This window comes from Rhododendron vialii, chromosome 5a (assembly GCF_030253575.1).
Source record: "Rhododendron vialii isolate Sample 1 chromosome 5a, ASM3025357v1".
In the NCBI taxonomy this organism is placed as follows: Eukaryota; Viridiplantae; Streptophyta; class Magnoliopsida; order Ericales; family Ericaceae; genus Rhododendron; species Rhododendron vialii.
The window spans coordinates 36853632-36975527 of NC_080561.1; the positions used below are offsets into that span (position 1 = coordinate 36853632).

The following is a 121896-nucleotide window of genomic DNA, read 5'->3' on the forward strand; positions in this document are numbered from 1 at the left end:
GTCATTTCCTTCTCTTTTCTTTTCCTCAATTTGTCAGCAACCAAACAGAGCTTATCAAGCCCCAAACAGACCATACATTCATGACATACACGGATGAGATTCTCTCGAGTAACTGTTCTGGACAGTTGAATAGTTTCTCACAATCGTGAGACCCGCACTTGTGAGACAAGTCCAGCAACTGTCCGGGACGACAATTACCGGAGAAGATCCATTCCTGACATTATATACATATATATATATATATATATGGAGAGAGAGAGAGAGAGAGAGACCTTCGGAGGGTATAGGAACGTGCGATTTCTTCGGCCGAACTCTCTCCATCTGGACTGGAGCAACAGAAAGCAGGAACAGCTATGGAAAAAAAGAGAGAGAAGGAATTTCCAAAGAGGTAGAGAAAGAGCAACGAGAGAGGCTTGAATTGTGGATGGGGAGAGGATGAAGCCCTAGATTTCAGCTGAATTCAAACGAGGAACTGTCCGCTGAAACAGAATCCGACCACAGATCTTCAAAATCTTTAGAGCTCCAAAATAAGTCAAGTGAAATTAATTCGGACGCAGGAAATGCAGGTACACTGTGAGAGTCTTGAGAGAGGGAGGAAATCCACGAAGAGAGAGAGAGAGAGAGAGAGAGAGAGAGAGAGAGAGTAGAGTGACATTAATGACGGCCCCCGATCGGAGAGAGAGAGAGAGAGAGGGGGGGGGGGGGGGGGGGGAGAGAGAGAGAGAGAGAGAGAGGGAGGGGTTTTTTTTTTTTCCGGTTTTTTGAACATTCAAAATGGAAATCGATAGTGCCTTCTACTGGCACAGGGCACCTTGGACCATCGCAGGGGGCAGTGTATAGTCCATTTTGCTTAAGGCGCCACGTGTCAGGTTTAGATTTTGTCACGTAGTGGTGGCAGTGGAATACATGATTTTGGCATATTTTGTGAGGAGCCCTGCTATGGGTACACCGTACACCATCAAAGCGTACACCGTCTCCTATGGGGGACCCGCTTAGGGGTATCATGCAAATAAATTGAGCCGCTCAGTTTTTTTATAATAAATCTAAGAACATATACGCACATTTTTACACAAATTTTGCACATATATTTTTAGGGGGCTCATCTCTGGTTTCACCAATGTGATTCGAACCGTTCATTATTTTTAAAATAATTTTTTAGGAGTATCTGTAAAAAATTAACTCGATAGGATATCAGTAAGGGATTTTTCGGAAATAGCAAGGCAAATCAGCGGTTCAAATCATATTGGTGGGATCCAAGGTGGGCTCCATAAAAGTGTATGTGCAAGATTTGTGTAAAAATATATGTGCAAATAGCACAGCTGGTTTTTTTAAAACATTTTTTTAAGCTTTTTTGTAAAAAAGTCAGCTACGTCAGATATTGATAAATGCTTAATGGATTCTACGCTTGATTTACCGACGGAGCTAATTTTTTACATGAATATTTGAAAAAATGTTTTGAGTAATTTGATTAAGCAAGGATTTTCATTCTTTTGTTGGCCTCTGATTGTTAATCATTTTTTTTCTTATAAGTTGATTAATAATCCGAGCGTGTTCTTGAATTTATGTGCTTAGAAAAAGGAAACATGTTAATGAATTTTTGCAGTCAATTATTCAAAAAAAAAAAAAAAAAATCTCTTCGCAGTAGCTGGTTTTTTAAAATTCCTCTCTCTTTAGTAGTTATGCATTTGTTTTGCTACTGATTAATGTATTCGTTTTAGGTCTCAAAATCCAACTGTTCTCTCTACGCATGGTCTCCAATAAATTTTCTCGATTTATCTCTCTCTATTTATTACCCCCAAAAATCTCCCTCAAAACCCGAACCGAACAAAGTGATTTCCATTTGGACAGATATGAGGACATGTAAAGTTTCCTTCTGGGGAATGCGAGAAAAACCATTATTATTGTGAACCGTAATCTGTTACTCTCCTTACCTCATGTAAAGCTTCATTTATATAAGAGACTAATGAACCAGTTAAAGGAAGGGTACTAGGGGCTGTAAATGAATCAAACCAAGTCGAGTTGTGCCCTGTTCAAGTTTGTTTATTTCTTAAATTTTTGATGAGCTCGAGCTCGAGCTCAAACGTAGTAAAAACTTAACGAGCTAAGCACAAGCCGAGCCAGTCGAAGATTGACTCGATGATCGATCTCGAGCTTGTTTACGAGTCTTAACGAGCCAACAACAAATATATATTTATACTTTATAGTAGAGGAAATTTTGATTGTGCGCGCACGTGCATGTGTCTTATATTTTATTTACGTGGCGACTATTCACAGTCTCGTATTTTCTCCCTTAGCCCGTTAAAAATTTTCAATTATACTCGACAGTTAGTTACCGAAATTGAGATACATTTTTAGCATATAATTACCGAAATATAATATTTTTTTCAACAGCTATTTACCGAAAATGTATGTTCGGCAGTTGTTTACCGAAGGTTGAACATATTTTCGACATGTAGTTACCGAAATATAATATTATTTTCAACAGCTATTTACCGAAATGTTATGTATGATTTTCAACAACTATTTACCGAAATGCAGTAGGCTAAGGGAGAAAATACGGGGCTGCAAATAGTCGCCCCCTTTATTTATACAGGCTACAAGAAAAATCCTCTCTTTCGAAATAGTAATTTAATTTACTCTAGTTTTTGAGTATTGCACAACATATTACTTTTGAATTAAGAAGAAGTAATGTAATCTTCTCCAGTTAAAAAACAAAACGAGCCTTATGGTCCGAGCTGAGCCGAGCATGTTAATGCTCAGGCTTGTTTATTTATTTTTTCGCGTGATCGAGCTCGAGCCGAGCATGATGTTCAGGCTTGTTTATGGAGTAATTTTTTTGGTGAGCTCAAGTTCAATAAAAACTTGAAGAGCCGAGCTTAAACAAGTCCAAAACGAACTGAATACCGATCGAGCTAATCACCAACAGCTATGTTCATTTACAGCCCCAACCAAAACAGAACTCTTACCACTTATACTGCATATTTTTTTTGAACTTGCTGAAAACCGAATCCTTGCCACTTGTCATACCACAAAAAAGAGTTATACAATATCCTGAATCTCTCTCTCAGAGAGGCGTCTATCTAACAATCACAAGGCCGCCACATGATCATATGATCAAAATAGTAGGTATATGTAGCTTTTTATTTTTTTTATAACCAGATATCCGAACCAGCTTGCTTGCGCGTACCTTGACTAATTTCAGAGTCTTGAAGTTAATGACCGAACAAACCTTAAGCGGCCCCAAGTTTAAAAATATTTGGACTTCGTGGGAATATGAATTCGAACTTGAAACCTCTCGGGAGGCAAGCCGTTCAATTGTATTTTTATGCCTACTTAGCCAAACCCTTGCAGGTAGGCAGGTACATGCAGCCAGCAGCACTGTTGTGTGAAAGTTCTGTATGTTGAAGTTGGGCTAGTTTGTTATAGCAGTAAGATTTATGAGGAATTCCAAATTCAAATTTTTAAAAAAATTGGTGAGGAATTTAATGGGGATACTCCCACAAGAGAAATATCTGCTTTCACTGCTCATTTATTATTTCGTGTTTAAGATTGGTTACGTTCGGTTAAGCCTTTAATATCAGGAGCCCCATTTCTTGCCAAAAGAAATGGAAAAACTGAGGCGTACCTATTTTATTTTTGGTATTTTTGCACTAGAGATAGCTTGGCAACCATGCTATTTAATGGCTTTTGTGAGTTTAAATTCTTTCCGGATGAGGTGGAAATCCCCTGATTTCCGCCGCCCATTGCGGGCCCTACCGTGTGTTTATTGTTATAATCTGAACCGTTAATCTTGTAGGACCTGTTAATTAGTATAGAGAGAAATAGAGTAATGATTGAAAATAAGGGTAATGATTGAAGAGAAATACGATAATTATTAGAATCCAAAATCCTTAAACAAACGGGGTCGTAGGGCCTGCAAAGTTGTATACCTTGCAAAAAAAATTAAATTCATAGGACATCAATAATTAGATCAAAAATTAAATTTTAATTTATAAAATAAACGGTCATGAGCAGTGTAACTTTTAAAAAACTTGTTACAGAATCTGATTGTCCTTTTTAGGAAGATGTCTAAGTGTTTCTTTTGGGTTTTGGCCCTTTCGAAATCTTGAGAATTTAACTTTAACCCTTTCGGAATTGGACTTTTTCTATCATAATCATTCTGAAGTCTAAATAATAACTTCATGTTTGATATTGCATGTCTTTGGTGGGAAATTCAAGCCTTCAGGAGTCATATTGTTATGAAAACTTCTTTTTTTTCAATAGGAGAGAGATCATGTACATTAATATTCATGAATTACAAACCCGGTCTACTGTTTCAATTTTGCGAGTCAATGAGATAATCAAGGTCAATCGACTCAACCAATACGAGAAACAAGCTCACCATAGGGAAACAAAGAAAGAAAGGAAAAGTCCTCCAAGAGAAGAACACCCACATGCATGCAGGAGGAAATTCGAACCGTTGACCTCCTAGTGATTTGCAAGAGTCTTGACAACTGAGCTAGCCACGGTCGGATTGAACAATTGGAAAGTTATAATTTGGCAAATCTATGCCTATGTGATAGAAATGCTATATCGTTGCTTATATGATGTATTTATTGTCATTAGAGGAAGTCCATCTTTGAGCCATTTAGCTAGGGTTGCCAAAATCACAATGTGGCAGATTCTTTCACAAAATTCTAGTCCATTTGTTGCTATCTTTTTAAGCTAAAAGCCCTCATTGATGCCCAATTCGTAACCAACTTTGGCTAATTTGATATTGTGCCAAAATTATGCCAACCCAGTACAACTACATCGTTATGTTTTGACTTTTCTGACACTATAGCAGATCGAACAAATAGTTTTGGCAAAGTCATTTTAACACCAACGGACGGACTTGCATTTTATAAATGTCGAGACGAATAGTGACAACATTATTGTCCGAGTTAGCTTGACAAATGGACAAAACACGTTGCATAAATTGTGGGGAATTGACTAGATAACCAAAATCCTTGCAGAAGGCCAAATACATGTCGTGAACCCAACAAAGCAAGGAATCTCTTCATTTATAAAATATTTCTCCCCTAATAAGAGGGGCTATTTGTTGGTAGTAGCTGCAAGTAACATCTCTAGCTAGGCTTTGTTTTGCTTGACAAGTTTTGGCACTCCCCTTGTTTTGTGATTTGGAAGGATGCTTGAAAATGCCATGGAATTCTTGCTAGCTTTGTAGGGGTTGAAAATGGACCTTAATTAGGATGAGAGAGACAAACACGTACTCTCTCTCTCTCTCTCTCTCTCTCTCTCTCTCTCTCTCTCTCTCTCTCTCTCTCTCTCTCTCTCTCTCTCTCTCTCTCTCTCTGCTAGATAAAAGAGATTTGAGGAGGCAACCAAGCATGGCGACCTACCTTAGCTGTGACCACAGGGCCTCCAAACCTACAACAGGTCCGGTTCATATACTAAACGAGCCTCCATAAATGAGCCCATGCCATACAAACGAGCCGAGCTAAATCTAACTGAGCCAAGCTTTAGGGTGCTGAGCTCGACTCGTCTAGTAAACGAGCCTAAACCTTGAGCTCGAGCTCGGCTCAATTACAAAACGAGCTGAGCCGAGCCTCGAGCTGCTCGTGAGCCACTTGGTTCATTTGCAACCCTAATCGTACTTGAGAAGAGTGAAAATATGTGACAAAGTGAGCTAACCTTGTTAATTCTATTGAGCATATATCATTGTGTACTTTTAGACCTTTTTGTTTATCTTAACGATTAATTTTTTTGGTGGTAGTCATACCATATTCGTTTTGGGACTTTAGACCCGTAAATTTTTACTCTCATTTCTCTATCTATCTCTCTCTTTACTCATTATCCCAAAAAACGACCTCAAAACCCAAAACACAAATGGCATGAGTAGATGATCAGGAGTGAGTAAAGGAAAAGGCAAGTCAAATTGAAAAGTTTTACTCAGCAGTACTGAATGGGTCACCATTTTGCAAAAAGATAGGCCTTTCTTTTTATTGTCTCTTCTGAAAGTAAAGTAAACTCCAACACGATTGAATCACGAGATTTGTTGGATACAGGCAAGTGGATCCCTTGTAGTAAGTTGTAATAACATCCAGAAAAATGGGTAAAATTTGGAACGTATGCCCACTTGCCATTCATCTCCCATGTGGTGCCTCCCCCACCACAGCCGCTCGTATAGACCGTGGTGAGAAAGTTTTCAGTTCCCTTTCGGTACCGAAAACGGTACCGCCACATGATATTTCAGTCCCTGCAGGCTGCAGACTATTTCACCTCCATAAACTCGATAGTAATTTGTGTTAGTGGAGTGCTACTGCATAAATGTTTGACAAGGGCGGAGGTGTGTTTGGGCCCGACACCGTCCAAATTTTGGAAAAATGACGGCCAATGACGTGTTTGATAATTAATACCTTTCAAGGACATTTTCAGCATTAACAAATGTTCTCAGCATGTCCTTGGCGGGTATTAATTATCAAAACACGTTCTGGGCCGTCATTTCCCAAATTTTATTCATTTTGCAAAAAGAAGTTTAGATATATGTAAATAATTATACTATACTAGAAATAGAAATTTGGTCTCTAATTGTATATTTCAGTTTGGGCCTCAAACAGAGAATTTTGTTTTCCTTCCAACATTCGTTGTCACTTTCATACTATTTTTATTTTTCAAAGAAAATAAATATTTTAAGACATTCTAAAATGAAGCACTTAAGCAAATAAAATAGGACGGACGGAGTACTATCTTGGATTAGAGTAAAACCATGCGCGCATTCCCAAATGTGAGCACGGCTCCTCTATTTCAGTGTGCATTCAGCCAAAGCAAAAGGTGTGTTGCAAGAAACAAAATCATGGTTGTCTCCAAGACTTCCATACCTCTTCATAAATAAAGTAAATTAAAGGCAGTTCACTTGTCCGTTGAATCAAAGAACAGTCGGTCTATCCCCACACCGCTTTGTTTCACCGTTTTCTTCACCGCAGTGTTGAATCTCACCGCCCGTCTCGGCAATCAATGATCTGGATTTTTAAAAACTCTTTCACGAAAGAGTTAAATCCTTCCCTGAAAGAGTTTGTGTAAAATCTGAACCATCCAAAACACTTTTGAACGGTGAGATTGAGAGCAGTGGAGGAGCGGTGAATGAAAGCGATTGGAGGTAGACTTTTTGATCAAAGAAATACTACCTAATGATATGTTGTTTCTTAATTGCTTTCCAAACAAGGGATCCAATGTTTGGTTGCAAAAGCAGGTGAAATTAGTGAAAAGACTAAACACCCAAGTAAACACTGATTTTATTCATTTCATCTCCCACTTTATTTAAGTAAGTCAAATTGCATTAATAAAGAGCATCAAAATTGGATTTTGCCCACATTAAAAAAGGTTAAACCCTGATAACCTCAAACTACTCAAAGCAAAAATAAGTCCTACATTTAAGGCATCTTCAATGGTAAGTCATTTCTCAGGTCAAAGCTGTTATTTGACATGAGGGCTCAAAAAATGACCTCCAATGCCCGGCCATTTCTAAACCTGTAAAAATTATTTCCCATTTCTCAAGCCAAATTTGGCAAGAGAAATGGCTTTAAGCCATTTATTACCACATCAGTATTTGTGTGTTGCTATTTGTTTGTTAAAATCTCCATGTAAAAAATTTAAGTAATCTAACGTTTTTGATGAGTCAACTTAAAACTGGCTTTGGCTCGATTAGAGCAAATTTGCTTATTTTTGGAAAAAATCACTTTTTTTGGGTAACCGAAAAAATATCACTTTAATAAGCCGAGCAACAGCTTTGACCTGAAAAAATAACTCAAGTAAATAAGTAATCAACCATTGGAGATGCTCTTACAGAAGCAAAAGAAGAGTATATATACAAAACATAAAAGCCCTAGACATCTAACAATATTTCAAATATCGACAACATGATGAAGATTTGGTGAAATTCCCACTGTGAGGTTGGCTCAGTGGCAGTCACCCGACAATCAATATTGTCACGGAGTTTTTGGTCTGGGATTTGACTCTCACCCGCACACATTCAACTCCCGTGTTCGGTCAGTTGCTAATTGGGCCCTCCTGCTAGTTGATGGTGGAATTGGTCCCCTTATTGATCGGTCTACTGGACTGAATACCAAGTTATTAAGAAAAATATAATAACTGGAGCTGTATAATATGGCATTCTAGGTTTCTAGCCTAAAGCTACAGGTTAAAATTTTCAACTCCCTAGTAATGGTTTTAGTTAACCTCTCGATCTGTCTCATTGACATTGCCTCGATTATGAAAAGAAGATTTCAACATCCAGAAAGTTCATGGACTTGTCCCAAATTAATTGCCTAACAATTCCTAAAGCATGACTTACAAGAGGGATCCGGAGATGCTGCAAAGCAGCTCCCTATAAAGCGTTCTGCATGGCACATTCGGACTGTCTATTTCGACAATCAATGGTCCCGATTGAAAACAAACTCTTTCAAGGAAAAGTTAGGGAAGAGTTAAATTTTATGGAAGAGTTCGTTTCAATCCGGACCACAAAAACACTTTTGGACGGTCCGAATACGCCCTACAGCGTTCTACAGGGAGCTGCTTTGCAGCATCCCCGGATCCCTCACCAAAGAGTCTGATAGTTAATCAATAATTTTAATGTACAATAATTAACTGCATGCCAATAGAAAAAATGGGTAAAAAGAAGGTTCTTCTCTTGACAGGATGAAGGCACTTTCACTGAATAATTTTGACCTAAAGCTAATAATGAAAGATAAAGTAAAAGAAAATTGTCTTAAACTAAAGTGTGTATTAGGTGCAAACCCACAATTATAGCTTTTGAACGAACCACAATTAACAGCAAAAAGTGCCACATAGACACATATAGATGATTATAGTAGGCATTAGCCGTAATAATAGAGATCCTAAGCTTGACTCATCTTAACGATTACTTCTTGGGCTTTGGCCTCCGTCCTAATCTGCTCCGGTCCGCACCCCAAATCAATTGGGGGGACCAAGGTGGGCAAGCCATATGCTGGACTCAAATGATGTCATTTGATAAAAATCTCACCAGAACCTTCTGCTGCATTTTTATGAACTTAACTTAAACTCACTACAAAAAAAAAATGTTCTATCACTATTGGTGAAAAGCTGTCACTATAAATTTTTAGAAACACACTTTTAGCGACAGCTCAATGACAACTATTTTGTCATTATCGCTCATTTTTTTAGTAGTGACTTAAACCTAGGAGTTTTATCCTTATTTGAATTTTTTCGAATTTGTTAGTTTTATCCTTATTTGAATTTTTTCACTTTTAGCAACAACTCAATGAATTTTTTCTCGTCGAGACAAATCAATAACCCACAAAAGTTTAGCTCAAAACTAACAAACGCAAAAAAAATTCAAATAAGGACAATTCTCAGATTTAAGTTAAGTTCATAAAAACCCAGACTATTCAGTCCTCGGAGTACATATTTTTACGTGGTACTGTAAATAAATCACATAACGACAAATTTCGCAGGTCTAACATCACCACATTCTTCTGTTGGATTGTTGAGAAATAAGAGGTGTTCTGCATAATGCGTGTTGTGGTAATTCAATATTCTTTAGTCAGAAGTACTAAGTAAGAGATGTCACACCATACTCCATGAGCGATCATAAATCTTCTAAGCGGCCAGGGGCTAGACTTCAACAGGCCTAACTGAACAGACTTTTCTTTTCTTTTCTTTTCTTTTTTTTCTGTCAATATTATATACATCAACGGGAATTAACGGGATGTTAATAGGTTAGTCCACACAAAGTTTCAGAGGCTATCCATAACCGTGAACCCTAAACACCCACGGCAAGCCTCGAACCCTGACCTCCCACGTGAGGAGGACAGGAGTTACCAACGCAGACAGGAGCCCATCGGTAACCGAACTGCCTTTTGGGTTTGATAGCAACCTTGTCAAATACACAAGCAACAAGTTGGTCACGTACCAAAAATTTCAATAAATGTACAAAAGCAACAATCAAACCAAGTTCGTCCACAAAAGGCATGTGAGATAATAGACATCAAACAACTCAGAAGAAAGGATATACTAAAACAATACTTTCAAAAGACCTGGTGGGAGCATTCGTTCCCACCTTAGTCATATAATCTTTCAGTAGGGTCCTTGACTTCCGCTCTCAATCTTTGTATTCACGAATTTTCAGGGAATGACTGTTTCTGAAAGATGCATTACGTGACTTAGGTCCTGACCCTAAAAGCCGCCCTTGCAGACAGGTCAATCAGGCCATTTGGGACTGATCAAGCGCCATTTCAGTTACTGGACAGACTTTCAGTAGGGTTCTATACTTCAGCTCCTAATCTTCCAACTCACAAATCTTTAGAGTTTGAAAGACGCATTCACGTTCCCGCAAGGGCATTACGTGACTTAGGGCCCGACCCTAAAACAGCCCTTGCAGACAAGTCAACCAGCCCATTTGGGACTGATCTAGCGCCATTTCAGCTACTGCACACTTCCCATGAGGCCTACTTACTACCATAAAACCACAATTCCTGGATAAATCTGAAATCAGAATATACTTGCATGGTTTCTCTCTCACAAGAATTGGCAGAAAATACGGGTGTCAATTCTGATCAAAATTAACCAACAACAAAAAAGAAATGTTCGCATCCAAATTTCACGAATTCTTCTAAAGGCTTTCTAAGGACAAAAAAGACATTCATTCAATGATAAGCCATTCTATACCTCATTTAATTACACTAGTAGAACTTCTTTTCGAACTCATAAAAAGTTACACCAAACATGTTTACAACTTATAATAAATCTTTTTAAGTAAATAGTAATCAAATATCTATAATCTAAAATTTTGATTTTAAGTGATAACAAACGAGTCTTTAATAATAAATGAGTTACTTTAGTACAAAATGTAGTTATGTATTTTGCAATTAACATGTGCAGCGCAAGCAAGGTCAATGAACAAACAGTAATAACAATATGTGATATCAAAACCCATGTTGGACATACATAAATAAACGAGGGGAGTGATGGGGAGTGAGAAAATCACTCCCCGTAAACAATTGTAAATGACAGAAGTTCCTAAAAGTGCAATGTTATCGGAGGTAGAAATCCAATCCTAAATAGGAGAACTGCAACCTGCAACAGATACAAACAAGAAAACTATGTACCAGATCGAAGCTGAGACCATATGAATATCTTCCAGCAATTATAAATCAACTTTTGGACTGTAACAAGTGGTGTATCTTTTAAAATTTTGTTACTCGTCGAGACAAGCATAATTCTGGAATAAACATAGCACGTGTTCATGTGAGATGCTTTGAGGATAAAGCCCTAAGTACGCCCGTCAACGGGACTATGTTCCACCAACACCACCTCTGCTACAACCACCACTCACCACCATCTCTCCATCACACCAACCCACATGAAGTCACCACCTCTCCATCACCAACCTTCCACCTCCACCACAAACACACAGCGACCAGTAATACAATATGCAACATGCAGGAGAATGTGGTACCAATAATCCTGTCACTATATGATGCAATCAAACATTTTATGGGATTGCATATCCCCTCTTTAGTAGTCCGACTAATCAAACACGTCTAGTACCATATAGAATCAAGGGACAAAAGTCATTTGGGGAAGTTACAGGCAAACACTAGAGGTTTGCAAATGTAATAATTTGTCCTAGATAGAATAAGATGCTACTCTTATCAACATTGAGTTGTTCATGTGTTAGCAAACTTGCCAAGCAATTGTAGTCCTGTTCTTTTAACCCTAATGGATGGGCTTACTATCTGAATTCTCTCCTCCTACACTATCCAACTAAGAAGCACAAACACGGACATGAACACAAGACACGGACTTTCTAAAAAAAATAGGGACACGATATATCTGCATTACGATAGCCAATAGATATTAAATTGTTACTCATGTGAACACGCCATCCGAAATGACCAAAACTCCATATCTTTTAATTCTTTTTGTTCCTGTTTGAAATATTACAAGTTAAACGAGAGTTCCATTTCGTCCATATTCATTTATTCGTACTTTTTTCCTCATATTTTTAGAAATAACATATCCTCATAATAAGCTTTCAACATAGCGAATTGACCCCTGCCATGTTTCCATCCATGTCCAAGTTGAGAGACGGATATCCCCAATGTGTCCCCTGCTTAATAATAATTAAATTTATTGGACATGCCCTTACCTGTCCCCGTGTGTCCCTGGTGTGTCACGTGTCCCCAAAGTGTCTCACACGGATAAGGCAAGCATTAGGAATGCCAGCGCTTCATAGGTATCCAACCATGTGGATTGGACTCTGGGCAATACTAACTTTGGTCAATGGTCAATTGGTCATCCTTGTAAAACAGCAAGAAAAACCAGCTTCTCGGTGATCACAGAAGAGAATTGTTCAATCCCATAATGCCTAGTTTTCGATATGCAATCAATTATTGAATCCAAAGGTACAATCGTTTTAACTGGATTTTTGTGTAGAGCTTCTAACTTCCACTTCAAGTCTCGAGCCGACCCAAAAATTTAACGCTTATATACCACAATGATGTAATTGTACAAATACTAAATGCCGGGCACACTGTCAATCTATGTTTGTTTGATTCGTCCAAAATATCCCCTGTGCGTTTCATACTTTCATGTCTACTTAATTAAAAAAACCAGTCATGTTTTCAAGTAAATAGAATTCAAATCAGAATCACAGGTGATTACAAAAAATCAACAAAACACTCATTGAAAAAGTTAGAGCCTGAAAAAACATGCTCGACCCTTCAACAATCCTCTCTCATCATACTATTGTCTATCGGACAACCATCGATGGACTCATCTGCATAAAACTTACAATGAACAATCCCATTATTTCTTTTTCCCTCTCATGCTCTCTTGAATTCACAATAAACCAACTTTTCATCAACAAATCTCAATTTAGTCCTAATTATCAGCAAACCGAATCCTTTTTTTCCCTAATTACAACCTCAGTCAAAGTTCCCAACATTAGTTAGTATTAGTCTTGTAGATATTTTATCCTAGGCAGTTCATTGCTGCCTCTATAATTAAATGTGAAAATAGAACAAAAGTTGCAGGGGAAAGATTTTGAAAGGGAACCAAGACTCAATGAAAACATTCGTAAAAGGGCAAACCAATTATGAACATGACTACTCAACAAATACATGAATATAAACATGTAAAACCCAAGGCATTTACATCCACGTGCTTATGCAGAAAAAGAACGCCATAACCAATAAGTGGTATATACCATTAACGATCACTGCCGATCAGACAGAAACCCTTGAAGAATAAAAAAGCATGCTTCGTCTCCTTACCTAAAGTATTCCATGATTTCCTCTAGCTATGATCAATTCAAGCGCTCTCAAATTTTATTCTTTAGAGCCTTTTTTATTCTTTACAGCATTGGGTCAATCAATAAATTATTGTTGAATAATCAGATACATTTAGAGCCTTTTTCAGTGGCAAAACAGTAGGGGGAGTACTTTGGTGAGAATGATGCTTTGAAATATCAGTTATGGAATTAGACTTCCTGCGTGGAAACATCGAACACATAACAGGATAAGTGAGGTGGACATAAAGGCTGATAGAGATCCACAGTACCAGATATAAGACCAATTTGTTAGGAGAAATCCATCTAACTGGGCGAGAAACTTCATATTACACCGCTGCAATTCAATCTCTCAATCTGAATTTTACATCTGCAATTTGTGCAACGGCTTTTCTCAAATAGGAATCAAATCGGCAGTTTCCTGATGCCCTGTTCAAAAAAACTGAAGAAGACATAGAAGTGGTGTTTCGACATTTTTGGCCTCAAGGATATTCAAAGCAGAGGCATCTTAGGGTGACCTAGGCATTGGAAAATCCCTACAGCTGCAAAATAAGAGTGAACCCGAACTTAGGGTTGTCCTTCTATATATTAGACAAAAAAGAAGAAGATATTATATCGCACGAAAAAAAGATTTGACAATCAAACATATATTTGAGAAGTTCACTTCCACTATTGAGCTGAATATACAAGAATACGAGATACAACAAAGGTAACTTACCCTGAATGTTCTTCCTCAGCTAATTGCGCCCGCATATCAATCAACTGCACATTGAATTCTGCATCACTGTATTTTAACATCTCTGGCAACAAAAGTGAAAATCCATGCTCCATTAACATCCAGTGTCGGAGTTTTATCCTCCCTTCCAAACAAATGCAAAATACTGTGGAAACCTCTTTAATTCCCCCAGATTCCCATTCATCTCTACCAAGAAATGTTCCATCTTGGGCCTAAAATTTTCCTCTATACTAAGAGTCAACAACAGTGGCAACCTCAACACCATTGTCTTCATCTCCTTAAAATCATAACCCAATTCGCACGAAAAGTTCAGTTTCAGAATCAGAGTGCCTTCCACGCTTGAAACCAACAAGAAGGCCGTGTGGCAATTTATCACGTCATCTCCCTCAAACCCTAATTTTTTCACGAAAACAATGCAGGTCTCAATTGGTTATTTACACTGGATCAACAGTCTAGGGCATTGAAGGATGGATTTTCGGATATCGGGGTAAGGCATATTGACGATAGGAAATCAATTATGGGGTGAAGGTAAGAATAGGGATTGGAGGAGAGGAGCTCCGGGTCCATTTTGAAGATGCGGCTGAAGGCTGAACACTGGATGCCCAACGAGGAGAGGCAATTCTCGACGGATTTGAGGGTTTCAAGTGGATTTGATTGGAAATCTGGGTTTTTGTTAGGTCTTTGGTGAGATATACTTTGAGGTTGGAGGTAGAGGATTTTTTTCACAGAAATGATGGCCAGGGTCGGAGGTAGCGGTGGCCATGGTGCTGGGGGTGGTAAGGAGGGGGGTGAGTGGTATTCGAGTTTTGGAATGTTGTTTTGGGTTAGGGGGGTTGGTGGGGTTTGGAGAGGAAATGAGGTCACCATACCTACTTGGACAAAAAATGAACAAGTAATCAGCTAATTGAATCTTACTTATATCAAGCTATCTTTACAATGTAATCCATCTTTGACATATAAACAGATCATGCATTTCATTTCTATCACTTGACTCCAGGAAAATGCTACATCATGACATCAATGAGAACATCCTAAAGGATTATAAGCACAAACAAATTTTTTTTTTTACTGTAGTAAATGTTATTGGAAGGCATCAAGGGGACGCCACCCATTTACAAAGAAAGCGAGGTACATAAACAAAAGGCCAAACAAAAAAGAAGAACCTATACACTACTCCAAACTCCAAAAATATCGAACATGCCAAAGAATTGATCAAATGTGGGGTTGTACTCCCTCGACTCCCAAGTCCCAACTAAAACAAAGTTGATGCTAAACAAAGGCCTATCCTCCTCGTCGAAATAAACAAAGTTGCACTCCCTCTCTGTCTCCATATTAACCGCATCAAGCACTGCGGGATCAAATGGATTATAACTTTGCAAGTACAAAATGTTGGCCCATCAAGTTAAATTTAGAATCACTTCATATGGACCACATGGCATGAAGTAACAATTACCAACTTGATGTAAAGCAACTCACACACCAGTCACTCCCTTACTAATGAACCATATTATCATGCAATTCTTAATTTTGTACTACAATATAGGGCCGGTAAAATAACAACCCTTTCCATCTCCTCATTCATCTCATCAAAAGTCCATGTGCTTTCTCTTGCTTTTTTCTGGCATCTCCAACATACTGTCATCTTCCAAATGGAGACTTGAACTTCAATTTGCATGGCATTCTACCCATCCTGCATCTAAAAGAAGAATGCCTGCTTTCTTTTCCTTTTTCTTTTCAAACAAGTCGAAACTAGCGCGCAACTTTTTAATGAATCTAAAACCCAGAATCGGCCTTTATGCTTCAGAAGGGATGAATGCATATTCAACATTCGAAAAAGGCATACTATAGAGAGCTTGCCAAAATACTAAATACTCACAAGAATATGTTTAGCCCGCCCAACTTTGCTTGGTTTCCCCAACAATGCTGCTTGACTGTAACTTAAATTGCCCCACTAGAGAAGAATTTCTAATTTCATTTCAATCTACTTGCCAGGAAGTCGGGAACGATAACTCATTTTTGCATATATGTAATAGTTCACACCTGAACTTCCGCTTGACCAAAAAAAAATAGTTCACACCTCATGTAGCCTTATTTGTACCAACTGGCATATACAAAGTGTAAATCATTTCCTCCATGTTCTCTAAACCCCAAGTACCATTGGGATTCAGACAAGGCAACCCTTCCTTTAGGGGTGCGCATTGTATCGTGTCGTGTCGTCTCCTGTTCGTGTCAGAATTCTCTCAACCTAACCCTAACCCGAACTGTCTAGCTTTTTCGTGTTATAGTGTCTTGTCATATCGTGTTCCGTGTTAGAAATAGCCGACCCTAAGCCGCTAACTTTGTGTCACGTTCGTGTAGTGTTATCGTGTCCTTTCATAAATTCCCACCCCGCACTGTGTTCGTGTTGTGTCATCGCGTGTTCGTGTCAGAATTCTCTCAACCCTAACCCAACTTGTTTGGCCTTGTTATCATGTCGTGTCATATGCGTATTCCATGTCAAAAATAGTTGACCCTAACCCGCTAACTTCGAGTCGTGTCGGAAATTCCTACCACGTCAATGATTATTAGAAGTAAGAATTTTTTAGATATGAAAACTTACATTATAGAAAATGAATATTTAGGTCATGACTCCTATCGAATGCATTGTCGACCGATGGTAGATACCTACACATACACATGTTTTATATTACACTTTTGGCCCAATACTTCAAAATTCATAAATGTTTTACCTTGGACAAGCTTTTAGAATTTACAAAAATACCCTCGTATCGCAAGACACAAAGATTTGACAATCCACATATACTCCATTTCAGATGTTCACTTTCACTATTGAGCTAAATATGCAAAAAGCTGAGATACAACAATCAAGGTTACTAACCCCAAACGTCCTTCCTCAGCTAATCGCACCCGCATATCAAGAAACCGCACATTGAACTCCGCATCACTGTACTTCAGCATCTCCGGCAATGAAAGCGAAAACCCATACTGGGCCAACATCCGGTGCCGGGGTTTTATCCTCCCTTCCAAACTATACCCAAAATACTGGGGAAACCCCTTCAATTCCCCCAAATCCCCATTCATCTCCTCCAAGAAATACTGCACCTTGGGCCTAAAATTCCTCTCTACACTATACGTCAACAACGATGGCAACCTCAACACGAATGTCCTCACCTCATCATAACCAAACCCTAAACCTTTCAAAAAGTTCAGTTTTGGAATCAAAGTGTTTTCCACGCTTGACACCAACAGAACAGACGTCTGCGAATTAATTGCGTCGTTTCCTACAAACCCTATTCCTTTTAAAAACAACAATGTGGGACTCAGCCGGTCGTCCACGCTGGAAACCAAGAGCCTAGGGCACCGAAGGATCGATGTTCGGATGTCGGGGTAAGGGATACCGACGTCGTTTAGTAGGAAATCGAACACGGGGTAGAGGTCGGAGTAGGGGTCGGCGGAGAGGAGGTGGGGGCACATCTCGAAGATGCGGCCGAAGGCGCGGCGCTCGATGCCCATCGAGGAGAGGAAACGCTCGACTGATTTGAGGGTTTCGAGCGGGGTTGAACGGAAATTCGGGTTTTTCTCGAGGGCTTTTTGAGGATTTACATTTAGGGTTTTGAGGTAGAGGAGTTTTTGGCGGAAGCGGTGGCCGGGGCCGGAGGAGGTGGCGGCGGTGGTGGTGAGGAGGGGGGTGAGGGATTTGGGGTGGTGTTTTTTAGGGTTAGGGTTTTGGGAGGGGTTTGGCGAGGAGATGAGGGAGGAGGGAAGGGTTAGGGCTTGAGGAAGGAGGAGTTGCAGTTGCAGACGAATTACTATCATGTTTCATGCCAAGTGCGAGTTGAGAAGGGAGAGAGAGAGAGAGACAGAGAGAGAGAGAGAGAAGATGGGCACTTTTTTGGGTGGCCACTGGCCCTATCCGTTTGTTTTATGGGAATGTGTTTATGACCGGACGAGGCAGGTTCCGCCACAGTCGCCACTGCCCATTGTGGATTCCAGTGAGCATTTATTACTTCAATAATTTGAACTATTCGTTTTGTAGAACCTGTAAATTAATATGTTCACGCAAAAATTGATTTGATCGGACGTAAATAGCTATATCAAAAGTTAAATCATGGTTTGTAAAACGGGCGGTCTGATTCTGTCACCAATTTTTAAAGTTGAACTCTTCATGACCGTCTATTTTATAAACCAAAATTTAATTTTTGATATACCAATTGATATCCGATCAAACTAATTTTTTTATATGGAAATATAACTTTGCAGACCCTACAAAATAAATTGTTCAAATTACTGAACGCTCGGTATGGCTCGCGATGGGTGGCGGAAACCATGGGGTTTCCATCTCATCCGAAAAGCATTTAATCTCTTGTTGTATCTCTGTATCAAAAATGGATGGAAGGCGTTCTCCTGCTCGTGCTCCGACAACTTCACAGCCACACATTCATGTGAAGCTCTTGTATTTAGTTCTGAGCCCCACATAAAAAAGTAATGGTGGAAGTTGTAGAGCAGCAAATAAATCGAGCTATTCGCAAGTCGCTCTTAGTCTCTATTGAGTAAGAGCTTGTTCAAGCTCGATTTTGTGAAATAAATGAACGAATTTGCCAAGAAATTGTCAACCCGTTTGAGACAGCGCAAACTCGTTATACATAATAAATTTAGTAGTGAAGAAAATCCAAGTCTTGTAAACAAAAGATTCTAGAATAATGACTTAATCGTGTATTATAATTTTCAATAGACAAAATTAATACTAATAGGAGTTTGTAATAAAGTGAGATAATTATAGAAAGAAATACCTCAATCAGTTTTGTTTGAATCATTGTTTGGTTTTATTGAGAAATGTAAACTTAAGGCTTGGTAGAAATGGGAGGTTGCAAACTGTATATCCTCTGCCTTCTTTTGTTTTGAGTCTAGCTAAAATGGTTAATGTGCCCGGTCCTAACTGATTGGGACTTAAGAGTCAGTTTGGTTTGATTTTGGTTTCGTTTATCACCTACGTACACCTAAAATAAAATTTGTAAAAAGAGTTAGTATTGAAGTGTTATTATTTTTCTTGTCTTCATTGTAAGGGTGAAAATCGGTTGGTTCGATTCGGTTTTTGGGGTGTTCAGGACCAAATCGATCGGTTCAATGTAATGTAGCTGGGAACCAACCCAACCCCAACCAAAAAAAACAATGGACCAAAATCTGTTTGAGGTGGTCTGGTCCAATCAAGTTTTTTCGGTCCGGCGTTATGATTGAATTGGACAGTTGAGATTGAGATGGACGGCTGAGATTTGTTATTTTTTTATGGGTTTAAGATGGACAGCTTTGATTGATTGGTTCAAATCGGTATGGTTTTGGGATATATCAGTTCAGTCCGGAGAAATTTCCAACTAACCGAATCGAAAATTTCAGCAGTTCAGTTCAAACCGAAGCCTATTAAACTCGCCCTTACCCCGACCGAAAACCAAATCGACCAATCGATTTTTTCAGAGGTTTTTTTTTATCCGTCGGTTTTTCTTTCACCCCTACTTCATTGACATTGTTTCATAATTTGATTCATTTATTTTCACTTTTTTCGGATCTTTTGAAAATCGTCTCTTGAGGTGAGGTATTAGATGATGACAGCATCTCCAAACAAATGCTTTGTTTACCCATTAGTTTGGCAGATGCTTTTAATAATTGGTGTAATGGCATCCACGTGAATGGAACTAGTGTCCAACTACGAACGTTTGCCAGATGAAATGGTAAACATTGGAGTAGGCAATTTAGAAATGCGGTCCTCATAACATTGCAATCAGAATGAGTATCGTTTTATCCATGATTATATACTTTTTAAAGAGATTTGATCGTCATACAAATTCCCCCTTAAACTCTCGTTGCGCTTTTAAGTTTACTTTTCTTTGAGTTTTTGTCTTCTGATTTTGTTAGCTTTTTTTTTTATTTGTTTCACAACTACTACCATTGCTTTCTCAAGGGATGCTCTGGCGTTGGCATTAGGTCCCGGTTCTGCGGCAAAAGATATTCATAACATTCCTTCGTTATTTGGTCATGCACTAGAAAAATACATTAAAATTCTTTGAGATAACATTAATGACCAATTATACTTTTACTCTACGTACCTAGTGATTTATTGTCGCATTGTGATATCACATGTCTTTGATAGGAGGTACACAATTTTTTTGAAATTCATTTCTTCAATTTATCAAAAATTGTACAATCACCAGAAGAATCATACTTACCCGTAACAAATTTCTTGTCAACTTTTACCATCCTGAACATCTCAAAAATATTATTTTTATGTTTAAATGTATAGTGGTTTTTATATGCACTATATAAGCCTTATTTGATAGATCTTGTAACGCCCCGATTTCTCAAGAAATTTCGGAAGTATTAACCCTAAAATACACTGAATTTTACAAACTATTAGGCCCTTATTTATCCTTATACAAAAATTACAATTTCAAAATAATACAAAAATCTATGTACATTTATTTAACAAAAGCAACTCCAGAGCGACTCTAATTTTGACACGAATTCCAAGCAACATTGGCCCAGACTTCGTTCCAGGAGTCCCACCTGTATCAACTTCTCCACTGTGGAATCCTGCACACTCTGGCAAATTGAACGCCGAAGCAAACGATTTGCCAGGATACAAACGTATCCTGAGTGATAATTCACTAAGTAGAAATCCTAAAAACCAATACCACAATATGCAGATCAACAATTTAATAATTCATAATACACCGAAGGTACAAAATAATAACACATCGTCTTTTTCTTTACTATCCATCATCTTACATGTAATCTAAGGATTCTCTCCGCGAGATCCTTTCCTCCCACATCCACTAACTACAATCGTCTCATGGGTCCACCCTTCCTCTTGCTTGTCCTGCACCAGGGTCTTAGGTGAGCGCATCTAAGTTATGTACCGAGTATGTTCTCACTTAAGACCATAACAGGAGGATCGAGTCATCCCATGACGTATCGTACATTAAGGTCGAACATCCACTACCCCACGCTAACTATAACCGTCTCATGGGACCCATTCTCTTTCTCAAAGAGAAACTTTCCATGACGTATCATACATTAACGTTTCACTAACTATAATCGTCTCATGGGACCCATTCTCTTCCTCGAAGAGAAACTTCCCATGACGTATCATACGTTAGCGTCACAACACCGAGCCCCTCAGGTAACCCATTTCAACACAGGGCCCCATAGGTTACCCTTGCCATCACCATGGCTCAAATCACAATCCACACAATCACACTTTCAACACTTTATCAATTTCCATTTACTTAACATCGTCTACATGAGTCACTACTCGTAACCACCCAGGGAACCTATTTGTCCAATCTACAGCCACAACAAAATATCGCACGGTTCAATATTTCAACTAAAAGTACTAACAACACATAACCATGCGATAAAATTAATCCTGTCATAGAATTAATCATGCGAGTAACAAAATAATATTCAGTCAAACAATTAATTACTACACTTAAAATTAAGTCTGTTTCTCTCATTTAGAAATTTTATAAAACATTTCTACTATTTATACATTTTTCTTTAACTATCGTATTATTCATAGATTTTACAAACAAATTTTTATTGGAAAATACTATTTTGCTAAATTTAGTATTTACTAACTATATTAAATATTAATATGAGATTTTTATAACAATAAAATTATGCGAGGCTATTCTAGTTAATATTTATTAAAGTTAAAGATTAACTAATATATAATCTAAAATATTTCTTGTTTACAATCTAAATAAATTTTTACTAGTAAAATATTCTTGTTAATATTTCATAAACATTTATCTACCCCAATAATTTATTAAACACGTAAACGTCCACTCAAATACAAATTAACAATGCAACATCAATAATAATTTCACAATCAAACATTTGTTAAACGATCTTAAATTTTCACAGGATATAACACTAATCATTTCAGCACAACCAGATTAAATTTTAATATAAACAGGACTAAAAATAAATTAACAATTTAACAGCAGATCATCATCTTCAATAAACTTTAAATCTAAGTAACTCCATTAAAATGCAGATAAAGGTTTTGGGTTTCCGGAAAACTACCTCAAACGCGATTCTAAGTTCGGATAAGTGTTATACGGTGTCCGTAGATCACCATGGTGGTTTTGAAATATCGAGGCAGCGTCCGACGGTACTCCAACAGGGCCCGCAGCAACGGTGTGCCAACGAAACTCACGGTATGCACACACCTATGGCCACAACTCTCTCTCTCTCTAGACTCAACAATAGAATTGGGAGTGAAATAATATACTGGCGTTCAATATTCGAATTTATGTGGGTATGTATAATGAGAGAGAATAAGATAGTAAGAAGGTGAGAGGATAAGTGTAAAAGTGGTGGAATGAGGAAGGAGAGTGATACTGATAACGATAAAAAGATAGGGGACAAGTGCCACATTTGGGGGGGGGGGTTTCAATTCTAATGTATGTGGACGCATGTATGTACAGGGTGAGAATGTATCTGGACGTTTTTATGTATAGGATGAGAGATAGAGAAGTGGAGAGTTAGTTTGAATAGAGTTCTACTTAGGGTTTAGATAGGAAAGATAAGAGATGAATATGAATCACTGATTTCTTGTATATCTAAAGTTTAAATACATATCTTATACAATAATGCAAATAATATCAATTGCACACATAATAATATATTTTAATTATTCAATCTAATTAATTATTGAATTAGAAATTTAAAAATATAAATTTGTATTAAAAAAAATTGGGTCAAAAATTCGGGTCGTTACAGATCTTCATTAACTTTATTAAACACAATTTTTAGAATCATAAAAGAATATTATAGATAGAAAAATATAAGTGCTTTAGAAATAATGACACAAAGGCCGAAAAATAAACAAAAAAATTTGGGACGTGAAGAGTTGTTTAACTTTCAAATATATCACTTTTTGAAAAAGTATTCTTTCTAAATAAGAGGAAGCCTTTCAATCCAAGCGAGTAAAGGGGGAAGCCACTACGATTGAGAGAACTTTCTCTTTTCGAGAAGCTAAAGCTCCATAGATTTATGCTATGTTTGGTTTGGTTTTTGAAATTTTTTTTGAAAAATAGTAGGGATAATAAGTGGAGAGATAGAGAGAGAAATGTTGAAAGTAGAGAGAATCTAAGGGAAATTTTTCAAAAATTTTTTTTTGAAAAGTAAAGAGAAAACAGCATTAATCATTGCAATTTCAATGAGATTATCACCACTCTCAATCTCTCTCCCTCTCTCTCTCCCAAAAGAATTAAAAATGAAACAACAACAAGCGCTCGATTTATTCTCATTGGTCAACATCAGACGCTCAACACAAATGAGAAATCCAAAATTGCTTGTAAGAAGAGAGCCCAACCTCATAGCCTTCGTCTTTACTCTATGAACTTGGCTTAAATTTTCGAGCCATGGAGAGCTGAGCTCGACCGTGAGAAATATCTCTCGAGCCATCTCTGAGCCCAATTTTTGTGGCTCCTTTCGAGCCCCACCTGGCTTCATTTTTGGCAAGCTGAGCTTCAACACTTACAAACTCAGTTCGGCTCGTTTGTAGCCTTAAGTGAAGGGGAACGTGACACATTAACTCTAAATTGTCATACATGTCCCGAACAACTCAATAATTACTCACAATTGGGTATTTTTTCCGATCATAGTTGTTTGTCCGAGACAATCTTACAATTTACTCAAAATGCAAAAGACTCTTTCCTATCAGAGTTTCATCTGAAAATTCACACTTGTGAGATAATTCCAGTAAATAGTTCCTTTTCATACTTTCAAATTCATTCTTTAAAATCGTGAAATGTGCCAAGACCCACAAAAGGCTCTGAATTGGGCTACAACCTGGAGCCTTTGAGGTACTTTTTAAAGGCTAGGCCTGATATAGAGACATATAATTAAGTCTTCTTGGGCCTCTCTGGGCTAATGGTCAAGGTCATGCTTTGGCCCATCGTTTCAACCAACCATCATTTTTTTTCCCCCAAAAAACGATAACACATAATATTATTAGAGAATAAATTCTTTACAAAAAATATTTGTTTTCTCTAAATCAATTACATTGCGTCACCTTACAAAACAGTGGTCCAATCAATAAAACATGGCGACGTAGCGCAATATAATTAATTTGGATGAAACAAATGTTTACATCGGCGGTATAAAGAATTTAATCTCAAAATACATCAAGTATAAGACTCGTCTCTAGTCAGGAACCAAGCCCATGACACTGGGAACTCAGCCCAATGGCTATACCCCAAACCAAACAAAACCTTTCCCTGCCAAAAACACACACTTTACCATAAGTTTCGATTGAAATCCAATTGAAAAAGGAAAAAGGAAAAGAAACAGAGGAAAAAATCCCATAACATTACAAACCATTCTAATCTGACACTGGTAGAACCACTACGGCTACGACCACAAATCAAGAATCTTCAGCGATCTTGAGATACTAACCAGAACCATAACTATGAATGCCGACCCACCGGCGATCACGCGTTGGCGACGATGGAGGAGGAGGGATCGGTGATGAAGGAAAGCCGAGAGAGAATAAAAAAGGGGTTAACCCAAATAAACTATCGCCGTAATTTTCTCTCTGAGATACCCATGTTTTCTTATATATAGGTCATCATCACATCAATTATTGGATAATTTCCGCATATAAGTAAAGTATAATAAATAAATGAGTTTCGACCTACTAACAGGATTCAATTGTTATGATAAATAAAATCCGAAATCATATGATCAAAATTCGATCAACATGATATTTATCATCATTTTAGTTATTAATAAAATTTTGAAAGATAAATAATTTTAATTATCGAAGTCTGACATGCTATTGCGTCTGCTGAAATCTCAGGACAAATGACTCATAGCAACTCAAATCCATTTCTATATCTCTATTTGAGAGTGTGAATGTGACATATTAAATAGAGATTTTGTAATTTATCTTCTCTTTTCTTCAAAATTTTTTTTTTTACTTTATGAGAAAATATTAGGGGGATCTATTATCCTTTCAAGATATTTGGAAATTCAACAATATTTTGGGTCTTCAAATATAGAGACCCAAAAGTAAATTTAGAGAACCAAATATCTAAAAAAGACTATGAGTCCCCCCAAAATTTATCATAAAATACAAAAGTTGAAGAAAAGAGAGAATAAATTACAAAATTTTCCCTCAATATAGATATAGAGGTGTGTTGAAGATGCTCTCACAAACCATGTTATTATATATATATATATATATATATATATATATATATATATATATATATATATATATATATATATATATACACACACACATCTAATTCAAGACGGTTCCCTACCATTTGTCATTTGCCTTGTTCTCACCATTAACTTCACGAAACCGAATTTGGAATTTGCTTTGTTCTAAAGGTTTCTAAGTTTGAAACTTCTCGGATGCTACAAAGTATCAACTCTTATGAAACCAAGCTATACGGAGCTTTCGTTTCGGGTTTAATTGGGGTGAAAGGGCAGTGAAATGAATTTTTCAAGATATTCAAAGTACGCGCATGCTAAGCTGAACATCTGATTGATTGATAAAAAGACAAAACTTTGTGCAATAATAGTAGTACTAGAAACTCGGATGTCGGAAACCGTCCCTCTCAAGTCCTTTCTGCTTTCTTCGTTTAGAATACTGAATTGTACTAATACGATTTGCTGTCATTGGATGGCATTTTCATTGGATAACTTGTTTTTTTAAGAATAGAGGAATCATACTTTCTCATGATACATCACATTATATAGTAGTACAGGGAGATGAGCGATTGAAGAATAGGATTGCATATAGTGTTGAGTTCGATGAAATTCAAGTCAAGGTAAAAATTTGTTAGAAATTGACTAGAATTCTTAAATTGACTAAGATTCCTATTCCTATTCGGTTTAGGTTTATGTAGTACTTTCCTATAAATAGAGACTTTGGTGGTTCTTAAGGTTATAGTATTTTGTTCAAGGACTTAGATATTAGGGTTTTGTTCATCTCTTAGGATTCCATCAAGGGTTTGTGTCTCCCTTTTGGGTTCCACCAGAGATTTGTCCCTAGATATCTATTTGGTGCTTCAAGTAGAGTTACGTGTGTAACCAGCTCTTTGTGTTCTCTCTCCCGTTTATAGTGAATCCTCTTGCTCTTTTCTCCGTAGAGTACGTTCTTGCTTTGTACTTGAGTGGAACCACGTATATCCTTGTATTCTTGTTTATCGCTTGTTGATTTGCTATATTCTCAATTTCGTGTTCGGCTCCGATAAGAGAAATTTGAAATTTATTTTTTGAATTAAATGTAATGTATTAATGTTGTTAGAGAATGACATATCTTGTAATTTAAAAATAAGTACTTATAAAAAATAAAAACCTTAACGAAATGGGACAATGAATAACTCAAAATCTTATGTGTTGCGGTCATACGCTTGGCGGAAGGACCCTACACACTTGCATCACCATGCTCATAGAATTAATACATCATGATTTCCTGGATTAACATTAATGATGGACACAACCAAAAATAGGAATAACTTATCACCCCATCTAAAATAATACTACTAATAACTTGTCATAAAATAGAAAGAAAGTACCCTTTAGTCTTTAGAGATCTCTGATCTTAAGCTTCATGTGTCGGAAACTGGGAATGTCATAATTTTTAAAAAAAGCTTTAGTGACAATTTGACATGCTAAAATTTGACATATTTAAAATACCAATTAAAATCAATACACGAAACTCCTTTTTTAAACACGTTTTCATATGAACTTTAACACGAGAGTGGAGATATCAAATGACATTTAAAGAATCGGCATCTCGATTGGATTTGGCTCAAACATCAATTCATATATTCCGCATGGCATGCCATGTCCAGTTTGTGGAACGGGGGGCCCAGTACTGCAACGTGTAAGACGTGATCCAAACAATCCATTTATAATTACACTTCTATAGATCATTTGATCGAGCAACCTATTGTCGCGCGTGATAAAGTCTAAACCACTGATAACGTAAATGCAAGGCTCCGATTGCGCGCTACATCGCTATAGTGTAAGACCCACAAGTGCGAAACAAGCCAATCAAATTCCCTAGTACAGGTGGGGTAGAGCTAGTCGCGGTCATTGATATCTTTTTTGGAAGAATCCAACAGCCTCTTGTGAATTCTTTGCGTCGTCTCCATTTCACTTTCTCTCTCCTCTTTGTCTTTTGCATAAGCCTGGAAGAACTCCTTGTTCTCTTTCTCTAGCTCTTTCCACACTAAACATGCACACACATTAGTTAGAGCACATAATTAACAAAAGTCCACTATAGCCTTTACCCTCCATAAGCCTTTCTAAAAGTCACTGAGCATATTTGCAAACGAGTATTGGTAGCCATACCGACCAAAATCCACCGAAATCGTACCGACGGCCACCGCCGGGCAGTCTCCGGCCACCGGACGGCCGATCCGAGCCATCCAAAAATTCAAAAAAAAAAAACCGAGGGGGTTATGCTGGAATCAACGGCATCCAATGTGTGTATGGTGGTTGGATCAAGCACCCAACTTTTTCGTGTATTCGTGTATATATATATATATATATATATATACACGAAAAAATGGGTGCTTGATCCAACCACCATACACACATCGGATGCTGTTGATTCCCGCGCTAACCCCCTCGGTTTTTTTTTATAGAATTTTTGGACGGTTCAGATCGGCCATCCGGTGGCCAGAGACGGCCCTGCGGTGGCCGTCGATACGATTTCGGTGGGTTTTGGTCGGTCCTCATAGGATTTCTGTTTGTAAACTACGTTTACTCTTGATCAATACAGAAGCAGGTGTGTCACCCGCATGCAGCCGCGGCTCCAGGATTTTGGTTTGGCGATGACTAAATCGTGCAGAAATTTTTTGCAATGCAGAACTCTATCTTAACTGCTGAATTTTATTTGATTTGAAATAAATTGAGCCTGATTAATTTTGTTTTGTTTTCATATACTGTCTATTTACTCACAAATTTAAGTATATTTTTGCTCATATTGGCTATGCACGAATGACCCAGTACAACAATAACAAAGAAAAATAAATTTTATTAAAAAATTCTCCCTCCGTCTCAATTTGTTTGTCCATTTTTTGACTTTTACTTATTCCGAAATGTTTGTCCACTTTGGAAGACTAATGGACCAAAAGCTACAAAATTTTCGTTTTGTCCCTTACCATTTGAACTAAAGTATGCTTTCCAAAAAGTTAGGAGGGCAATTTTTGGAAAGTTGAGCATTTATAGGTGCAATTATTATGTTCCCTAAAAAGTTGTATTTCCCAAATTGAACAAACAAATTGAGATGGAGGGAGTACAAAATTTTAATGTATTTTTTTTAACCCAATTGGTTCACTTGGACCTCCGCAGATATCAGTAAAGTCGCTCATGCTTACATTATATGATTGGAGCAAAGATTTAAATGCGTTCGTCGTAAAAATAAGGAAAAAAAGAGAAGATAATAAGTTGTAACTCACGTGGAAAAAAAATAGTACTCCACCTGTTACTTTTGTTTTTTTGTTTTTACACCGCTTTAGGTTTTAGATTTTTAAACACTCAAACTTATTTGGGTTGGGCTTATTTTGTTTTATTGAGCTATAATATTTTGTGTCCAAGTTTAGTTCAACTTTCATATTTTAACCTTGCACGAGTAAATCCGCACTGAAAATATTAAGAAAATTTTATTTTTTACACAAAAAATAAAAAAATTCAGTGCATTTTTTGAATCATTGATCCCTCTGGCATAAGTGTGTAGCAGCCCTACCGTAATGAATGCGTGATAGAGAAGGATCCGGAAAAATAATACGTGGCAATCGTAACGATACGCACCAGCTGACCTGTTTAACTCTTTGCCTAACCACATGGCTCAAAAGATTTCAAGTTAATAGTAATTGGTCGGCCTTTACTTATATTTCCCATCTTTTTCACTTCTTTCCCAATGTGGGACTCTTTCTTGGTGGGTTCTCACAGCGGTACTAGAGTTCTTGACAATTACCACTCAAATTTATGGGGTGAAAATGATAAAGCGGAGTCACCTAGATCCATCAATACGTACATCTTGATCTTATCGTATAGCTATTTGACACCTCAAAACGCATAAATTGCCTTGAATACCCCGCTGTCCACTCAGTGACATGCGAAATAGTAGTATTTTTTTCCAACCCAACCCAACCAAAGTGAGTCATAAGTCCTAATCAATCGAGATGGGCTAGTTGCATGATTTATTGTCTCGATTCGAGTTCTATCTGTAGAGGGCATTGTACTCTATGATAACAAAAAAAAAAAAACTTGGGTTCTAGGGCACCCTAACATTACTCATATTTATAATCAGATTCACAAAAATAAATATAAGAGAATTCTATATGCTCTAGCTATAAGCTAGCTAACTTAGAGCATGTGCACCAAGGTCGGCATTTATTTGGTTTTTAGGTAAAGTAGAGAACAAAAGTGAAGAATGACAGCATGCAGCACCAGAATCGATCGGTAAACAGGTAGGCAAAAACTAATTTCTATACTGCAAGTGGTTCGGCATTTCAAGCGAAGAACTGTTGCATATACGATTGTTATTTCTTCTCTCTCCTTTCTCTCATGCCTTCTCCTCTCTAAGATTGGGAAAAAGAATGAATAATTTAATAAATGATAGGTAGAATCGTGAGTATTGGTGGAGCGTTGAAAAAAAAAGGTCCTAGCTAAACCAAAAATATGCGCTGTTCATGAGCTAGTTTACCTATTTATTGGTATACATGCTCTTACAACCCTCCTCTCTTGTTTGGGCTTGAAATTGGTTGTTGTGTGACAGATACAACTTGAACATGACACAAACAGCGATACACTCATCCCTCCGTCCCCATTCTATTATCCCTCGTCCTATCAGTTAAAAAGTGACACGAACTCCCAGAAAGGACTATTAAATTATGACGGATGGAGTAAATGAGATGGGTCATGCTGGCCGTGTTCGGTTTGGGTTTTGATAGAGATTTTTGAAAGTAATGAGTGGAGAGAGATCGATTGAGAAAAATTATTGGAGACAGTGCCCAGAAGTTTTGAGATCCCAAAACAAACACGGTCTGAAAAATTACTGGAGACTGTGCTCAGAAAATTTGAGACCCCAAAACGAACAAGGTTGCTGTGTCTAAAAGATATATATGGATATGTTACATATTGACTATGAGAGACAAATGTGGGGGTGGGAAGCCAATTCTTGCTCAAACAAAAAGTCAACTAACCTGTGGAAGTAATGACTGGCATGATATTAGCATGTTTGGAGAGAGCATCCATGCACTCTTCTCTGCTCATGTTGAATAATATGCACTCTTCTATAAGGTGCTGCACCTGCACCATATACAATCACACACCCCCTAATTAATCACTAAACACCCCCCTCATTAATCACTAAAACAGCCATCACAAATAACCGAAAAAACCAATAACATTAATGGCTGATCAGATCAGCTCTAGTCCAAGAAGTCATGAAAGGAGAAGGTCTCGGGTTCGAGTTAAAAAAAGTGGCATCAATTGTCAGTTAACCATTAACACACCGACAGTGGGACAAAAAAATAAAATAGAAGCATAAAAGTTACCGGCCGATAAAAAAAACGGAAGAACAAAAACAGCAAAAACAGATGCAAGTTACCAAGTGTATATATGAAGCAGAAGATTCTCCCATGTTGTCTCTCTTAAAATACAGACTCCGGAAATGCCCCTATATCTTGGTTTTTTTTGGTAAAGAAGATCAAGAGGTAGAAGAGAGAGAGAGAGAGAGAGAGAGAGAGAGAGAGAGAGAGAGAGAGAGAGATTTTAAAGATAAGGGCAGATCATGAGAGGAAACAACTGGTACAACAAAATGCTCCGTAAACAGTAAACAGATAGGGAACCAAGACCCACAAAATATAAAAAATTCATTCTTTAAATTTCTTAACATAACATTAAAAAATATTATAGTATATGCCATTGATGCCAAGACCCAAAAAAGCTCTGAATTGGGCAACAAGTTTGGGGTGTTTGAGTAGTCCCTCCGTCCCGATTTATTTGTCTTTTTTCATTATTTAAAACATATATTCAACAAATTGTCTATATGTTTCAACCTATAATGATTTTTATATGTAATATGGATCTTTTTTTATAGATCTCAATTAGTTCTATAATATGATATTTTCGAAATTATATAAAATATTATAGATTGTGAGATATAGACAATTTTTAAAAGGGCATGAATGTTGAAAATGGATAAACAAACCGGAACGGAGGGAGTACTTTTTAGGGAAAATGACGGCTAATAATGTGCTTTGATAATAAATACTGCTAAGGACATTTTTACCATTAACAAATGTTCTCAGCATATTCTTAGCGCGTATTAATTATCAAAATACGTCCTGGATCATCATTTTCCCTGCTTTTTAAAGACTAGGCCTGATATAGAGACATATATTAAGTCTTCTTGGGCCTCTCTGGGTTAATGGTCAAGGTCTTGCTTTGGCCCATCGTTTCAACCAACCATGTTTTGCTTTTAAAATTCACTAAACATTCCATGATTCCATCAAATTTTTTTTTCCAAAACGATAACAGATATTATTATTAATCTCAATCAAAATACATCAGATAGAAGACTCGTCTCTAGATAAGGAACCAAGCAACCACGACGGTTGTGTTCTGTTTAGAGCACTTCGATGATGGAAATTGTTAATATTCCAACGTTGATCAAGAATTCAATGATGCAAAAAAATCATTAATCTGATGCCAATAAGAATTGATCACTACATATTTTTATCTTAAAATAAATGAGTTTCGACCTACTAAGAGGATTCAATTCTGTCATGATAAATAAAATCTGAAAGATAAATAATTCTAATTATCGAAGTCTGACATGTTATTGCGTCTACTAAAATCTCAGGACAAATGACTCATAACATCTTAATCCATCTCTGTATCTCTATTTGAGAGTGTGGATGTAGCATATTGATGAGAGATTTTGTAATTTATTTCATCTTTTCTTCAATTTTTTGTACTTTATGAGAAAATATTAGGGGGATCCATTATCCTTTTAAGATATTTTGGAAATCCAACATTATTTTGGGTCTTCAAAAATAGAGATCCAAAAGTAAATTTAGAGAAATCTCTAAAAAAGACTATGGGTCCCTTCAAAATTCTCCCATAAAGTACAAAAGTTGAATAAAATAGAAAATAAATTACAAAATCTCCTATTAATATGTTCCATCCACACTCTAAAAAAGTGATATAGAGGTGGGTTGAAGATGTTGTCACAAACCATGTTATTAGGTATATATACATATCTAATTCAAGACGGTCCCCTACCATTTGTCATTTGCCTTGTTCTCACCCATAACTTCACGAAACCATCAACCTTTGTCTGGGTGATTGAATTCTGGGACTTAGGAATTTGCTTCATTCTAAAGGTTTCTAAGTTTGAAACTTCTCGGATGTTACCAAGTATCAACTCTTGTGAAACCAGTCTATACGGCGCTTTCGTTTTGGATTTAATTGGGGTGAAAGGGCACTAGGGCAGTGAAATGGATTTTTCAAGATAGTCGAAATACACGCAGGCTAACCTGAACACTCGATTGATAAAAAAAACAAAACTTTGTGCAATAATAGAAACTTTGTGCAATAATAGTAGTACTAGAAAACAACTCCATGAAAAACAAATTAAACGGAAAACTCCAAAGAAGCAAAGCCTCCGGAGTCGGCAACGTCCCTCTCAAGTCCTTTCTGCTTTCTTTTCGTTAACGTTTGGCTTCATCATGATAAAAAAAAAAAAAAACCCTTAGAAATTCAACCCGCCCGCCCTGACCTTGTCCGGGCTGTTTTTTGATACTCCAGCACTTTGGAGTATATGTTTTGGCTATCGAGTTGGGGTCGGGGGAGAATTTAAGAAAACCAATTGTGTTTGGTTCTGGTAGAAATTATCTCGCCTCGATACCCGTCCCGAAAATAATTTTTGAAAAAAAATGTTTGGGAAGAATTCTCTCAAACAAGCAAATCATTTACTGATTTACGACGACACCCGCAAGTTTAGTGGTGGAGCTTTGCCACGTGTGCACCATGTGTCACGAGCTGAAAGCGTCAATTGCCCACACAACCAACGTACGTAGGCCGTCAGGCTTCCCAATATCGTCTGGGTTTTTTTTTTTTTTTTTCCTTAATTTTTCCTCCATTTTTTTCCATTTTGTGTATGTTACAAGATGGGAAATTTAAATTCCCCAAAAATTGATTTTGACACTCAATTTTTTTTTTCCTGTTTCTCTATTTGAAATTACAATAATATTCTTTAAAGTGGATGAACACTAACAAAATAAAAGATAATTTGATAATTTTACATAAGATAGAGATAAAAAGTAGAGTGTCAATAACTAAATGTAGAGTGCCAAAATCACTTTCCAATTTAAATTCCCAGGAAATTTAGTATAAGAAGAAACAGCCGAATTCTTGAAAGAGTACTCATGCTCGTCAGTGTTCTTGGAATAGAGTACTTAATTATTCAACGTGTTTTTTTTTGTTAACTTATATTGTCATTAAAGCACCACACAATAAAAGATCACGAGGGACTAGCCCTGAGACCCTGTTCCAGAACATCTTCTTAAAAAATAAATACTTATTTCACATTTTCAAACTAAAAAATAATATAAATAAAAAATAAATTTTTAATTTTTTTTGGCACTGTATTAAAGATCTCAATGAGATCTGTCAAACAACATCCATATTAATATGAAAATTATTTGCGTAAGCACGAGATTTTTGAGTTTGAAATTGCTTTCTTAAAAAATAAATACTTATTTCCCTTTCGGAGATACAAGAATCTAACACATACAAACTTCAAACCGAAGAAAAAAAACAAAATCCCCAAAACAATAAGGAAAATTCTAAAATCAGCCTAATGGGCTGACAATAGTAAGTGTGTGAATGTGTATTAAAGAGTATAAAAAGAACACAGAAATATGTGTTTTCCTTGTCTTCTAGTGTGCTTATCGTCAGCCCAGTGAGCTGACAATAGCAAGACCAAAATAATAATACATTCATGAATTAATGTCATCTATGATAAGCAGCTAGCCTTTTTAACGAAGAGAAAAATCTCTATACTGACGCTGAAGAATTCTAAACTGTTCCTCTCCCTCCACAACCAGCACTAAATGGGATTTGGAAATCCTGTAGTGCAAGACCCTGCAAGGCACCCTGTAGGGCGCACAAAAACCATCGAATTTTGACAATAAATGGTTGTGATATGATATTTAATTATGACCAGTAAGGATCATTTATTACCGATCGTAATTAATTTTTAATGTAGATCGTTAATTGATGAGATTGACCGCTGTGTGCCTAGATGGCAGCGGCCGAAGACAGCCCGAAAACAGAAAGCATCGATATAGAGATACCACCCCAAAATTGTTGAGCACAAGCACAATAGAACCACACATGCCTTGTTTTAGTGATAGAATCTTCACATGCCTTGTTTTAGTGATAGAAAATCTTCGGGATGAGAAAACGTCGTGTTGCAAAAGGTGCAGTATTCATAGTACATAGTTTTGCCTGGCGATGAGTTTTGAGAATGAGACGCAACAAGGTCCGTTGATTGAGTGGGCAAATGGCATAATACGATTTGCCGTCGGCGTCGAGTCATTCATATTGAGTGGGTAAACTGCTCTTTTAAGAATAGAGCAATCATATTTTCCCGTGATACTCACATCACATCACATAACAATAAAGGCTCCGTTCTGATAAAAGAAATGAGTACTTATTTGAAACTTAGTTTGTGAGTTAAAGGTGATGTATTATGAGAAAATGACATGTCTCGTAAATCTAAAAAGAAGTACTTAAAAAAATAAGAAATTTGGCGTAACGGAATCGGAAGTACCCTACGCACTTGCATCAGCATGCTCATATAATTAATACACCATAATTTCCTGGATTAACATTAATGATACACACATACAAAAATAGGAATAACTTATCAGTTAAAACCCCATCTAAAATAATATTACTAATAACTTGCCATAAAATAGAAAGAAAAAACTACCCTTTAGCCTAATTTAGGCCCCGTTTCGGAAACGGAAATAAGTACTTATTTTTTAAGAAGACAATTTTAAGTTTAAAAATCATGTATTTACGTAAATAATTTTCTTATCAATATGGATCTTGTTTGATAGATCTCATTGAGATCTTTTATACGGTGAAAAAAAAATTAAAAAATCATTTTTCATTTATATTATTTTTGAGTTTGAAAATGTGAAATAAGTACTTATTTTTTAAGAAGGTGTTCTGGAACGGAGCCTTAGAGATCTCCAATCTTAGCTTTTTTTGAAAGGTCCAATCTTAGCTTCAAGTGTGGGAATGTCGATTTTTTTTTTAAAAACTTTTGTGACAATTTGATATGTTAGAATTTGACATATTTAAAATACCAACTCAAATCAATACAAGAAAGTCCTTACACGTTTTCATATTAATTTTAAAACGAGAGTGAAGACGTCAAATGACATTTAAAGAATTGACATCTCGATTGGATTTGGCTCAAACACCAATTCATATACTCCACCTGGCATGCCATGCCCAATTTGGAACAGAGGCCCAGTAGTGCAGCTAGCGTAAGGTGTGATCCAAGTAGTCCATTTATAATTAACAATCCAAATTTCTATAGATCATTTGGAGCGATCTATATATTGTCGAGATAAAATCTACTCCAATCATTGATATAGCTTAGATGGAAGGCTCAGATCGTGCTCTACATCGCTGTCGTGCTGTAGGACCACGAGTGCAAAACAAGCCAATCAAATCCCCAATTACAGGTGGGAACTAGTTGCGGTCGTGGGTATCTTTTCGGGAAGAATCCAACAGCATCTTGTGAATTCTTTGCGTCGTCTCCATCTCACTCTCTCTCTCCTCTTTGTCTCTTGCGTACGCCTGGAAGAACTCCTTGTTCTCTTTCTCTAGCTCTTTCCACACTGTACGCATAGCAAACACATGCACACCAGTGGCGTAGCCAGCAATTTATATAAGTGGGGGCATTTTTTAAACATATTTCAACCAAAAAATTGCTTACTTAGCAACGTTAAAACGTTTGTGCTAAGAATTAAAAAACCTAACATATTTATTAATATAGTAAACTCTATAGAATATAAAAACAATCGAATTGCTTGAATTGTCTCAATGTATCAAGTCTAAGAGCAATTCACTATACAATATTTAGCAATATTGCTCCCATTGTTAATAAGTGCTAAAGTATAAAACATATAGCCCATGGTTTAGGCATTTTTGAATTTGGACATTATGCATTAGAGAGTTCTAATTAGTAAGTGACTGCTATTTTTCACATTAGACATCTCATTTCGCCAGTGTAACGACAATATTCAAAAATGTGAAACAAAAAATTAAGAATGAAATGATATTCGACATGTCATAGAAAGATTAAAAGTATATTTATGAAACATAGTTAATTAGACAAAATACAAAATATACATTTTAAAATCTTAAATTTAAAAAAAAAATTTGAGGGGAGGCGCGTGCCCCCACTCGTCCCATGCTCCCTCCGCCATTGCACACATTAGAGCACATAATTAACAAAGTCCACTATAGCCTTTACTGGCCATAAGCCTAAGTCACGAGAAATTTTTGCACGGTTCGGATCACCGACGGATACTGCCACATGGGACCCGCTCGGCACTCAAAACCTTCTCATAAGTCGCTGATCATATTTGTTAAACTACATTTACTCTTGATCAATACAGAAGCAGGTGTGTCACCCACGTGAACGCGTGACGGAGAAGGAACTGGAAAAATACTACGTGGCGATAGTACTCTAAAGAGCACTTAGCAATTATGCAAATTTATGGGTGAAAATGATAAAGCGGAGTTAAAATGCATAAATTGTCTTGAATACCCCACTGTCCTCTTAGGGAGTGTTTCCGGTAGGTCGTAGTGATAAATTTGTAGATTTTTATTTATGGTTGACAAGTTGATGGGTTTGTGAGTAGAGTTACTGCAGCAAAAAAAACAACTTTTTTTGTTAATAGAAAAGAAAAGGTAAAATTTTGAAACTTTTTTGTTAGTGAAAATGAAATGGTAAAATGCGTTAAATTTTTAGTATTTTTTTTGTTAGTGGAAACACCCCCTTAGGCTCCGTTCCAAAAACTTTCTTAAAAAATAAGTACTTATTTTGGAACTTCTCAAAGAAAAATAAGAAGGGTTGTTCCAGAAAACTCAAATAAGCAGCTTATTTCACATTTTCAAACTCAAAAATAACGTAAATGAAAAATAATTTTTCAATTTTTTTTGCACCGTATTAAAAATCTCAATGAGATCTATCAAATAAGATCCATATTGATAGGAAAATTATTTGCATAAATACATGATTTTTGAGCTTAAAGTTGCCTTAACCAAAAAATAAGTACTTACTTCTTATTTTGTGGAACAAACCTTATTATTGAACAAAAAATAAGAACTTATTCAAGTTCTGGAACGGGGCCTTAGTAACATGTGGAATAGCATGTTTTCCAAACCAATCAAACCAAACCGAGTCTTATTACATTATTATTGTCTCGATATGAGTTCTGTAGAGTGCATTGTACTATATGATAACAAAAAAAGACTTGGGTTCTAGGACACCCTAACATTACTCATATTTATAATCAGATTCACGCAATAAATATAAGGTAGCTAGCATGTGCACCAGGGTCGGCATTTATTTGGTTCTAGGTAAAGTAGAGAGCAAAAGTGAACAATGACAGCAGCACCAGAATAGGTAAACAGGTAGGCAAAACTAATTTCGCTACTGCATTTGGTTCGGTATTTCAAGCGAAGATCTGTTGCACATGCACTGTTCATGAGCTAGTTTACCTACTTATTGGTGTACATGCTTTTACAACCCTCTTCCCTTATTTGGGCTTGAAATCGGTTGTGTGACAGATAAAATTCGAACACATATATATATATACACACACATACAGTCATTTTCAAATGAGGAAAAATAAGGACCTCCCCATTTCTCCCATTTTTCAATTGAATTTCGATGATCCGAGCCGCTTAATGTGTACAGAACGTGATTTTAATGATACGTGCGCGAAATCGGCAAAAAAAATGACCTGGAAGGGTTTTATCCAAGCAGTTTTTGTTTGAACCGTTAGATAAAAAATAAACAAAAACTGCTCGGATGAGCTCTTCCCGGTCATTTTTTTTGCTGATTTCTCGCAAATACTCTTAAAATCACGTCCTGAACACATTGAGTGGCTCAAATCATCGAAATTCGATCGGAAAAGAGAGGTCCGCATTTTATTAAGTTAAGGTAATCCTTACAGGAAGTGGACTGTGTGTATATATATCTGAGGACTACTCTGCCCCGCTATATACTCCCTCCGTCCTAATTTAATATTAGTCCTTAGCTCATTCAATTTCAACTAGATAAAAAATGAGTTATATCTTTAAATAGGTAATGAATTTTGTATCCAATATGAATCTTATTTGATAGATCTCAATTAGTTCTACAAGACAATATTTTTAAAATTACATAAAACATTATAAATTACTACAAGATTTTAATCGTTTGAAAAATGGCACGAACTCCAAATAATGACTATTAAATCCGGACGGATGGAGTATAAATTAAGGAATATAGCTAATCTTTTGAGACTTCCAAAAAAGGAAAGAGAATCAAGAATTTGGAACAGAAGAAGTATTAAATTGGGACGGACGGAATATATGAGAAGGGTCGTCATGTGTGTCTAAAAGATGTGGAATTTTTTTAAATTTTTTTTAAGGTAATGAAAGATATGGATGTTACATATTGACTATGAGAGACAAATGTGGGGGTGTGAAGCCAATTCTTGCTCAAACAAAGAGTCAACCAACCTGTGGAAGTAATAACTGGCATGATATTAGCATGTTTGGAGAGAGCATCCATGCACTCTTCTCTGCTCATGTTGAATAATATGCACTCTTCTATAAGGTGATGCACCTGCACCATATACAATCACACCCCCCCTGATCACTAAAACAGCCATCAAAAATAACGAAAAAACCCCCATAACAATGACTGATCAGATCAGCTCGATCTAGTCCAAGCAGTCATGAAAGGAGGCCTTAAGTGTCTATAGGGGAGGGTTTTGGGTTCGAGTTAATAGAAATGACATGGATCAATTGCGGTCATGGTCATAACTTATTAACCAATAACACCCCGACATGACACTAGACAAAAAAAAAACTAGAAACATAAAAGTTACCGGCTGATAAAAAAAGCGAAGAACAAAAACAGATGTAAGTTACCAAGCGGATATATGAAGCAGAAGATTCTCCCATGTTGTCTCTCTGACAATACGAACTCCGGAAATGTCTCTATATCTTGGTTTTAGAATTGGTAAAGAAGATCAAGAGGTAGGAGAGAGAGAGAGAGAGAGAGAGAGAGAGAGAGATTTTAAAGAAAAGGGCAGATCATGAGAGAGAGAGAGAGAGGGGGCAGATCGTGAGAGGAAACAACTAGTACAACAAAAAGCAAAGGGCTCATGTATAATACAAGTAATATATATGACTATGTTTGAAGATGGGTAGGTCGAGATATATGAGGGAGGGTGCAGGGTGCTCCTCTCCGGTCTTAAAAGTGGGACTGTTGAGTTTTGACTTCTTATTTATTGTAGTTTTATTTTGATATTCAAAACCGTTTAATGTTTAAAATTTGTCTAGAATTTTAATCTTGTCAAAAATTACTTTGATCGGCTCTCGAGTAAAAAATGATTGATTCACATTACAGTCAAATAAATGTGTTCCAATGTATGTAGTATATGCAGTATGTGTTCGACTTTTTGAATATGTATGGCCTAAAATCACATTGATTGATCTTCGGTCAATGTAGTATTTGACATGATTAGTAGTGTTTTGCTAAGAGTTCTTTATAAATAAATATTTATTTGATTTTTTTTTATCTCTTTAAGATCTATTAAATAAGATTCATATTGTACAAAAAAATTATTTCAGTAAAACCATTATTTTGAAGTTTTTTAAATATTACAAATAAGTACTTATTTTTTTAGAACCTCTAACAGAACAAGAAGTGTGTTTTACTAATTAATTTTTTAAATTAAATGTAATATATTATAAAAAAATAACTTATTCTGTAAAACGAAAAAAAAGTACTTAAAACAATTGTGCACTTTACCACCTCGAAGAGCAGTGGCTCTCTTGTTTTGCACGCCTACAGAGAGACCTTAGCGGAGCGGAACGGGGCCTAAACGATTGGACCGGACTAGGTTTTTTATCCAACCGGAGAGGATCCTTCCATTATTAAACGTACGATAATTTAGTACTATGTTAGTAGTACTTAAAAAATATTGTACTAAATAAAAGGGGCGGTGATGAGGTGATGTGCGGGTCCCAAATCCCACGTGGGAGAATGAATCTGATTGGTCAGAATGGGATGAGAAGAGGATTTTCAAATCAGATGCCGTTCCTTGGTGGAACGTGGCCCCTGCGCCACCCTCCACGTGACACTGTCTACCTCTTATAGTTATATAATCCTTCAAAATTAACGTGCAACCAACGTGCAATTCGATCAACGTGATTTTTGAGTGTGATTAATGTTTTCGATGAGTTTTAAAATGTGAACGATTTTGATCATAATTTTGGATCCGAAAAAGGCTCGCAAATGGTCCAAAACTGGACCGGGCCTGGTCGAAAGAAAACTTAACAGGACCCCTTGCCCGAAATTAACATTGGCTCTCGTTCTCAATTTTTCCTCTGTGCTCGAGCAGTCAATGCGTGCACTTGCGAATTGGAGTTGCATTAGGTGGTTTGTAAAGACGATTTCCACCTCACGCGTGAGCAGGTACGAATTTTAGTTGCTTTTAGGTTGTTTGGAAAAGACGATTTCCATCTCATGCTATCGCTCTCGCTCGCGCAAGTGACTTGGCTCCGTCACTCCACTATTGTCCAACAATTGTTTCTCGTTTTTTGCATGTTTGGGCTGGACCATCCTCCCCAAGAAAAGGCACAACAGGATGCAAATATGAGCCCCACTATCCTACTAAGCAAATGGAGCCCCCAAAAGGATACAAATATGAGCCCACGGGTACCATGTGATATCTGTTTGGGGTATTTGGGCCATCAATTTTGATTTTGGACAGTTCGGATTTGAAGAGAGAAAGAGGAATGGGTGAGAGGAGAGAGAATGTTTCAATTTGAACCGTCCAAAAATACATTGGACGGCTCGAAAGTGCCGAGCGGACACCACATGGATTATACCGGGCACTGAAAAATTTCTTGTAACCAACGGCCAGTAGAACTGCCGTGACGTCTCGGGCCTCCGTCCTTTTCTTGTCCCTTCGGCTTTCCACTTTGACCGCTGTGTTTGAAATTTGGGGTGGGGAAGAAAAAGGAAATGGCAGAGGAGAATGATTTTTGCACTTTCCAAATCTTAACAGCACTTCAAAGGATAGTGCAAAAATCAATACCCAAATTGATGACTCTTTTGACAAATGGAGTGGAGTGCAGTTGATACCTTTGTATTCTTATGTGCATGGACATGGTTCGATTCCCGCAAGCAACAATCTCCCTCTCCAAATTCCTTAAGATATAGTAAATTAGGATTAACGAATGGAAAAAAAAAAAACATTCGTTGACTTCTAGGAAGTGGGAGTCCAGTTAGCAATTTAAGAAGTGCGAAAATCACTCACAAATGAAAACAATAGGGAAGATTGAAAAGGTACAGAAAGTAATGGCAATGGTAATGGTAATGGTGGCGGTGGAGTCGACAACGATAGTAGTGGTTGTGTGGCAGTGTCTCATCGGTAGTTAAAAGAATTACCACTACCACTACCAATGTGATACTGCCAATAGTTTTTAACTACCAATGAGATACTGCCACATAGGTATGCTGTTGTACGCTTCGCACTCCTCTCACATTTTTACAACCTTCTTATTTGGAGAAAGTTTTACTAAAACACAATAATAATTTGCACAAAATTGCGACTTGTGTTATTGAGAAATTCAAATATAGCAATTCGAAAATGAAACTTGTGTTATTAATTAATTTATTTATCAGACTTGTGGTATTGAGAAATTCAAAAAATAGCAATTCACCGGATCGCCAATGAAGCAGTGCCATATAGGACTTTTTGTCAAGCTGGACGCATTCCTTTTCTCCTCATCATAGGTTGCTTTCGTATGAGTTTGAATAAGGAGTGAAGTAGTGTTTGGGATGATTTTTACTCAAATTTGAGTAAAGAGTGGAGATGCTTTGAGAATGTGTTTCTGTCCGGGAGGCGGGGTTCTGCCACCGCCCATTGTAGACCCTACTGAGCATTCACTTCAGTAATCTGAACCGTTTGTCTTGTAGGGCTTGCAAATTAATATGTCCACGCAAAAAAAAAAAGAAGTGGTTTGATTGGATGTAAATAGCTATATCAAAAGTTAAATCGTGGTTTATAAAACGGACAGTCTAATTCTGTCACTAGTTTTTTAAGTTGAACTCTTCATGACCGTCTATTTTATAAATCAAAATTTAATTTTTGATATACTAATTGATATCCGATCAAACTAATTTTTTTACGTGGAAATATAACTTTGCGGGCCCTACAAAATAAACGGTTCAAATTACTAGAGTGAACGCTCGGTATGGCCAACGATGGGTGGCGGAAACCATGGGGTTTCCACCTCATCCGGAAAGGATTTAATCTCTTGTTTGTATCTCCATATCAAAAATGGATGGAAGGCGTTCTCCCGCTCGTGCTCCAACAACTTCACAGCTACACATTCACGTGAAGCTCATGTATTTGATTCTGAGCCCACATAAAAAAAGTAATGGTGGAAGTTATAGGGCAGCAAATAAACCGAGCTATTCGCAAGTCACTCTTGGCTCTACTGAGTAAGAGCTCGTACAAGCTCGGTTTGTGAAATAAAATGAACGAATTTGCCATGAGTCACCCCTTCATGGAGACACATCTTGAGAGAAGCTCCACCAGAAAGCTTTGTAGAGAAATGGACAACAGTTTATGTTCAAGGATATGCCACCACCAAGCTTTGATCATTTCCCCGATGGTGGCACCCTTGTGGTTTTATGTCACTTTTCGGGTTCAAACTTGGGTCTTGTCCAAATGAATACTTATTCAGTACTCCACTAGGAAAGAGAAGAGAACCAATATGATATTCCACGTCCGAATCTATATGGCATTCCCAAAATTACTAAAAGAAATTAAGTCCAAGTGGCAGCGAACTTCGCGATCCACAACTAAATGAGGGGAAGCCTTTTAATCCAAGCGAGTAAAGGGGGAAGCCAATACGATTGAGAGAACTTCCTCTTTTCGAGAAGCTATAAAGCTCCTCCATCATTGCAATTTCAATGAGATTATCACCACTCTCCCTCTTTATCTCCCAAAAGAATTAAAAATGAAACAACAAGAAGCGCTCGATTTCTTCTCATCAGTCAACATCGGACGCTCAACACAAATGAGAAATGTAACGACCCGGATTTTTCACCCTATTTTTTTTAATAAAGAAATTAATTTTAATCAGTTAGTCTATAATAAATGATTAATTATTTAAATGTGTAATTAGATTAAAATAATTAAGTTAAGTACTACTTTACTCTATTATAAGTTTTATTTTTCTTTTCTAGTTGCCTAACCAATAATACGTGTGTATAGCTGTAGAAATACATATACAATATTACTTATGCATTAATGCATATAGACTATATTTCCCTCCCCATGATTGCCATTCCACAAATCAAGGGATTTGGCCCCCGTATCTCTCCCTGATTTCCCTCTCCCACATTTCCCTTCCTCATTCCACCACTTTCATCCTTATCCTCTCACACTCTCATTTTCCTCCACTACTCCTCTATATCAGTATTAGTTCTCCACCCACCAAAACCATTCACTACAGTTTCGACCAAACTCGAGGTAGAATAATCGCTTCCCTACTCTCCCCTAAGTATATTTGTATCTATATGTGTTAGTTTTAATACTTAGAAGAAGCAAAGTTTTAATACTTAGAAGTAGCAAAAATCAAATCCTATGTTGAAACCGAACAGAACCGACACTCAGTTTTCCTTTTCCTCCTGCATGCGTATTCTGTTTCTTTTTCTTTTTGAAATTTTATGTTGTTATTACACTATTAACTCTGGAATTTGTATGCTTCTTGATTTAATCCCAAATGGTTTGTTGCTTTTGCAAGTTAACCCCAAACATGGTTTTCTACTACCCCACTGTATATGTTTGTCTTGTTATGGTGAACAGACTTTGAATGTTTGCAAATGTTAAATACATGGTGCCGATAATTATAGATGTTTAACTAAATGTTAATTAAGTCCCTAGAAAGAAATATATGTATATATATAATGAATGCATTTATTTACTTAAATATATATAGACAGTATAAAACCTAATCTATCTATGTTGGTATAAAAATGAACTTATCAACAGTTAAGAAGAAGAAGTATAACAAGGATCTAATTTTAGGAGTTATGCTTATTAATAATACATGCACCTTAGAAACTATACTAGAGAAAATAAAAGAGGGTAAGATGACATTACAAGTGACTACGAAAGGATCACCTTATAAGTTATAAAATAGTAGAATGATTAGAAACTTTTTAGCATTGTAGTTTAACTTATAAAATAAGAAATCCTGTAACTTGTTGTAAACCAAGTTATAAAAATAATATAAACGAATGCTGCCGATCTATTTAAAACTTTCAAATTTCCTTTTAACTCTTACTTAAAGTGATACTAATATTAGTTAAGTTAATGAAACTACACTTAAACCCCTACTAAAGTTTTCATATACATAGGTCACATAAAGTTATCAATCACTGAACCCTAGGAGAATATCGAATTTCTAAAATACTCTAATGCTTACAACATGACTCTATAAACCGCAAATTAAAAACATAATCAAAGAACATAATTGTTCAATAAAAATATAAGTAACTCCCAAGCCATCGACCTAATCCGAATCCCTTATGTGTTTAATTATTTGCACCTATCAAATTGTTATATTGTTGTCTCATTGAAATGTATCATGCTTGAGCTGTTGATTGATTTTATTAAGTTGTACGTGCTAGAATGGATTTAGATTTCTGGGTGGTTACGAGTAGTGACTCACGTATACGTGGTTAAGTAAATGATAAAATGGTAAGTTGTTTGAGGATGTTGGGTGCCGGTAAAGGACCCTGGTATGATAAAGTACCTTTATTTGAGTTGGGGAACGGTAAAGGACCCCGAGTACAGTAAAGTACTTAGAATATGTGGTGGACGGTAAAGGACTCCGGGTACAAGATTTGGGAAACGGTAAAGGATCCTAAATGCGGTACAATACCCAGTATGTGTGTGGAGGACGGTAAAGGACTCCGGGTACAGGATTTGGGATACGATAAAGGATCTTAAATGCGGTACAGTACCCAATGTGTGTGTGAAGGACGGTAAAAGACTTTGGGTATAGTATTTTGGAAAACGGTAAAGGATCTCTGAATACAGTACAGTACTCAGTGTGTAGATTAGGGGTATGGTAAAGTACCTAGTGTGTAGTGTTGGGAGACGGTAAAGGATCCTGACAATGAGATAGTGCGACCCCTAATACTGAGTTGTCATGGTGAGCTATTCCTTTATTATGGTTGTAGGCGAATCCAAACTGAGTACATAATTTAGTTGTATTCGCTTAGAACCCTGGTGCAGGACAGATAAAGGGTGAGTTATTCCATGAGACGGTCAAAGTTGGTGGATGTGGGAGGAAATGATCTTATGGAGAGAATCCTTAGATTTCATGTAAGTCGATGGATAGTAAAGAAAAAGACGATGTGCTGTTAATCTGTACCTTCTGTGTATTATGAATTATTATATTGTTGATCTGTTAATTATAAGGTAAGGAGTTAGTAGGGTTGAGATTATCTACTGAGTTTCAAGACTCATTATTGTCACGACCCGCTATCCCTAGACCCCTTATAAGGGAATCACGGCCCGTGACCGGCCAACAAGACCTTCTTACATAACCAAATGGACTCAGAATAAAGTGCTCTAAATAAAAAAAATTGAACATTTGCGGAAGCGATTAAGAAAACTTCATTTAAATTTGTGGGGTCTATTAATCAAATTAACCATAAACAAGTTTAAGCAAAATGAGCACAACCCATTTGGTCTAGAGCATCCATACATTGATAATTTTCATGATATCATAATTACATTAGCATGAACATCCATAACATACATAACTTATGTACATCACTTTGCAAAAATATATACACCCTTGATCATAAGGAAAACAAGTACAAACACGTCCAAAAATACCAAGTCTTTTTTCTACTTCCATTCTATATGCAAAATTCCATGAAGCCCAAACTTGCACAAAACATTGCACCTATAAGCTATTGTACTTCATCACCTGAAATTGGTAATTAAACCGTCAGCTGAAAGCTCAGTGAGTAAAGCTCATACTCTAATTTGGGTTTTGAATGTTCAACTCACATATAGCACACTAGTTAAGAACATTTAAAAGAAATCCAAAAGATATTTTACATGGCAGCTTAAAGTACTCAAACACATTGACATGGCCAATACTACCAAGCTTACCACATACATGACACATATCGGGATCCCGGCCGATTATTGGTACCCATCGGCAAGGGCACATACATGGATATTATGGAACCCTCCAGGAAGGGCACATACTGGATATTATAGAACCCTCCAGAAGGGCACATAATGCTAGTTATTATGGAACCCACTAGCGAGCACATACGGTATAAAGCAAAGGCATGGCTTACACACTTCATAGACTAAGGCTCCGTTCCGGAAACCTTCTTAAAAAATAAGTACTTATTTTGCCACTTCTAATTTAAAAATAAGAAGGGGCATTCTACAAAATCCTTCTTAAAAAGTTCATTTCACATTTTCAAACTCAAAAATAATATAAATGAAAAAAAAATTCAATTTTTTTTGCACCGTATTAAAGATCTCAATGAGATATATCAAATAAGATCCATAGTAGTAGGAAAATTATTTGCGTAAACACATGATTTTTGAGCTTGAAATTGCCTCATACAAAAAAAAAGACTGTTGCTATGATAATGGGCGCCGGCGGAGGGAAATCATACCGGCGGCCGCGCCGGGCCGTCTCCGGCCACCGAACGGCTGATCTGAGCCGTCCAAAAATTCTAAAAAAAAAAACCAAGGGGGCTCACGCGGGAATCAACGGCATCCGAGGTGTGTAGGGTGTTTGATCCGAGCACCCCTTTTCCGTGTATATATGATGATAGAATTTTTGGACGGCTTGGATCGGCCGTCCGGTGGCCAGAGACGGCCCGGCGCGACCGCCGATACGATTTCCCTCCTGCCGCCCATTGGTACCTATATAAATTCTACCAAAATAATTACTATCCTTCTTATTTTCCGGAACAACCCTTCTTATTCAACAAAAAATAAGTTCTTTTTTTGTTTCTGGAACCCAGCCTAAGACTTATAACATACATGGACTTGTAACATCTTAGAAAGCACATTGAAAACCATTCCACATTATAACATAACGCTCAAATCACGTAAACATATTACTTCATAGCATTGGAAAACCAAACCACACTTCATAGAAAAAGAAGTTCATAAAATTTTCCATTTCAAAGTATGAGGTTACTTACATTCCTTTGTACTTCAAGTAAACATCAACTTGTATCTCTTATATCCTTCTCTTGTTCACCAAATCCTACATATTGTATATGAACATTCATCATTTACACAAAAAGCTCATAAAATGATGCACATGCATGATTCCCAAAAAATGATAAGTTAACCATGACATGCTCCAACAAGTCTTGAGGATAAACACAAACACAAATACACAATGAGCTAGGTCTCGAAAATTTTAACGCATAAAGGGGACTTATATTCACATGGTATCAAATTTTCTTGAGGATTTACGTGGCCAAGAACTTCTCTTAAAAATTAGAAGAATAAGTAACAAAACTGTAGGATTCAGCACAATCCAAAACAGAACGCAGCTTAGTAAACGAATTGTTTAAAATTATTCTCTTTGAGTTTTACTCTAATTTTTGGACACAATACACTAGACACATATGGGTACCTCACATAAAATATCAGAAAATAACGTGATGCGAAACTAGGACACACACACCAAAAAACGAAAGCCAAAACAGAGATTCAACAGTAGTAGTAAAACAGAGTGCAGTCTAGTGCGAGATTTTTCTAGACTTTGTTTTAAGGAATATTAATCCCAATGTTTACACAACATTTTAGACTCATAGAGGAACATCCCATAAAAATTTCGTAATTTTTTGAAGATGATTTATTAGGTCTAAAAATTCGTGGCTTAAGGTACAGATTTCAGTAAATTTCTGGACAGATTTCTTTTCAAACTCACTACAAGAAAATTTACCTCTTTTAGGTTTAAACCATGGATTGAGAGAGCTTCAAACACTTTTGTGAGAGATGGATTTAAGATTGAATCTTGCTCCAAGAACTTGATTGAACCCTAGAATCAAAACCCTAGAAGAAGAAGATGGGGGAACTTCTTGATTTTTTTCTTGAGAGGAGTGAGAGACATAGGATGTTGGAAGGAATGAGAGGGTGGGGGCTCTTATTATTTTCTTCCTTCTACGTCTGGAATTGTCTAGAAAAGGGGTGATCTAATTATCTAATGAACCCTCACAAAACATTCTCTTCAAATAAGTACCCAATAATATTTTCACATTAACCCATAACCTTATTTTATGAATCTCTATGTTTTGTCTTAGAAAATTTAACTCATAACACATAAATCATATACATGGCATATAATTTAAACATAATTCGCTTGTGTCTCATAGCACATAAATGACACGTAAGCACTTAAAACCACATAATTTAATAGCTATGATTAACTTATACTTAAACAAGCATGATTAGCATAATTAAACACCTTGGGTGTCACAATTATAGTGCCGTTGGGCTGAAATTTTATGTCAGGTAATCAAGAGATCGAAAAGTAGAATCCCCTGCAAGACTATCCGTACCAGAGTGAAGACCTTCCAGCTGAGGAAGAGGAGTTTGTTGAGTCTTGAAGGCCATACCCTTAGAAGCTCTGTTAATTTGATGTACTTTTATTTAAATTTTTATAAGTGTTATCACATTTGTCAAACTCTATTTCATTTTGTTGGTTTGTAAGACAATTAAGTAGGTTTGAATTTGGTATTTAAGGTTTTCGCTGCTAAACTCTGTTTAATAAAATTTCATTTCTTATATATCAGTTTTATGAATTATTAAATCAGTTAAAAATGATTTAATTAATGTGTCCGAAAATCGGGGCGTTACAAGAAATCCAAAATTGCTTGTAAGAAGAGAGCCCAACCTCATAGCCTTCGTCTTTACTCCATGAACTTGGCTTAAATTTTCGAGCCATGAAGAACTGAGCTCAACCGTGGGAATTATCTCTCGAGCCAACTCCGAGCCCAATTTTCGTAGCTCATTTCGAGCCCCACCTGGCCTCATATTTGGCAAGCTGAGCTTGAACACTTGCAAAACTCGGTTCGGCTCGTTTGCAACCTTAAGTGAAGGGAAACGTGGCACATTAAGTCTAAATTGTCGTACATGTCCCAAACAATTCAATAATTACTTACCAAAAAAAAAAAAATTTCATTAATTACCCACAATTGGATATTCTTTCATACCAGAGTTGTTTGTCCGAGATGCAAAAGACTCTTACCTTTCAGAGTTTCATCTGAAAATTCACACTTGTGAGATACTCCCTCCGTCCCACTTTGTTCCGTCTGTTTTCTTTTTTGGATGTCCTAAAAAATTGTCTATATCTTACAATCTATAATATTTTATATATTCAATATAGATCTTGTTTGATAGATCTCAATTTATTTTATTAAACAAAGTTTTCGAAATCATAAAAAACATAATAGATTGTGAGATATAGACAATTTTTTGAGATGTTCCAAAAAGGAAACAGGCGGAACAAAGTGGGACGGAGGGAGTAATTCCAGTAAACAGTTCCGTTTTATACTTTGAAATTATTCTTTAATTAAAATCGTGAAATGTGCCATGACCCACAAAAAGCTCTGAATTGGGCTACAACCTGGGGTCTTTAACCACTTTTTAAAGGCTAGGCCTGTTATAAAGACATCTTGGGCCTCTGGGCTAATGGTCAAGGTCTTGCTTTGGCCCATCGTTTCAACCAACCATGTTTTGCTTTTAAAATAATTCACTAAACATTCCATCATTTTTTTTTATCCAAAACAATAACAGATAATATTATTAATCTCAATTAAAATACATTATGTAGAAGACTCGTCTCTAGTCAAGGAACCAAGCAACCATGATGGTGGAGACTTAGCTTGATAGCTATATCTCAAACTAGAAAAACTTTTTCCCTGCCAAAAATACACACTTCACCATAAGTTTTGATTGAAATCCAATAAAAAAAGTAAAAAGTAAAAAGAAATCAGAAAAAAATCCCATAACATTACAAACCATCGATCCTAATCCATCACTGATAGAACCACTATGACCACAACCACAAATCAAGAATCTCTGACGACCTCGAGATATTCTAACTAGAACCACAACTGTGAATTGGCCCATCGGCGATCAAGCGTTGGCGACGATGGAGGAGAGCGGCGGCGGAGGGATCGGTGATGAAGGGAAGCCGAGAGAAAAGAAAAGAGGAGTTAACCCAAAGAAACTCTCACATCTAAAATCGAGAGAGAAAACCCTCACTGAAAAGGATGAGTTATTGAAAGAGAAAAAACCATTACTGTGGATGAAGAAAAACATAACAATAAAGTATAAAGCCCTTTCCTTCCACTGCCGTATAAGAGCGGTGAAACCCGAGGACAAGGGAGGGGAAGGAAGTACAGCCATTCCAATTAATATGCACGCAAAATCTCAGAACAAATGACTCACAAACCATGTTATACGTATCTAATTCAAGCCGGTCACCTACCATTTGTCATTTGCCTTGTTCTCACCATTAACTTCACGAAACCATCAACCTTCGTCCTGGTGATCAAATTCTCGGACTTAGGAATTTGCTTTCTTCTAAAGATTTTTAAGTTTGAAACTTCTCGGATTTTACCAATTAAGTATCAATTCTTTTGAAACCAATCTATACAGCACAGAGCTTTTGTTTCAGGTTTAATTGGGGCGAAAAGGCAGTGAGATTGATTTTCCAAAATAGTCGAAGTGCGCACAAACTAACCTGAACACCTAATCGATAAAAAAAAAAAAAACTTTGTGCAATAATAGTAGTACTAGAAAACAACACCATAAAAACAAATTAAACAGAGAACTCCAAAGAAGCAAAGCCTCGGAACAGCGACTCTCAAGTCCTTTCTGCTTTCTTCGTCAATGCTTTGTTTGGCTTTATCTCATGATAGAAAAAAAAAAAAAAAAAAAACTTTAGCAATTCAACCCGCCCGCCCCGCCCGGGAGGGTTTTTGATAGTACTTCGGAGTATATGTTTCGGCTATCGAGTTTGGGGAGGGGGAAGGAATTTAAGAAAACCAATTGCGTTCGGGTCGGGCCGGGCCGGGTCGGATTGGGTTTGGACAGAAATTATCTCGCCCCGATATCCGTCCCGAAAATAGTTTATGAAAAAAATGTATTTGGAAAGGTATTCTCCCAAACAAGTAAAGCATTTACAACAAAAAAAAAAAAGTAAAGCATTTACGACGGGGAGCGGGGGGTTGCTGTCCCCTAATTCGGGGTCCACTCCGGTCTCGTTCCGATGATCGGAAGCGTTTACTTTGTAGAGCTTGTCGAGCAGAACAACTATGCAAAAAATCAGCTTAATTGGATATCATTAAGTGTTTGATCGGAGCTCATATAACTCTCGGTCCATGGGTTACAGTGGATTTGATCCAGTATTTTGGATCCATTCTTTTCAAGATAAAAAGGTTCCGATCAGGCACTTAATGATATCCAATTAAGTTGATTTTTTCCATAGTTGTTCTGCTCGACAAGCTCTACAAAGCGAACGCTTCTGATCATTGGAGTGGACCCCGAATTCGGAAACAGCAGCATGCTGCTGCCCCCAGGAGGGCAGCAGCCCCCCGCCCCTTTACGACGACACCCCCAATTAATGGCGCCTAGTGGTGGAGCTTTGCCACGTGTACACCACGTGTCACGATCCGATAGCGTCAATTGGCCACGCAACCAACCTAGGCCGTCACGCTTGCCAACATCGCATGTTTTTTCTTCATTTTCTTCTTGATTTTTCCTCCATTTTTACCATTTTTGTTATGTTGCAAGATGAAATTTAAAATTCTGAAGAAATTGATTTCAGCATTACACTTTTAGCCATTAACACTTCAGTTTTTTTTTGTCTTTTTTTCCTATTTGAAATTACAACAATACCATTTAAACTGGATGAACGCTAACAAAATAAAAGGTAATTTGATAATTTTACATTAGAATAAAGATAAAAAAAAATAGAGTGCCAATGGCTAACGTAGAGTGCCAAAATCTTCCAATTTAAATTCCCAGGAAATTTAGTATAAGAAAAACAGCCGAAATTCTTGAAAGAGTACTCATGCTAATCAGTGTTCTTGGAATAGACTACTTTTAACTCCAAACTCATTCAACGTTCCTAATATCATGTCGTATTTTCATTTGAATCAGGTTAATTTACACGCTCCATAATTGCACAAAGAAATTCAAACTAAATTTCAGTTAAAGGCGGAGCACGTGCCTTTGTTTTAGTGATAGAAATATTCGCGACGAAAAAACCTCGTGTTGCGAAAAGTGCAGTATTTCATCAATATTCATAACAGTTCACCTGAAGATAAATTTTAAGAATGAGACACAACAATTTTCGTTAATTGTGTGGGCAAATAGTAAATACGATTTGGCGTCATTCCGCGGCATTTTCATAGGATAACTTGTTTTTTTAACAAATATTGAGCAATCATATTTTCCCATGATACACGACGTTATATAACAGGTTCTGTTTCGGTAAGAGAAATTTGAAATTTATTTTTTGAATTAAAGGTGATATATTGTGAGAGAATGATATGTCTCGTAAATCTAAAAATAAGTACTTAAAAAATAAGAATCTTGACGGAACGGACAAATGAATAACCCAAATACTATGTGTTGCGGTCATACGCTTGCCGGAAGGACCCTACACACTTGCATCACCATGCTCTTAGAATTAATATACATCATAATTCCTTGGATTAACATTAATGATACACACTAGAGGTGGCGAATGAGCGGATCTAGGAAGGTTGAAATGGGTCGCAAGTCAAATATGGGCGGGTTGAATACTGGTCAAATAATAAACAAAATAATAAACAAGTTAAAATGGGTTGGGTCAAATATGAGTCAAGCCAAACCCGCCCGACCCCACCCGTTTTCCTCCCCCATACAAAAATAAGAATAACTTATCACCCCATCTAAAATAATACTAATAACTTGCCATAAAATAGAAAGAAACTACCCTTTAGTCTAATTTAGAGATCTCTAATCTAAGCTTCAAATGTGGAAATGAAGTATTTTTTTTAAAAATCTTTGTGACAATTTGACATGCTAGAATCTGACATATTTAAAATACCAACTCAAATCAATACGAGAAACTCCTTATTTAAACACGTTTTCATATCAAGCTTAACATGAAAGTAGAGATGTCAAATGCATGACATTTTAAGAATTGACATCTCGATTGGATTTGACTCAAATGTCAATTCATATACTTCACTTGGCATGTCATGTCCAATTTGGAATAGAGGGCCCAGTAGTGCAGTGGTGTAAGGCGTGATCCAAGCAATCCATTTATAATTAATCAACAGTCCAGATTTCTACAGATCATTGGAGCAATCTATATATTATACGTCGAGATAAAATCTAAACCGTCGCTAAGTTAGATGGAAGGCTCTGACATCAGTACATCACTGTAGTACTGTAGGACCACGGGTGCGAAAGAAGCCAATCAAATCCCCAATCACAGGTGGAACTAGTCGCGGTCGTGGGTGTCTTTTTTGGAAGAATCCAACAGCATCTTGTGAATTCTTTGCGTCGTCTCCATTTCACTCTCTCTCCCCTCTTTGTCTCTTGCGTACGCCTGGAAGAACTCCTTGTTCTCTTTCTCTAGCTCTTTCCACACTGTACAACGTATAGCAAACACACACATATAGAGCATATATAATTAACAAAGTCCACTATAGCCTTCATACCCTCTATAAGCCTTTCGAGCATCCGCAATGGGTTTAGTAACTAGTATGTAAATTGTGCGTTTTAAGACTTAACAAACAAAAGTGTATATTTTTTTCACAGTACTTGTGTGTTAGAATAGGCTAAATCTAATAGTATGCTAGCGTATGTGTCAAGTTTGGCAAAAAAGCTAACAAACAATAAGTGGGTCCTATCATAAATTCATACTCAACTATAAAACATAAATGTCCACTAATTTTTTTTTTGAAAACTTACCGTTGCTTGTATTACTATTGCTTCTTCTTTTCTTTTTTTTTTTATATCTGTTTTTCGATATATGAGTTGAACACCAAAGGGCTAAAATCCATCCCTTCCATCAATGGATCCCACTCACCTGAATAATTTCGACCACTTTGATTCCCAGCCATATGAACTAATTAAACTCATCTTGTAACTTTGTTCCATGCCACCATTTTCCTTCTGTATCATCTAAAATCCCTTCTCATCAATCTTCCAGTAGTGATTTACAAGTGGCAATGTTTAATCTCCACTACCTTGTGTTTAGCCGTTGTTTTTGGCATTATTTTAAAGAGTTAATATCAAAAAATAACACACTCCTAACTAACCCATTGAGATACTCATATATATACTAACACATTCTTAAGTTAACAATGTCTAACACACACTTGTGAGACCCATTTTTTTATCCTAACACATATCTTAACAAACATTTTGACACAAATATAACACACCCATTGCGGATGCTCTAACGAAGATACCACACACACGTGGTACTTCGTCGGTATCTGGACCGTCTAAACGTGTTTTGGACGGTTCGGATTTTAGAGAGAGAAAAAGAGGAGAGAGAGTGGTGGGGTGAGAGGAGAGAGAGGGTGGCCGTCCAAAACATGTTTGGATAGCCGACGGGTACCGCCACGTGGTAACCGCTTGGCACCCAAAAACTAGTTATATATATCTTTAAATTGATAATGAATTTTATATTCAATATGGATCTTATTTAATAGATCTTTATTAGTTATATAACATATATAATGTTTTAAAAATCACGTAAAACATTATAATGTTTTACGATATAATCAATTGAAAAGTGACACGAACTCCCAAAAAAAAACTATTAAATTGGGACGAAAGGAGTATATGAGATGGGTCATGCCGAACCTGTCAAGTTTGGGTTTTAAGGAAGATTTTTTAGAGTAATGAGTGAAAAGAGATAGAAAGAGAAAAATTATTGGAGAACATGCCCAGGAATTCTGAGACCCCAAAAGGAATAAGGTCTGAAAAATTATTGGAGACCGTGCCCAAAAACTTTGAGACCCCAAAATGAACAAGCTCGCTGTGTCTAAAAGATATATATAGATGTTACATATTGACTATGAGAGACAAATGTGGCCGGGGGTTGTGAAGCCAATTCTTGCTCAAACAAAAAGCCAACTAACCTGTGGAAGTGATAACTGGCATGATATTAGCATGTTTGGAGAGAGCATCCATGCACTCTTCTCTGCTCATGTTGAATAATATGCACTCTTCTATAAGGTGCTGCACCTGCACCATATACAATCACACCCCCCCTGATCACTAAAACAGCCATCACAAATAGTAACCAAAAAAAAAAAAAACCATAACAATGACTGATCAGATCAGCTCTAGTCCAAGAAGTCATGAAAGGAGGCCTTAAGTGTCTATAGGGGAAGGTCTTGGGTTCGAGTTAATAGAAGTGACATCGATCAATTGCAGTCGTAGTCGTAACTTATTAACCAACAACATGCCGATGCTGACATGACGCTGGGACGAAAAAAAAAAAACTAGAAACATAAAAGTTACCGGCCGATAAAAAAACCGAAGAACAAAAACAGATGTAAACTGAAGAACAAAAACAGATGTAAGTTACCATGCGGATATATGAAGCAGAAGATTCTCCCATGTTGTCTCTGAGAATTCAAACTCCGAAAATGTCTCTATATCTTGGTTTTAGAATTGGTAAAGAAGATCAAGAGGAGAGAGAGAGAGAGAGAGAAGAGGGCAGATCATGAGAGGAAACAACTAGTACAGCAAAAAGCAAATGGCTCATGTATATCATACTATGAGTCATGACTATGTTTCAAGATGGGTAGGTCGAGATATATACTATTACTATATAGTAAGAGGGAGGGTGATCCTCTCCGGTTCAAGGAAAAAAGTTTTGACTTCTTATTGAGGGGAATGATTTTGTCACTCCTCAAATTGTTAACAGCACTCCCTTAATGGCAAAATCAATTCATCATTTAAACGTTGCAAAAAAATTAAAAAATTATTTTCGTAAATATATTATTTTTAAGTTTGAAAATTACAAATAAGTAATTATTTTTTAAGAACCTTTAACGAAACATGCTGATTTTTTAAATTAAAAGTGATGTATTATGAGAGAATAATCTGTCTCGTAAAACGAGAAATAAGTGCTTAAAACAATTGTCTACCTCACCGCTTCGAAGAATAGTGGCTCTCTAGTTTTGCACGCTTACGGTGAGACCTTAGCGGAACGGGGCGTAATGTTTGTTTGGGATACTTAAAATCTCTGTACACGGTTCCTAATAAATTTTTCTATCTATTTATCTTTATTTATTACACTTTAAAACCTTTCTCAAAACCCAAATTGAACAAGTCGTTGACCTGAGCATATTACGATTGGACCGGACTAGATTTTTTATCCAACCGGAGAGGATCCTTCCATTATTAAATGTACGATAATTAGTCCCATATTAGTTGTACTTTACGAATAAAAGGGTGGTAATGGGGTGATGTCACGGTGGTGGGTGGGGTCCCAGAATCCCACGTGGGAGAATGAATCTGATTGGTCAGAATGGGATGAGAAGAAGATTTTCAAATCAGATGGCGTTCCTTGTTGGAACGTGGCCCCTGCGCCACCCTCCACGTGACACTGTCTACCTCTTATATTTACATAATCCTTCAAAATTTACGGGTAATCGGAACCGTTCATTTTTTAGAGTTCGTCGAAAACATTGACTATGCCAAAAGTCAAGTTGATCGGATATCGTTTGATATGACATCGAAATACATTTATTTTCAGATAATTGTGTCAAATGGGTTACAATCCAGTGTTACGCAATTTTTTCCTTACAAAACTTTATGCATTTAAAAATCATATCAAACGATATCCGATCAACGTGATTTTTGGTGTGGTCTGTGTTCTCAACGAGCTCTAAAAAGTGAACGGTTTGGATCTTTTTTTGGGCCCAAAAAAGGCCCGCAAATGATCCAAAACCGGACCGGTCTGGCTCTGGTCGAAAGAAAACTGGACACCTTGCCCGAAATTAACATTGGCTCTCGTTCTCAATTCTTTCTTTGTACTCGAGCAGTCAATAAGCGTACTTTGTGATTTTTAGTTGCTTAGGTGGTTTGGAAATCGATTTCCATTACGAATTGTGGTTTGGAAAGACAATTTTTATCTCAGGCTCATGCTCTCGTTCTCACTCGCGCATCTGACTCGGGACTCCATTAATTTTTTTTTAATGGTTGGGCTGGACCATCCTCCCAAAGAAAAGACACAAAAAGGATGCAAATATGAGCCCACTATCCTGATGGAGCCCACTAGTGAAAAGGGGTGTGATTTTCGAAATTTGGGGGTTGTTGCGAGAATCAATTCAGGGTTGATTTTCGCACTCTCTCGAATTGTTAGACTTTTGAAAAGGGGGGGTGCCGCTAATAATTTTTGGGAGTATGAAAATCATTTTTCAAAAGAAAACAATAGAGAAAACAGAAAAGATACCGAAAGTAACGGCTCCGTTTCCCAGAATATATCTATATGTAAATTTCTAGTAGGAGTGTAAATGAGCTGAGCCGAATTTTGTAATGTTGAGCTCCGCTCTTTTACTATAGGGAAATTATATGAACCTAAAACTTGAGCTGCTCGCGAGCAATTCGGTTCTTTTGGGGCCATAATTTATACACACGTATCTATGTATAAATACATATTTGATTTTCAAGTGTTTGCTAAAATCCACCAAAAAAAAAAAAAGTGTTTTCTAAAATTGCCTTTTGATTTTACGGAGATGATTTCTTGCGTTAAGTTGCAAAGCAGGACATAATACGCTGGTGGCAATGGTAATGGTGGTGGTGGAGTCGGCGACGATAGTAGTGGTTGTGTGGCAGTTTCTCATCAGTAGTTAAAAGAACTACCAATACCACTATCAATGTGCTATTGCCAATAGTTTTTAACTACCAATGAGATACTGTCACATAGGAATGTTGTTGTACTTTTCGCACTTCTCTCACTTTTTCACAAAATTCTTATTTGGAGAAAGTTTTAGTAATTAAAACACAATAATAATTTGCACAAAATCGGGACTTGTGTTATTGAGAAATTCAAAAATAGCAATTCGAAAATGAGACTTGTGTTATTGAGAAATTCAAAAAATAGCAATTCACCTAATCGCCAATGAAGCAGTGCCATATAGGACTTTTTGTCAAGCTGGACGCATTCCTTTTCTCCTCATAGGTTGCTTTCCACAACAGCTAGGCATATGTAGTGTTAAAAGCTCAGGTCGTAAACACGAGCCAAAGTTCACAAAGTTCACAGTGCTCAGAAATAATGATTGATCCTTACTATTCCTTAGTCACCTCGGGCTTTGGTTTGTGAAGCGAAGTCTCACATCTTTTGGGTGCCAAAGTAATATGAAGAATATAAACGTGAGGGCACCCTCACTTCAATAGCTAGCTTTTGAAGTTGCGTTCTACCTAAGACTGTGTAATATGGTATCAGAGCCTGGTATGCCAAGAATGAGTGAGGTGCATGTCCCTAGCCTGCACGCGGCAGATGCTGCCGAGTGAGCACGCTGGGTTTGAGAGAGGGTGTGAAGCGAAGTCTCACATCGCTTAGGTACCAAAGTAATATGAAGAATATATAAGCGCAAGGGTACCCTCACTTTAATAGCTAGCTTTTGGGGTTGAGTTCTATCAAATACCGTGTAATAGAGTTTTGGGTGGTTATTTTTCCCTTCTAGTTCCTGGCGGCATACGATTGTCGGAGTTCTTTTTTGCTCGGCTTGATGGCCCGTACTTTAAATCCTTTTAATCTTTGTAACCTAATTCCAAAGATTAATAAATTTTGCTTTGCAGTTAAAAAAAAGAAGAAGAAAGTTCAGGTCGGAATCCCCCAAGTGAAAAGATATCTCGACTCAACTACTCTAGTCGAAATTACTAGTAGAACAGAGTCGTCTATTTTCAACACGAAACCTGTACATGACACGACCCAACTAAATGACTAATCAGAATGCTAAACAGCTGGTTACAACACTCCGAAATCGAAATCGACACTATTGACCCTGTTTATCATTCCCGTCGCCATCCGCTAACATGAATCTCAAATAAACACGAACTATATATGTTCATCTGCTATACATGTTCTTCGCGTGCGCGCATCTGTTAAATGCTTTTTTATATGTAAAGCATGGCGGACGTATCGTATTTGAGTTGAGACAATGCAATCTGTCACATGAGGGTCAGCTCAGAAACCATATTCTCTGCAACATATGTGCAGCTATTGTTGAGTTTCGATCACTAGAAATTCTTCCTCCCTCAATAAACATTAAAATAAAGGTACTTCATCCGTCCCAATTTATTTGTCCAATTTCGAAAATTTAATTTTTTTAGACAACACAATGATTACACTTAAAAATATACAACTTTCCATATTTACCCCTTTTTTTTTTTAAAGTTACTCTATTCCACTAAAGAAAGGAAAAAAAGAGAGAGGAAATTTTGGTTAAATTAAAAGTCAAATAAACAAATATTTTGAAACACTTAAAAGTCAAGAAGTGGACAAACAAATCGAGACAGGAGAAGTATCAAATTTGGTTCTTTTGAACTTAACTTAAATGTGGAAATTATGTTCTTATTTGAATTTTTTTCGCATTTATTAGTTTTATGCCTAATTTTTGTGGGTTATTGATTCGTCCCAACGAGAGGAATCAGAAAAGTAATTTTTTTAAAAATTTTACCCAAGTATTTTGAAAAATAACCAATTTTTAGGGAAAAAACGTCACTTTCTTTTTGCTAAAAAGTGGTTATTTCTTAGTAAAATATTTAGGTAAAAGTAAAAAAAATAAATTTTCTGATTCCTCTCGTCGAGACGAATCACAAAAGTTTAGAGCAAAACTAACAAATGCGAAAAAAAATTTAAATGAGGATAAAACTCCCGGATTTAAGTTCAAAAGAATGCAGAATAATCAAGATTGGCCACTTTCAAAGTTGGATAATTCTACAGGTTCGGCTCAAATGCACATCGATAATGTATTTTTATAGGTGACATGACATTCTAGTATTATTTATTTCTACGACCTGTCCCTCCACGATCCGGGGTGAAAAATAATACCCCTCCAAAATCCTAGGGTGAAAACTAATACCCCTCCTCGATCCGGCATCCAATGGAGCCCTCAAAATTGAATTATTCTATGGGTTCGGCTCAAATGCACATCGATACTGTATTGTTATAGGTGACATGACATTCTAGTATTATTTATTTCTATGACCTGTCCCTTCAGTGGGGTAGTATTACTGATAATATAAGTATTATTGTGGGTGCAATTACAGCTAGAAATGATAATGGCATGGTTTGTTGGTTCTTCACATGGACAAATAGGAGAGTATTAGAAAGGCAACATTTTCTCTCTGACATTTTACTAATCAGTTTTCCTTGGATTCCCCTAGTGCTAATTGATTTGACAAACCAAGGCTTCCTGTTTCCCAAATACAGTACATGTAAGTTTAACCCAGGCGTGGTGGTCGGGAGGAGTTTGCTTCCCTCAAGCTTTCAAATTCGATTTCCCTTACCAGCAACTCTTGAGGCAATATCACCCCCACTTGCAAGCGTCTAAAATGGTTGTGAGAGGGGTGTAAGGATTAGTTTGCGGTACGCGCATAAGCTGGTCTGAGAAAACATGTAGTCGTACTACTTAAAAGAAACATGTGAAAAGCAGTACATATCCATGAGAGATTAGTTTCTTGCACAGAACCACAACCCGTTACTCAAATTTCAACTGGATCTACCATTACTGCGTATTATTAGCACATGAGAAGGGGACGAAATTGAATACCACTAAATCTAAACAGAGATACAGAAGTGGAAAAAGATGTTTACGTCAATTATTCTCTTGAAATAATCGATATTTGTAATTATCATCCTCAGCCGTCTAAGTGGTGAATTTACTATCACACCCTTTTGGTGGATCATTAGTCTAGTCGTACAATTGCATCTTACCCAACAATATTCCTCAACGACCTTAGTCCAAGCGACATAATTTTTACCATTCAATCGCATAGACGTAATAGACAACAAATTAGGAAACCATGGGGAACTAGAAAAGCTAGCAACAACAGAAGAGGTAGAGCTAGAAGCAGAAGCAAGCAGAGGTTATCGCAATTAAACAACGACCAATTGATCACTGATCACGAGGCATCAACCATCATCAACAACAAAAGGTAACATAAATGAACACCCAAACTGGCAATCCCAACATAGTATACTGAGAGCAACAAATAGCCCACATACAACCGATACCCACCAAACAATCACGCCAAAACCATTTACCAAAAAGAGAGAACCATTACCACCAGGCCAAAATCACCCAAAAATATGAAAAAGAGCCGCGAACAACGTACAAACATGTTGGGATTAGAGACGAACATGGAACGACAATGAAGTGAAGATCATGGAAAGATGATTAGCAATGATCAATCATTCCCCGGAAAAGAACAAGAGCGGAGACCAAGGTTGACTGATAGGGGAAATTGACAAACAGGGTTGATTGAATAAGGTTGTCAAGCAACCAGAGAAATAGACAGGCGACTATCGTGCGACCAGAGGACCACCATCGTAGCCTGGTGGTTGGCAATAGGGTTACGATGGTGTGTTGTCGGCAGCTAGGGTTACGATGGTGTTAGGTGGCAGAAGATGAGGATCCACGGATGGTGATATCCTTGCTCTAATACCATGTTATAAGAGGAAAGGTACAAGTGTTTAGGGTTCATTGGTTCAAACATTACACTAACACCCATGGTGATATACATAGTGTGAGAGTACAAATGATAAAGATGAATATACCCTCCCCCACTAACACTAAAGCATACAACCCTATAACTCCCAACAAAATTGATACATAACCCCTATACGCCCTGTGTGTGAAAGATCGAGGCAGAAAAGTAAACTTTCCTCTGTAAAGGTGTCGCCAATCTTAAATGCATAAATACAATTGAATTGATTGAGAAAACAACTTGGTCATAAGCAAAGCAAAGTTAGTAGCGACTCGCATTCGACAATTAGAAGTCTTCATCTCCTCCATTGAAATTTCAATCAACTTCATTTCCAACCTAAGGCGTCGTTCCTTAACAAGATGGCTTGAAACAAGCAAATTAGCAAAGTCTTACATTATATACTATGATATTTCTTGAACTAAGGGACATATACCTATATGGTAGTAACTTGGTCAATTTTTTCGTGTAAGCCCACATGCACATTTCCTACAAAGCCACACAGTCACTTAAGTGGGCCAAGCTAGGCCGTCATTTTAGGGCACGGTCAACTGCGAGCACGGGCACGAGCCAGGAACAAACACAACATAGGCATGGCATGAGCACTGGATATTGTTTTTATTTACATATAAATGAGCTTTACCATTACAATGAGTAGCATAAAATGACATTTATTGTTCTACAATCAATAGAATAATTTTGACGGGATTTTACCGCCGGGTCCAAATTTTGGACCCATTTCACACGCAAGTCCAGGCCACTTCTAAAAAAGCACACGTAACTCCTCTTTTTGTGTGTGTGTGTGTCAAACAAGCCTAACTCCACACCTGAAAAATCTGACATATTAAAACCCTATAAAAGTGCCTAAACCACTGAAACCCTATGAAACCAAGTGCACCCTAAAACCCTATGAAAGTGCCTAAAACCCTGTGAAAGTGCCTAAACTGGTAAAACCCTATAATAGGAAAGTGAACCCTAAAACCTTATGAAAGAGCCTAAACCCAAAAAAATAGTAAAATTTCGCCGGAGGTGGTTGCTGGCCGGAAGTGGATGGCGGGTGGAGGTGTGAGAGGGGAGTAAAGTGTAAAATTGTGTTAAAGGGTACTCTTATCAATGAGGTTGTACTTAGAGGTAAATAAAAAATGAGTTTATCCTTAATGGGAAATAAGTTTCACTTTTTTGTACTTAGAGGTAAATATCTCTAATTTTGATACAATCAATAGGATAATGTTGAACCGTTGATTCTTGTACTTCTTTATTATCACAAGTGTATGATTCAAGATGCACTAAAAGGCCCAGCTAGGCACAAGCATGACACGTATTGTGAATGGCCATGGGCCAGTCTAGGTCTATAGCATTCTGATATGGCATGACATGGCAAGGCGCAGCACAAAGCACGTGCACAAAGCACGTAGACATGAAAATAATTTAAATAAATAGGTCAAGCTGACACAACTTTACCCAATTGACACCTCTGCATAAAGATAGCTCACCCAAGAACTATGAAGCTCAATTATTGACATGAGTATGGATACTGGTACGACACTAATACATTGATACGATGAAACCTAGAAAAAACAGAGTACTGGTATGGCTGAAGTATGGTTAGAAAAGGTTTATTTTTTTATAATTTAGAGAAATGGAAGGATTTATGTAATTGTTGCACATAAGCAAAAGAAAATAGTTGAATGATTTATGTTGACCGAGAAGTAAGAATCTATCATACAAAAATATAATTATGCAAAAGGGACAAAGTAGAGTTTAGACATTATACTAAAAAATCTATAAACCAAAATCTTAATTCAACAAGAATGCTAAGCATTAAAAAAATATTTAGTTAGCTTAAAATACTAATCTAGATGAGGAGCTACTTAGGTGACTTGGGTATATTGGGGTTTGAAAAAAAACTACAGAGAAAAACTTAGGTAAGTAATTCGTGTACCCTGTACAGTAAAGATATTATGATGCAAAGCACCGGAAATGGATACATTGTGGGTGTGAGTACGACATGGTTTCAAAAGTATCCATGCTTCGTAACCAAAGGATGATATCTCAACTTGATCATAAGCGACGAACGTATTCAATGCTAACATCGAAAAATAAGGAACTATATGTACTTAAAAAGAAGTGTCAATGAACCATGTTGGTATGTATGCTTAGGCCTCATCCAAAGTTCATTCATTAAAGTGGAAAGGTCTTCAAGTGAAACAGCTTGAAGCAACCTTGCCTTCATCAGAAGGCTTCATTAATGCAGAACTTGTGCAGGGAAAAAGAACAGATAAAAGAAAAGAGGAGGAAATAGGAAAACTGACCTCATCACCACTTCATTCTTGTGACCCCAACAGCCCTCAAACAATAGAATCAAGCTTAGCAAGTACAATCGTCTGCAAATGCAAACACAATAGAGCCCAAGAAAAGCCTAGTGCAAGAATAAAAGGCTCCCAAATCCTGCATCAACTAGATTCATACCTTAGAATTTGCAGTGTATCAGAAATTAGAATCAGTCAACGCAAATTGAGCTGGAAACAAACTTCACATGGAAGAAGCACTTCTCTAACGCTGATGTGGTTCTATGTATTACGACCTTCCTCTGTGTTACAACCTATCCGCAATCTGCTCTTCTCCTGTTTTGCATTTCAGTGTATTGTGTGTGCCGGTGCGGGGAGAGAGAGAGAGAGAGAGAGAGAGAGAGAGAGAGAGAGAGAGAGAACATATTTGAATAATAACTTTTTCACCCACGAAGCGAAACAAGCCAGAACTTTTCAGGTCACTCCAAATTTAGCCAACAAAAACTAAAAATGAGGGGAGAAATGAGGGAGAAGGTAGACACTTTACAGGAACAGGAATACAAGCAGACGGAACGTTGAAGCCAAGACTCTTCAACTCTTTTGCTTTCGTAAATATTTTCCCTGACCGAATCACTTGCACTCATAAAAGCATGTATGTGACAGATACAGTTACAAGGGAAAGCCACACCTTCTCATATCTCTTGTGAAGAAAGGATGCCTAAGAGCTTCCCTTGCTTTTATCCGCTCTGAAGGGTCATAACGCAGAAGCCCTTGCAAGAGATCGATCAGATCACCAGCGGAGTGATCCACGTGCTGCATTATCAGGTTCTGCAATACATGACAAAAGTTCATGTCAGTACCTTAGCGAGAGTGGCAAACCATATAAAACAAAATTACAGGATGAGATATTGGTCTCTTAAAAAACCAGACACCATTTTTCAAAGTTGAAAAAATAGAAAAAGAGATTCAAGAAGGAAAAGTAAAACATGTAATAACGTACTTGCGGTGTCTATGTTACATAGATTTGGGTATGCGTGACAGTCTGGGGTACATATGTTAAAGGTGACGAATTCATGTAATTCCTGTTCCTTGGAAACATAGATAAGGCAGAATATTCATACTCCTTATAATTAAGGGTAAAATGATACTACCAATGTCTCATTGACCATCTCATGCATATTATTACAGTTTTATGCAGAGTAGTATAATAAAAGTGAACCACTAAAGATGTTGAGTGACAGCCCTATCACTGATGTAGGACACGCGTCTTTTATCCTTTAGTGTTGAGTATCCGCCACAGATACTTGATACATTTAGAAGAGTCCAGCTATTGTGGAGTGGTAATACTCATCCATATGTTTTTAGCATCACCAATGGCAACTTCCCACTAAAATAGTGGTGCTTCTTAAGTATATCGTGCCTAAATCATCAGGAAACCAAAAGACTAAAAAAAAATTCAGAAGAAGAACAAAATGCAAATCACAAGCATGGTCAACATTTAGTCACCTCATTTTATCTGCCATAAAATTAAGATATAGGTAATTTGGCAGGATTCTACATGCAGAGGCAGAAGCAATCCACACAAACTTCGCCTTTAAAACCTTTTCCCCCACTAAACCAGAGGAAATGATATTATGTACAGATAACAAGTCCCAAATTAAACAGAAACTGCCAATCACCTGTAGACGAGGTAATTTCCAAACTGCCCTCATACTTTCTCTTGAAGTCGCACCCTCTGGCCAATCTAGCCGCACACCCCTCCTGAAATATTTCTCAGCACGGCGGCTGGAGAAATGCAAATGAGAGCTTTATCCCCTTGAGAAAGCAGAAAACATTGTGTTATCAGTAAATAAAAACAACCAGTCTTACTCTGCTCTAATAATCATATGTGGCGGCAGTGGCCCTAACACCCTCTCCATCATAGCCAAATGTTCCAAGTTCTCGTGTGTTTGGAAAAGGGCCTCACCCTGTAGAGGAACGAAGTAGATGAGAAAGAAACCATCAATAGAATCTTCATGATGGGAAATTGGTTGACATAGATAATGATAACTAAATATAGCATAACAAACTCGCCATGATCAAACATAAGGATTTAATATTATAGACACTAATGTCATTCATTACACATCAATTCCCTGAAAACAACAGTTTTCAAGGGCACTCAGTCAAATAAGCTCTCGCTTGCCACATTGGAAATTGGACTTTCCTCACAATTTCTAGAAGTCCTTAACATAATAGAAACAAAGAAGAGAAATGTAAACTAAGATCAAAAAGAATTTTACCGAGCATAGCTCAACAAGTATGCAACCCACACTCCATACGTCACAAGGATAGTTCCATCCAAGGCCTAGAGGAAACAAAAGAAATGAATGACATTAAAGACAACTTTAATAATAAGAATCAAAACACCGGTAACATAGTCTGATAACGGTTAGCAATTACCAAGAATAACCTCTGGTGCACGATAATGACGTGTTGACACCACATAAGTATGGTCCTGATGTTCAAACGTAGTACTCCCAAAATCAATTAGCTTAATAGCACTTGACTTTGGCAGATTCTTGGAGTAGGAACCCTCTTTAGTGGATCGAGTTAGAAACTTGAACGCAGGCAAAAACAGAATAAAAATATTAGCAAATAAACTTCTAATAAATCAGTGCCGATAGACAAAATTACAAAACACATTCAAAGCTGTTCTATCTCAGTAATACATAACAAATGTAGGAAAAAAGATATCCAATACCAATCGCATCCTCATATAGACCACAAGCAAAATGCAAATGTATCATTTGAAACATTAGAATACCCTTGATGAAAGTAGACTGGAAACACCCTCTAATATTACAAAACCGAATTTGCATGGGTACACATGTGCAAAACATCTGCTAGATTTTTTTATCCGAATCTGCTAGATTAACTGATAAACCAATTGATAATGAGAAGATGGCACATGAGATAATACCTTATAATCTGGAACTTTAATATACTCTGATGAAACAAGAAGAATGTTTTCTGGTTTCAGATCAGTGTGAATTAGGTGTAAATCATGCATAACTGCAAAAACAAGCAAGTAAATGGATAAGAACTACAAGTAGAGTTAATCATCACTACAAATCAAGCTTGTCCAGACAAAGTTCTTTGGGACATTTCAATTTAATGCTTAACATATCAAAGCTGGAAATACAGAAAACCAATGATGCCCAAAGCTGATTATCCTATTAAAATCAACTGAGTTGCTAAGCATTAAGTTGTATAATAATAAATAAACAAAAGAGTGACACAAGATACGTGCACACACATGCTACAGATTCCAAAAGTTGTCTGCCAAACTCCCGGACAAGATCAATGGGAAATGAACGATAGCTATTTTTGCGGAGAAAATCATACAAGCTTGGTCCAAGCCTCTCAAATACCTGTAAAGACCATTTGAATCCATCCACAAGTTTTTAACTCACAGAAAATTCAGGCTATGATAAAACATGAATGCCCTTTGAAATAATCCAACCACAAGTACCAATAAATACTTACAATACAAATATGATTACGATAGTCAAACCAATGCCGTATTTGCACACAACTGCAAAATATGAAACAACTTATACACAATCACTTCAAACTAATACAGCAAACAGGGAAAACAGATAGAGAGCAGATCCCTACCGTGTCCCACCAATATCATGCCTCGCAAGTTTTTGCAGAACATCAATTTCGATCATGGCAGCTTCGCGGTACTTGTGTATTGAACGCACTATTTTAATTGCCACGATCTCTTTCCTCTCATTGTCTAAACATTCCAGGACTCGCCCAAAAGTCCCTGCAATTATAGTTACGGAACAGCATTAAGATGATAATGAATGACAGGATAAAATCATAAAAATACCAAATGTGAATTTCCTTTTAGTGGCCCTTAAAATGTGACTTTTCCACATAATACCAATGACTGGAGGAACAGCCATCCCCCCCATCACACACACAGAGGATGATATTTGAACAAAAATGGAAAACAAATAGAACAGTCCTGGGAATCTAGAAAAACAGGGTAGCAAAATAAGAAACGAAGCTGGAGGAAAAACTAACCTTCACCCATTTTGCTCAGAATCCTGTCTGCAAGTGCAAGTAAAAAAATAAGTTATTCGTGAAGAGCTTATGAAATTAACTATGGGATTAGAGAAATTAAAGGCAAAAATTGAAGAATATATGCATATACATACAACGAGGAGTTATGTAATCTCCAACTACAAACACATAATGCCCGTCTTTATCATCTGGTCTCCAAGGAGGGGATCCATTGCGGAGCACTCCCTTGTAATATACAGAAGAATAAGCATAATTAGGAACGGCCCCATTCGTAAACTCGTGCCCACAATAGAATGCTGGAAGGACCTGCATAACAGAAAGAACAGCTCAAAGTGGTCAACAAAACAAAACTACCTTTATAGCATGAAAGATTAGATCTTCAAAGATGGGCACAGTTCCAAGAATCCAAGGTGTCAAAACCTGGATGATGAAAATGCTATGCACATAACTTGGGACGGAAAGAACCCAACTGGTGATAAACAAATGCCTTACTTAACAAACAGTGCAAATATGATATGATCAGTTTTCTTCAAGGCATGCAAACTTTTATTTTCCCGAAAAAACATCTTTTCCTGGTGATTACACTTTCTCGTTCACAGAAATAATTAAATCACAGAATACATCACTTTGCATGCAAGTTGCAAAAACGTAGCACAAGATGACAATGGAGAAAAGATGCATAAACAATTAATGTATAGAAACAATCCCCCTTTTCCCTTCTTCTCGTTTGTTAATTCTCCCAATACGCTCCCACATTAGTCATTTAATTGTTACCTCTTTCACTATTTTCCCTAGTTTTCCTGTTTTCCCCTTGTCAAGTTAGCTAAATTGTTCTCTTTCATTTTCATATCAAGCACGATCTTCAAACTAAATAACTCATAAAAGTGAAATTCCTACCCCGTCCATGTTACGTCATTGCGAGTATTCATCCTACATCTCAGCACATAAGGTGAAATCTGGACCGATGACATCTTGCCTCATGAATCCCCCCTTGGCCCCTCCAATAGAGAGCTCTACCAGCCACGAATGCTGTATATGCTATCTTAGCCTTGAACCTCCAAAGCAGACTCAACCTTCCTCCCCTAGTCAGCATGTCCATCTTTTATTCACACCAATATGCTCAGATCTTCGGCCTAGCCAAGCAATTATCAACCTAAGGATAGGCCTATGCTTTAAACTGAATTCTCCAAACGTTGAAAAAAAGGCAAAGACCCCTTAGAATTGATGTTCTGGTCATATATAGCCCGGATGACCCCATCATGCAAGATCACTAGGGTCTTACGGGTAGGTGGTTAGAGTTGGGGGTTAAACGAGGTGTTGGACCCATTAACAATCAAGATAGCATTAGAGAATGAGATCTTCGTACAATTCTAGACAATGAAAACAATGCCAGGGACATATGAAATGTTAAATACACTGAATACCAAAGAAGCAAGTTGGGTCACGTAACTTCAAAGGCATTGAGGTTTCTAGAGCCACTACTAGTAGAGCCACCACGTCTGTAAACATAACCATAAAAACGTAGCCACCTTCAGGAATCAGTCTAACCCTTCCTAAACAATATACACCCCTTTCCATCTCGGCATGCCCCTACTTCATTCAACAACCTTATATTATTTCTTCGGCCCCTTTGAGACAACATGGTCCTTAACAGCTCATAACCGGAGGGCAAATAGTCAGAATATTTGTGATTGGTGATACCAATCAGAACTATCAACGTAAAAGTTTCTAGCAAGGTGAAAAGGCACGATACCAAAATAAAACTTCAATGAAAACTCACAGAGGATGATCAATCTTAATAGCACACCCACTACCCCTGAGATGATCAATGATTCAATATCACACTACCACTACCATTATCACTCTCATTCGCATATCTTTTCGTTGATCCATGATCATCTCTCATACCACCTAGTGATTCTGTAGAAGAGGACAAAAGGACCTTTTAAATTAAGTTCTTCATAAGCTTTACAATTATAAACAAGAAGAGAGCATTTTAAGTATCTTTGCTCAGAAGTTAGCAAGCATGGAGATTATAGAGGAGTGACGCATAAAGTACAAGTTTAATGGGTCAAGTAGCGTATTGCTTCAGGAGCATTGTGTGACCGCAGGATACCCATAAAGTTGACGGGAAAATTTTACCGTACTGCTTTAAAACCAGCCATGTTATATGACACGGAGTGTTGGGCTACTAAGAAACAACATGCGAGTAAGATGGTGGCAGCTGAAATGATAATGTTGAAATGGATGAGTGGTAAGACTTGGCGAGATAAAATTAGAAACAAAAATCTTTGCAGGATGGTAGGGGTAGCATCAGACGATAAGATGAGATAGACTAGATTCAAGTGGTTTGGACACATCTATCATAGCCGGTAGACGCGGTAGTTTGGAGGACATATTGCATCAAAAACAGTAATTCCTCCTCTTTCACTACTTCTTTGATTCTTACCGAGCAAAAAAACGAACACTGGGTATTGTTTTCGTGAATCAGTGACGAAGGAGTTTTAGAGAAAGGTGTGTAGTTTGTGAAGTAGGGGGATATGCGGTGGGTGGTAACTGTTTTTGGAAGTTTTTTTTAATTTGTGTTAAAATGTCCAATACATCCTCATAGTTAAATAGTTAACTGTTTTGTATTGTGTTGGTTTTTTTAGAGGGCATTTTTGGAAAAATAAAAAATAAATACAGGACAGAAGAGAGACACCAAAGGGGTGCTCTCCCTTTATATATTAGAATAGATTGTCATCAATTCGTCAAGCGAAGAGATCTGTTACTATCAACTATTGTCCGGACAAGCCAAACACAATTTCATTTGCCACAATATTTTATTATTAAATATCAATCACATTAGCATGTACCCAGAGTCTCAATTTAACAAGTAAATGAAATTTGATTAACGCCAAATAATATGTACATAGATCTAATAGCCGTACAATGGAAATTGCATGATATAAGAGGTCCTAAAGAAAATATTGAAAGGACCTATATAAAATTTGGAGACCTTAGGCTAAGGGATCATGAGCTCAAAAGTCAACAACCAAGTATAATTGTACTTGCAACAAATATAGTGAGAAACTAAAATATAGAACTACATTTAACAATTATACCACCATAACTGAAGGGTTGGGTAGATGTCCTACCTTTGTAGTTAGTTGATATCCATAGAGAAACTCCATAGTTAGCCAAAGATCAGATGAAGACCGAAGGAGATAATGGAAGCTAGACTGCAAGCAGACTTCGTCACCCAACAACCATGCACCAATGGGCAGAGCACCCCCTCCCCCGCCACAAAATAAAAAAGGAAGAAGAAGAAAGAAGAAAGAAGAGAAACTCTTGCTCATTCTCAACCTTGGGTTACTTAAATACCCTTTTCTATTGTTTTATTGAAACTCTTGCTCGTTCTCTCTATCTCCCTCTACGTTTCACGAGTTGTACAAACGTAGGGCTACAATCGAATCCTAGTCGATAAAGTTCTTTGATTTTTGCTTAGACAAATGAGATATCCCGTTGTCATACTAAACTCCTCAATAACCAAACCCAAGTATTGTATATTGGCCACCACTGTCTCTTAGTTGCGTCAACAAGCCAACCACAACGACCATAGGTCCAACCACATCATCATGTACAATACGTTGTAGTGTATTTGTGCTTCTGCGTAAGAACAAAGCAATGCTTGTGTGTGATAGGACATAGTCCTATAGTTGCATACTACCAATTGATGGAGAAAAATTCATATGATCACCTCTTTAGAAGAGAAGATACTACAATCAATGTTATTGTCATATGAACTCTTCTATTTTTCGTTCTGCACCTACCACATATGGCAATAAAAAGGGCAAGGTACCATAAACATATCTGGCACTCATAACCAAATTAGACACTTGGATCCTCTAGTTACGGGCCTTGATTGAAAAAGGAAGAAATTTACAATTGGTGTCAAAGAAAAATAACCTTTTATCCCTGAATTTTATATGATTTCAGGTTCATCCTTATTCAATTACTCCCTCCGTCCCACTTTGTTGTGCCCTTAGTCCTTTTTGGAATGTCCCAAAATGATGTGCTTGTTTCAAAACTTTCCAATTTTGGATGTCCATATTACCATTTTACCCCTCATTTCTCCCTCTCAAATTCAAATTTTGAACTTGATTTGAAAGAAAAGCGGAGCAAATTAATGACATGAAAAGAAAGTTGACAAAAATTCATAAATTACAAAGGGGTAAAATGGTAAAATTGACACAGTCAATGTAATTATGATCTTTCCTTAAATTACGTGAAAGTCAAAATAGGTGCAACAAATTGGGACGGAGGGAGTACATCTTTATACCAAATCATCAATACATACTATAAGCAAATGTGTTTGAGCCCCACAAGCCTCCAAACCCTCATTCCTAATTTCCAGGATTTTTCACTTTTTTAAACAATAAAGAAAACCCATCACGTTCACCTGTCTCAACCAAACGCCAAACGCCAAACAAAAAAAACAAAACACAAGAACCTACGTTCAAAACGGACCCACTACAAGAACTAACCTTGAACCAATCTTTGTTTGGTTCCCACGTCTCTCCCCCACAAGTCGGAAAACAGTTACCTAAGTTTGCCGACAACACTTATATTCCCACCTCCCAACTGAAATTTCACATTCCACATCCTCCGAGATTGTCACATGATCAATTCTAATTCTTCCTCCACTCAGCAAGTCTAACACTTTTCCCCAACTGATGGTTTGTCACGAAAACTCACAGTTTTCCCCCACTGATGGTTTGCCACGAAATTCACATTTCACATTCTCCAGAATTTTAAGTAGCAAGTTTGCCTCCATTTGTTACAAGAATTTGTTCGCAGATTTCTAAGTATCAGGTATGGCTCCAATTGTTGCGAAAATTTGTACACGAAGCACATACCTATTGGAAATTGCTCAAAGGTTGGTTCCCATCTCCAAACTACCTACGCATTTATGAGGAACTGATTAAGTTTTTCAGGCTTAGGTTCTCCAAATAATTTCGTTCCTGACATTTTCATTTCCCACTAGCCACTGATGTTAACCTCCACATATTTTGCTACAAGCAAGGTGCAGCATTCAAAAACGGGCTTTTTTCGTTTGGATATATTATGCGTGTAAAATTATAGTCCACATCCTACCTATTATGTCGGGCGTGCATGTTAATCTCGCCTGTGCATAGAACAGGTAGAATGCTAGTATCATGTATTTTATTGTTCACAAAGAGTCCATGTATCCATACCCACTTTTGGATACATATCATCCTAAGACTAGGGATTTAGGGAGGTCCAATACCTAGACACAAACTCAGGCTTGATACTCATACCGAAGAACATGTAACACGGGTCTATGCCACGCCGTACAGAGTTCTTGCACAGGGCTAATAAATGAACCAAGCTACTCAAGTTGGAACTCTTGTCTGATCGTCAAAAGCTCGTTCGAGATCATTTCGTTGCCTAAACAAACCATGCTTGAACAATCTTTGAAGCTCGTCAAGCTCTCCAAAGAAGCTTGAACTACCTACTACTTCACACATGTTCGGTTACTTTGGTTCGTTTTTCAGCCCTATTCTTGCATCTAGAATTCATCTTAATGATGGTTATACTCAAATAGTTTGTTCTTGTACAAGGACAGAAATGGGTGTGATAACTCATACGTGTGATTTCTATCGATCAATCCATCTATCCATCTACTATTAAAAGTGAAGAAGGAGAGGGTGTTTCGTACACTTTTATATCCCAAAACTAACCTTTCCTAAGTGTTAATTTCCAATTGATCGGTCGAGCAAACATCTCCCTTTGGATCAAAACAACACATTTCTTGGAGCAAATTGGAAACAAAACACGTGGAATTGACATAACAAAACTTACTCTCCACGAACCATTATGTCCCTCTTTGTGACAACAAATAAGAACCATTTCAAAGGCGGCATTTCCACCCCCACCCCCCATATTAAACAATTCATTCGCTTCCTTCCATTCAAGAACTTCTCATCTTCATGCTTCCCTTGGGTTATGTATGCCTTTCTTCTCTTTCCATCTCATGGTGTTCATCCTATTTCTACCCCTTTCAATTTGATTAATTGGTGGTCGCCACATTACCCTATGTACAAGCAATGATAGTTCTCGATGCTTCGCCATCTGTGTTGTTCTACTTGAGTGGAAAGGATATGTGCCAACTTTTCCACCAATAGGAACCTCAAAAGATGTGGGCTCCTACTACATCTAAAGCATTCATCGTGATGGTAGACATTGAATGAGATACAAATGAAAAGGTGAAGAGGATAATGGGAGAATTTTCAATCCAATGAGCCATTAGTTACTCGTTAGTATGTCTGCCTATGATAAACTTGTAATTAACACTAAAACTGTCCTCATTAACATGGATGACTCAATCATTTGAGCCTGAACTCCTCCACAAAATATACTCTTTGTCCACATTAACTTGGAAAGGAGCCCTGATCTTTTACCCATTCTTTTTTTTATTCTTAATCAGTGACAAGGCCCACAACATGTACTTCTTGCATCCGTTTACAATAATCAACCATGTTTGCTTCTTTGATTCATTTGGCATATCTTCGAGTTTCGAATTCCGGATGTGTATTAACAACTTTGCGTTAGAATATAATGAATCGCATATGGGACTTCATACCCACAGATAAAATATTGCATTGCACTATTTGCTTTCTTTTTTGTTTGCCATAAATGTGTATAGCATAGCAACCTTGCCCACTCATAGCCAACCAGTTTTGTATTGGATGCTTCGAAAGGGTTAAAGCAAAAGCTTCCCTTTACATCCCAATCACTGCATTAACATACAATTCGATGTCAATCCCCAAGGTATCATTGTTAAGGGCGAGAGAAACACTGAGGCGCAAAGATTTGTTGGTGCCTAGGTGAGGAGCGCGCCTTTTTGAAGCAAGACGCACCTAGGCAAAAAAATAGAAAAACTAGCATACACCGATACTATATAACCTTACACATAAAAAGTGTACTGTTTCTGAAAACATTAAAAAAAGGCTTTTATGCAGTATAATTATATGTACACACATATATTTCTGAAAACTTTTTTTTTTTTAAAAAGCCTTTTCGTTTCCATATATAGTATAATAATATATGTCAACTATATACGCGAAGAGAGAAGATCGACTGATAATAGAGAGAGAGGAGAGGAGAAGAGAAGATCGACCGATGATGGAGATGTCGTTTCTGGTGATAAAGAGAGGAGAGATTTTCGATCGACTGAAGTCAAGGGTAAAGGAGTGAAGGTAAAACGTTTAACCTGGCTTTGATCCTAGGGTTGTGATTAAAATAGAAAGAGGCAAGTCTTTTCTCGCCTTCATTTCTCGCTTTTCTCACCTAGGCGAGCCTTGGCTGCGCTTCATTGAAGGTGTCTCACTTGGCTCAATCAAGGAGCCAACCCTGTGCGGATATGCCTCGCGCCTAGGCGCGCCTTCCTTTGACAACTATGCCTCAAGGTAAATTTTTTTTTACAGCAATTGACAACATAGCACGCGCATTTTGCTTCTAACAGAAAGAATGTTTAGGGGTCATTAGAAAAGCACGTATCAACAAGTCAGTCATTAAGATGATATCAAATGTGCACATCAATTGAAAATTTCAGGTGCATAGCACGTGCAGTTTTTACTACTAACAAGGTCAATGTGTAGGGGTCATCAGAAACCGCGTGTCAATAAGGAAGCCATTATGATGCTATCAATTGTGTTTTACCAGATTGCAATCCATCATAAAACCTCATAGCAACTAGTAAACGAACGAAAGAGGGAGGGGTCATCTGGATTTAAAAAAGAAAATACACTAAAGAAGTTGGTAAAAAAAGATAAAATGAGAGAAAATACAACAGAATTAGACTGCATTGCCCTGCCCTTGGCTACATCATATTCAAATTGTCTGAGCCTACATTCAAAGCTTCCTATGAAGACCACACCACAACACGAAAGGTCTCGTGGACCTACAATTAATCCAAGCTTCCAATGAAGACCACAACAAGAAAGAACTTGAAGTTGGACAATTTGGTCTCTCTCTCTCTCTCCCTCTATCCTAGTACATGCCGGTACTCTCTTTTATGAATTTTAATTTCTGCAACCTACTCATAAAAACTACTTATGTCTCACTGTAATTTGAAATTGAACTCAACTAGAAAAATGAACCCTAACTTTCTTTCCATGCTATTTTCTCTTCATAAAAAATTACAAAGAATGCTTTCTTGTTTGACTCATAAATGCCCTACTTATTAGGACCATGAATAGATTATGTTGAGCTTTCTAAATAAATGGATACCACTCTTCGCGATTTTTTACACCTTGGTATTCCCACTTATAGTTGGTTAAAGACCAAGTCACCTAAACCTAACCAACGGATTCAGCTTTAAAGTCCTATGCTCAAAGACCAACAAATTGTTGCATTTTATGGTTTTTGGGGATAACACCAAATACAACTAATTAATATGCTTTCTCAAATTGAAGAAAACAGACTTCCAATCAGTACATCAGAGACACGGCCTTCAGGCTTCAAAAGAATATTAATGACTACCTTTTTGGAGGTTATTTTTACGTCCTTAGGACATCACTTTATTGGCATGGAAAAGGCTTGACATAAAATGCATGTAACATGTAAAACACTCTCATTCTGCAGCATGCAAACAGGCACTTTAAATCCTAAACAATTGATTCTGTCACATATTCATTTGGTTCGACACTTTGACCACCATATTGCTACAACTACAAACAAAATTTTCAAATTTTCAAGCAATGCTTTTTCTTTGGACAAATCAAAATAGAATGAATAAACAAAACCAGAAGGTAGACCGCACTTAAGTCACAATGTGAGATCCAAACATGTACAATTACACCAAGATTCTGCTGCAAAGCTACAAAAAAAGGTAAAAACACCAAAAGCGCGAAAGCATTTTGTCGGTTTCATTACTTTTCAATCAGAAGGTTTGTTCTGCATACACACAGGCAGTCAAGTTGAATCTAAGTACAACATATCTCATCCATATTTCAAAAAATTCCACAGAGACAGAGATAGATACGCAACTCGTGATAACGAATTTCGTGAAATAATGACGATACGACCACAGATACGAAACAAATAATAACGATGCGAACACGGATACGGAAAAAATAATAACAACGACAATTGACATTCATATAAGTAGATCGATACATATGAATTGGTATAGTTGTATATATGTACGTATATATGGGTGACCTTGGGCGGTGGGGGAACAAGAGGGGCCATGTCCCACGTCAAACGAGGCCTCTTCCTGGGTCGCTTATCCATGTTCTTGTGAGGGAATTCCATCATCCACTGAGTCTCCATTTACCGATTCCGCTCGTACGACGATCGACGATTACGCATCAAAACGAACAGTGACGAGAGACGATCGATTCAGATCCGAATTTACAGCAAGAGGATCGCTTTTTGAAACCCTAGAATTATTGAGAGAGAGAGAGAGAGAGAGAGAGAGAGAGAGAGGCTGAGAGCTAACCGGAGTGGTGTGGTTGGAACTAACTGTGGTTTGTTGGGGCCGAGCGTAACGCTTTCTGACCGTGGTTAAATGGGCGGTTGGGAAACTGTTTTTTAATGCGTGATCGGGTCCCTTTCCGGGAAAAATAAAAATAAAAATCTTGATCGGGTAAAGAGTCCGTGGGTTGGACCAGATTTAGTCCCCGCGCGTATTATTGCTATCTTATATTGTCTCCGTCCATTATTTTATCAAAATGCGCCTCGGGTCACATATACAATTCATATAGTTCACATGCATAATTCACGGCAAAAAAGTAACTCTTATTGTGCAACATAACAAAGCCTATTCGGGTTCGAAAACAATATTAAAATTGGGATGAAACCGAAGCTAAAAAGTAGGATCGGTCTCTAATTTTCCTTTCTTTTTTTTGACGGTTAGGTGTGTTTGAGTAAGCTTACGCGCCTTGATCCGGTCAAATGAATGTCATCCACTCCGAAACTAGACAATTCACAAAAAAACTATTTTTCTTACGATCTAACTTTGGTCAATTATATGAGAGTAAATCCACCCTCCAACTGAACGATCCTTAAGACTAGTTGGACCAGATTATGAGACACTGTGTATTGGACACTTCAACGCTGCCGCTGATGATGGCCCATTTCGGGGCCCGTATCGTTTCGGAAGTGGACTGGGCAATCAACAGACAGGGAAAAGTGTCTGAGTTTGGGTCTCTCAATTGGATAGCTGGTTGGCAAGCAATGGCCCACTCTAGCCTGCCAAATCTCTGTTGCCAAACTGCATGCGGCCTTTGGCGGAAACCCACCAGTCCACCCATTGCCTTCGTGATTTGATTTCACATTATCCCGCCGTTATATTAGGTTAGTGATTAACTTATGTAGAATAATTTTGAAGTTTTGTCTTTATTCAATTTTTTTTTGCATTTGTTAGTTTTACATCAAATTTTTATGTAATATAGGTGAGTAAGGACTAGAGGAGTCGAAAAAGTAAAAATATTTAACTTTTATACAAGTATTTTGGAAAATATCCAAAGAAAAACTCAAAAAATCGGTTTTTGGATTTTTTCTTGAATATTTTCCAAAATATTTGTTTAAAAGTCAAAATTTTTTACTTTTCCGATTTCTTTCGTCCTTACTCACCTATATCACATAAAAATTTGGTGTAAAACTAACAAATGCAAAAAAAAAAAAAATATGAATAAAGACAAAACTAAAAAATTGTGGTGTATACGTTAATTACGGTCATAGTCCTTACCTTGACTGCGCCATCCCGTAGTGACTTTCCTTAAACCTGTGCTCGGAGGCTCCCATCCAACAAGAAACTGCCTCTTCGTCATTTGCTTATGCTTGGAAATTAAGGAACCAGATTCCAGTGATTTTGGGAGGATGTTTTGAACTGCTAGGACAGGTATATGAGTTTTTTTTTTTCCCGGGGAAAAAAAGGATACGTACATGAGTTTTTTCTTTTTCAAATCCAAGTCTTATTTTAAGGGTACTACAGAAAAAGGTGAGCATGTTTAAGACATGTCCGTTGCTTTTTATGGCTAGTATTGTAGTTGGCTATTATCCCTCAACCTTGCTTGTTACCCGAGCAAAACCCTCAAATCTGCCTCCCAGCGGACTCGCGTCACACCTCGCCATGGCAAGCGAGGTGCGGAAACCTCGTCAAGACCAGTGAGTTATAAGCCCTCAATAGTGTAAATAATATGACTTATATATCTCTCTCCTTTTTGTCACACACATGTGCACAACTTGCTTGATTTGAACAATATTGCACGAAATGTGTATTTTTGGCGTTTTCAGGTAAATCGTGTGAATAAGGCGCATTTGAATGACATGGATAGCCTCGAGTGTGTCCAAGTACCCAATGCCACGTGGCATTCCACCACCGAGTCCCAAGGATGATGAAAAGTAGTTTCAGAGGGTGTGCGGGACATCGAAAGGCCAAAGGGGCAAGTAAGGCTGAAGAAGTAAAGAAAGCTCAAAACTGCTCAAGAGGTACCTGTACCACAAAAACCCAATACCGGTACCTCCAGTACTGGTACCACCAAAATCCAGTACCTGTACCTGTTGGACAGAAGCAGTGCAAAAATGCCATTCGAAGACTGGTACCGGTACCACAAAAAGTCAGTACCGGTACCAACAGGAATTTTCTGCAGATTTTTGTGCCTGACTTTATAACATCTTAAGGGCATTTAGGACTTTTGTAGCACAATTGTAAGGGGATATAAATATCTCCAAACCACATTTTAGTAGGTCATCTTTCAATTTCACTTCCCTCCTCTCCCTAGCTCTCACACTTTCTTCAATGGAGATTGATTGCTAGGGTTTTTGAGGCTTTTGTTCTTCATTAAATTTGTAAGTTAACTCGAGATCTTTATTAATCTAGTTTTTATTTCCGTTTTTGTGCATGTTTTGTATCTCTCTTCATTTCCCTTCATGTTTACACCCATTAAGGGAAAGTAGTGATCAAGGCTTGGTCATGAGGTGATTTCTACCCAATGACTTGGGTAATTTAATAACTTCTCTCATTTCTTGTGCTTAATGTGGTTTGTGAATGGATTAAGTTCTTATCTTTATGTAACAAAACATACGATCGCTAACCTCTTTGATTATGTGTAGATAAGGACTTGATCTCTTGCCACATATAATGCTTGGAGCTATATCACTCTAAGAGCCCGTTCCAGAAACAAAATAAGAACTTATTTTTTGTGTAATAAGAAGGCTTGTTCCTGAAAATAAGAAGGCTGCTACTTATTTTGGAAGAATTTATATAGGTACCGACCGGCAAGGGAGGGAAATCGTACCGGCAGCCGCGCCGGGCCGTCTCCGGCCACCGGATGGCCAATCCGAGTAGTCCAAAAATTCTAAAAAAAAAAAACTAGGGGGCTTACGCAAGAATCAACGGCATCCAAGGTGTATAGGGTGCTTGATCCGAGCACCCCTTTTCCGTATAGGGTGCTTGATCATATATACACGGAAAAGGGATGCTCGGATCAAGCACCCTACACACCTCGGATGCCGTTGATTCCCGCGTGAGCCCCCTCGTTTTTTTTTTTAGAATTTTTGGACGGCTCGGATCGGCCGTCCGGTGGCCGGATACGGCCCGGCGTGGCCGCCGGTACGATTTCCCTCCATCGGCACCTATTATCATAGCAACAGTCTTATTTTTTGTATAAGGCAACTTCAAACTAAAAAATTATGTGTTTACGCAAATAATTTTCCTACCACTATGGATCTTGTTTGATAGATCTCATTGAGATCTTTAATACGGTGCAAAAAAAATTGAACTTTTTTTTTTCATTTGCATTATTTTTGAGTTTGAAAATGTGAAAGAAACTTTTTATTTGAATTTTGTGGAATGACCCTTCTTATTTTTAATGAGAAGTGGCAAAATAAGTACTTATTTTTTAAGAAGGTTTCCGGAACGGAGCCTAAGTGTTTGCTAAAATGCCTCAAAGAACTTATTAAGCTCTAATCTTTGGTCAAAACCTAGATATGTTAACTTCTTTGATCAGGTGTAAACAAGTCTCTTGGCACACTTAATGCTTGGAACCATGGCTCTCTTTGTGTTTGATAAAATGCCTAAACGAGTTTTTATCCATTTCCAAACCCCGCTGTATAAGTTAAACTTGATTTTCATAGCTAAATTTCCCGAGTGAGATCAAATGACAATGACTCTCACTTGAGTTATCAAAGAGAAGTATTGAACGACCTAAGTTATGGGCGGAATGAACCCTTAGACCTTGCCGCTTTTAGTTTCTAGTCAATCTTCGTTTTCAATTAAAGTTAGGAGGTAGAGAGATTTTCCATCACTCAAAAGTTAGCCGTCTCAACACCAAATCCAAAGGTTGGCGGTCCTAACGCTAAAAACCCTTCGTAATCAAACCTTCCGGCCTAGCTTCATTGGCTCCTTGTGGATTCGACCTCGGACTTTCGAGTTTATTATGCTACAACAGACCTAGCCTTACGCTTGGGGCGCTCTTTACTACGACACACTTTTGGTCGAGAAAGCAATGAGTACGGAACCCTCACTTGGGCTTCTCTCACTCTTTTCCTCCCTCTATCACTCTCGCTCTCTCTCTCACGCTAGGTCGCTCTCCTCGTCCCTTTGTCACTCCAAATCGACGACAAAAGCTATGGTGGTGGTCAGGTTTTAGCCGGAACCCTAGATTGAACTGTGGGTTTTGACTAGAAACCTAGATTGAAACTCTTTCATGCTGGATCTAGCCGTCGTCGCCGTCATTGGGCCATATTTAGGCGTCGTTGGGGTTGTCGGCGAAGGTATAAAAATAGTTGCCGTCGTTGGGCATCGTTCGGGTCGTCGCCGAAGGTAAGAACAGTTGCCGTCGTTGGGCTTCGATGGGTCATCGTTGGTTGCCGTCGGTCACAAAAACAAGTGTTCAGGCTGGAGAAGATACAAAAGCTGAGAAACAGCTTGAGCCTGTTGGGAACCTCAACATTTGGTGGCTAGCTTAAACTACTTTTTGGAGGATTTCCTAGTCAATTAGCCGAGAAAAAGCTTGAGGCTCTTAGAGATGCTCTAATGGATATGCAATCTCAAACAAGCTTTTAACGAGCCAAACTAGCTCGAATTGGAATAGCCTGGATCTTTATCTGGCCTACGTCAACTGAGTCCATAATATTGTGGACTAAGATAATACCCAACTTACAATAAGCGTATGGAGTAAATCTTTTCCATCAACAAGGATAAATTGTTAGATACATTTCCCTGAATTTACTACTTCCATGCTACATCAGTAGCCTGTCACTGTCCAAGAATTACATGAAAAATCCAATAATTTAGAAGAATGAATAAAATGGAAGAACAATTGGAATGTAACTTTCTGTTACAGAAGGAGTCCTATCCATTACAACTCCAATTCGAACAAACGAGATTAAATATTAGCTTCTCATTGTGGAGAATGGGTCTAGAGGCGGTGGAGAATTGGAGATGACCCAAAATCAATACTTGGATAAACCCTTGGTGGCCTCTCCCAAGGTTCGATATATAGCAACTCGCTTGAATCGCACACAACATCCGCCCATCCATAATGTGGTTGCCAGTTCATCAAAAGTTAAAACTCGTCAACTTGTTCCAAAGTTGAAGAGTAAAATGAGAGTAATATCCTCAAATCATATTAGGTGTATAAAATGCTTTTGAGCCAAAAGAAAAATCTTACTCGTAGTATGTTTCCTCGTTCTCGACAATATCCCAGCTTTCATCAGTTTTGTTCTTTCCATATTTGTGCACCTTAGAGCATCTCCAATCTTGATTTATTTTAAGACCCAAATTTAAAATTTGGACAAAAACTACAAAAATCTCTCTCCAAATCATTGACTCAGACCCTTTCCCATTTTGGATTTTACATATTTCTTTGCCCAAATTTGGGACAACCCTTACCCCCTCCCTTTTTTTCTTTTCTTTTTTCCATTTTCGACGACTCTTTTCTCTGTTGGAGCAACATCTCTTTATCTAGTAACGAAAGGAAGAGACCTTCGCCGGAGCAACCTAACCTCTAGATCTGTCGTCGGATACTCGCCGAAGCTTTGGTAGAGCAAAGAAAACCCTTTAGATATGTCGTCAAAGCCACGAAACCCAGTGAACTGTCACCGGAGTTTTGTCAGAGCAAACCAAATGACCGCCGTTGGAGTTCGCTGGGCTGATCGTCTCCTCTCTCTTATTTACCTATATGCCATTGGATATGTTTAAAAATAATAATAATGGGTCAAAATTGGGTTTTGTCATGGGAGATGCACCTACCCAACATGGGTTTTTCCTCAAAATTTGAGGAAGGAAAAGGGTAAGAGTTGGAGATGCTCTTACTGGTGGTATATACGCACAGAGAGAGAAGCATATCAGTTTCCTTCGTCGTGTGAAAACAACCTATACTTGTACTCCAGTCCTAAACAAGGTATCGCTCATTCAATGGAGTGAGTGATAGAATTAGTAGTATAGCAATTTCCGAAGTGCTCCTCTCCCCATGTTCTGGACCAACCTAGAAACGGATGAATAATTCAACAATTCAGAAATACCGTATAGCCAAATTATGAAATATCTTTTATATATATATATCAAGCGTATTGGTGGAAAAGTATTCCTAAATTTCGGCTGCAATGAAGGACTTCAAGCCCATACCCATATATATATATATATATCAAGCGTATTGGTGGAAAAGTATTCCTAAATTTCGGCTGCAATGAAGGACTTCAAGCCCATACCCATGAATCTTTCTCCTATATATTCTTGTAGTCTTTACTTCTTCTTTTTTCCTTGTTTCGAATGTGTACAAAAAGTGTGGAAGTGCACAAGCAGCCATATTCATTAAAGTGCCGAAGGACGCCCTGATATAAACCAGCAATCACATAGAACATATTACCATATACTATAAGCAATTTCTCAAGTCCTTAATTGCTAATACTTACCATTGTTAAGTGAAAGTTAACTAGACGTCTTATCAGAATGTAGTAATGTACCAAACTTACATTTATTGAGACCATAGTTGTTAAAAACCTACAATACATTGTTTCGTCTCCTTCAGAGAATGATACGTATCCTTTTTTTTATAGAAATCTTACGATACGACCGCGTATCGTACGATTTATACGCGTATTCTAATTTTATACGTATCCTACGATTACTTATTCGAAAAAAGTCGGATTTTATTTCAAGAAGTTGAACCCCAAATGTATTAATTTAAGCCCTTTGATCTAATTATGCCATCTTTCAAACTATTTGATAGAAATTCAACCTCAATGTAAGATTTATATAAAAGAAATAACCATACTTCGATTGTATTTTGCTTAACTTTACTTTTCCTGAAAAAGGGAACATAATGTCATAAGCACGGACTTGAAATTTTGCATTTTAATTTTTTTTAAATGTAAGCTGCATAGTTTGTTGGTGTTATTAAGTGTATCTATTGTTTAATTATATATTAATTATGATTAACGCTATTGAAGCATAAATTAAATTTAGTATTTTCACAACACTCCAATTGACAAAACCCAAATATAATAGATATTATCGAAAAAGATAAATATCTAGTTTTTAGAAACTATAAAATATTTAGCTCTAGAAGCTCTAGAATATCCTTATGAAATATCTAAAGGTTTTTTTTTTTTTTTTTTTTTTTTGTGAGAAGTAGTCATATGTGTAATTTTAGAATTATCTCAAAGTTTATGTTATATGAAAATATCTTTGTACTAGAGTCTTCCATGGAGTAGTACAAATAGGGATGTATTCTAACCATTTTGTATCAAGCCAAAAAAAAGTATGAGTTCAAATGCAATGCAAATACTCTCCTTCCCACTCTTTCTTTAGCAACTACGCAATAAAAACTCCAACTCTTTCAACAAATGTATCTCAAGATACACAATACATATCCCAATTTGAAAACACTGATTGAGACTCGTAAATGGCGTGCCAAAACCAGATGGAGTTCACATAGTTAAATATTAGCATATCATAAAAAAGGAGGATGAGATATACGGTCACCACCGGGCGATACATGCTATGTCTCCCCTTGATGCCCCCAAAAAACTCCTCCCAATTGTTTCTCCATTTGGTTCCAAGTCTTAGTCTACTTGTCTGTCCTGAGAAAAAGAAAAAGTACAGAACTTTGACGCAACTACAAGAAGAAACTTCTAGCCCTTTCGTGCTCATTATTTCAACTTAAAACCTATATACACTTCAAAAAAAGAAAAAAATAAGTAGCATCCTCCGACGTTTTAGTCCATGACTCCAGGCATTCTTAGGGGCTATATTTTCATCCTTACATAATCTATTCATGATGATGTGTCTTCTTTGTGAGTCATTCTTTAGTAGTGGCACAATTTATCAATAAAGAGACAGTGATTGTATATGCCAATGAGGCACATTTAGGTTTCTTTAGTTCCTGAAGTAAACTGGATTCAATTTGTTTGTTATCTTATTTCACACTAACAATACATCATCATTACAAGGGACTACCAACCCAGAAGCCTCTGAAGTTGGAGCGCACATGATACTCATACCTCTGTTGTTACTGTTCCACCTTTCGGTAAGTTGTTGTGACTCCCCCCTTAGGGGCACTCATGCTTCTTTAGTTCCTGAAGTATACTGGATTCAGTTTGTTTGTTCTCTTATTTCACACCAACAATACATCATCGTTACAAAAGGACTACCAACCCAGAAGCCTCTGAAGTTGGAGCACACATGATACTCATACCTTTGTGTTCCACCTTTCGGTAAGTTGCTGTGACTCCCCCCTTGGGGGCACTCATGCTTAGGGGTTGGATGCATGTGGATTTGATGAATTGTAGGAGTGTATGTTCTAATGGAAAGGACTTGCAGGCAACTTGCTGATCTTAATTAATGGATGCAAGAGGAGAGAAATTTCTGAGCGTAAATTTCTGCATGCGTTCTGAATCACTGATGGGATTATAGGTCAAATAATGGCGATAATTCACGAACAGTGGATCTGCACCCTTGATCATATACGACATTGCCAATGGCTTTGCCTAGTAGTCCCATTGATTTTTCAAACTCAGACCTAAAAGTAGTTGGATTTTGTTTTGACCCAACCCAAACAGTCAATATTGTTTCTTTCCCTACCACACGCGCCGGTGTTTACATCCTAAAATATGCCACCCAATAAGAAAATTACATGTGGCACCAAATAGTGTATCACCCAATCAAAACACGTTCGTAATTAAGCTGAGACACAGAAGATCAAAGGGTTTAATGACAATGTTATTTTAGTACTATAATCCAAATGACCACGTTTGGCTATTAAATGATAGGTATTAAGATGAAAATTAAGCACAACCATTTATTAGTTTTTAAAACCATCAAACGGTGTTGTTAGAGTCCTGTTTCATCAAAGAGAAATTAGTTATGCTTGTAGTAAATCATCTGAATAATGTATATCGAAGCACTAATCCATGTTGCACAAAAACAAGAACCCACTACCCAAAAGTTAGCCACGATCAGAATCAACGAATGTGGAAGGAGAAGAGTTTTCTGAGAAGACCAAGTCAAGCAACCGTTCAAAGGCCTTTGCAACCGTTTTTGGAGGGGATGAAGAACGTTTTGAATCAAATTTGAACGAAGACGTGGGCATCAAAAGAAAACGTGAAGAATGCAGGTTAAAGATAGACACATTGTCTATAAATAGAAGAAACAATTGAAGAGAGAAACCCTCGACAAAAAACTCATCATATGACAATCCGTACAACATGGTTGCTCAGAGATCTAAAGTAGTTTAAGACTTAGAGTAATTTAGTTAGTTCAGTATTTTGCAAGTTTGAAGACTTATTTGAATGTAAGCTTACTTTTGATTAAATTCAAGTTATCTTATATATTTTTGTCTTTTTCTTGCCAAAGAGTAGTCGAATATATGCTTGCTTTCGATTCAATTCAAGTGTGTCTATATTTCTGAGTTATTCTTGCCGAAATCTTAAGAGTAATTGTATATAAACTTGCTTTTGATTAAATTCAAAGCTTGCTTATGTTCAATTATCTTTTCTGATTGAAGAGCGTCAATCTATTATTTTATTGATACTTTTAGAAAAATCCTCTTAATTGAAATAATCGAACGGATAACACAATTGCCTGATTAATTTAGCTATTTTGAGTTAATCTGAAAAGGATATATTCTATTCTTTTCTGGCACGCCCGCACAAAATTATTTTGCCAAAGTTGAGCTAATTTAGCCCAAACAACCGGACATGCCCATACCTATTGTGGCAAAGCCATCAAAAATAACAAGCACACTGTTTGGTGTAATGAAAGTGAACCTTTGATTGTTGTGTGAGGGGTTTCTGTCTTCTATACACTTACAAAGGCTTTCGGAACTAGTTGCTGAATCTGTAGATCAGATGGGCGATTTGATTTGATCTCCAAGGAACTCAGTGGCATTGCTTTGCTTCTTGTAAAAGATGAAGTTTACTAGGCGAAGTAAAGGAGCAAGTGCAATTTGTTGTCATAACTCACATGAGCTCATATTGATCATCTCAGCTTTTTTCTCAAGTGAATGGACGAATTCATTTGAAACTCCATCCTAACAAGAGCCTCTTCAATCACCTCTTTCTAGAAAACTATGATCATAAAGCTGAATGTAAGGTTCAATCCAGCAGTCAAAATCTTGCGACTCCCTCACATGGTCAAGAAAAAACCGCAGGACCTTGTAAATCTCATCCCGTCCACTTTGTCTCCTGTCTGCAGTAACAAACACATGAATGTGGTTTTTAATCTCAATCCAACTGCACCCAGGAACCCTCTGCATCCCTTTCTCTCTCATCTCTCGCCTCACCATTGACACACTCTGCCATCTTCCAGCAGCAGAATGCGCATTAGACAGCATCACATAGGAAGAAACATCTCCAGGATCCAAACCCAGTATCTTTCTGGCTGCAAATTCCCCCAGTTCCATATTTAAGTGGATTTGGCAGCCTCCAAGCAATGCTTTCCAAAACCCAATTCCAGGATCAAAAGGCAAATCACGGATAAACCTGTCTGCTTCATTAAGATGTCCAGAGCGAGAAAGTAGGTCAACCAAACAAGCGTAGTGCTCTGGTTTCAGAATGCTAGGGTTCTTGAGTTTTGCTTGATTGAAAAATGAATAAGCCTCATTGATGAGGCCATCATGGGTACACGCCAGTAGTACACCAAGTAGTGTTACACCATTAGGCTCAAGACCCATGTTTTCCATTTTGCGGAAAAAATCTAAGGCTTTTTTTCCTTTTCCGTTTTGTGCATACCCGCATATTAAAGCATTGCAAGAAACTACATTTCTTTCGGGAAGTTTAGTAAAGGCCAAGAGACTATCCTCCATGCTCCCACATTTTGCGTAAAAACTGACAAGAGAGTTGGAAACAAATAGACTAAGGTTACTACCCAAGAACTTGATTGCAGAGGCATGGAAACTTCTGCCCATTCCAAGTACTGCGATATTGGCAGCTGCACTAATAGCACAAGGAAAAGTAGAATGGTTGGGTAAAAACCCTTCTCTCAACATCCCAACAAAAAGATTCACAGCATCCTCGTTACGACCTGTTTGGCTATACCCGCAAATCATTGCATTCCACGAAACAACATTTCTTTCAGGCATCACCTGAAAAAGCCCAACCGCGTCATCAAACCGCTCTTTCTTAAAGTACCCACAAATCAAAGTTGTGTAAGAAACCACGTTTGGCTCATGGGTATCTTCAAAAGCTCTACGAGCTTCCTCAATAGTGCTTAACTTGGCATAGAGGTCCAAAATTGCACTACCCACAAAAACATTCGAGTTAAAGCCCATCTTTTTTGCACAACCATGAAGTTGCATTCCTGAATTGAGGCTTTGCAGAGACGTAGAAGAAGGGATCACAGCGCCAAAAGTGAACTCATTGGGCCTAATATCCAAAGCAAGCATTCTTGAGAAGATACAGATGGCTTCCTTGTGACGGTGGTGTCGAGCAAAGCGGCTAATTGTTGTTGTGGCCGATACTACGTCCCAGACAGACGTTTCGTCGAACACCTGGTGGGCGATGTCCGGTTCAAGAGCAGGGACGCGCTCAAGGCCATGAGCTTTCTTGGTTTCAGTTTGATGGGTGCAGGCCGGAGTGTGAGCTTGTCTTTGAGGGTTGAAAGGGGGTTTGGATTTAAAAGGTCGACATATTCTGGATTTCATTTGTGCACCAAACTAGATACAGTAATCGTTATGGCGGATGTTTATTTATGGATCTGCTCATTCTTCTGGGCTCTAACGAAATCCAAGTTTCCTCAATCAATATCTAACAACCTTTTTCTCGTTATGCATCATAACGGGAAATTAGAAGCCCACACTCATGACAAAACAAAACTCTTCCCTTGGCCCAATGGCTGCAAACGACCCGAGCGGTCAGCAGCTCATGCCTCGGTTGTTAAGGCTTGGCTCGGTTCGATCCGTTTAGTAATCGAGCTCGAGCGGAGTTCAACAATCAAAAGCCTGCTCGCAAAAGCTATGCTCGTTCGTATAGGCTCGATTGGTTTAAAGAGGCTCGGCTTGTTTACGAACGAGTCGAGCTTGAGGTTTCGACTCATTTAGCAAATGAGCCAAACTCGAACACTATAAAGCTTGGCTCTGCTCGTTTGCACCCTGCCGCTAGGGCTGCAAACGAGCCGAATCAAGCCGAGCTTTAGAATTCGTTCATTAAGTTTTTAAGCGAACTCGAGCCGAGCTTGAAAATTTGACAAGTCGAGCTTCCCTAGGTTTGAGTCGAACTCGAACTTGTTCACGAACCGTAATGAGTCAAGTATATTCGATATTTATGCTCCCATTCAGGTTTAGAACTGTAAATAACATTTTTATTTGGTCCATAAAAAAGTTTATACATATTAAAATTATAAAAACATATTGAAATTGAAGTTTATACTATGTACTCCCTGTCTCAATTTATTTGTCGACTTTTTCATCTTTCAAAATATTTGTCCATTAGACTTTTTAATAAACTAAATGTCATTTTTGCCCTTACTTTTTTCAAATAAAAGAACTTTTTAAAAAAGTTAAAAAGGGTAAATGTTGAAAAGTTAAATACTTTTAGGTGTAATTATTATGTTTTCAAAAAAAGTTGGATTCTAAAAAATAGACAAACAAATTGGGACAGATGGATTTAAAAGTTTATATATTCACAATTCACAAGTTATAAAAATTTCGTCATGTACATGTAAAAGTTTATACATATTCAAAATTACATGTGAAATTTAATGAGATAAATACACATACTTCGGATTTGCAAGTCTAATCGAACTGAATACTGTTAAATTCATTTTTTGCTCTTTTACCAAACAAGTCTGAAATTGAGATTCGTATTCGAATTATTTTGTGCTCGAAAGAGCTTTAACCGAGTTGAGGCTCGAATAGTTTACCCCTCGGTTCATATCCAGCCTAGAGTGGGCTGCCGCCCAAACCAGCCCCAGCCCCAGCCCCAGCCCATAACTGGACGTAACGGCTCAGTTAACTTTTCTATATTTCCTCTTCCTTTTCTCCGTCGTCGCCGCCTTCCACTAGAGAGAGAGAGAGAGGGAGAGGGAGACAGAGAGAGAACCAGTAGTAACAGTCATACGACGGCCATGGCAATTGCAGCAACCATCTCTCTCTCCCTCTCCTCCCCCACTCGCCATTCTCTCGCCACTCAGAACTCTTTCCAACCGATCGGTCTCAAGTCAACGGCTACTATTACTCTTCGATACCCTAGCCTTCGGATTTCCGCCTCTTCAATAAGCATGGAAGCACCATCGAAGTCTTCTTTCCTCGATCGGAAAGAAAGTGGGTTCCTTCACTTCGTCAAGTACCACGGCCTCGGTAACGACTTCATCATGGTAAACCCTAAAACCTCAACCTTTTTCGGTTTGGTAGTTGAGGAAAAGAAACTAAAGAGAAAATTTATATACATTCTTATGCTGTTTTTGGTTAAATAGCAATTAGTAATAATAAAAATGAGTGAAACCATTCACTTAAAAGAACGGTTTTCCCCCCAGATTGTTTTGTTATTCGTACGACACGATAATCATATCGGATTTTTGGAGCAAAATGTGTTTGAATACTGGTTGAAGGGGAAAGAAAAAAAAAAAAAAGAGTCTGGCGAAAAACCTTTGTCTTTTCTTTTTATGTTTGGTAGTTGGTGAAATTCAGTAGAAGAAATGAGAAAAAAAATTTATGCAGTTTGATGCTGTTTTGGTTACAAATTTATAATAATCAAATGAATGAAAACGTTCAATAAAAAAATGATTTTTTCGTTTTTCCTCATTTTTTGCTTATATATTCTTACGACACCTAATCAAATCTGTATTCTTGCACTTTTGGAACAAAACAAAATGGGTTTTCATTCCAATTGAAATTTCGATTCAGTTGAAGAAAGATAGAGTAAGCCTATTTCTTAGTAGTTAGTTCTAGCAGATTTCAATTGATTTTGGAAGAAAAAATATTTTCCTATGTGTTTTTCTGACAATTAAGTGTTTAATGTTTACTTTTAGGTTGATAATCGCAATTCGACGGAGCCTAGGATTACTCCGGAGCAAGCGGTGAAGCTATGTGATCGGAACTTTGGGATTGGTGCTGACGGGGTGATCTTTGCTATGCCGGGGATCAATGGCACCGATTATACCATGAGGATTTTCAATTCTGATGGTAGCGAACCTGAGGTACTTTGCTTTTGGAGAATTTTCACTTTCCTTTTTTACGAATCAAATTTGATTTGTAGTTGTTACGAGATTGTCATTCCAGTTGTAAAAAGCGTATAGGAATTAGATAATAAATGAGCAGTTTTGGAATTTCAAGAAGTAACTACCAAATAATGAAGCACTTTGTAGAAAAGAGAGGATAATAAATGAGCAGTTTTGGAATTTCAAGAAGTAACTACCAAATAATGAAGCACTTTTGTAGAAAAGAGTGTGAGAATAACTTTCCTTCACTTGTCTGCGAATCTAATATGTTGTCTTGAAGTTCAATCTGAAATTCCCTGATTGTGCTGTCTTTTGATTACTTAAAGGATCCCTGTTCTGATTTTATGGTATGCTGTTTCTTGTATTGGAATTGAGTTGAATGTATCTGGAAATTGTGCATATGGTTTGCCATATTCTGTCGGCTGCTCATACTACATTTGTGTTTCTTTGATATCCATTGCTGTTTTTGCCTCAGAGTTCGTTATTCTACTTTGACATTGCACTTTTTTGTTTTCACAAGGTTAATATTCTTTTGTTGCTGTAGATGTGTGGTAATGGAGTTCGGTGCTTTGCAAGATTTATTGCTGAGCTTGATAACTTACATGGGAGGCAAAGGTATGGTTATAAGCTTCTCTCTTGCTATATTTTCTTGTTCTCAAACTTTCTTTTGAGAACTCCTTCAAAAAAAAAAAAAAAACTTTCTTTTGTGAACACTGCTAGCTGTTTTCTCATAGTAGTCAAGTTTTTAGGAATTTCCATTCATGGTTTGAAATTAATCTCAATGCCTTGGGAGGTTATAGGGATAACCTTTAAATTCTCTCTCACTGTTTTTTTTTTTTTTTTTGAGAACACAGATTCTCCTTCTCAATGTTTGTGTGGGTATACGATATATCTTGCAACCGAATGCACCCTCTCCAAGAACCCCGCCGGTGACCATCTCCTGGAGGAGCAAGGCCTCCTCCACAAAGTTCATCCTCCAGGAGGAACATGCCTCCTCCACAAGGCTCATCCCCAGGAGGAACATGCCTCCTCCACAAGATTCACCTCCAGGAGGAGCATGCCTCCTCCACAAGCTTCATCTCCGGGAGGAGCATGTCTCCTCCACAAAGTTCACCTCCGGAGGAGCATCCCTCCTCCACAAGGTTAAACCCCAGGAAGGGCATGCCTCCTCCACAAGGTTCACCTCCAGGAGGAGCATGTCTCCTCCACAAAGTTCACCTCCGGAGGAGCATCCCTCCTCCACAAGGTTAAACCCCAGGAAGGGCATGCCTCCTTCACAAGGTTCACCTCCAGGAGGAGCATGCCTCCTCCACAAGGTTCACCTCCTGGAGGAGCAAGGCCTCCTCCACGAACCTTGCCTCCGCCGAAGGAAGCTTCCTCCACGAACTCAGCCCCTGAAGGAGCAAGGTCTCCTCCAAGAACTCTCCACCCATGGAGGAGTGAGGTCACCTCCGGGCACCTCACCTCCTACTTAACATTTTGAGAACTCCACGATTCCACGAATACTTAAAGGCGACTCTATACACCATCCTAGGCCGGGAGCAGAGCCTAGGTACCTCGCTCGGGACCTAAGGAGGAATGTGGCTTGGAGGCTAGAGCAAAGGGTTTGTCAAGGAGGACGAGCTTGCCTCCGGTGAGCTCTAACTTGACCGGTCCTAGAGAGAGAGGGGACATTGACCGCCATCTGACATCTCGGAAAAAGTATCATACCTACCGCCTGGCGCCTCGGAGCTCGTATCATACCTCGCCTGACTCGGTAGATGATACGGGTCTCCATGTATCACCAAAATAGCCTCTGCCGGCTCCTCGGTTACGGGCTCCGATGCCTGACTTGGAACTATAAGAGGAAAGGAGGCCAACCTCCACTCTATCCACCAATGGGGAGGAGCCTTACACCTGGCTCTCCCCCATCTCCAAGGCTCATATAAAAGACAAGCATTCAAGACACAACTAACACACATCTACTCTCCACTGCCATCCCTCTCTCTCTCTAAGTTCGCCCCGAGCTCTCTCCTCTTCCACCTCCGGTGGTTCCCGAGCACCATTGTAGCAACCGCCATATACCCGGAGGGCGACCTCAGGTACTCTTCCCACTCCTACCTCCCACAGTTTGTTATGGTGGTTGAATAGATTTGAATTCTGTAGTTTAGAATGCAGTGTTTATAATTTGTTTTTCGGTTTTCAACATCCTATTATGAATTTATCATGTATATCTACTGTTAAAAAAAGAAAACAAACACAAACAGCATTTATGAGAATCACTTGTGTGTTAATGTTGATCTAGTTTTCATTTCATTAACATAAAAACTTTGTTAACTTGTAATTTAAAATGAAAGTTCTTTCCTGAATCCTTTACCTTTTCTTAGCCCTCTATCTTATCCTAGAACATTTCTGGTGTGGATGGAAGGCAGCTTGTGTTTCTTATTGATAGGTCTCCCTACAACCATTGCTTCTAACTTTCTACCTACAATTTCCGGGTGGAAATGATTCTTTCTGTAAATGATCTAACTAGCAGAAAGGCATTTTTTTCCAACTGAAAAAAGGCCCTGCGTTAGTGATATTCATCCTGCCATAAGTACTTATATCTTCTTCCATGATCTTATTTGTAGAGAGTCTAATGCATGTAAAGTGATTTTCCCCGTGAAATTTTGCAGTTTCACCATAAATACCGGGGCTGGCCTGATTGTTCCTGAAATTCAAGATGACAAGAAGGTATTTTTTCCCTAATCTAGGAATAACAACTTTTATGTGCATTCTCTCTTATAACTAGCTAAGAATTAAAAGATTCTGTAATTATCCTAATGTCCTTTTTTATTGTGCTATGGAAAACTTCGGAAAACTGTAAATAATGTATTAAACCCTTGCTTGATACTATTACATTAGTAAAGCCTAATTGCCAATACACGTGCAAGTATGTATTAATTACAGTTTTTATGCCATTTTTATATAGCAAATACGGTTGCACCTCTCAATTGTTGTAGCGCCAAACTATCCTGTCATGATGCTCAATTGTACTGCCTCACTCATATGGGTCCCCTGACTCCTGTTGGCTGACTTTTCTAGCATTATTGAACATCATAACTCATCTAATCTCTGCTCCCTGTTGTTCCATATGTCAATGATTCGATGTCGTCCTGAATGCGCCTGGAAAAATGTCTGTGGTTAACCTGGAAACTTCTTTCCATCATAGCAAACCAGTTCTATCCTGTGTAACTATTTAAGTTTTTTACGTTATGATATGTAATCTCTATTTAAGGTTAGAGTTGACATGGGGGAACCAACACTGAAAGCGTCCAATGTCCCTACGAAGCTACCTGCAAATGAAGGACAATCTGTCATAAAATCAGAGCTTACTGTAGATGGAGTAACCTGGAATGTGACTTGTGTTAGCATGGGAAACCCTCATTGTGTCACATTCGGTCCGAAAGGAAGTGAGGTACATACTTCAATTGTCATTCGTTTTACTGTTATGTATGTTAAAATTTACTCTGCCTTCTTTGATATGGGCAATGCTTACACCATTGTCTGCAACATCCTTTTAGATATAATGGAGAACTAATGATTTGTTCATTTGTTCTTGATATGCTTAAGGAACATGTCTTATATCATTAGGGATTATATTAGAGCCAATTCAATGGGATAAACTCCTTTTCCTTTATACTTCTGTGTTAAGACGTATACGTAGTAGTTTGGTTTTTTGATGACATACTTGTCTAGCTATTTGATTTATTCAATTCTAAGTCAGTTCTCTGACTTGGCAATTAGCTATTGTGTTTCTTGCTCTGCTTTTTGGCGGCATCTCGCATAGGGTAGTAGTGAAAGAACTTTTCCGATCACTGTGGGAAAACATTGACAAATTGCATATGTACCTCAGCCATAAATTTTAATGTAGCTTCATACCTTTCTTATTATCTTTTCATGTTGCTGATTCCTAGTTCTATCTTCTGCTGCTTCTTAAAACAGAATTTGCAGGTTGATGAATTAAATTTACCTCAAATTGGTCCAAAATTTGAGCATCACGAGATGTTCCCAGCCCGAACTAACACAGGTCAGTTTGTTTGTCTATCATTGCATGTTGTTTTGCATCTGATAGCTGTTCCAGAGCATGAAATTTGAGTCAGTTAGTATATGACAGCCCAAGCCTTTATGGTACTATCCCCAACTTTGTTACTAAATGTTTTCCAAGTGCAGTTTTGTTTCACTAATCTCTCTATCATGAATTTGCAGAGTTTGTGCAAGTCTTCTCCCGTTCACACCTAAAAATGCGTGTTTGGGAGCGTGGAGCAGGTTAGTTACTTGAGAACAATGACATGTGTGTCATTGGTACTGCTTGTAAATATTTTACCACGTATTGAAGATCATGCATGGATCAACAATATCCTAGAAGCTGTCAATCTCCCTATGTCCAAATTTCGTTATTACTGACATCGTTATTATGGAAGGCAAATCTCGTTTAAGTGGGTTAACCTTAAAGCTTATTGGTGGTGGTTGTAGGAGCAACACTAGCCTGTGGAACTGGAGCTTGTGCCGTGGTGGTTGCTGCAGTTCTTGAGGGTTATGCCGGGAGGGTAAGTTTAGGATGCCATGGTTTACTATGTCAAAACAGTAGCTTGGACTTCATTCTTCGTTGTTCTTGGTAAATGAGAACTCATTCAAAAAGCCTTGTGTTAGTTTGTGAGAGCTAAAGATTCTAGAGGGATTCTGCCAGTGCTGGCAGATTTGCATAATGAAAGGACTTCATTTGCTTGAAAGAGAATGAATTGGTTTCTTCTATTTGTATTACAACTTACAGCAATTATTTTTGGGCAAGTTCTCTTGGAGACCCTGTTCTTTGGATTTTGAAGAGAGGATATTTTCTTCTGTTTTTCATGGCCCCCTCTGCTGATCACCCAACTCTATAATCTGGCAGTGCCTTAGTTTTTATGAATGATGGATCTGCACCCTCATGCTGGAAAAAAATACCAAAAAAGAATGATGGCATTTCCTTTGCTTGAGTCTTGACATATAGGTTCTGTTTCTTCTTTCCTTGTATTTGCACTCATTGCTGCTTGTCTCTCTCCCTCTCTCTCAAACAGAGTTGTACTGTTGATTTACCTGGAGGGCCGTTAGAGATCGAATGGAGTGAAGAAGACAACCATGTGTATATGACCGGCCCTGCTGAGGCTGTGTTCTATGGATCGGTGCCCCTTTGATATTCTTGTCGACTTACTTCACGTGGGCTGAGATTGAGCTTGATATACTCGCCTGTATTTTGTAGAAATGAAGCTCGAGTATGTTATTCTAGCTTTTTGGAAAGCTGAAGCGGCTCTGCCTTACGTTTGTATTTGCCTAGCTGGAAATTCTTGGGTCATTACAGTTGTTGTTTCTAGGTTGCAACCAGGTTATCTCGTAATGGTAGTGTTTTCCATCTTTTTTTTCTGTGTGTTTCCTTTCTCTCTGTGTTTAATTTTGTATGGTTTTCGTTGGAGAATTACTCGAGTGAAGTGCGCAAAAGTATTTATCCTGATTTGTACTTTGTTTTGATAAATATTGATATGACATCCTTTTGGGGTCCTAATAAACTAAAGTTATGGCGTCCAATTTTATTTTGATCGGCAAAAGATAATAGGGCATCCAAATTGGCTGATAGGGGAGCTTTTGGACATTCCATCAATGTGCTTTTCTAAGCCTTTTCGTTGGAAAGAAAAGCATTTCATATTGAGATATTCTTCCGGTGCACCAAAGGAATTCTTGGTGGATCTGGCTGATCGATTGTTAAGGAAATGCTTCTTCTGGAAAACAGAAGAAGATGCTATTCTTTTTCTTTTCTTTTCTTTTTTTCTTTTTTTAAATTGGTTTTGGCACTCTACTTTTAGCTATTGGCACTCTACTTTTTTCTCTTTTTCCTATTTGAAATTACAACAATACTTTTCAATTACAACAATACTCTTCTATGTGTGAGAAAGTGGATGAACGCTAACAAAATAACGAGTAATTTGATAATGTCACATAGGATAAAGACAAGAGTAGGGTGCCAATGACTAAATGTAGAGTGTCAAAATCACTTTTCTTTTTTGTAATCGAATGATGATATTTATTGCACAATACACGTAATATCACGATTCTTTCATTATTTAGAAATATAGATAGTTATTTTTGGAGTCGTTCTAGTATTGATATTCATTTAATCTTTTTAATTGTATCAAATTGTCCAAACCTCTTAGGAATGATACTTGACGTCTTTCTTTTCACAAGCCAAATTTTTTGCAAAAGAAACATTCTTGCATGAAGAGACTTAAAACCAACCTTAGCCTTTGTTCACTTACCATATTTGAAAAATATCTTTTACTCTCCGCACGGTTCTCAATAAATATTTCTCAAAACTTAAAACCAAACAGAGAGTAATATACTGAAAGTATGCTTTTCATCCAGAGCGGAGCTGAGATGGCCAGCACCAGCAGTGCAGCTACTCTCCCACCTATCAAAGACCAACTTGCCATCACATGATCACAACATGGCTCAATCTAAAACATATGCAAAACTAGACCGTAAACCCGTGTCAGTTGATCTGGTAAGCACCATCAGAAAAACAACCTAATACAAACAGGGACAATAAATATACCCAGATTTTAAGTACTGTTTTTGCCTCAGAAATTGTTCACAGTTTCCTATCCATCTCATGTATTAATCCTAGGCCTGTAAGACTGGTGTCTTGGATTTTTCTAGGAACAGGAAAACTCAAGCTCAATACAGATGGGAGCAGCCGAGGAAATCCTGGACCAGCGGGATATGGAGGAGTCTTTAGAGAAGAAAGAGGGCATTGGGTTCTTGGCTACCTGGGAAGATTAGGAGATTGTACGAGTCTTGAAGCTGAACTATGGGGATTATTTAGAGGCCATCCAGAACCAAGGAATGGAGGCCATGGAGGTGAGTCCGATTCAACGGCCGCAATTGCTTTGATCAATGAAGATCCCCTGTGCATTCTCCTCACACAGTTCTCATTAGAGAATGCAAAGCACATGCTAAGAGAGGGCAATAAGGTCAGAGACAAGCTTGCAAATTTGGGAGTTGAGCAAGAAGAAAAAATGGTGTCTCACACTATTCCACCAGATGTTATAATCCCCCTTCTAGAGGCGGATATGAGAGGAGCGACTTTTGAGAGGGTGTAGTAGTCTCTTTTGTTTTTCCAGCTTACCCAAAAAAAAACCCAGGTTCATACGTGTAAAAGGACTTAAACTTGAGGGAGGCTACTATCAACTTGTAAAAGAAAGACGAGCAGCAAAAAAGATTGGCATAGAGACATTAAAAAATAAATTAAGTTATTTGATATCACATTCAAGATTCTATGTACATACTGCTAACGTTCTGCAGTACAACTATGTGAGAGTCCACAGCACCATAACGGAAAAACAGAAGAAAAAAGTAGTAGAAAAGTTGTCATGTTCAATTGCAGTATGACAGTTGCCCGAATTGAAATTTCCAAACATTGACAAGTACAATCTATCTGATTGAAACCATTTGGCACGATAACCACTGACCAATTTCACTTCTTGATAGCAAGCAAACCAAACTAGTTCACTTCGAAAACGGCTCTCCGTTTCTTAATGGCCTCCAGGCCTCCAGCTTGGCCCTCCTCTCGTCCCACTCCACCATATTAATCACAAGTGCCTTCATCTTCCGCGGCTTCTTCACCTGTATTTTCCTCCACTACCCCATAGCAATCTCCTCCAAAAAACTAGCAGCATTCTTCACTCCATAGAGCTTTGCCTCACCAATCTCATCTATCTTTCCTTCCTTTGGCTTGAAAATAGGAAGTGGATCAAGTTCAGATCCCTGCTTTGCAGCCAAGTAGGACTTCTTTCGCCACTGTTCACCCACCCTAATTATCTCATCTCGAATACATCTCCCAGTCTTACCTGTTAGATCTCCTCTCGTCCAGTCTACCCGTGATGCCACTGTAGAATTTCTAGCCACATATCAGAAGGCAAGGAACTTGAAACAACCATGAATGTCACTTAAAAGATTTGATTGCAGAAGATAACGAAATTGGGACATTTCAGCTACAAACCGTTGCAAATCCATAATTTTCTTGGCACCCACGGGGCTAAAATCATCAGCTGGGATATTAGCTAATGCCGAGAGACCCCAGCAGTCCCCACCATTAGCTTAGAAGCAACTTCACTTCCAAAAACAACACAAAGATTAGGCACAAAATACTCTGTTATACTGCCCACAAAAGCATGAACTTTTTCATAGTCCAAATGTAAAGCAAGAAGTCGGTCACATGCGTCAAATATCTTTTGCAGAATTTCTTCCGGAAGTGGCTTGCCTATCCCTTTCCATGAGACACAGCCAATATCAGCCGGAGTTAACACGTCCTTCAGGTCAACAATCTCAACTGCTCGAGCAAGATCCATTTTGTTCCCAATCTTTTTAACTGCTTGAGCATAAGGAGCTGGGCCAAGAACTTCCATGTGGACGTTTGGATACTTGCCAATGATAAACTTACGGAGTCTATAAGTGTCTATCCCTATTGCCTCACGTAATGCAAAACAATCTGCTATCAGCTTCGTGTCTGGACCTTATTCAATCAGAACTCCTTGATTTGATAAAATCGTAGACATCTTCTCAACTTCCCGCATCATACTGATATATAATGATGCGTTTTATGCAGTTTGGAAACACTATCCAGGGCATATTCCTCCAGGTTATCATTGTCTTGTTCCATTTTGTCCATGTGGACCTCATCAGAAATAGTAAGAGTAGTCATTTTGTTGTTGACTTGCTCTGAGAATCGCGTAGCCACATCCAGATTATTAAACTCTGAAACAACCCAAAACAGGTTTCGTGTAGGTATATGAGAAAATTATACGAGGAATCAGAACATTAGGAATAGAGGAGACAGACAGAGTAATACTACTACTTACATATGTTTTGCCTTGTTCTTTATAGGCCTATGTTTGTATATCTATCTAAATTCTAATATTCATCTATCTATCTAATATATAGCGGGAGAGCACTAGTTTTGAGTCTCTTGTTTTTGAAGTTCCGTCACACTTTTGAATTCCTAAAATATCCCTTACGGTTACATAACTGGTAACTCATCTCTTTAAGGGTAAAATTGTACCCACAACCAAGAAACAATAACTGCCTGCTCCACGCTGCCAGTATAAACCGCCACCCCCCCCCCACCCCCCCGCTCTCCACTCTTCTACACCTAATAACTGCTATGGATGAAGTTCAACAGGTGTGATTTTGGAATTTTATGTCGATGTATTTTTCCCACATGTCGATCCATTCATAGCATCCAACTCCATAGCCATTTTTCTTCACATATAAATCATATTTCGATGATCTGAGACATTCAGATTGTAGATAAAGTTGAAACAAAACAAAGGAAACAATATACACAAAAGAACTGGCCTAACAACTACTAGGTACAAAACTTTCTCCGAGATGTTCCAAGCTCTCATAAGACTCTATCCACAGGGCTACGACCACAGTTTCTCCAAGAGAACACTCTATCCCGCACATCCTTTACAATCTGCTCATAAATGGAATCCGCAATGTATTGTTTGTTGCCAAAAATTGAGTCATTCCTTCTAACCTCGCTGTACAAAACACAAGTTTGAAGCAGCAATATTGTTCCCAGTTTTTTTTTTTTTTTTTTTTGAAGTGATCATTGTTCCATTGTAGAAATATATTGGATTCTGTAGCTGTTGAGGGAAGGTTTGTGGTGGAGCCAATGTGGTCAAGACAGCAGTATTTGAACAGTAATATTACTCTCAGAGAGTTGTGGGAGAACACCTATATTTGCTAATGATTTTTTCACAAAAGTGGGGGAGGAAGATACTAATAAAAAAGGAAAGTTGATCTCAGTTTTCTCAGAACAAGAAATCTGGTATGCAACTAAGGACCTAGCCATCAAGAAAGGTTGGAAATTTATGGAAGGGTTGTTTCTTTTAATTCTTTAGTGAGTTTTTTTCTGCAAATGGTAATGTGAAAAAGAAAAGAAAGGAAAGGAGAATTAAAAAATAATAATATCTCTTTCATTATTTGGTTTGGAGAGAGAGGAGAGAAAACAGAAAATTCTGGTATTGTGCACAATACTACTTCCCTTCCATTTTCCACTCATTTTGCTCCCATTTTCTTTCTGTTTCTTTTCTCCCACTTTCCTCAAGTTCCAAACAGCGTAAGATCGCTAAAGGGCTAAAATAGTAAAATTACAAAACATCCTTGCTGGATGAATACTCAACTAAATATCTCAGTCATCGAGTCCATTTTCTTGTGAAAGTGTTGAGTGCCCAACACTGGTGTTTTAGTTATTTAGAAACATAGGTCATGCCCATGCTGCTTATCGTAGATGAATACAGACCTGGATCACACTCATCATTCCACAAATCTATGAACCTGATTTTTTTCTCTCTGGTAAGTTGAAGATTTATGGAGATGGCCTCTAACCACATTTGATTGAGCCGTTCAACCCTTGTGGGTATGTTGATATCAATCGATGAGGAACCTCTTGCCTCCTTCAAGGAGACTGTCTGCACTTAGGGTTGTACTCCAAAAGAATCTAAAACCTGTCGTTCCCTGGTCTAACTAACCTTGTATGTTTTGACATTGTACAAACCTTCAACATGTCAAATATGCAAATGAAAATAATTTACATTAACGTAATTCCAATGACCTTGTTTACATTTCTGTAGATGGATTTTCAAAGCAATCCTTAGCGGGGATGAGTTGTCCCAGCCGGCGCCATTTTACTGATATAACCTTATGTTAAGAGTAGGTTTTCTAGTCATTTTACCAACTTTATCACTTTGATTTCCTCCAGACATCACATCACTAGTTCTCTGGTACGCAGCCGGAACACTAGACTGTGCATTTACTGTTCATCGCTGCCTTTAAGAGCTCTGTCTTTGATTTTACATTGGCACCTGTTTTTCGAGAAGATAAGATAATATTGCACTGTATCAACATTAACAATGCAGTCTACATTTGATCTCACATTGTGGGAGACAATTTATGAACACTCGAGATGTTAGAAGGTGCAAAATCAAAGCAGTAGCAAAGGAAAGCAAAAGGGTGGCAGAAGAGTCAACTCTCTCAGAGCTAGTTGGCAGGCAAAGAACCTATGACTTCTTGCCTATCCTCGACAGGTAGGGAAAGCAAAGCAAGCTGACAGGAGAATCGTCTTGTATCCGGTTTCCTAGCTTCTCTATATATGAAAGGACTCATGGCTTCTTGTTTGTGATTCCCTTTTTGGCTGCGCTGAGTGAGTGACTAAGTATCAGTAACTCCACCTAGAGAAGATATGCGCTATGTCCTATTTTCGAACTTCTTATACTCTGGAAAATAGGTATTCAATATGTGGACATAACGGTATATTGTGCTCTCCCATTTGGGCATGATATTATTGTCGTAATCCCAAGAAGCTAAAAGTTTCGGAGGAGAAGATGAAATTGCTACTTTCTGGAATTGTAGACTGATATGTTCCCCATTATTTTAAGATATAGAAGTGTTTGAAATGAGCATGTAGCAAGCCCTTATGGGCAGATTTTCGGTGATAAAAAAAAAATTAATAATCAGCATGTAGCAGGTATTGGGGAATGTATAATCAAGAACTCTATTCATACCTCCATGTCTTTTTCTAAGTAACAATATTGAATCAAAAGACTTTACAAAAATCATAGGCCGAAAAAGGACTTCCTTCAAAGGCCAAATTTCAAACACGTGGGAGGCATATATTTTGCAAAGATTTCTAATGCCGTAAGCCATATAAAATCAAAACCCGAAAAGCTATTAGGATGTGCGCCAATAGAAATTGAATTAGATGCAACAACCACTAATTGTACCTTAGATTGTTCCTCACATTCTTGGCTGGCTGCAGATGTGGTTATGCTTCTGAGAATTCTGAGCCACAAATAGCAAACACCCGTTATTGTAGAGAGAGAAAGAGACGATGGGTGTGGAGTTCACCAGCTCCGATCAATTGAGTCGCGAACACACCTCTGCCGGCTGACTCAGGAACGGGACGGTGAAGGTCGACTTGGATCGGCGACGGTGTTGTAACGGACTGAAGGAGGAAAAAAAATCTTTTCAAGTTGTTATCAAGTGCTCCGGCTCACTTTTTGTCAAATTTTTTCGACATATATCTTCTCCGATTAAATACCAAGAATAATCCGATTGACTTGATATCTTACCAAATCATTTTAATTGGCAAGTTCTACAATGTGGACAAATCGGATCTTGAAATTGATTCAAAAGCAAGCTCAAAATTTCAAAGAACAGAGGAGAACTTCTCCAGTTTCATAATAAGGCATAAGGGTTGTAATCAAGTGTATCCACCTAACTTTTTATCATTTTATTTCTAAATATATCTTCTCCGATTAATAACCATTTGGGATTCGATTGAATTCATACTTTATAGCAGCATTTTAATCGACAAGCTATACAATGAGGACAAATCGGATCATCAAAGAAATACCATAATAATTTTGAAAATTGCCAAAAAGGGGGAAAAGTATTCTTCTTAGTACTTCGCATAATGAAGATGAGAAGTCCATACGAAACCAAACTCGCGTTTTACGCCCGCATTACTAGTTTCCCCGATGCGTTTTATTCTTCAAAACATCGCGTGTGCAAACGCGAGGTATTAACATGATGAAACGGCGTCGTCGGAATTCACAAGGTACTTCGCACGTCCGACACGCGAATTGTAACGAAAAACAGCGTCGTTTCAAGACGCCATCTCTTAGTTCTAAGAAGCCTGGGAGACTAGGCAGCAGTTTTCTTCCTTTATCGACCATATTTCAATAATCTGAGACATTCACATCGTAGCTATAATAGGATTCAATAATCATGTTCAAAATCGAATTTATTGGATATAGATTTGTAACTAATCTTGCTGAAAAAAATCATTTTTGTGTTTCTTAAAATGGGTTTTGTCACAGTGAATCAAACCCGTTGTCCCCCAACCTCGCCTTGAAGATGCCTTAGTTAAGGGGCCGACTATCTGCGACCACAAATTTCTTGAACGTAGCGAGTTTATACCATACATTAAATGCGTATATGAAAACAGGCTAGGTTCAGTGGTACAATAGGCTACGTTCAGGAAATTTGTGGTTGCAAATAGTCCGGCCCTTAGTTAAACTTCGTATTGACAAGGCGGTGGCGAGTTTATACCATACATTAAATGTGTATATGAAAACAGGCTAGGTTCAGTGGTATAATAGGCTACGTTCAGGAAATTTGTGGTTGCAAATAGTCCGGCCCTTAGTTAAACTTCGTATTGACAAGGCGGTGGCGGCAGTGTCGTCTACGAAACCTCGTGAATTCAAGATAGGGGTGCAAATTAGCTCAGCCAAACTTTATAGTGCTTGAGCTCGGCTCGTTTACTTAAATAAGTCTAAAATTTACTTTCGAAGCTCTGCACGTTTGAAAGCATGCCGAGTCCTCAACAAGCGGGTCTGGATAATTTACTTAACGAGAGAGTCTTTAAGCAAGCCAAGTCTACACAAAGAAGCGGAGCTTTTGCGAACAGAGCCGAGTTTTTAAGCATTGAGCTTGACCTCGGCTTGACTGCTATACAAGTTGAGTCGATCCGCGAGCTACTTGCGAGCTGGTTCTTTTGCAACCCTACTTTGAGATGCAAGGTTTAATCTCTTTTGTTCAAAACGCTAGTTTGAAGCGGCCGTTGTTCCTGTTGAGTGTTGATGAGGGACGGGTTGTGGTGGTCCTGGTGGAGCCAAATGAGGTCAAAAGACAGCAGTATTTGAAAAATGTCCGAAGATATACTCACAGAGTTGTTGAAGAAGACCTATACTTGATAATGATTTTTTCAGTTAAAGTTGGGGAGGAAGATGAAAGGAAATTTAACATGCTAGCCGTCATGAAAGGTTGGAATCAATTCTTGATGGCTACCAGATGGAAATTTAACATACTTGATACCTATCTTTTAGGGGCAGATTGGTCTTGATCAAATCAGTTCTTATGAGCCTTCCTATCTTCTACATGTCACTCTACAAAATGCCTGAAGGGGTGTGGGGAGGCACATATTTGAAGAGGAAAATACATATGGTTGTTAGGAATTAAACTCCGTTCAATTCACAATGCCCTACGGATCTTGGAAACTACGATCACAGAAATCGCAAGCAAACAAACGAACAAGAAAAAAACGAACACAAGATATACGCGGAAAACCTCAACGCGAGGAAAAACCACGGGAGCCACACCAGTCCGCTATGAAAAACAAATCAAGAGTACAAGTCTTCTCGCAATCTCTCTGAGACCTGCGTTTTCTCTCGCCTCTCTCTATTTTTCTCTAAAAACACATTAACCTAATTACCTACAGAAAGATGAATGAAGCTTTGCTAATGAAATGGTGGTGGAGATTTGGAATGGAAAAGGAGGCTTTCTCGAAAAAAGTCATTACTTCAAAATATAACATGAAGTGCTTGTTGACTTTGGGTGGCTCCCATCCTCCCAGAGGAGACTTTGTGTGCAAAAGCTAGCCACTTCCCTGTTCTCAGTCCTTTTCAGCGAGCCAAGGAGTGAAGGCTTTGTCTGGCGTGCAGAAGGAATAGGGCTCCAATCTTAGCCTATAAGAGAAGCCCACTGGCCTCTGTAATTGTATATCTCTCTTGAGTGAGAGACCAGTGAGGTAGCAATGTAATATTGAGAGAGTGTAGTGAGTTTGAGAGAAACTCCTTGTAAAGCTTGTCTCCGGCGAATGATTAATATATTGCTCTGATTACCTCCATGGATGTACCCGATTTTAGGGAACCACGTATATCTCTGTGTTTGTTTGTGTGTGTGTGTGTGTGTGTTTGGTTCGATTCTGGGCACAGCAGTGCTTGGTGAGGTGATAACAAGGAAAATTGAGATGCAGCAGTGGAACTTCCAGTTTAGAAGAAATCTGTTTGACTGGGAACTGGAAAAACTCAGCAGATTTTTTCACTTTGCTGGATGAATCTGGAGTAATGAATTCAAACGGTAATGGCAATTGAACAGGATAATCTCATTTGGCAAGGCTGCTGCAACTCAGGTAAATTCTCAGTGAAATCCATTTATGAGATGGCCTACAACTCAGATGCTGCCAATGATTCCAATCTTTCATCTTGTTAGTAATCTGGAGCAATGTGGCACCACCTAGAGTTTTAATGTTTTGGTTGGCTAACTTACTTGGGAAGGGTGAAGACCTCTGAATAGCTACTCAAAATAGGGGTGATTAACGATGACGAAGAAGCCAATTGCAAATTCTGCTCAGCTGAATTGGAATCTCTGGATCATATGTATGTTCATTCATTGTAAGCCTGCTTGGAATACTTGGTCTGATATACTGGATTGGTGGAGTGTGAAAATGGGTGACTCCTTCATCCATGGCTGCACTTCTCCATCCGGAGGAATGGGCAGAATCTTAAATCTGAACAGAAAACAATATGGAACTGCGTAGCATCCCCGGCCTTCGCTGTTATATGGACCATTTGGATCAAAAGAAATAATCTGATTTTTGAACAGAAGAACATTGACTGGGTGGAAGTACCTGAGCTCATCAAGATGAGGGTGGCTTTCTGGGTATCAACAAAGGAACTCTACTGCAAGAATGATACTGCAATTGCTAGCTCCTTATAAATTTCTTCACAAGTCACAGTTTGGATCATAGATTGTGATAAATTTCGGTCAACTTTTACATTCTATCCTAGGGGGATGGGAATACGGGGATCAAACTCTACCCATGTGCATGGGAGTATAAGCGAGGTAGCAACTGCACTCCACTCCACTTTGCCATTTTTACGAGTTACAATGAGAGCAAGTGTAAATTGTTAGCATATTTCATTTACCTGTTTATCGAGTAGGAATACCAATTACATTTGCTATTTGACCCTAGTGATGGGACGGTCAATCTTGGCCCCACCCTTGACCTTGAGACCTTAGGACGGAGCAAACACGAAGTCTCAGGTCCGCTTGGCCAACTCCTTTTGGGTGACACTAAGTCGGTTTGTATCATTTACTTTGACCTTTATTTTAAGAGAAATAAGCACTTTTGATTTTATTTTGGGAGACCAGACCAGACTTGGTTTTTGGTTCTTGAATCTAATTTGTCTTATCGATGGATTTTTTAGATGTATGAAGGTGGCGGCACCTATAGTGGATCTAGTGATGGTCGTTCAGTTTATGGCAAGAACGAGCTTCAATTGGTTGTAGATCTTGGTCGCTCCATTCAATTTCAAAAGTGTAATTGATGGGTCCGTCTCTAGTGGTGATTTTACACTACTTTTCTTTGCATTTTGTTTTGTTTTGTTATTTCTTGTTTGGTTGTTTAGTTGTACTTTGTTTTCGTATTAATATAACTGGAATGATCTTTGGCCTGAAAAAAAAAAAAAAAAAAGCTTCACCGGCAAAACTTTATTCCATGGTTGGTTGACGAAATCAAAGGGTTACTATTTAGTTGACAAAATCAAGTGTGTTTTCACCAAGACACTAATTCAAACTTATTTTTTGAATTAAAAGTGATGTAGAAATTTGACAACTCAATCCAAGTATATTCAAAAATTTAATTCAAAAGCTTATAAAGTGAAAATCTTGTCAACCATAACTCTCATAAAGGGAGTAACTTTTATTACTGAAATAATTTCCAATCGGAAAATAATTTTGACACTCAACTTTAAGTCATTGACACTATATTTTTTATTTGAGATCACAGCAATACCCTTTAAAATAGATGAACACTAACAAAATAAAGTATAATCTCGTAAATTTCACATAAAATAAATTAAAAAATAAAGTGCCAATGATTAGATGTGGAGTGCCAAAATCACTTTCCACCCATTCCAATAGCCTACTATTGTATTATATACTCCTATATTCATTATGCACCACATCTTTCGCCGCCTCGTTTGAATTTTGTTACTAGAAAAATTGGTCCATTTTCGAAAGGCGGAAAGAAACCTGCGCTCCCCTCTTCAACGGCTCTCTACTACTACAAAATACAAATACCTCAACTAGCCGTTGCAAAACCCTTTCCAACCCTTCTCTCTCTCTCTCTCTCTCTCTCTCTCTCTCTCTCTCTCATATTTCAACCACACCGCCGATTTCTAAAGCCCAAACAGAACGAACACAAATTCCTCGATCTCGATTCGGTAAGACCAAGTATACGATTACATGTACGTATACATAGATATTTATTATTATGTATGTCTAAATGTACTTGTATATTGAATTGGATCAGGTAGTATTTTTCATTTCAAGAAGATTAGGGTTCTTTTTTCCCATGTTCTGATTTCGATTTTTTTTTTTTTTGTTCATTTTCTGTGTAGATTAGAGATGATGTCGCTTACTCCTGATCAACTTAGAAAAGTAGGCATGGGGGTAGCCCCATCTCCGCCGGCGTTTTACACTCCTAGACCAGAACGGCGCCGCGCTGACTCCAGATTGTTCGAAGCCAACTGGAATCGACAGGACAAAGATCGGGAAGTCAACGTTCAAGTTCTCCTCAGATGCAGGTGAACTACTGATTTTATCAATTGCAAATTTAAAATGCAAAATTGGAATATATGAATTTTGGTCTTGGTCAGACTTCTAGAAGCTTCGATAGGACTTAGTGATAATTTTCCAAATCTTGGTTTGGAGATGGTGATGTATGAGAACATATGGAAATGTGTATTTTAGGGCAATTGGAATTTTGAATGGGGAGTTAAATACACAGGTTATCATTGGTTTCCATAACTTTTATTTATTTATTTATATTTTATGAAATTAGCATTTGCTTTTGGACATAGTAATGTCTCCAGTATATGAGGACCCGTTTTTTCTTGCATTAATGGTTAGGATAATTAATTGCTCCCTAGCTATAGGGGCAGAATTAGGGTTTATGAACGACGAGGTTAATTATTTGGAACCCCCCAGTCACTGAAATTTTGGGGCAATTTACTGAAATCTGTGGGTCAAAATTGTAAAAACCATTAAAAACTGTACGTTTTCCCAGGAAAATTCGCAACGCAGCGAGGTCAAGTGATCCTGCAAGTTATATGGTCCCTCATCTCTTGCCTACGTAATTGGAATAGGTATGGGGCAGAGTTAGGATTTATGAACAATGAGGTTAAATATTTGAAACCCCACAAACACTACAACTATACATTTTCTTAGGAAAATTCACAATGCAGTGAGGGCGAGTGATCCCGCTTGTCATTCGGTCCCTTTTCCCATGCCTACCTAATTAGAATAGTGAATTTTGTCACTTAAATCTAAGGCAATAGAAACAGGTTGGTTGCATCTTTTTTCACATTGCAATCAAATATGTGAAACTAAAGCAGCACTCAACCTACATATTGACTTCAAAACATAAGCACTACGAAAAAATGATTATATCTTGGTTATGCTTTGCTACATGTAGGCAAAAATTCAACAAGGGATTCAGTGTAGTACCACCTCTTTTTATTTTATTTCGGGTAAGTAAGTGTGTGTGTCTTATGGTTTCTTGTCCCAATTTGTATTCATAATTTTCACCTATGACTGTAATGATTAGGCCATTAAGTGAAGACGAGCAGAGGTCGAATGTGCCAAAGGTGATAACATGTAATGAGCACAGAAGAGAAGTCACTGTGCTGCAAAGTGTTGCTAACAAACCAGTAGATAGAGTTTTTACCTTCGATAAGGTATGATTCTTTATCTCAAGGACTATCAAAGTTCCAGATACAAAATATGTTCTCTTATGTTTTTAAGCCATCTTTTCTTGATTAATTTTGAAAGGTTTTTGGGCCCAAAGCACAACAAAGATCAATATACGATCAAGCCATTGCCCCTGTTGTAAATGAAGTTCTTGAAGGCTTCAACTGCACTGTCTTTGCATACGGCCAGACTGGCACTGGCAAAACATATACAATGGAGGGAGGGATGAGGAACAAGGTACTATAAATTATCTTATTGTGGCGTCATATTTCAATGAACCACTGAAACTACTTACTTTTCTCTGCTCACTCAAAATTATGCTTCATGTGTAATAGGGTGGTGAATTGCCTGCTGATGCTGGTGTTATTCCAAGAGCAGTTCGCCAAATTTTTGATACACTGGAGGCTCAAAATGCTGACTATAGTGTGAAAGTGACATTCTTGGAACTTTACAATGAAGAAATTACTGATCTTTTGGCTCCTGAAGACTTCTCTAGGAGTTCTGAAGATAGACAAAAGAAACCCATTTCCTTGTTGGAGGATGGAAAAGGTTGTGTGATAGTGAGAGGCCTTGAAGAAGAAGCAGTATACAGTGCGAATGAAATTTATAATCTCTTGGAGCGAGGAGCAGCCAAAAGGCGTACAGCCGATACCTTGTTAAATAAGCGCAGCAGGTAGACTTTTTTCATTCATAAAGATAATCAATGTAGAAAACCAAGTTTGAACAACGGACCATATTTCTGTTGCAGCCGTTCCCATTCTGTGTTCACTATAACAATCCATGTTAAAGAAGCATCCGTGGGAGATGAGGAGCTCATTAAATGTGGCAAGCTTAATCTTGTTGACTTGGCAGGGTCAGAAAATATTTCTCGTTCAGGTGCACGAGAGGTACGGATATAGCTCAGATTTTGCTGTCATTTCTTCTAGTTTATTTGCTACTTTTGGACTGGGTGTTCGACAACTTTGCAAAATAAAGGGTTCAACCCATTTTGGATGAAAGTAGCACACGCAGTCAAAACATTGCTGTGAATTAGCTTTTCCCTGTAAAGTGCTTGCGTGGTTTATAAAAGTCTACCATGTTGAGCTGTTCTGGTATAAAAACAGAAAAATCTTGTAAAGGTGCTTATAGTCGGCTTTGTTCCCAATGATTCCTTCAATCAATGGCTCTTAGAAGAACTTGAGTAAGCTCATTGTAGGAAACGATGAAAATAAAAGCATGCAGAGATAATTAGGTAAGCAAAGCTGTGGAGAAATTAATCCGAGATGACTTAGCACGATCCTTGATTTTTATGTTTTGTCAAGCTCTGACTTAGCATAGGAAGTTAATGAACGAAATTCATTGAGCTTCTTGTCCGTTTGTGTATAACCGTTCATTTTCTCAGGCTTAACATCAAGGGCTGGATGCTTGAATTGTGAAAGCTTTTATGCAAAAATGAGAAAAACGAATGTTACCTTTATTTTATACCCTTGCCAAGATTATAAAGATGTGCCATACATGAGAATGCCATTTTTATGAAAGTATTCCAAAGTTTGGTCTCTTGAAGTTAGTACCTAATTTATTTCAACCAACTTCAGACTATAATACAACCCATTGTCTGTTCCACGAATAACCATCTAATTTTTGATGAAATTGCTTGATTTTTATGTAGGGTCGTGCAAGGGAAGCAGGAGAAATAAACAAGAGCCTACTCACCCTGGGCCGAGTAATTAATACCCTTGTGGAACACTCTGCTCATATACCTTACAGGTTTGCTGATAGCATATATTTCCCAAGCCCCCAATCTTCATGGAGTGTTTTATTTTTGTTAAAATCCTCCTCTTTTACCAAATTAATGCAGGGACAGTAAGCTAACAAGACTGCTAAGAGAATCACTGGGAGGGAAAACAAAAACTTGCATCATTGCAACAATTTCTCAATCTGCTCATTGTTTGGAGGAAACTTTAAGCACACTAGATTATGCCTATCGTGCTAAAAACATAAAGAACAAGCCGGAGGTATGCTTGACATTTCTTCTCCCGGCTTTTCTATGTTTCTTTTTTGTATGTATTTGAGCTAATAGTGGAACTCTTTTTTGCAGGCAAATCAAAAAATGTCCAAGGCTGTGCTGCTCAAAGATTTGTACCTAGAAATTGAGAGAATGAAACAAGGTATCGTAATGCACTTGGCACTTTGTGATTATTGCCAAATAATACAGAACTAATATTTGCTGGTGTAAAATTAAACAGAAGTTCGAGCAGCAAGGGAAAAGAATGGTGTCTATATTCCAATGGAAAGATATGCTCAGGATGAAGCTGAAAAGAAGGTAATTGTCATGTCAGTTTTATTTTTGTAGTTATATTTTTACTGTTTATGGAACATAGGAGCTGAAACAGTATACCATTACCATACCAATACATGAATTGGTGGGGTTAATAACTTCTCTAAGGAATAAGAAAAATGAGAGTGATCAACTTAGTTGGCATTCACATCTGGTTACTTTCACTGGACTAATGCTTGTAAAGGAAAGATAAATTAGAGAAATCAGGCCTGAGAAACTGGGAGGCGTGATCACACTGTCCTTGAAAGGATGTGAAAAATATGAGCTTCGGAAGAGAACCGTTTGTATGAGTAGAGTAGAAGTAGTACAGTAGAGGAAGACAAAGCAGATAATTTTTTCTCTCCAAATATGTGTAAATATATAGGGCTATATATAGAGTTTTATGATAGCACAAAACAGCTGGGGAGTAGATACATTAGATAAAATATCTATTTTGCAATTAGTAATATTTGGGATCCAATGAAATCACATTGAACAAGAATTGGATAGAAATCCAATGTTTCTTTAGGGATCCAAGACAATTGCCCATGTGCATTTGTCCAATACATTAAAAGTTTTGGACTTTAATAACTTTGTCAAATTTACAAAATTGTAACACAATATGTGTCCCCCAATTGCCATATTTTTCTCACTTCTATCCATGTTTAGCGTGAATAACTTGATTCTCAGAATTGGTACATTTATCATCCCATGTAGGCAAAGAATGAGAAGTTAGAGCAGTTGGAGATTGATCTAAACCTCAGTGAGAAGGTATGATTTAGTCAGATAGTTTTAATTTATCTAATATCATTGGGCATCTACGTAAATCTGAGTGTTAACTTGTTTCAGGAAGTAGATAAATTTCGTGAGCTCTATATTACAGAGCAAGAAGAGAAATTAGAGTTGGATAGTGAGCTCAAATGCTGTAAGGTACAAACTACGGTTTTGAATTTTGGGATCTTGGGGATTTGCTATCCAGTTTCTTATAGTCGTGTCACTGATGTTACAATTTATTTCTTCAGTTAAACCTGGAAAATAGTAACAAGGCCTTGGAGGATCTTCAAGAGAAACATAGGGTAGCCATAGCCACACTCAAGGAAAAGGAGTTTATAATCTCGAAACTTCTCCACTCAGGTAAATATAGGCTGATGTCTCATTTCATCACATATCATGTACCTATTATTTGTGCACTCAGATTAAGGCCAATGTGTGACTTTCTAACGTACATGCAGAAAATTCTCTTATCGATCGTGCAAAGGGATTACGTGCCAATTTGCAAAATGCATCGGAGGACATATCCGCTTTATTCAGAAAACTTGGTACATGATTCTTTTTTTCCCAATGCATTGCAGGACACAGAACAACTACGATACCTTTTTCAGTATAAAATCTTCTTGAATATTGTTCAATACCTGGTAGAAGGAATAATTTGTAAGAAAGTGAGTTCTTTCCAGAATAAACAAAATTAAGTAGTGTTCATAGAATTTTTTCATTTCTTTTCGTGGTAAAATGAGATACAGCGTCTCTTATAAACCATCGTTTCTGTAACCCATATTTGGATATATTTTGAGGGACTCTCAACTCACTCTAAATTTCTTCAGATCAGAAAAATAGATTGGAAGCAGAAAACCAAGGGCTGCTTCTGAATTTTGGTTCACAGCTTGATCAAAGCTTAAAAGACTTGCACAAGACCATCCTAGGGTCGGTTTCTCAACAACAGCAACAATTGAGATGCTTGGAAGAGCATGCCTCTTCCTTTCTTGCCAGTAAATACGATGTAAGTTCTCTTTCTTATTTTAAACTTGTTGGGTTAAATACGATGTAAGCTTCTCTTTCATTTGTCAGTTAATTGCTAATATCCCAATATTATTTGCCTTTAGGCAACTCAAATACTGGAATCCAGAATAAAGAAAATGGCAGAGATATATACTTCTGGAATGACAATCTTGAAGGAGCATGCCGATTCACTAGAAACCAAGGCTTCTTCAGACTTGGAGCAGATAAAGTCTACAATTTCAGGCCAAATAAGTGAACTTGAGAGTGTATGAAGGCAAACAAACTTATTCCTCTTAGTTCTGAGGAAATGTCATCCTACTAAATGGTGAATGTTCTGCCTTTTCATTTACAGTTTATCAAATCTGTGGTTTCGGAGGCCAATGACGTTATTGGCGACATCCAAAGTACTCTTAATGAGCAAAAGCAGATATTAGCTTTCTTTGCTCAACAACAAGAAGAGGTATGTCCATTTATACTTAAACTCTTTCCTTTAATTTTGCCTGTCGAAACATGTTAAAACTTGTGGAAAACATAGGGATTACATCGAAGTATGGCTTCAGCAGAAGAGATTTCAAGAGCAACATTTGATTTCTTTAGTGACATCAGTCATCATGCTTCTGAACTCACGACACTTCTTTACGAAAGCCAAATTCAGAAGGCTCACCAACTGGAAACTTTTGAGAGGATGTTTAAGGTAAAGTAATCTTCATAAATGCAATATCCATAAAAATTGTAATATTTGGAATTGGAACAAAATGATAAATTTATGTGTATATATTCTATATTCTCTCCCTGTTAAACAGGAAGAGGCTGCTAAAGAAGAGAAGCAGGCTATGGAAAAGATCGCAACAATATTGGCTTCTCTGACAGCTAAGAAAACAGCTATGGTGAGTTGCCCTTTGTTATTAGACATTTTTCCAAACTAGTTTGTTTGTATCAATTGTTGGCTTGATATGTAAACAAACCATTTATCAGGTTTCAGAGGCATCCAGGAACATTGAAAACTCGACTATACAAGGGAATAAGAGATTGCTGGAAGAAGTATCGAGTATGCAGCAAGTTTCAGGTGATGCAAAGGAGGAGTTGAAGCTATACTTGGAGCAGGTGAAACGGCATTTCTTGGAAGACACATTTACATCCGCTGAAGCTAGAGCTACAATGGGGAGTTGCCTCGAAGAGTGGTAAGATATTTCTAGTCTTCTGTTTATAAAGTTCAGCATTAAAAAATAAGTAAGGTGGCATTTAATAATCAGCTTATGCATGGACTTGAATTTGAGAATTGATAGTAATTGAACCAAGTAGGAACATGGAAACGAGCTACTAAAATGTACTAGCTAATTAATTGTCCTCCTCTGAAGCTTATGAAGAACGTATAGACTGAAGCTTATGATAACAGTTCAAGTTCCAAAAGACAGTGAAAAACAGAAAAAATTCAAACGTTTCTAGCACCCTCAGTGTTGCCCATTAAGGCATAGATTTTAGCCAAGCAAAAAGAAAAAGGCACTCATGGTTTTTTTGTAAGAGAAGTTATCCATTATAGTCGAGTGCACTTATTCATACAAAGTTTTTGTGTTGACAATTAATTGTCCTCCTCTGAATTTGTAGCACAAACAAGGTTGCTTACTCTAGGCAGCAGTGGGAAAATGCACTGTTATCCATCAACCACCTCAATAATAGCAATATGGCAACGATTGAATCCACTGTAAAGTAAGTGTCCTATTCCTCGCATTTTTTTGCGTTCTCTTCATTGTCGATTTTTACTCTCTGTCTTATCATGTTTTCTCCCTGAACAGCGGAAAAATTTCTGCAAACCAAGCTGCACATGGAGAAGTTATCTCTACAGCCTCATCTATTAATGCAGAATTTGAAACCAAAGCATGTGACACTCAGAGAGCTGTTAATGGTAGTTAGACCCCGATACATGAATTTCATTTGTTTTCGTTTATCAAAATCATGAGAGCTAATTGCTCAAATGCAAATTATTATGGGACTTTCAGATTCACTGATGCTGGACCAGGAAGCTAAGAAGAAGATAGACTCCATTTCCATCTTGTGCTTTGATCAGCTCAAGGGTATAACTGAGAATCATTCTGAAAGCGTAAAAATAATAAGAAACCAAGCAGAGAAGTGTCTGAGAAAAGATTACTTGGTAAGATTCCTACTCTATATCTTTCTTTGTATGGGTAGAGCAGGCTAGTTTTCCATTAACTTCAAGAAAATATTTTCCAGTATTGTTGAAATCCCGTGAACTAGTAAGATTGTTTGGCATTCATTGAAATCCATGATAATGTATTGAACGATTGTAATTCTTCACAGGTGGATGAGAATAACAGCACAAGTGCGATTAGGCAAGCAATAGCAGTTCCTAGCTTGGCATCCATTGAGGAGATGAGAACCCCTCCCGTTGGAGATCTTATAGAAAAATTCACATCAGAGAAGCAATCGAATTGCAACAAAATCCAGCAGCCGTGTTTAGCATCACAGAATAGAAGCCCATTCGCAGATGTCAATTGGTCTTGATTATTAGCATCATTGGATGGATGTGCATTTAGACATTAGAGACCTTTTTATGGGAACCGAGAGCTCGAGGGCAGCTTCACATGTTGTATGTATCAGAGTCTTAAATCCAACTTAAGTCCACTGCAAACACACTCATCAACTGATGAGTGATTTTTCCATTTCACCAGCTCAGGAGAGTATTGTGAATAGAATCTGGAAGAGGGCAATATTTGCTCTTCCAGAAGACTGTTTAGTCCAGATAAATCATATAACCTACTGTAATACCTATTTTTCTTAGGCTTTGGGTGATTATGTGTCACTTCTGAGTAATGCAGATTAAAGAAACCATTTATTGCCCTTCCCTTAGGTTTTGGGTGATTATGTGTAACTTTAGTTACATTGGTTCATGGTAGCACCTAAATACACTCCTGATGTCCCCCGGAGCAAAGGCCTCTTGGCGGTGTTGATGGATATGTATCCGGTGAGATTACTCATCTTTCTGGATTATGTACAACCAATAACTTAGTTGGACAGTTTTTATTTGAGGAACCACAAACACAACAGTAGGTTTCGAATCTGCTAAGTTGAGCATTGTAATCCAGACCATGATTTCAGTGCTACTATACATGTTGCATATGGATTATATTTTGCCAGACATATGAGATAACCCGGGAAGAAACTACTCTTTCCAGCAAGAGTCTTTTTTAAATTCAAACTATTGATTACCGAGATGGATGGCAGAGATGTTGTGACTCCCCTATAGTGAACCCCTACACTACAAGGTCCTTGGATAACATAGTTCCCTAGAATAATCACTAGATATAACCATGTAGGAGTATGTATGTAAGTATATAAGTACGCACACATATAATGCGAGAGCTAAGGATGAAGAATTACTAATTTTCTTTGAAAACTCATGTCCGGACAAGCTTATACACATTAAATGTGAGAGCTTCGTCATTGCGAGATTTGATAGTATATATTGAACGTATATAAGGCGATAGCTTCTTCGGTGATAGAATTAACAATTTCTTTTCAAAAATTTGCGTCCGGACCAACTTGTGTCTATCTCAACTATTTCATGACCAATCGCTCATCCACTAGAGGGACTAACTTAAAGTCGGAACAAAACCACACAAAACATGATATCACCCGAAAGGATTCAAGAGAATTAAATAGTCAATGCATACTCCAAGATTGCACATGCATGCATGCTTGTAATTGCACTCATTTTACACCTCCATTTTTGTATTTTTTTTTAGCGAAAGATCATCCCATTTATGTTATAACGAAAAGATTACAATGACAAAGAAAATAAAAAAAACAAAGAAAAGCCGCAACAGCATCGAGTCGAACCCATATTTGTATTGGAAGCAAAGAGAGAAAAAAAAAACACTTCAAAGGTCATTGCTTACCTTATTTAACTCATCAAAGATTTGGGGGCCAAAGCATTTAAAGTGTCAATTTTATTTATTCACGACGGCGGAATCAAACTGACTTTTATTGCTCTTGTAACAAAAAGTATGCAAATAACAATAAAAAAGAGTCGGTTTTATTTATCAAAGCTAAATATTGGCATTGAAAATTCGAAACTTAAAATATATTCCTAGATTATTCGAGCAATGATTAGTTTTTGGGAATCTATGGTTAGCAAAGTAATTTTAATTTAATGCTAAGAAAGCTTTTGGAATAATAAGAGAATATATAGTTTATATAGTGTTTGTTTCCAGTAGCAGTTGTTTGAGGGTCGGTAGGGACAGGGGTGGGAATTTTCGACTCGACACGAGAACACGAAACGATATTAGCGCGGGTTACTGTAAGCTATTTCTGACACAGGACACAGGACACAGGACACAAATATGACACGACAAGATAACACGAAAAGCTAAACAGGTCGGGTTAGGGTTGAGAGAATTTTTGACACGAATGCTAGATGACACGAACACGACGCGGAGTGGGAATTTATGAAAGGACACGATAACACGACTCGAACTGGACACGAAGTTAGCGGGTTAAGGGTCAGCTATTTCTAACGCAAAACACGAAAATGACACAACACGATAACATGAAAAACTAAACAGATCGGGTTGGAATTGAGAAAATTCTGACACGAACACGACACGATGTCCACCCCTAAATAGCGGGGAGTGAAGTAGGTCATCACTGCCCCTAAATCTACAAGTATCGGCCTAGGACTATCGACAAACTAGTCCATCATGATAACCCGGAGAGTATCCATCTTCTTCCTGGCGGCATGTAATCGCCGATGTGTTGGGGTGCCTACTTTGTGGAATCCTCATGCTTCATTGTGATGCCTCGTGCTTTGATTCTTTTTAATCTTTGTAATTTGTTTCCAAAAATTAATACGTAAAATCCTTTTTTGCCTTTCAAAATAAAAAAACTTTAGGGGACCCTATATAGGGTTTCTACCTTTTTAACTACGAAATTTCAATGTGTCACCGTGTTCATACGAGTAACTTTAATCGAACTTTCGCTTGTGGATGATAAGATTGATTCCCATTGATTAGACAATGTACACGCAATCTAATCCGAATATCTGAGTTATCGAAAAAATATCTATGAAAGCAATACCCCATAAGTAGTGAGGGTAATAATGGCACCCAGATCACACCAATGGCCCATGGAAAAATAACTCATGATCAATACTAAGTACTAGTAATTAAGAAAAATAAAGCTCAAATCATTGCTCTAATTATGTCATCAGGGTTCTAGCTAGGACCCTTTTCTGTACTTCTACTTTCCTATCAAGAGGGGCAAATGATTAGGGCATTTCCCTCTAATCATGATCACACTAATTAATTACTAAACCTAATGATCGGCCCAGAGAAATGGGTTGTTAAGCATCTTTCTCATAAACTAATCCAAACCTTTTGTGCCTAATTAATATAACTGTGATCCAAATTAACATGAGCTAGGCTTTAGGCTTTGCATGTGCTTAATTAAACGAAGCTAAGCCACTAGAAATTGATCTCTATGATTCAACTTTTATACTCGCTAACATAGGTGCCCTTATCCAGATAAGTAACGGAGAATATACGAAAGCTTAATTAATTTAATTAAAAAGCTCTTTTGCACATATAGCAACAACCTCGACGTGCACATTTATTTATTTATTTTCCATCGGTACGTGCATAATTTACTCAATGTTACCAAACTCCGCCCAATTATGCATCAAAGTGTCATCTATTTTGCGCTTGCACTGAGACCCGAGGTCCCTACCAAGCAGGTCCTTTTTGACAGCGGTGCCAAGCGCATTTGGACCGTGCAGGAAAGAGTTGATTAAAAACAAACTTTTTGGAGAATTATTTTTAATCAATTTTTTCCTGAAAAAGTTTATTTTTAATTTGAACCGCTGAAAATTCATTTGGATGGTCCACATGCTCGGCACCGCTGCCAAACCTAATCCCTGAGCAAAGAGAAACGAGACTTTCGTTTTAGAAACCCAAGGTACTTTTTTTTGGGCAAAAATAGAGGACCCCAGATTTTGTAGTATTCATTAATGATATGCCTAGTGAATTCCCTTTTAACCTTTTAGACTTGTGTGTGTGTGTGTGTGTGTGTGTGTGTGTGAGAGAGAGAGAGAGAGAGAGAGAGAGAGAGAGAGAGTACATTATGTCATTTTCATGAAGCAGCATGCATGGACATCATGGTAAATTCACAAACAAGAGGTCAACCCTCAATTAAAACCATACTGTCCGCAAATTATTTTTACATATTTTTCTTTACAGAATCCACGGGATATTTCATTCAGGTTTGCAGTCTGCAATTCACTTTGGCCATGTTTGATTCAGGGATTAGGCGCTTGGGATTGGGCCAAGGCCGCTTAATCCCACATTTTTCTATGTTTGGTTCCCGCGGCTGGAAAATAGTAATTTATTTTTTAAATTAATTGAGCAGCGATTTTTGAATTATCGATCTCCTAAAATTGATAAATTAGCATGAACCTATCATCATCATTTACTGAACATTAAAAGTTTCTCTGAAGATAAATATTTCTGTTAGTTTTGATGGCGTAATATAAAGTTCAATAGAGAGAAAGCAAACTACTTTCATCATAGAAACTTTAGATCTTTATTGTTATCAATTCTCAATCATGAATATATAAGTAAGGGAATTAATTTTGCTACTCCATTTTTCTTTAACGGCACTCTCTTTCTTTCACAAAACAAATCACCTAATAGAATCACCAAGGAGAGTGTCGTTAGAGAAAAGAAGAGTGGCAAAATCGCTCCCCATAAGTAATTACTCAAAGCTTCAATTAGAGGATATTTAGATCTTCTAGAATTTTCTCTAAATCAATCATACAAAAGTCTTAGATTCTAAATCTTTCAGATGCTATCAACTTTTTTAGAGTCAGTCCATACAGAACTTTGCTCTATCTTTAATCGGAACTCTGCAA

The 121896-nt window shown here is 37.7% G+C and overlaps 10 protein-coding genes and 2 long non-coding RNA genes across 21 annotated transcripts in view; 2 read left to right on the forward strand and 10 right to left on the reverse strand.

Annotated features, from left to right (window-relative positions):
* Positions 1–786, reverse strand: part of LOC131326327 (uncharacterized) — a 10721-nt gene extending 9935 nt beyond the window's left edge. Inside the window, exon 1 of the mRNA XM_058359074.1 lies at positions 273–786. Coding sequence (XP_058215057.1) covers positions 273–321 — 49 coding nt within the window. The 5' untranslated portion in view covers positions 322–786. The remainder of the gene's footprint in view (positions 1–272) is intronic.
* A 12421-nt stretch (positions 787–13207) lies between these two features.
* LOC131326328 (transcription termination factor MTEF1, chloroplastic) lies at positions 13208–17932 on the reverse strand. 7 transcript variants are annotated; one of them, XR_009199977.1, is made up of 3 exons: positions 16924–17932; positions 14028–14914; positions 13208–13679 (listed from the first exon to the last, which is right to left on the reverse strand). XR_009199977.1 is itself a non-coding variant. In XM_058359075.1 (2 exons), the coding sequence occupies exons 1-2, from the start codon at positions 17859–17861 to the stop codon at positions 14719–14721; spliced, it is 1134 nt and encodes a 377-aa protein (XP_058215058.1). In that variant the 5' UTR covers positions 17862–17932; the 3' UTR covers positions 13907–14718. The 7 variants fall into 7 exon arrangements, 4 of the variants coding, with proteins under 4 accessions (XP_058215058.1, XP_058215061.1, XP_058215060.1 ...); XR_009199975.1 differs by having other exon boundaries at positions 13208–13851; XR_009199976.1 differs by having other exon boundaries at positions 13208–13887.
* An 8936-nt stretch (positions 17933–26868) lies between these two features.
* On the reverse strand, positions 26869–30855 carry LOC131326330 (uncharacterized). Its single transcript, XM_058359079.1, has 3 exons — positions 30688–30855; positions 30281–30386; positions 26869–27297 (listed from the first exon to the last, which is right to left on the reverse strand). The coding sequence occupies exons 1-3, from the start codon at positions 30718–30720 to the stop codon at positions 27149–27151; spliced, it is 288 nt and encodes a 95-aa protein (XP_058215062.1). The 5' UTR covers positions 30721–30855; the 3' UTR covers positions 26869–27148.
* A 4622-nt stretch (positions 30856–35477) lies between these two features.
* Positions 35478–39555, reverse strand: LOC131326331 (uncharacterized). The gene is made up of 3 exons (XM_058359080.1): positions 39318–39555; positions 38904–39009; positions 35478–36004 (listed from the first exon to the last, which is right to left on the reverse strand). Exons 1-3 carry the CDS (start codon positions 39348–39350, stop codon positions 35856–35858), a joined length of 288 nt encoding a protein of 95 aa, XP_058215063.1. The 5' UTR covers positions 39351–39555; the 3' UTR covers positions 35478–35855.
* A 6632-nt stretch (positions 39556–46187) lies between these two features.
* Positions 46188–48596, reverse strand: LOC131326333 (uncharacterized). The gene is made up of 3 exons (XR_009199978.1): positions 48423–48596; positions 47668–47732; positions 46188–46418 (listed from the first exon to the last, which is right to left on the reverse strand). It is a non-coding gene; the product is annotated as an uncharacterized LOC131326333 (long non-coding RNA).
* A 5051-nt stretch (positions 48597–53647) lies between these two features.
* LOC131326332 (uncharacterized) lies at positions 53648–56354 on the reverse strand. The gene is made up of 3 exons (XM_058359081.1): positions 56088–56354; positions 55636–55741; positions 53648–54130 (listed from the first exon to the last, which is right to left on the reverse strand). Exons 1-3 carry the CDS (start codon positions 56118–56120, stop codon positions 53982–53984), a joined length of 288 nt encoding a protein of 95 aa, XP_058215064.1. The 5' UTR covers positions 56121–56354; the 3' UTR covers positions 53648–53981.
* An 8579-nt stretch (positions 56355–64933) lies between these two features.
* LOC131326334 (serine/threonine-protein kinase AFC1) lies at positions 64934–78150 on the reverse strand. Of its 3 annotated transcripts, none has more exons than XM_058359083.1 (12): positions 71724–78150; positions 68721–68892; positions 68587–68613; positions 68170–68323; positions 68038–68086; positions 67808–67922; positions 67472–67563; positions 66952–67108; positions 66792–66856; positions 66379–66476; positions 66189–66294; positions 64934–65337 (listed from the first exon to the last, which is right to left on the reverse strand). In XM_058359083.1, the coding sequence occupies exons 1-12, from the start codon at positions 71922–71924 to the stop codon at positions 65179–65181; spliced, it is 1395 nt and encodes a 464-aa protein (XP_058215066.1). In that variant the 5' UTR covers positions 71925–78150; the 3' UTR covers positions 64934–65178. The 3 variants fall into 3 exon arrangements, with proteins under 3 accessions (XP_058215066.1, XP_058215067.1, XP_058215068.1); XM_058359084.1 differs by having other exon boundaries at positions 77815–78148; XM_058359085.1 differs by lacking the exon at positions 71724–78150 and adding an exon at positions 69484–70486.
* Positions 78151–83918: 5768 nt separating this feature from the next.
* LOC131326335 (uncharacterized) lies at positions 83919–86692 on the reverse strand. The gene is made up of 3 exons (XR_009199979.1): positions 86314–86692; positions 85583–86126; positions 83919–84089 (listed from the first exon to the last, which is right to left on the reverse strand). It is a non-coding gene; the product is annotated as an uncharacterized LOC131326335 (long non-coding RNA).
* Positions 86693–87857: 1165 nt separating this feature from the next.
* On the reverse strand, positions 87858–89948 carry LOC131326336 (pentatricopeptide repeat-containing protein At5g42450, mitochondrial). Its single transcript, XM_058359086.1, has one exon. It carries the CDS (start codon positions 89742–89744, stop codon positions 88149–88151), a length of 1596 nt encoding a protein of 531 aa, XP_058215069.1. The 5' UTR covers positions 89745–89948; the 3' UTR covers positions 87858–88148.
* Positions 89949–90912: 964 nt separating this feature from the next.
* LOC131326337 (diaminopimelate epimerase, chloroplastic) lies at positions 90913–97837 on the forward strand. The gene is made up of 9 exons (XM_058359087.1): positions 90913–91414; positions 92069–92236; positions 92802–92872; positions 94912–94969; positions 95514–95693; positions 96221–96305; positions 96485–96544; positions 96752–96825; positions 97333–97837. Exons 1-9 carry the CDS (start codon positions 91166–91168, stop codon positions 97447–97449), a joined length of 1062 nt encoding a protein of 353 aa, XP_058215070.1. The 5' UTR covers positions 90913–91165; the 3' UTR covers positions 97450–97837.
* Positions 97838–99533: 1696 nt separating this feature from the next.
* Positions 99534–104502, reverse strand: LOC131326338 (U4/U6 small nuclear ribonucleoprotein Prp31 homolog). 2 transcript variants are annotated; one of them, XR_009199980.1, is made up of 2 exons: positions 104109–104502; positions 99534–101059 (listed from the first exon to the last, which is right to left on the reverse strand). XR_009199980.1 is itself a non-coding variant. In XM_058359088.1 (2 exons), exon 2 carries the CDS (start codon positions 100708–100710, stop codon positions 100366–100368), a length of 345 nt encoding a protein of 114 aa, XP_058215071.1. In that variant the 5' UTR covers positions 100711–101023; positions 104109–104502; the 3' UTR covers positions 99534–100365. The 2 variants fall into 2 exon arrangements, 1 of the variants encoding a protein (XP_058215071.1); XM_058359088.1 differs by having other exon boundaries at positions 99534–101023.
* Positions 104503–109528: 5026 nt separating this feature from the next.
* LOC131326340 (kinesin-like protein KIN-5B) lies at positions 109529–117834 on the forward strand. The gene is made up of 23 exons (XM_058359089.1): positions 109529–109740; positions 110763–110892; positions 110987–111142; positions 111241–111578; positions 111654–111792; positions 112554–112651; positions 112743–112899; positions 112983–113052; positions 113131–113207; positions 113919–113972; positions 114051–114131; positions 114224–114335; positions 114434–114520; positions 114803–114978; positions 115082–115243; positions 115330–115437; positions 115513–115671; positions 115781–115864; positions 115953–116158; positions 116583–116684; positions 116771–116880; positions 116975–117126; positions 117294–117834. The coding sequence occupies exons 1-23, from the start codon at positions 109562–109564 to the stop codon at positions 117495–117497; spliced, it is 3141 nt and encodes a 1046-aa protein (XP_058215072.1). The 5' UTR covers positions 109529–109561; the 3' UTR covers positions 117498–117834.
* Positions 117835–121896: the final 4062 nt, after the last annotated feature.

Coding starts and splice junctions, on each gene's coding strand:
- LOC131326328 (XM_058359075.1), bottom strand. CDS start 17,861: ATGATAGTAATTCGTCTGCAACTGCAACTCCTCCTTCCTCAAGCCCTA. Junction 14,915..16,923: donor GCTGAGGAAGGACGTTTGGG/GTTAGTAACCTT, acceptor TTGTCCAAGTAG/GTATGGTGACCTCATTTCCT.
- LOC131326330 (XM_058359079.1), bottom strand. CDS start 30,720: ATGGGAGAATCTTCTGCTTCATATATACACTTG. Junction 30,387..30,687: donor CTGCTTCATATATACACTTG/GTAACTTGCATC, acceptor TATATGGTGCAG/GTGCAGCACCTTATAGAAGA. Junction 27,298..30,280: donor GCCAGTCATTACTTCCACAG/GTTAGTTGACTT, acceptor GTGCATGTTTAG/TGTGGAAAGAGCTAGAGAAA.
- LOC131326331 (XM_058359080.1), bottom strand. CDS start 39,350: ATGGGAGAATCTTCTGCTTCATATATCCGCTTG. Junction 39,010..39,317: donor CTGCTTCATATATCCGCTTG/GTAACTTACATC, acceptor TATATGGTGCAG/GTGCATCACCTTATAGAAGA. Junction 36,005..38,903: donor GCCAGTTATTACTTCCACAG/GTTGGTTGACTC, acceptor CTATGCGTACAG/TGTGGAAAGAGCTAGAGAAA.
- LOC131326332 (XM_058359081.1), bottom strand. CDS start 56,120: ATGGGAGAATCTTCTGCTTCATATATCCGCATG. Junction 55,742..56,087: donor CTGCTTCATATATCCGCATG/GTAACTTACATC, acceptor TATATGGTGCAG/GTGCAGCACCTTATAGAAGA. Junction 54,131..55,635: donor GCCAGTTATCACTTCCACAG/GTTAGTTGGCTT, acceptor TACGTTGTACAG/TGTGGAAAGAGCTAGAGAAA.
- LOC131326334 (XM_058359083.1), bottom strand. CDS start 71,924: ATGAGCAAGAGTTTCTCTTCTTTCTTCTTTCTTCTTCTTCCTTTTTTA. Junction 67,923..68,037: donor ATCGTAATCATATTTGTATT/GTAAGTATTTAT, acceptor TGGTCTTTACAG/GTATTTGAGAGGCTTGGACC. Junction 66,857..66,951: donor TGCACCAGAGGTTATTCTTG/GTAATTGCTAAC, acceptor TGTTTCCTCTAG/GCCTTGGATGGAACTATCCT.
- LOC131326336 (XM_058359086.1), bottom strand. CDS start 89,744: ATGAAATCCAGAATATGTCGACCTTTTAAATCCAAACCCCCTTTCAAC.
- LOC131326337 (XM_058359087.1), top strand. CDS start 91,166: ATGGCAATTGCAGCAACCATCTCTCTCTCCCTCTCCTCCCCCACTCGC. Junction 91,415..92,068: donor TCGGTAACGACTTCATCATG/GTAAACCCTAAA, acceptor GTTTACTTTTAG/GTTGATAATCGCAATTCGAC. Junction 96,306..96,484: donor CCCAGCCCGAACTAACACAG/GTCAGTTTGTTT, acceptor ATGAATTTGCAG/AGTTTGTGCAAGTCTTCTCC.
- LOC131326338 (XM_058359088.1), bottom strand. CDS start 100,710: ATGGAAGTTCTTGGCCCAGCTCCTTATGCTCAAGCAGTTAAAAAGATT.
- LOC131326340 (XM_058359089.1), top strand. CDS start 109,562: ATGATGTCGCTTACTCCTGATCAACTTAGAAAAGTAGGCATGGGGGTA. Junction 113,208..113,918: donor AGGATGAAGCTGAAAAGAAG/GTAATTGTCATG, acceptor CATCCCATGTAG/GCAAAGAATGAGAAGTTAGA. Junction 115,672..115,780: donor CTTTTGAGAGGATGTTTAAG/GTAAAGTAATCT, acceptor CCTGTTAAACAG/GAAGAGGCTGCTAAAGAAGA.